The sequence below is a fragment of the Aotus nancymaae genome, unplaced genomic scaffold, assembly GCF_030222135.1.
Source record: "Aotus nancymaae isolate 86718 unplaced genomic scaffold, 86718_ANA_hifiasm-v0.15.2.pri h1tg000028l, whole genome shotgun sequence".
Classification (NCBI taxonomy): domain Eukaryota; kingdom Metazoa; phylum Chordata; class Mammalia; order Primates; family Aotidae; genus Aotus; species Aotus nancymaae.
The window spans coordinates 12,156,123-12,292,958 of NW_026988441.1; the positions used below are offsets into that span (position 1 = coordinate 12,156,123).

A 136,836-nucleotide genomic window follows, 5' to 3' on the forward strand; every position below is an offset into this window, starting at 1 on the left:
ATTTTGATACGGAGTTTCACTCTTGTCACCCAGGCTGGAGTGCAATGGCGCGATCTCGGCTCACTGCAACCTCCGCCTCCCAGGTTCAAGCGATTCTCCTCCCTCAGCCTCCCAAATAGCTGGGATTACAGGCACATGCCACCATGCCCAGCTAATTTTTGTATTTTTAGTAGAAACGGGATTTCACCACATTGGCCAGGCTGGTCTCGAACTCCTGACCTCAGGTGATCCACCCACCTCAGCCTCCCAAAGTGTTGGGAGTACAGGCGTGAGCCATGACACCTAGCCTTTTTTTAATTTTTATTGTTTTTTGAGGCAGACTCTCACTCTGTCGCCCAAGATGGAGTGCAGTGGTGCCATCTCGGCTCACTGCAACCTCCACCTCCCGGATTCAAGCGATTCCCCTGCCTCAGCCTCACCAGTAGCTGGGATTACAGGTGCCTGCCACCACGCCCAGCTAACTTTTTTATTTTTAGTAGACATGGAGTTTCACCATGTTGGCCAGGCTGGTCATGAACTCCTGACCTCGGGTGATCTGCCCACCTCAGCCTCTCAAACTGCTGGGATTACAGGCGTGAGCCACCACACCCAGCACACTTTTTATTTAATCCTCTAAACAACCTTATTTGCAACAACCCATCTTATAGGTGGGAAAATTGAGGTCCAAACAAGTTTAGTGACTTGCCCAAGGACAGGCAGCCAGAATTTGGTGTGTTTTTCTTGAGATGGAGTCTCGCTCTGTCACTCAGGCTGGAGTGCAATGGCGCAATCTTGGCTCACTGCAACCTCCACCTCCTGGGTTCAAGCAATTATCCTGTCTCAGCCTCCTGAATAGCTAGGACTACAGGCACACACCACCACACCTGGCTAATTTTTTGTGTTTTTTTTTTAGTAGAGATGGGGTTTTGCCATATTCATCAGGCTGGTCTTGAACTCCTAACCTTAAGTGATCTGCCTGCCTCGGCCTCCCAAAGTGCTTGGATTACAGGTGTGAGCCAGTGCGCCCAGCCAGCAGTCAGAATTTGAACCCAGCAGTCAGAATTTGAACCCAGGAGGAGCACAGTGGCTCATACTTTTAATCCCAACACTTTCAGAGGCCGAAGCAGGAGGATTGCTTGGGTCAAGAAGTTTGAGACCAGCCTGGGCAGCATTGCAAGACTCTGTCTCTACAAAAAAAAGTTTAAAAATTAGCTGGCATGGGCCAGGTGCCATGGCTCACACCTGTAATCCCGGCACTTTGGGAGGCCGAGGCAGGCGGATCACAAGGTCAGGAGTTCAAGACCAGCTTGACCAATATGGTGAAATCCCATCTCTACTAAAAAAATATACATATACAAATATTAGTCGGGTGTGGTGGCATGCGCCTGTAGCCCCGGCTACTCGGGAGGCTTGAGGCAGAAGAATCACTTGAACCTGGGAGGTGGAGGTTGCAGTAAGCCAAGATCGTACCACTTCACCACTGCACTCCAGCCTGGGAGATACAGCAAGATTTTGTCTAAAAAAAAAAAAAAAAAAATTGGCATGGTGGCACATACCTGTGGTCCCAGCTACTCAGGAGGCTGAGGTAGGAGGATCACTTGAGCCGGGGAGGTCAAGGCTGCAGTGAGTTCTCCCACTCACTGCACTCCTGCCTGGGCAACAGAGTGAGACTTTGTCTCAACAAAAAAAAGAATTTGGAACCAAACGCTGTGGCTCACACTTGTAATCCCAGCATTTTGGGAGGCTGAGTCGGGTGGATTACCTGAGGTCTGGAGCTCGAGACCAGCCTGGCCAACATAGTGAAACCCCGTCTCCACTAAAAATACAAAATTAGCCAGGCATGGTGGTGGAGGCCTGTAATCCCAGCCATTAGAAAGGTTGAAACAGGAGATCACTTGAATCCAGGAGGCGGAGGTTGCAGTGAGCTGAGATTGTGCCGTTGCACTCCAACCTGGGCAACAAGAGCAAAACTCCATCTCAAAAAAAAAAAAAAATTTTGAACCCAGGCTTTCTGGCTCCAGAGTCCATCACATAAGGCTACCATTTAATAAATAATTGCTGCCTTAATCCAATCAGAATTATAGAATCACAATAACTGAGAACACACCCAAACACCAGTGTAGACTCACAGGAGGGCGATACAGACACACAAATAGAACAGACCCTCTCACATCACACCGCAGACCACAGAAAAAGCACAAAGAGACACATCATGACAGTTGGGGATTGTCATGACAATTGGTCACAACCACACACACAGACACAACACACCTAGGCCGGAACACAGGGGCACACCCAGAGCTCCCGGAGTCCCTCCTGTTCCGCTCCCAGCCCCGCTGGGCTGGCCCTCAAGGAAACAGCAGGTTGAGGATGGGAAGGGGGCCACCCTACTTGTCCGCTCAGCCCAACCGGTTTCCCCAGGGCCACAGATGGCACAACCCACCTTGTGAAACACACGTTGGGCAACTGGACTCAGACCTGGTCTGGACGCCTGGGTTCTGGGGAGAAAGGGGCTGGGAGCCTGAACTCCTGTATTTCCGAGGGAGGAGGGGGCTGGATGCCCCATTCCTTCTAAGCGGGAGGAGGAGGATTGGGACCTGGACTCTCAGATCCTAAGGAGGGAAGACTGGGGACTGGACTCCTAGGTTCTGGGAAAGAGGGGGCTGGAGTTCTGGATTCCTCTCTTTGATTACAGGGCTCCAGATTTAGCAAATAAAAATATAGGAAGCCCAATTTAATTTGAATTTCAGATAAATAACAAATACTTTTTTAGTATAAATATGTCCCAAATACTACATAAAACATACTTACACTAAAAAAAAAAGTGTTTCTTCCTTATCTGAATTTCAGATTTTACAAGATCCTGTTTTTTTTTGTTTTTTGAGATAGTGTCTCGCTCTGTTACCCAGGCTGGAGTGCAGTGGCGTGATCTCGGCTCACTGCAACCTCTGCCTCCCGGGTTCAAGCGATTCTCCTGCCTCAGCCTCCAGAGTACCAGGAATACAGGTGTGCACCACCACGCCCAGCTAATTTTTGTACTTTTCATAGAGACGGGGTTTCATCATGTTGGCCAGGATGGTCTCGATCTCCTGACCTCGTGATCTGCCCACCTTGGCCTCCCAAAGTGCTGGGATTAGAATCCTGTATTTTATGTGGCAACCCTGTTTGAGGGGGATGTAGGCTGACACCTGATGACTGGGCCACCACCACTCCTCAGCCCCCCAGGAGCTCCTCCTCCTGCTCACGGTCCTCCTCGTCCCCAAGCAGGCCACCTCACAGCTTACCCAGTCCCAATTTCCTCACCTGCATGAATTGCTAGATCTAATTGGAGCCCCCAGGCTGTGTCAGGAGTGAGAGAGGAAACTTGAGGACAACTCAGAGTATCATCCTGGAAGCCCTAGGGTCCTTGGAGATGACTGACTTTGAGTCACCTGCACCCTTATTCTGGACAGCAGGGGGAATGGGGCCTTGTGGCTGCCTCCATGGGGCAGATCTGGAGAGGAAGAGAGATGGGAAGCCAGATTCAAAAGAGATTTTGACATAAGAGATAGAGACCCCGCGATAAGGGCACAGAGACACAGAGCCTGGGAGGAGAGAGACCCAGAGATGGAGAGACAGAGATTTGTAAACAGATTTGCAGAGATGAAGAAAGAAAGGGAGATTCCCAGCTGGAGAGGGGAAGATGCAGGGTGAGAAATGAAGATTCAGAGATGGGAGACAGGGATGGTAGGAGTGGGGAGAAGGGCTGGGCGTGGTGGCTCACACCTGTAATCCCTGCACTTTGGGAAGCCGAGGCAGGTTGATCAAGAAGTCAGGAGTTCGAGACTAGCCCGACCAACATGGTGAAACCCTGTCTCTACTAAAGAAACCAAAAATTAGCCAGGCGAGGTGGGGGGCACTTGTAATCCCAGCTACTTAGAAGGCTGAGGTAAGAGAATCGCTTGAACCCGGGAGGCGGAAGTTGCAGTGAGCCAAGGGAGTGCCCAGGTGACATTGCAAGACTCCACCTCAAAAAAAAAAAACGAAGTGAGGAGATGTCCCCCAGACATTTAGGCTCCAGGACCAATGACTGACATACACAGGCAAGACAGTGAGCGCTGCCAGCAGTTCTGGGGACAAGGACACCCAACCATCTGGGTGGTGCTGGGAGCCCAAGGCTTGGGTCCTAATATGTTAGAAGCAGGGAGGGGACACCTGGGATCCCAGGCTAGCAGGGCGATCCACCTGCCATCACCCCATACCCAGTGGGGTGATGACACCACCTTCTCTGCAGGTGACACCCCAAATTTCTATTGCCTCCTACATTTTTGGGGTGACACCCGTGCTAGGTACCCCACCCAACTCTAACACTGCTTCCCTGACTGAGTCACTTCCCAACCCTGTCAGGCCTGTTGGGGGGAGACTTTGGTGGCTCAGGCATCCAGGCCCCCAGCTCCTCCCCTGCTCAAGAGCCCAGCTGTCTGGAATCCTAGGACCCCTATCCTACCGAGGGGTGTGCAGCCTGGCCTCATGAGATGCAGAAGTCCAGGGCCCCAGCCCCTCCACCCTCAGACCCAGGGCTCTAAGCCCCCAGTCCTTTGCTCCATCAGGACCCAGGAGTCCTGGGTCACGTTCACGTCCTTCAGGAACTGTGGCTTTTCAGTTCCCAGCCTCCTCCCTGCCCAATTTGGAGCTGGGGTGAGGTATGTTTATTTACTTTGGTTCTAACATGAGTCATCCCCCAAAACACACTGCCCCCCATGTGTCTTCTGGCTTGAATGGGGAGGACATTATCTCCCTCTCCCAGGAAAGTAGGGACATCACTGAAAGAGATGAGAGAGACCGAGAGTCCCACACAGCACTCTCTCCCACGCCACCCCGCCTCTCTCTCTCCTCACCCAGCACCTCTCCCCATTTCCCTGCCCTCTAAGCCTGTTCAGTGACCCCCCACCTCCCACCTGCCTCTCCACCGTTCCATCTCCATCTCTCTTCTGTCTCCCAGCTCCCCTTTCTTCTGTCACTGAGGCCGGAGAGCAGTGGCAAGAACACAGCTCACTGCAGCCTCAACCTTCTGAACTCAAGCGATCCTCCTGACTCAGCCTCTCAAGTAGCTGGGACTACAGGTGCATGCCACCATGCCCAGTTAATTTTATTTGTAGTTTTTGTAGAGATGGGGTCTCCCTTGAGCCCAGGCTGGTCTCCAACTCCTGGGCTCAAGCGATCCTCCCCGCTCAGCCTTCCAGAGTGTTGAGATTACAGGTGACAGCCACCACGCCTCACCCATCTCCCCTCTTCTTACTTCTTCTCACACGTTTGCATCCCTCTGTTTCTTTCCACCCCTCTGAATCTCCTTCTCTCTCTCTCCCTTCTGTCTAGAGGGACTTCCCTGCCTGCCCTTCTCACACTGTTTCTGTCTTTCTCTCTCTTTTGGTCTCTGTGCATTGACCCCGCTGTGCCCCCCCCACCCCACCTTCTCTCCCCTCAATCCTGGGAGCTGAGGCAGGAGGGGAAGTGGAGAGAAGGAAGTGAAGAGGGAGGCGGGAAATCCCAGTGCAGGGAAAGGGTCGACCTGGCAGGCTGGGCTCCCTGAGCATCTCAGTTAGAGCCCCGCCCAGGGCTGCCTGGCCGCCCATATAAGTGGCTCTGGGCTGAGACGGAGAAGTCAGTGCCCGTGTGTCCACACTTCTGTCTCCATCACTGCCGCCGCAATCCACAGGTAGGAGCACCCCTCCCAGAGCCCTATTCTTTGAAGTTGGGCGCCTTGGCTCTGTTCTCCCTCCTCTTCATCCCACTCATATCTCTCTGTCTCCCTATCTCTGACTGTCTGTCTCTCGGGACATCTCTGTCCTTCCCAATGCCCCAGAACCCCTCCTTCTTAACTGGGGTGGGCTGGGCCGAATTTGGAAGTCCTGGGGCCTGGCATCTCCCCTATGAACCCCCTTGGCCTGGGTTGTCAGATGTGGGGCACTCCTCCTCATCTCTGAGCCTCAGTGTTCACCTGTGAGATGGGCTTTTGGAGGAGTTGAAATGCTGGGCATATGTGGGCATATGTGGGCATGACTGGTGGCAGCTCTACGGGCACCTGGCTCTGGTCTTTCTCCCCTTGTCTCTGACTCTGTCCATCTCCATTTCTTGGTCTCTCTCAAGCTCTAGCTCGGGTATGGGGAGGGTCCTCTGGGATCTGTCGGGCAGCTGGAAAGAAACGGGCGAGTTTCTCGCCCCCACCCTATCCATCCCCTATTCCACGTCTCTCCTGGCCAGCAGGCTGACTTGGCCTCTTTCTCCTCAGCTCCCCTCCCCCTGAGAATCCAGCCCCCAGAACCCCAGTCCCTTGCCCCCCTGCCTCCCCAGTATCCAGAGTCCCTTGGACAGACTCCGCCACTGTTGCCGCAGCCACTTCGGCCATCCCCAACGCCACCTCCTCAGGGCCAGCAAGATGCAGTTTGAGATGCACGACAACGTGAAAGGCAAAGGTGGGATCACTGGGTGGACCGGCAACCCTCTCGGTACTGGAACCCGGCCGCCTCCCTCCCCTGGGCACCCTTGCTTCGAAGACAGACGGCGCCGGCTTCCACCCCAGAGGCCCCAGAAATGCTGCAACCCAGGACTCAGGCCCAGATGTGGAGGAGAAGGCGGCACTGCCAGGCCCCGCCCAGATGTGGTTCCCACGTTTCCTCAGATGTGCAGGAGTCCCCCACCCCCAGCCTAACCAGACGTGCAGAAGCCAGCATCAACAGGGACAGACTGGGGTTGCTGGTGCCCAGATGTGGCAAAAGGGAAGGGGGAGGCACATTTGTGTCCCTTCAGTGGGCGGCCTGGTGGCCCCGCCCAGACTGCCCGGCAGAGGGAAGGGTGGCAGGAGAGTGCGGGGACCTAGGAGGCACTGCAAGGCTTCCAGGCTGCCAGCTGACCCCCCCTCCCACCTCTGCAGCCATGTCCTACCCTGTGACCAGCCAACCCCAGTGCGCCACCACCAGCTGCTACCAGACCCAGCTCAGTGACTGGCACACAGGTCTCACGGACTGCTGCAACGACATGCCTGTCTGTGAGTGCCCGCCTGCTCCATCTCCAGGGCCGGGGCCTGGGGAAGCGGGAGAGGGAAACTTACCTCCCACCTCCTCCCACCTCCTGCTAACCTCACTCCCACCTCCATTCCTTGGACTCAGAATTCCCACTCTCTAACGCTCACCCTTTCTCAGACCCCCAGCACTCCTTAGATTACTGACCTCAGGCCTTCCAACACTCAACTTCTGGGGCCCTCAACCTCCCCCTTGCATGCTCAGCTTTCCTCCCTGTTACCCGCAACTCCCTCTTCAAACCTTAACTCCCAGCCCAGCGCAGTGGCTCATGCCTTTAATCCCAGCACTTTGGGAGGCCGAGACAGGAGGATCTCTTGAGGCCAGGAGTTTGAGACCAGCCTGGGCAACATGAGACCCCCCCCACCCCATCTCTGCAAAAATAAAAAATAAAATTAGCCTGGGATGGTGGCACACACCAGTAGTCACAGCTACTTGGGAGGCTGTGGCAGGAGGCTGTGGCAGGAAGATTGCTTAAGCCCAGGAGGTCGAGGCTGCAGTGAGCCGTGATCACACCACTGCACTCCAGCCTGGGTGACAGCAAGGCTTCAATTTCTTAGAAAAAGAAAAGAAAAACCCTATCTTCCAATCTCTAAGACACCCTCTCCTCGGACCTCTAATACCCTCTGGGCTCTCTCCTTTGCTTCCCCCAACCCTGAGCTCCCTCTGGGACCTCTCCTTGGCTGGGACCCTCAACGCCCCTCCGCGGCAAGTCAGCCGCGCCCCTCCCCGGGGAGGACCCGTTGGGAGGCCCCGGCTGGCCCCACCCCTGACCGCCAGCGCCCCGCACAGGTCTGTGCGGCACTTTCGCTCCTCTGTGCCTCGCCTGCCGCATCTCCGACGACTTCGGCGAGTGCTGCTGCGCGCCCTACCTGCCCGGAGGCCTGCACTCCATCCGCACCGGCATGCGCGAGCGCTACCACATCCAGGTGCGCGCAGGGCCGGAGACCCGCGGGAGCAGGGGGCTGGGGACTGGCCTCCCGGGACCCACGGCAGGGCTCCTGACCGCTCTCTCCCACCCTCTAGGGCTCTGTCGGGCACGACTGGGCGGCCCTCACCTTTTGTCTGCCCTGCGCGCTCTGCCAGATGGCACGGGAGCTGAAGATCCGAGAGTAAAGAAGTTCCCCGTGTTCCCCGTCCTTTTCCACCAGTCTCCCCTGGCCTTCTGTGGTCGCTCCTGGAAGGCCTGCCCCACCGCCCCCGTCTTGCTGCCAGAAATACACCCACAATAAAAACCTGAAAACCAACTCCGGCCACATCCATTTTTGTCCCAGGGTAGGAATCTGGGTGGAGAGAGAGGTTTGGTGAGAGAGGTGGGGACACAACAGATGCCTACGTGTGACCCCGACAGGCAGTGTGTGACCTTGGCAATTTATCCCTCCCAAACCCCAGGCGCCCTCACCCATACAAAGTAAAACGTCTAATCCTTTAGCTGCAGGCTCCCTACCCGAAGCTGCCTGCATTCTGAAAATAAGCAAAACCAGAAAGTCAATCTTGGGAGGGTGGGGGCACTGAAGTTCAAAGGAAAAACACAGGAGAGCGCCCTTGCCTGCTCCATACCTATGGGCTTTTGGCCTGCACACAATTCGAACAGGCTTGGGGGACTTTTGTCTCCAAAGCAGGGAACTTCCAAGCCTAAGGCTCTCTGGAACTAAAAAGTTTTTTGTTCTTTTTTTGAGACAGAGTTTCACTCTTGTTGCCCAGGCTAGAGTGCAATGGTGGGATCTCAGCTCACCACAACCTTCGCCTCCCGGGTTCAAGTGAGTCTCGTGTCTCAGCCTCCCAAGTAACTGGGATTACAGGCATGCACCACCACACCCGGCTAATTTTTTATTTTTAGTAGAGACAGGGTTTCACTATGTTGGTCAGTCTGGTCTCGAACTCCCGACCTCAGATGATCTGCCTGCCTCAGCCACCCAAAGTGCTGGGATTACAGGCGTGAGCCACCACACCCGGACTTAATATTTCTATTTTTAGTAGAGAAGGGGTTTCACCATCTTGGTCAGGCTGGTCTCAAACTCCCGGCCTCAAGCAATCCACCTATCTTGGCCTACCAAAGTGCTGAGATTACAGGGGTGAGCCACCACGTCTGGCCAAAATCATTGTTAATACCACTGTAATATGTATAATGTAACTATTCTAATATTAATATATTACTGTTATTTTATTATTTGCTGTTCTGTCTCACTGAGTGACATCTTCCCTCAGGGTATCTTTTTTTTTTAATTATTATTATTATTTTTTTAAGACAGGGTTTCACTGTATTGGCCAGGATGGTCTCGATCTCCTAACCTCGTGATCCGCCCGCCTCAGACTCCCAAAGTGCTGGGATTACAGGCGTAAGCCACCATGCCCGGCTTTTTTTTTTTTTTTTTTAAGTCCTCAGGATATCTTAAGAGCCATCTCAAATTTGACATGTACAAAACCTAACTGCTGATCTACCCCAACCCCTAAACCGACTCTGCCTACTCTTTGCCATTCCAGGAAACAGCAAACTCTACCTGTTACGTTGCTCAGCCACTTTCTCTCTCACCCAGTGTCCAATCTGTCAACAAATTCTGCCGGTTCTACTTTCAGAATATATCCAGAATCTCACCACTTCTCCCCGCCCTGCTATCCCAACCTTGTTCCGGCCACTCTCCTCTTCAACGTGGACACAGGGGCTTCCTGACTGGCCTTCCTACCCTCTCCTACCCCTTTAGCCTCCTCCCCCCAGAGGAATCCTGTGCACACCTAAGTCAGAGCCCATTCCTTCCAGGCTCAGAATCCTCCCATGGCACCAGCCCTGAAAGAGTGGAAGCTTGAGTCCTCACCATGGTGCGGGGACAGCAGGATGTGGCTTTTGTTCCCTCTGTGACCTTGTCTCTCTAGCTCCCCTTATGCCCTCTCTGCTCCAACCACATGAGTCTTGTTTCTCTGAAATGTCAGGCACACTCCAACCTCAGGACCTTTGTGCTAGCTGTTCCCTCGGCCTGGAATGCTCTTCCCTCAGATGTCCCTCTGGCTCACTCCCTCATTTCTGTTCATGTGTCATCTTAAGAGAGAGCCCTTCCCATCCACCTTATGTTAAATAGCAAGTGCCAGGCCGGGCTCGGTGGCTCACACCTGTAATTCCAGCACTTTGGGAGGCCAAGGTGGGTGGATCACCTGAGGTCAGAAGTTCGCGACCAGCCTGGCCAACATAGTGAAACCTCGTCTCTACTAAAAATACAAAAATTAGCCAGGTGTGGTGGCAGGTGCCTGTAATCCCAGCTACTTGGGATGCTGAGGCAGGAGAATTGTTTGAACTCGGGAGGCGGAGGTTGCAGTGAGCCGAGACCACATCATTGCACTCAAGCCTGGGAAGCGAGAGTGAAACTCCTAAAAAAAAAAAAAAAAAGCAAGTGCCAACCCCCTGCTCTTTCACTGCCTTTTCTGGTCACTTTCCAGCATGTTGCATCATTTACTTATTATTAGGCAGTACGCTGGCTTATCAGCTCCATGAGGGCAGAGACCTTGTTCACTGCTCTGCCCCCAGCTCCCTGCACAATGCAGGGCCCACTGTAGGTAATCAGAAGACATTGGCTTAGAAAAGGGAAGCCACTTTGGAGGTAATGTGTGGGGCAACAGAGACTGGCTTGTGTCACAGTCTGGCTCGTCTCAATTAGCCCTGAGTTCTTAGGCAACAGAGCTTTCAAATGGGCAAAATAGAAAAACAAGCTGGCACCTCCCAGCGATGACGTTAGGAAGATCAAGACTCACGCCAAGCACCCAGCACAGTGCCTGGAAGGCTGTAGGCCCTCAGCAAAATATCTCCTCTATCCCTGAAGTCCCCAGGGGGTTGGGAGCCACACATGGGCTAGAACCCAGGCGTCCAGCCTTCCATGCCCTAACTCTCCCCGACCTCAGCATGCGCTATTGCACTCAGGTGTGTGCAGGGAGAAGCGACAGCTGAGGGCTGATGTGGAGGGAGGAACACGTACCATGGGCCATTTGTCAGAGTCAGAGGGAGCGTGGCTATGCATCCCAGGGAAGAGGCCCAGTCATGATGCAGATTGTCTGCTTAGGAGGGCAAAGTCACAGGATGACTGTTAGGAAGAGACCTCACCTGAGCAGTCTGTGCATAACAGAGGAGTCCTGAAGAACCTTAGCTCCTTTCTGCTCATGCAATAGAAACTCCAGGGCCTTGGGACTCCCTCTAAGGGCAGCACATCTAGCGTTCCTTAGCTCTCTTAGTTGGTAAATTCTGCTTTATCCCCAGCAGAAATTGTTTTTTTTTTTTTTTTTTTTGAGACAGAGTCTCACTCTTGTTGCCCAGGCTGGAGTGCAGTAGCATGATCTCAGCTCACTGCAATCTCTGCCTCCCAGGTTCAAGTGATTATCCTGCCTCAGTCTCCCAAGTAGCTGGGACTATAGGCACATGCCATCATGCCCAGATAATTGTCTTTTAGTGGAGACAGGGTTTCAACATGTTGGCCAGGCTGGTCTTGAACTCCTGACCTCAGGTGATCCACCTGCCTCAGCCTCCCAAAGTGCTAGGATAACAGGCATGAGCCACCTCACCCAGCCGAGAAATCAACTCTTTTGGACCCTGCCCCAGTGCCCGCTCTGTGCTGGGACAGCTTTCAGCTCCATCAACCTAAGTTAAGGGGTCCTTCCTCAGGAGGCAGAAGAGCATGCTGGTCAGGCACATTGTGTCTGAGAGTCAACTGACAGCTGTCATGCAACAACAAACTCATGTCTATGACCTGTTTTCTCATCTGCAAATGGGGATTACAGGGCACCTACCTCATATGGTTGTTGGAAAGGCCAAATGAAACCACAGCAGTAACATGTTAAGCAAACAGTCCAGGACGTGCTGCTCAGTTCATATAAGTGCAAGTTCACGGTCACCTCCTGGAGGGTAGACACTATTGTCAGCTCATAAAGGCAACACTCACGTGAGGTCCAAGTAAGCCCTGAAAATCCCTTAAATTGCCCACAAAGTATGAAAATAGCATGGGCCGGGGACAACGGCTCGTGCCTGTAATCCCAGCACTTTGGGAGGCTGAGGTGGGTGGATAATGAGGTCAAGAGTTCAACATCAGCCAGACCAACATGGTGAAACCCCGTCTCTACTACAAATACAAAAATTAGCCGGGCACAGTGGCTCACGCCTATAATTCCAGCACTTTGGGAGCCAAGGCAGGCGGCTTACTTCAGGTCAGGAGTTTGAGACCAGCCCGGCCAAGATGTTAAAACCCTGTCTCCTCTAAAGATATAAACAAATTAGCTGGGCGTGGGGGCGAGTGCCTGTAATCCCAGCTACTTGGGAGGCTGATGCATGAGAATCACTTGAACCCAGGATATGAAGGTGCCACTGCCCTCTAGCCTGGGTGACAGAGTGAGACTCTGTCCCCCAAAAAGCAAAAACAAAACAAAAAAACAAAGCCATAGCTGGGACCAAGGCAGCCTGTTTTCCCTTCTAAGCCAAACTGGGGTCACCCTGCAGATCTATAGGGGAGGGTCAAAGGCCTACTGCCCACGTCTCCACTCAGCACATCCCTCTGGGAAACAAGAGCTGTTTATTGGTATTTACTGCACTCGGTCATGGCAGACCCTTTACCCAGGAACAAAGCCACCCCAGCTTGGAGGTGGCCCCATCATAAGGGCAATTATCCCAGTTATCCAGCATTCAGGGTTAGGTCAGAGCCGAGACCCATCCCTCCTGCGACATGTGCAGATGCACTCAGACACCTGGGTCTTCCCCACACTTGTCATTTGTTAATTCCGCCGCTCCCCTCTTCATCGGATGTGGCCCCTGCTGCCTCTGACATGCACGCATTAGCAGGGCCTCTCACACTGAGGCTCCACACGGGGGTAAGATGCAGGGTCCAGTTCCTCCAGGAGCTGGTGATGGACATCTTGGGAAAGGCGAGTCCCAAGTTCAAGACAGCTCATGTCGAAGGGAGGGAGGTCCTCAAGGGGTAAAGGACAGGAGTCCAAGGAGGTGGCTTAGGTGTCGGGCAGCCCCTCAGGAGAGCCCAGAAATCTTCCAGGCAGCACTGTCTGGAACAGGGCTGTGTGTTGACACACAGCCTGTGTCAACTGTGTTGACAGTTCCGGCATTTCCATCCCCAACCTCAGTGTCCCCCATGCCCAACTGGAGTGGCATCTCAGGCAGACGTTTTGTCCCCTCTGAGGCTCTCTCTTAACAGGCCTCTGTTGTTCCAGCTTCACTGGGTAACCCTGGTCCCCGGTCAGATAACACCACCACCACTGAGCTTTGACTCTGCAGCCTGGGGGTCCTGCTCACCTCCGAGCGGTCTCATGGTGCCATCTGTCTCTTCCCAGCTGCTTCCCTCGCCAGCGCTACCAATATCCCCACTCAATTTCTGCTGTTGAAATACTCCCAGTGTTTCTGTATCCTAGTTGGACCTGACTGAAGAGATGTCTGAAGGGCATCTCATGTCAAGAACCAGACTCTGATCTTTCTCACAAGGCCCAGTCAGCCCCATTCAATCAACAACCCCCTCATCCACCCACAGTTCAGGCCACAAAGCTAGGGTCATCGTGGATTTGTCTCCTCCCTCGCCCTGACATCCACACCATCATCCCATTCTTCCACACACATCCTACATCTGAGCCCCACTCCCTCATTGCCACCACCCTGCTCTGGCCCACCATGCCCCTGCTGTCCCTCTTGTCCCTCCAATCCGTTCTCCACAGCACACCTGAGTAACCTCTTAAATTCTCAAATAGGTACGTAAGATCCTGTCACTCCCCATCATCAAACTGTCCAACAGCTTCCAGTTGCTGAGAATAAAATCCCAAATCCTACATGGGACCCACAAGGCCCCGGGTGGTCCGGCCCCTGCCCGTCCCCAGCCTCGTCTCCTCACACTTGGTCTGGGTCACACTTGCCAGTTTTCTGTTCCTTCCAATAAAACAAGCCTGCTCCCACCTCAGGGCCTCTGCCTTTGCTTCCCGAAGCTCTTCCCATGGCTGGTTCTCAGGCGTTCTCAGTCTAGCCTCTCTGAATGCTCAGCTGACTTCACCCCGTCACCCCTCACCGCCACGTCTTCTGGAGGCCTCACAGCACTTCTCCCTCTCTGAAACCGTCTTACTCCTGTGTGCGCATGTGCATGTGTATGTGTGTGCATGTCTGGGGTGTGTGCGTGTGCTGACTGTCTCCCTTCTCTAGAACCTAAGTCCCATGAGATCCCGGAACCTCATCCTAGGTTCCTGCCTTGCCCCATGCCTATGACAGTGCCTGACGCAGAGTAGGTACTCAATAAATAGCTGCTAAAGGCAGAACAAAGGAGCGACTGGGCACCCCTGGGGGAAGGGAGCCAGTGGTCTCTAAGGAGATGGTGTCCAGGGTCCCCCAGGTGGAGGGGCCCAAGTTCAGGGTGGCCCTGTCAGGCGACCCAGCTGCTATGGATGAGGGCACTGGGCCAGTCAGAGGGACATGCTGGTGAGGTTGTCCTGGCTCAACAATCCCTTCCGGCCCACGCCTGCCCCGTGCCCACTGCCCCCCGCACCCCCGCCGCCCCCACAGTACTCGTGCAGCCTGTGCCGCAGTGTGACGAGGGCTGATCCCAGGCAGGCGCCGTTGGGTGCATGCGGCCCACCAGGCAGCTGGAGCAGCAGCGTGGCCACGCCAGCCATGCCATCTTCTGTGGGCTCGAGGGTGATGGGCCCAGCTCGCAGCCCAGCAGTAGTGGCAGGGATGGCTGGCGGGCAGCAGCCCCCTCCCATGGGTCCCCAGGGCCCACCAGCCCCTGTCAGCAGCAAGGGTGCCAGGAAGGGCTCAGAGCGGCGGAAGGCAGGCGGTGGGAGCCCAGCCGGCTTCCACGCAGGGGCCGGGGCAGCAGGGTCGGGTGGGAAGCAGACGGTGACCTTAGCGAAGGGGCGGCTGGCCATCTTGGTCATCTCCTGCAAGTGCCGGCGCTGCTCCTGCCGCTGGTCCAGGGCCTGCTTGGCCTTCCAGAGGAGCACACAGAGTGAGAGGAAGAGGAAGAAGCAGGAGAAGAAGACGGAGAAGAAGACAAACAGGTCGATGTGGGCCTGGTCCTGCCGGAAGAAGAGCAGGCCCTGCGAGTCAGCCGAGCCGTTGGCGCCAGGCCCGCTCGGGTCTCCCACGCCCAGCAGCAGCAGGTAGAAGCGGCTCGACTTGAGAGCATGGTGCTCGTGCGGGTAGGTGATGACCAGCCGGTCCCGCACGCTGCGGACCACCAGCACTGCCGACGGCTCTGTCACTGTCACGTAGGTAATCAGGCCCCGTGGCCACACCTCCCGCACCCGTGGCTCTGCTGCAGCACCCGGCCCACCGCTGGCCCCTGCTCCTGCTCCTCCTGGATCCCCAGCCCCCCGGGGCCCACCATCTGCTGGGGGCGGCGGGGGTGGTGGGGGTGGGGGTGGCTGGATGTGTACGGTATGGACGCCGGTGTCAGGGGCCACACGGACCACGAAGGTGTCATAGGAGGTGGAGACATAGAGGTCCACAGCGCCGAAGGTCACGTCCAGCGTCAGGCGGATGTCCACGTTGGTGAACTTGGGCTGTACACCAAAGAGGACAGTGCGGCCGGGGCCTAGTGCCCGGCGCTTGGGCTCGTGGAAGCAGTTGGTCTGGGACGTGGGGTCCAGGCAGCACTCCTGCTCCACTGAGATGAGGCGATAGCACTGCTGACCGCCCAGCGGACTCCCATGGAACGATTCCCGGCACTTGGCGCACTGCGGGGAGGGTGAGAGGCGGTGGCCATCAGGGCTGAGTGCGGTGCCAGCCTGTCCCTCAAGCAGCAGTGGTGAATATTCTATACCCATTACTAAGTAGCCACTGCCCTGGGCCTCACCCCCACTGCCCCAGTCACTTTCCTGTGACCCCCTGGAACTTCTCTGCCACAGTGTAGACACTGCCAGGACCTGACACTCCAGCACTGCTGCCCCTGGTGTCACCCTAGTGACCTGAGCACCCTGATACTGAGGCTTCTGGCACTCTGAGGTACAGCAATAAACAGCACGGCTGCATTCTGACTCTACCTCCTGGCTAGCTGTGTGGCCTTGGACCAGCGACTTAACCTCACAAAGCCTGAACACACAGACTTAACCCATGAGCTCTGCACACAGGGAGCAACCACAGCATGCTCACAGGACCGCTGAGATCATGTGCATGGCACTCGGCGCAGGGTCAGCCAGCCTCACCCGCCTGCCTGGCTACTTCTAGACCGTGCCAGGCACGTTCCCACCCCAGGGCCTTTGCAGTGGCAGACCATCTGCCTGCATGGTTCTCCTCTCACCTGTCAGCTTGTCAGGCACCCTCACGTCCTTCAGGTCTTTGCTCAAGAGCCTCCTTCTCACTTAGGCCTTCCTTGGCCACTGTGTCTACCATTCCACTCCCCAACAGCCCCAGCCCTTCTTTCTGCTTAACTTTCCTTTGAGCTTATCACTGTCTAACACATGAGCATCTGACTGGTTTGTTCTTTCTGGACGCCTCTGTGAGAACGCAAACTCCTAAGGACAGAACACTTTGTTCCCTGCTGTGTCCCCAGCAATCCACACAGTGCTCGGTGACTGTGCTGAAGGAAGGTGTGGCTGAATAACCGCCATGATTCCTGTGGCTTAGTAGAAACCACTCAAGTTCTGAGATCAGACCAGAGTCACTCCAGGCTCCAAGCCTAACTGACTGCTTGACCTGTGGCAAGACTTCTTTTTTTTTCTGGGACGGAGTCTCACTCTGTTGCCCAAGCTGGGTGCAGTGGTACGATCTCAGCTCACTGCAACATCCATCTCCTGGGTTCAAGTGATTCTCCTGCCTTAGCCTCCCAAGTAGCTAGGATTACAGGTGCACACCATCACGCCCAACTAATTTTTGTATTTTTAGTAGAGACGGGGTTTCCCCATGTTGGCCAGGCTGGTCTCGAACTCCTGACCTCAGGTGATCCACTCGCCTCAGCCTCTCAAAGTGTTGGGATTGCAGGTGTGAGCTACTGCACCCAGCTAGGACATTTAATGTCTCTGAATCTGTCTTCCTTTTAAGTCTGTACCCCACTGAGGACCCAGCACAGTCTTGCGAAGCCTTTTGTATCTATGCTGTCACCACTGTCTCCACAGCACCGCATCCAGCTCTGTGGCAGGCGCTCCTGGCATTCTAGCTATTACTGCAATCACTATTAGAACCAAGAGAAAACAGGTGCAGTGGCTCACGCCTGTAATCCCGGTGCTTTGGAAGGCTGAGGCAGGAGTGCCGCCTGAGCCCAGGAGTTCAAGACCAGTCTGGACAATGCAGTAAGATCCCCATCTTAAAATTTTTTTTTTAAATTAGCCAGCCATGGTGGTGTGTGCCTGTAGTTACAGTTACTCAGGAGGCTGAGGTGGGAGGATCACTTGAGCTCAGGAGTTCAAGGCTGCAGTGAACTATGATTGTGCCTGGGTGACAGAGTAAGCCCTGTATCAAAAAACAAAAACAAAAACTGGACCAGGCATGGTGGCTCAGGCCTGTACTCCCAACACTTTGAGAAGCCCAGATGAGAGGACTGCTTGAGCTCAGGAGTTCAAGACTAGACTGGGCAACATGGTTAAGCCCCATCTCTACCAAAATATTTATAAAAATTAGCCAGGCATGATGGTGAACACCTGTAGCCCCAGCTACTCAGGAGGATGAGGTGGGAGGGTGACTGAAACCCAGGTGGAGGTTGCAGTGAGCTGATATCGCACCACTGCACTCCAGCCTGGGTGAAAGAGCCAGACCCTGTCTCAAAAATAAATACATAAAAAAGAATCAAGAAAAACTGCTACTTCTGAACAGCCAACAGACCTGGTAGAGGAGGAGGTCTGATTTAATCTCTGAGACTCCCTGGTAAAACCCAACGGACCCTTTCCTTATCAAGAAAGCAGAAATTCTGGGCCAGGTGTGATCACTCACACCTGTAATCCTAGCACTTTGGGAGGCCAAGGCAAGCTGATTGCCTGAGCTCAGAAGTTTGAGACTAGCCTGGGCAACATGGTGAAACCCCATCTCTACTACAATACAAAAAATTAACTGGGCATGGTGGCATGCGCCTGTAGTCCCAGCTACTCAGGAAGCTGAGGTAGGAGGATCACTTGAACTCAGGAGGTGGAGGCTGCCATGAGCGAAGATCACACCACTGCACTCCAGCCTGGGTGACAGAGCAAGACTCTGTTTCCAAAAAAAATTAAATTAAAAATTAAAAAAAGAAAGCAGAAATTCTGGCCCAGGACAGAATCATCAAGGGCTTGTAAAACTGTTGCCATTTGGGGTGGAGTTGCATGTTTGCAGCTATTATGTTTCTGTAGGTGGGTAAGGGAGACTAAGAGCAAAGGACTTTCTCTTCCCTGTGAGACTGGACAGAGAAGATGGGTGGGTGGGGTAGTGGGAGCTGTACTCCAAGGAGGGAGCCTGGGATATCATGCAGGCAAGCCTGGAACACGGCAGCCAGCCAGGTGGCCAATGCAGGGGCTCCAGGAGCCTCCTTGCAGAAGAAAAAAAAGGCAAGGGGAATTTGCATCTGGGTATTAAATGATATGAGAACTCTGCTACTCTCAGCTCATCAGAGGGGTCTGCCAATTGGGGAAAATCTGCCTGAGAATGAAGCCAGTGCAGAGGAAAGCAGAGTCAAGATGCAGAGAGACTCCTGATAGCACTGTGTGAGCACCTGGATCCAGCCAGTCCTGAAGGGAGGAGACCCCAGATCCTCAGTTCCTTTTTTTTTTTCCCCCTTTGGAATTGCTAGATTCAGAAGACCCTCAGTTCTAAGAGTCAATATATTTTCTTTTCTTTTTTTTTTTTTTTTTTTGAGACAGAGTCCTGCAGCCTCAACCTCCCGGGCACAAGCAATCCTCCCACTTCCACCTCCCAAGTAGCTGGAACCACAGATGTGTGCCACCATGCCAAGGCTAATTTTTAAATTTTTTTCAGAGATGGGGTCTCACTATGTGGCCTAGGCTGGTCTTGAACTCCTGGGCTCAGGTGATCCTCCCACCTCAACCTCCCAAAGTTCTGGGATTAAAGGCATGAGTAACCATGCCCAGCCTATTTTATTTTTCGGTTGAGCTACCATGAGGTAGATTTCCTGGCATGTGCCGCCTCTAGCTGTGACTCTGAAATGGAGACTGTCTCCCCACTAGTCTGAGAGCCCCCAGAGGCTCAAATCTGGGTCCCCAGTATCACTGCCCAGGGCCTGTAACTGTGTGGGGCTCAGGAGCAGTCTGTCAAGCTGGCCTTGATCCCAAAACCACTAACTGGGAGTCATGTGGTCAGTCCTGCCCGAGCCTGGCTACCTCACCCAGCCCTGACCCCACAGGGCCAGGCCCATCACTCGCTTCTGCAGCCGCACCTGGTACTTGTAGCAGTCTCTACGGTCACTGGGGGAGCTGCCCTGGCACGTGCCCGTCTCTGTGTTGTTCTGACATGGACAGCCCGTCCCATCCTGCTCGTTACATGTGTCTGCGTGGCCGTTACACTGGCATCTGGGGAAGAAGTTGAGGTTATGGAGCCCCCATGGCCTGCAGGGACCCAGGATGGACACCGCATATGTGAGCTCAACTGTGTGCAACAGGCCAGAGGAGGAAACTGAGGTTCACAGAGGTCAAGCTGTTTGCCCAAGGCCACAAAGCAGTTAAATTGCCATTGGGATTGGAACCTGAGCTGCACAGACTCTAGCACTCACTGAACACTCGGAAGGAAGGAGACGGAAAGGGGAGGCTGCTCCAAGGCCTCTGGCCTCAGCCGCCCCATCTCGTTCTCCATCGGGCCGCTCTGTGGCCTGCACTTCAGCACTAACCTTGGAGGTAGGGGTCGGCATCACATTCCAGCTCCTTCCTCATCATGACCCCAGCCTGGGCGCTCCCTGGGGATGTGATCCCCTCCTGACTGAGGACACAGGACTAAGGAGGGAGTCTGGTTCCAGAGCTACTCCCAGTGCGAAGGGCAGGCTCCCCGGCCCCTTTCCTCTTACTTGGTGCACTTCCCGTCCAGGAGGAAGTAGCCGTGCAGGCAGCTCTCGCATTTATCCCCATAGCTGTTATTCTGGCAGCTCACACACACGGCCTCATCTTCACTAGGACCCTCTGTCACCCAGTTTTCAATCTGGTCAAGCAAGGACAGTGTGATCACAGAAAGGCATGGACCAGCCCCCTCCTCCCTTAGACTCAGGAGTCCAGGCTCCCACCCACTCCTCCCTCAGACTCAGGAGTCCAGGCTCCCACCCCCTCCTCCCTCGGACCCAGGAGTCCAGGCTCCCACCCCCTCCTCCCTCGGACCCAGGAGTCCAGGCTCCCACCCCCTCCTCCCTCGGACCCAGGAGTCCAGGCTCCCACCCCCTCCTCCCTCGGACCCAGGAGTCCAGGCTCCCACCCCCTCCTCCCTCGGACCCAGGAGTCCAGGCTCCCACCCCCTCCTCCCTTGGACCCAGGAGTCCAGGCTCCCACCTCCTCCTCCCTCGGACCCAGGAGTCCAGGCTCCCACCCCCTCCTCCCTCGGTCCCAGGAGTCCAGGCTCCCACCCCCCTCCTCCCTTGGACCCAGGATTCCAGGCTCCCACCTGCCTCATCCCTCAGACCCAGGAGGTCCAGGCCCCAGCCCTTCTTCCTTCAGACCCAGGAGTCCAGGCCCTCACCCCCTCCTCCCTCAGACCCAGGATTCCGGGCTCCAAGCCCCCTCCTCCCTCAGACCCAGGAGTCCAAGTTCCCACCTGCCTCCTCACTCAGACCCAGGAGTCCAGGCTCGCACCCACTCCTCCCTCAGACCCAGGAGTCTAAGCCCCCAGCCCCTCCTCCCTCAGATCTAGGAGTCTAAGCCCCCAGCTCTTCCTCCCTCAGACCCAGGAGTCTAAGCCCCTAGCCCCTTCTTCCTCAGACACAGGAATCTAGGCCCCCAGCCCCTCCTCCCTCAGACCCAGGGGTCTAGGCCCCAGTCCCTGCTGCCTCAGGCCCAGGAGCCCCCCAGCCCCTCCTCCCTCAGACCCAGGCATCTAGCCCCACTTTCACCTCCTCTGGGTCCAATGAGTACTTCTCTGGCTCCCTCTTGGCCATTTCGAGCTCCTTCCTGGAGACGCAGACATGGCTATTTCCACGACAGAAGGCGTGACAGGGCCGGCAGGTCCCACCTCCCACAGCTGAACCCACGAACAGTGGAAGGCACTGCTCACAGTGGCTGCCCTGAGAACCGAGGACAGGGTGGTCAGAGAGACTAGAGAGTCACCAGGGGTGGGAGGGCGTGAGGGGCACAGGGGCAGGTTCTGAGAGCCCATGGGAGGGCAGCAGGAGCTTGGGTACTTGGTTTGGACAATACCAGGCTGCCTGGGATTTAGCCTCCGCCTTCCCTGCCACACCTGCAGCCCGAAGTCCTGAGTTCAAAACCCTTCCCTCCATCATCTCAAAGCCTCCTCCACGTGCCTGTCCTGGCCCAGCACCCCTCCATCCATTATTCCAGGCCAGACCTTCTGGGATACAAATCCAGGCAGTGTCCCCCAAGTCTCCACACATCTCCCTGGGACAGGGCTCTGGCTTATCTGTCCCTGGCTTATCAGGGCTCAGAATGAGATGCAAGCTGCCTAAGCAGCAAGGGCCTGGGTCCCAGGGTTGGGGGTCTGAGGCCCTGGGCGGCCCACCTTGGTGTGGTTGCGGCAGAGCAGGCAGTGGTCGCGTGCCCCGACACCAGCACATTCACTGTGGCGGTTGCAGCGGCATTCCGTGGAGCAGTTGCGGCCGACAAAGCCGAAGTGGCAGAGGCAGTGGTCGGGCTCCACACAGGAGCCATTCACGCAGCCCTGGGCACACACTGGGCGGCAGAGCCCTGTCACGCTGCAGGGGCAAAGTAGGGGTCAGGGCAGGTGGCCACCCTCCTCATGGCACCATAGCCAGCACCCCACCCACTACCCCACCCTCTTCTCAACTGGCTGCTCAGCCCTGGTCTGTCCTGTCGCCAACTCCTCTTCAGGATCTAGCCCATCACCCCCTCCAGGTGTAGCCTACAACCCTCTCTCCTCTTTTGAGGGTACCCTATTTTCTGTTTTATTATTTTGTAGAGATGAGGGCCTCCCTATGGGCTGGTCTCGAACTCCCTGGCCTTAAGTGATCCACCTACCTCAGCCTCCCAAAGTGTTGAGATTACAGGCATGAGCCACCGTGCCCAGCCATTGGGGTACCCTATTAAACTCATTTTTCCCTGCTCAGTCTCACCACCCTTACCCTCCCAGGATCAATCCCACTGCCTTCATGCCTTGGGCTTCCTTTTCTTCCATCTTGCTTTGCTCTAGGCCTCACCGTTACTGCTCCCCACACTCCCCCACCCTAGCCCATCTGGCCCCCCACCGCCTGCAGCCTCACTTGTCCATGGTGTAGCCCGTTTTGCAGCTGCACTCATAGCCGTGGGGCTGGTCATGGCAATTCTGCGTCTCGTTGCAGTCATGGTGCCCGTTTGCACACTCGTCCTCGGGGGGACAGGACAGGAAGGCCCAGGAGGCCTCTGGACGCCCACATGTCAGCCCTAGCACCAGGAATACAGCATTTTGCCTGGGGAGGGCCCCTGTACCACCTGCCCCAGCTGCCTATGCCCTCCCTCCTGCTTCCTCTGAGCGCCACCTCTGGGTCTGGCCCAGCACCCCCAAGTTCACTGCATCAGACCCCAGCCAAGGGCCAGCCCCTCTCCCTCCACCCCCAAAGCCCTCTCACCATCACGGGGGCCGCTGAGTCCACCCTCCATGCAGCGGCCACCCCCATCCTGGCCCAACCAGGCACACCAGCCGCAATGAGGGCGCCGCAGGCACAAGGCACACTGGGTTGCCTGAGCACAGCCCAGGGAGCAGCTCTCAGGTCCCCGGAGCAGCCGCCCACAGCCTCCGGCCATACATCGCAGGGGCAGGTAGGAGGGGCTCAGACACTGTATTGGGAGGAATGGGGATGCAGGGAAGAGATGTGGGGAAACGAGGTTAAACAAACACATTCTGGATATCTTCCCAGACCACACCCTCTTTGAGGTCTCGCCCCTCCCTGGCCGCAGACAGGTGAAGCAAAGTGGACACTAGCTGGGGTCATGACATTTTCCCTCTTAAGCATTTTTAACTACACACCAAGGCTGGAAGTCAGGCTGGGAAGGGATCATGAAACTGGAAGGTTGCCTTGGCACAGTGGCTCACACCTGTAATGCAATACTTTGGGAGGCTACAGCAGGAGGATCACTTGAGGCCAAGCGTTCCAGACCAGCCTGGGCAGCATAGTGAGGCACTATCTCTACAAAAAATAAAAAATTAGCTGGGCGTGGTGGTGAATACCTGTAGACCCAACTACCTGGGGGCTGAGGTGGAAGGATTTTTTTGAGCCCGGGAGGTTGAAGCTGCAATGAGTCGTGACTGCATCACTGCACTCCAGCCTGGACAACACAGTAAGATCCTGTCTCAAAAAAAGAAAATAGCCAGGTGCGGTGGCTCATGCCTATAATCCCAGAACTTTGGGAGGCCGAGGCGGACGGATCACCTGAGGTCGGGAGTTCGAGACCAGCCTGACCAATAAGGAGAAACACCATCTCTACTAAAAATACAAAATTAGCTGGGCGTGGTGGCGCATGCCTGTAATCCCAGCTACTCAGGAAGCTGAGGCAGGAGAATGGCTTGAACCTGGGAGATGAAGGTTGCGGTGAGCTGAGATTGCACCACTGCACTCCAGCCTGGGCAACAAGAGTGAGAATCCGTCTCAATAAAAAATAAAAATAAAACAAAAAAAGAACATAAACTGGAAGGGGTGAAGGGATTGTTTAGATAAGCAAATGATGATCAAATAAAGAGAACGTAGACAGACAGGAAAAGAGCAGGCTGCAGAAAGAGACAGAGATGAGAACCATGTGTCCCCCAAAGACAGATGGAAAGGCAGCTTTCCAGGCTCTGTCTCCAGTTTCTCGTGAGGCCCTGCTGTACTTTCTACCTTGGGTTCCAACAGGTACCACTGTATTGGTGGAGGGAGCTCCCCTTCACTGCCTCGAGAAGGGCGCTTCTGTTTCTTCCAGGTAAAAGAACAATGGCAATGATCCGAGAAGACAGAAAATAGTATCAAACCACAGTTGCTTAAAAAAACATGGCTGCTGAGGCAAAAATGCTTCTCCCACCCCAAACTGAGAAGCTGAAGAGTCCTTGGTTAGGGGCTGGGTAGCAACTCACAAGCCAGGTTTATAATGTCAGGACCCAAAAAAATGTACATAATGAGGTTCAGGCTCTTGGGAAGCCCCAAGCCCCTCAGTGTATGAGGCATTTTATTTATTGCTTGGGCCATAAGTGAAGTCTAAGAGGAAAGAGATTAATCTGGGCCAGCTGCCTGAAAGCACTTAGGAAAAAGCAAAACCACCATGGAATCCTGAAATAGAAAACCCTGACTGCTGTGGCTGGAGCTCTGAGCTCACTGAGGGGCCTGCAAAGAGCTGAGCCTTGCTGAACTGCCAGAGGCATATTCTCTGCTGGGCTGGGCTTCCAGATCTAAATTTAGGGCACCCATTGGCAGATGGTGGGACAATCTGGGAGAGGTAGAGAACCCTGAATCCTCAGTCCTGGACAGCACTTTTTGCTGTGATCTCTCTAGTGACTAAATGCAATGATGCCCAACACACACACTGCATTTCCTGAGTTTGTGGAAAAGGTGTATGAACACAAGTTCTGAGAGCAAGACTCTAGCTCATCTGCTGACATTCCCCCCAGCCTAGCAAAACGCCCAGCACAAAGAAGGTGATCAATGATAAATTCGCTGAAGAGAGGGAGGGAGAATGGGAGGAAGGAGGCAGGCCAGGGAAAGGGCACCTCTGCTGTCTACCCCAGACTCACAGGCTAAAGCCATTAAAAAGAACAATGCCAGATGGTTAGAATCAGGCAGCCCTTGAGCCAAATTATAACAGGTCTCACCTGTACACCTATTATGTTTGATTTGTGTGGTCGAATCTAAGTCAACACCTCATTTTTTTTTTTTTTGAGACGGAGTCTCACTCTGTCACTCTAGGCTGGAGTGCAGTGGCACGATCTTGGCTCACTGCAACCTCCACCTCCCAGTTCAAGCAATTCTCCTGTCTCAGCCTCCTGAGTAGCTGGGACTACAGGCACCCGCCACCACGCCCAGCTAATTTTTTTGTTGTTGTTGTAGTTTTAGTAGAGACAGGTTTCACCATATTGGCCAGGCTGGTCTCAAACTCCTGACCTTGTGATCTGCCTGCCTCGGCCTCTCAAAGTGCTAGGATTATAGGCATGAGCCACTGCGCCCGACCAATGTTTCCATTTTTGTTTTTGTTTTTTGTAGAGATGAGGGTCTTGCTATGTTGCCCAGGCAGGTCTTGAACTCCTGGCCCCAAGCAATCAATCTGTCTCAGTCTCTTAGTTGCTTGAAGTGTTGAGATTACAGGCCTGAGCCACCACACCCAGCTAAACCATCACTTTGAAGCTAGGAGGTTTCACAGAAGTTCTGACAAAAGTCCCTTCTTACATTCACATACACCGTCAACACTGTGCTCATCTGGCCCCGGGAGCAGGCTGTGCTCTCCAATTCACTGGCCCCACCTAGTCCCCTTGCCCCCTCCTAGCCACTCCCCCATCTCCTTAGCTGCCCCAGCTCTTCAGGCATCTGAGAACCTGGCAGGCACTGAGAGGCTAGGGGAACAGCACATGCCAACAGGGCTCTGGATGTGCCTTCTGGTCCCTAGAATTCCCACAAAGATAAATGATGGAAATTTCAATAATATCTGGAGAGGACTCAAACTACCAGTAAAACCCGTCTTGGGGACGAGAGGCTTGTGCTTACTACAGACCAAAATCACAAGGGCTTCTGCTCTTTCAGCCACACTGACAGCCCCCATGGGGAATCCTTCAGCCACCCTCTTGGTGTGTCCCATATAGTGGAGACTGGGAATGCTCCCAGTGGCAGGACTTGGGTCAGCCAGTTTGGCCTTCCCACTACTGCTCATTACAATAACAATGCCATAATAAGCATTAGCCATTTTTTAGTTCTTACTGAATTGTAGGCATTGCTCTATGCTCTAAGTAAATTCTCCTCCATTTAACCAGTAAAACCTCCTAGGGCACAGGATCTAGTGAAATGATGCCCATTTTAGCAAACTCTTACTGAGGTCTCGGGGAGGGCAAGTCACTCATCTAAAGTCAAACAGCCAGGAAGTGGCGAAGCTGGAGTCAAACCCAGACCCCACTGACTTCACAGCCTGAGCCTTTGATCACAAGGCAAACTACCACCAAGTGAGAGCTAACATGCCACTCCCAGGCAGGGATCCTGGCACTGGATGCCAAGATCTGTGGGATTCTTGGTATTCCACACCCTGCCCTCCTGGTCTCGAATTTCCAGGAAGTGCTGTGCTGTTGATTTCTTTAGTCCACCTCTCAAGATGACAAGTGTCCCACATCCCTCCACTGTTGCCTACTAGTGTCTGGGTGGTGGCTGGACTGATCACTAAGTTCATGGGTTGTGGGATGGTGAGTAGTTTTGCCTCGAATGGGTATTGCACAATCAAGGTATGAATGAGGAAGGGACTATGGCTGAGTGACATTGCTTCCACATGTGACAGTGGGAGGTGAATGTGTCTCATCTCTCACCGAGAGGCAGTGGGGTGGGGTGCAAATAGCTTTGTCTGCCACCACAACATCTTCATCATGTCAGGTGGAAGCATCTTTGGAATGCACTTTCTGGAAACAAGAGAGCATGTGCCAGGCAGTCCAAGGGGCGGACTGTCACGGATAGGCCCAGGCCACAGCCACCTTCAGGAATCATCTCTCTGCCCCACAGCCCAGAGGAGGCCTGGATCTCACTTGCCATGTTTGAACCACATGCTCCTAGCCCTCCCTGGCCACATCCCCTACACCAAGGCTGGATACGCAGCTGGTGCACTAAGTCAGAGTCTCTCCTGGAGAGCATGAGCTAACCCACAGACACACAGATGACCGTGGTCTCTGGAATTAGAAGGCATCTAGACTGGGAGTCAAGGCCACCATCTGAGGCCATGTGTGTTGACGATCAGGTAGAGAGAAACCAGACAATGGAGAAATGTGAAGAACAGCTGAGGTGACAGGTCATGTGGCCAGAGAGCAACAGAGCAGCAACACTTCCTGCTCTGAGTCCATCAAATACCCCCACTTCCTTACAACAAAATCAGCTCGAGGGAGTGTCTGTTTCTTAGAACCAAAAGTTCATAAGTAGAGAGAGAAAGAGAGAGAGGAGGGAAGCAGAAAAGGTTTGGGAGGCTGAAGGGATAAGTATTAAGAGTCATGGACGTGAACCTATGGATTATATCGATAAAACTAAAAATATAAAATTAAGTTAAAATGTTTAAAAGTCATGGAAAGGATGGGGAGACCATGATACCATGGACAAGAGTTGGAGAGGCAGAGGCTGGGGGCTGGGAAAGTGGCACACACAGAAGCTTGGCTGGAGAGCGCAGCGTTGCTCCCTCAAGAAGCAACAAGGGAGGAAAGAGATGGTGGCAGGAAAAGGAAGCAGGGCTGTGCGGCCAGAGCCAGGAGATGGAAGGGGGAGGTGGAAAAGGAGACGGTGGGAGAAAGGGCCCTGCCAGGGCAGAGAGGAGGAGACCTGCATGGGCCCTCGCCTGGCGCGGGTCCTGGCCAGGTACGGTACCTGCTGTAGGCTGCTGCTCCAGACACAGTGCTGCCAGCCCCCATCGGCTCCCTTAGAGTCCAGGCAGGAGGTGCAGTTGGGCAGGAGGTGACAAGGTGTGGGGCAGGGCAGTGGGGGTGATGATTCCACCGGCATGGGGGACACATTCAGCAGAGAGTGGCTGAAGCACGTCCAGTCATAGGTGGGCTGCACTGAGAGGATGCGGCGGGTCTCCCCTGTGTGGGGGCACCCGGATTAGGACCTCAGACCCAGGAGATCAGATGTCCAGCCCTTCCTCCCTCAGACCCAGGAGCCAAGGCCCAGCCCCTCCTCCCTCAGACCCAGCAGCCCAGGCCCCCCATCCCTCATCCCTCAGACCCAGCAGCCTAGGCCCCCAGACCCTCCTCCCTCAGACCCAGGTGTCCAGGCCCCCTGCCCCTTCTCCCTCAGGTCCAGGAATCCAGGCCCCAGCCCCTCATCCCTCAGACCCAGAAGTCCAGGCCCCCAGGCCCTCCTCCCTCAGACCCAGAAGTCCAGGCTCCCCGCCCCTCCTCCCTCAGACCTAGGAGATCAGGTGCCCAGCCCCTCCTCCCTCAGACCCAGGAGTCCAGGTCCCGAGACCCCTCTCAGGAAGTGGGCTGCTGCTCACCCGTCCTCTTGAACTGCCGGGTCCACATGCACTTGCCCTCGCGCGTGCACTGCTCACAGTCGGCAGCCCCGCATGCGGCCTCGGAGCAGTTCCCTGCCCAGAAGACCTCTCGCTGGTTGATCCGACAGTCGTTCTCAGAGGTGCAGGACCCATTGCGTCCAATGCAAGCACCCTCGGGGCAGTTGGTACACCACTTACAGCGGGGGGCAGACGCCTGGTGGGGGAAGATGGGCTGGATGGGACCCTCAGCACCCCTCCTGAGTCAGCTGAGGGCTCAGTGGTTCCTGAGACCCTGGGGTGGGTGGGACAGCTGACCAGAGTGCAGACCACCCTGCCCTCTACCTGCTGTTCCCAATCCCCGCCTCCCCCATCACTCACTTCTCCATCTCCAGGTTGCAGGGTCCGAGGATGGCGGGCCAGGCACTCACTGCAGGTCCGGAGACGTCGACATTCCTCCGGGGAACGAGGCATTGGGGAGCAGGGGGAGCCCCCACAGCCCAGCCTAAAGGACATGAGGCCTGGCTCACTCACCACCATCCTGACCCCATCCTTCTGCCTCCCAGACGCTGTCTTGTTGGGGAGCTAAGGCCCCCAACCCTGTGTCCCAACATGGACACAGCACAGGCCTCCTGAGCCTGGCTCTCCCCACCCACACTTGGTAACAGATAGTCCCACATCCACCTGTCACCCAGGCCAGAGACACTGAACCACACCCAGGTCCTGCAGCCCATGCAGCCACCAAAGCCTTCTGCCTCCTGGATTTCTCTGACCAACCCCTCCTCCCCAGCCCTGCAGCCCCTTACCCAACTCAACCTGGTCCCCGCCTGCAGATTCTCACCACTCTGCCCCTCACAACAGCTCCAGGGATCTCACTACCCAGGACCGTCCCTGCCCTCTCCAGCTTGGGCTTTCCATGGCTACCTATCCCACACAGTGGGGGTCCATATCCCTTATCCCAAATCCCAAGAGGTACATATGTTTCAGACTATCCTGGATTTTAGAAAAGCAGTGGGTGTGCCCACTGTTACACACACCTCCAGTGGGGTCTGGAGGGAGGAGCACCCCGTAATCAAACCATTAACATTCCTGTGGTAACTGACAACACACCCATTGGACGAATAAGGCCCACTAGTAGCCTCAAGTCAGTGAGGGTGATGGGGCAGCCAGGTGAGTCTGCTAAGCCTAGGAAAGCACCTTCAGCATCCAGGGATGTTTGCATTCCCAGAACCGCAGCTGAGGAGTCTGTGGAGCTGGACGGAGCCAGTGCCTCTGCCAGGCATGGGAAGCCCTTTCTGAGCTGACCCCTTCCAGCTTCCAGTCTCAGCCTCACTTCTGAATCGCTGATGGTCTAAACTCTACCATTCTTTTAGGGCCCAGTTCAGACCCAGCTCCACCAGCAGGCATTCTCACATGAGACCTCAGTCCCAGGCAGGGCTCCCCACTCAGATCTCCCCTGGACACCCTGCCTGCAGTGATTCACTCCTTTCCTGAACCACACGGTACACTCCTGTGGCTTCCCTCCTGGCGTGGCCTAGCACAGGACCCCCTTTGGAGGGCTCCACTCCCCACCGCCTGCCATGGTCGCCATGGTTACCTGTGTGCCTGATCCCCAGACAAGCAGGCCCCGTGGCACCAGGTGCAAGCCCCAGACTGGTTACAAGCTTCGGGTGAGGACAGCAGGCGGCAGGGGTCAGAAGGCAGGGTCAGCGCCAGCAGGCGGCCCAGGGCCACTCCTCCAAAACCCCCAGAGATGTACAGGCGGCTCCCAACTGCCGCCACAGCATGGGCCACAGACTCCTCCATTGGGGGCCCCACAGAGGCTGGGCCTGAGGAAAGATGGGGTATTCAGACAGATAAGAGAGCAGGAGACTCCGGGAAGAGACCCACACCATGATGTCAATCAGAAAGGGATGCAGGGAGAGAGGAGAAAGACAGGGTCACAGGAGAGCAGAAGCAAGGCCGGGTGCGGTGGCTCATGCCTGTGATCCCAACACTTTGGGAGGCTGAGGCAGGAGGACTCCTTGAGCACAGGAATTCAAGACCAGCCTGGGCAACACAGAAAGACCCTGTCTTGGCCGGGTGCGGTGGCTCACACCTGTAATCCCAGCACGTTGGGAGCCCGAGGCAGACGGATCACAAGGTCAGGAGTTCAAGACCAACCTGGCCAATATGGTGAAATCCCATTTCTATTAAAAAATACAAAAAATTATCTGGGCGTGGTAGCGCATGCCTGTAGTCTCGGCTATTCAGGAGGCTGAGGCAGGAGAATCGCTTGAACCTGGGAGGCGGACGTTGCAGTGAGCCAAGATCGCACCACTGCACTCCAGCCTGTGCAACAGAGATACAACTCAAAAAAAAAAAAGACCCTGTCTCTATAAACAATAAAAAATTAGCCGAATATGGTGGTGTTATCTGTGGCCCCAGCTACTTGGGAGGCTAAGGTAGGAGGATCACTAGAGTCCAGGAGGTTGAGGCTCCAGTGAGCTGAGATCACACCACTGCACTCCACCCTGGGCAACAGAACAAGACTATGTCTCAAAAAGAAGAAAAAGAAAAAAAAAGAGCAGAAAAAGACAGAGAGGAGACATATGAGAATAGATAGCAAACAAAAAAAAAAAGAGAGACAGAGGGAGAGAGACAAAGGCAAACAGAAAAACAGAACACAGGGAAATAAGAAGAGAGACGAATGTTCTGGAACCAGAGAGATGTGGCAGCTGCACAACTTTCTGAAGGCACTCAATGCCACTGCATTTCTAAGACAGTACATTTTATGTTATATGACTTTCACCTCAATTGTTTAAATCCTCAAAAAAAATAGAGAGACACGAAGTAGTGGAAAAGACAGATTAAGAGAAAAAGGGAACTAAATCCCAGCACTTTGGGAGGCTGAGGCAGTGGACTGCTTGAGTCCAAGAGTTCAAGACCAGGCTGGGCAACATAGCAAAATCTTGTCTCTCAAAAAATTATCCAAGCATGGTGGCATGCCTGTAGTCCCCGCTACTCGGGAGGCTGAGGAGGAAGGATTGCTTACTTGAGCCTGGGAGGCAGAGGCTACAGTGAGCCAAGATAGCCCCACTGCACTCTACCCTGGGCAATAAAGTAAGACCCTGTCTCTAAGCAAATAAAAAGAGAAAAAGAGACAAAGGATTAGAGAGAGAAGCAAAAAGAAAAGAAGTCAGATCCAGAAATACACTCACAACCGTCACTCACATTGAAATAAAAAGGCAAGTGACAGGCACACTTCTAACCTATGATCAGCAAAGACAGGCAGGAAGCACCCCCATGTCTAATAGGGTTGTCTCTAGAGAGGGGGATTATGGCTGGTTTTTTTCTTCCTATTTTACAAGTTATATACAGTGAACATTGTTACTTTTATAGTCAGAATAAAAAATAAACTTCTCCAAGAAAAAAAAGGAAGGAGGGAATCTCCTGGTGTTTAGACAATACAGAGGGGCAGGAGTTCTGCCAGTGGGTCTGCAGGGGCCCAGTGACACCTGAGGAGTGGGAGTCCCAGGACGGGGATGGGGCTCCTCTTGGATGTCCTTCGGCCTTCTGGAAGCCACAATGGGGACTTACGGGTGAGGTCGGGCAGAATCCAGGCATTGCAGTTGACCTGGTAGAGCAGAACGTCACTGCTGAACTCATCGGGGTCCGAGCGTCCCCCAAGAACCACCATGGTGTCCCCTAACAGGGCAGAGGCGTGGAAAAGCCGGGGGCGGGGCTGTTGGGGAGACAGGGGACAGGATAGCCTGTCAGAACTGACCTCTGCTCCCTCCCAGCCCTCCTGCCACCCCTGCCCTTCCCTACCTGTCCCCACCAGCCCAGCCAATTCTAAGCCTCCTCAAATCTCACCTCCTTCCTCCAGGAAACCTCCTATACCCCCAAGAGCAGCCCACAAAGCCAGCTCCCTCCTGAGTTCCCGGAAGCCCCATGACCCAGGCTGCTCCCCAGGAACTTGACCCAGACCCCTTGAAATGAGCCACCTACATTCCTCACACGATCTTGCTAGTGACAGTGGGGGTGTCCTGGGGGTGAGGCTCCTCGAGTCTCTTGGTTCTAGCCCCACACTGCCCCCAAGACGGGCTTGAAACACGTGGACTGAAACCACCAGTGTCTCTAACCAGTGCAGACAGGGGTCCCTGCCCTCCCACACACATTCTCCTTGGCCTTAAAGGCAGAGAGAGTAGCGAGCCTCGGTCCTGCTTTGTATGAGTGGAAAAACCCAGGAAGGGGAAGGGGCCTGCCACGGGCACACCAAGAGTTAGGGCAGGGCTGGGCAGAGCTCATGCCTCTGACCTTCTGGCCTCGGGTTCTCTCCCAAATCAGGAATGGAAGCAGGGGAGGTGTGGGGGTGTCAGCTTAATTAGGAGACATAGAAAGGAGGGGAAGCAGGAATCTGGGATGGAGCCAGTCCCTGGGGCATTGGGAAAGAGGGGCCCTCCCTCCTATCCCCTACATCCATGGGTGTGGACCTCTTTTCCTGACCTTTGCCCCCTGAGAAGGGGCCAGCAGGCTCCAGGTGCGGTCAGGACAGTGCAGGGAGTAGAGCTCGGGGGATGGGGCCGCCAGCTCCACATGGAAACGGAAGCCCCCAAACACATAGAGGGAGTCGGTGGCCTCGTGGTAGACGGCAGAGTGACCATAGAGACCTGGGGAGGGGCAGGGTGATAGGCTGGCAGAGGGGCTGACGACAGCACGGACTCCGCCAACCTCCCCGCCCGCCTGTTCAGTGACCACTTCCTTCCCGGCTGAGGCTGGAGCCCTGGGGGCCCCTCTCCACCCATCCCTCTCATTTGGGTTTGAACGGACAATCATTGGAGACTCTGGGAAAGGGAAGGGAGTCCTCAACTAGCAGGAAGTTCTGCCAGGTTCTCGGGAGGGAGACAGGGTGTCCAGAATGTCTGACAGGGGGACAGTGATCAAAGAAAGGAGGAGAAATCGAGGAAGGAGAACCTCTGAGGAACAGGGAGCTCAGAGCCTGGGGGCGGGGGACAGTGGCCACATGTGGCCAGGAGTGGGCAGTTTATTATGCAGTATGGGAGGGACAGATAGAGAACCTAAACAGTCAAGAGAGTGCCCTGAGAATCTGGGTGGGGGCGGGAAAGAGAGGAAGACAGGGTGACCACAGAGCATAGGAGTGGACGGAGAGCCCACAGGAAGCCTGGATGGCTGGGAGGTCCACAGGGGCTATGCCGTCCTGGTCCCCAGCCCCACCTGTGGGGGGTGTCCCGCTCTGGGCTCCTGACACCCAGGTGCCACTCGCCAGCTGGTACTCGAGAAGCTGCTGGTTGAAGCCATTTTCTGGGGAGTAACCACCCACCAGGAGCAGAGACAGGCCTCGGCGAGCAGTAAGGGTATGACCAGCAACGGCTGGCAGCTCCACAGTCTGGGGCGCCTGAGGGATGGAAGGCCAAGGTCACTAATGGGGCTAGAGATCAGGGATCACCTTGTGGGTAGAAGTGAGCCTCAGCGCCCCCCAGTCCTCCCTGAAGTGCTAAGGAGGGAGTGAACCCCTTTAAAAAAAAAAGCTGTGTCACAGCCTGGGACTGGCTCGGGACAACAATGTGACCCAGGATGGCCAACGAAATTCAAGTCCAGGGCTTCTGTTTCTTCTGGGGGTAAAGCTGGCAGAAGCTGCCATGGCTGTCTCTGTCAGGGCCCAGCATCGGGGCTGGGGAGAGATGCTCACCTTCTCCTGCCGCCATTGCAGGGTAGTGAGGTTGAGGACCCAGAAATCACGGGTGACGCCCCCAGCAGTGAGTCCCCCCAGCAGGTACATGGCACCACGGCCTGCAGGCACATAGGCGGCTGCATGGAAGGAGCGGGGCGATGGGCCTGGGCCCCCATCCTCGGCTCCTGCCAGCATCTGTGTCCACCGCCGCTCACTTACTGAGTACCTGGGGCCAGGGTGCAAAAAAGCAACCTTAGTACAGTCATCCCAGCATCCTTCAAGGTGACCCTGCCTGATAGATGTCCCCGCATCCCTTGGGGTGGCCTTCCTATGACAGTCCTCTCACCATCCCCTGGGATAACACCACCCAAATAAGTATGCTGGTCCCCAGGTGTCCCCGGGTAAGCCTCCTGTGACAAGTGTCTCAGCATCCTTCGGGCTGTCCTTCACCTTAGAGGCATTCCTGCACTCCTCTGAGGTGACTCTTAGCATCCCAAGGTGACCTTCTCTCATTCACATATCCCACCTGCCCAGGGCAGTCCTCACCTGTATAGGTTTCCCAGCAGCCCCTGGGGCAGGCCCAAGCCCCCAAACATCCACAAGGTAGCATCGGGTCCCTCCACCATGCTGTGGCCCAGGCGATGCAGGAAGCGGCTGGCAGTGTCCTGGGGGTGGGTGGGGACATCAGGGATCAGGCTAGGGTCAGGACAAAGAGTCAGGCCTAGGTGTAGGGCGTAAGGGTGGTCCCAGGAGTGGAGGTGGGAGAACAACCTGGGGGTGACCATCCCTAGACAGCGGGTGCATGCAACTCACAGCTGAGAGGCGGCTGTCCATGAGGGTCTCCCAGACCAGCTGCCCGCCATCCAGCTTGGTGGCGCAGTCGGGGCCCCCGAAGCCCTCAGCACAGATGCACACACCCAGGCTCTGGGGACAACAAGGGACTCAGGGGAACCATGATCACCAGCCCTGTCCCACCAGGCTTGCCCTGTCCCACCTGTACCTGGTTACAAGTTCCTGCCCCAGTGTAGGCATTGCAGTTTTCAGGACACAGAGCCATGCGGCAGTGTGGGCCAGCCCAGCCCTGGGGACATCGGCAGAGCCCCGCACCTGCAGCCCCATCTTGGGGCACACACTCCTGGGGGACGGGGCAGCTTCCGGGGCCTCCTGACCCACAGCGGGCAGAGCCCACCGAAGCGTTGAAGCCCCAGGATGAGGAGCCATTGGCTTCCCAGTGCAGCACGAGCAACCCTGCAGGGAGAGAGGCCAGAGGCTGGCAGCAAAGCCACATCCCACCCCATCCACCCCCAGGTGCTGAGAAAACCCAGTGTGACTGGGCAGGGAAGGAAGGCACCATATCATTCATAATCACTGCCAGGATGAACCATTCTGCACCCCGTTCCTCTGTCAACCCATCAAGATTGATCTTAAAGCCTAAATCTCTCACCGATTGCTAGCTACCTCCTGAGCTGCTGTCCAAGCCCGAGTCCTGTCCCGCCTGTACACTGGTACCTATCCCCTACTGGTCCTCCTGACTGCCTATACTCCCCATTCATGGTGCCCCAGTGACCCTCGAAATCTGAATTGGGCCCTGTCACCATCAAGCTCCAAACCTTCCACAACTCCTACTGCCCTTACATAAGACCAGATCTCTTTAGAAAAGTTAGTGATTTAAAGGTAGGCAGGACAGGAATTATTTGATATGTTATTATATATAAAATATGCTTCAATAAAATTATATATATAGGCCAGGCACAGTGGCTTATGCCTGTAATCCCAGCACTTTGGGAGGCCAAGGTGGGTGAATCACTTGAGGTCAGAAGTTCGAGACCAACCTGTCCAGCATGGTGAAACCCCATTTCTACTAAAAATACAAAAATTAGCCAGGCACAGTGGCATGCGCCTGTAATCCTAGCTACTCGGGAGGCTAAGGCAGGAGAATTGCTGGAACCCAGGAAGCGGAGGTTGCAGTGAGCCAAGATCACGCCACTGCATTCCAGCCTGGGTGACAGAGTGAGTGATGTGGGGTCCTCACACCAGCCACATTCTATGTGTCTCAGAGACATGCTCATTCAGCCCTTCTCTCTGTAGATGTAGCCTAGCCAGCATAATCCTATTTTCCACTCAACTGAGGAGGCCGAGGTCCAGTAGGTGAAGGACTATGTCACCCCACAAGCAGTGGCAGAGCTGGGTCCTGAGCCCACTTCAGGTGGTGAGTTCAGGGGCAACGGATACATAGCCCAGGACTAAGAGGTCCCACTTCCCCTAGCCCCCGTACCAGATAAGGCCTGAACAGTGAGGGGCCTGTCCCGCCGCTGGCCACAGAAGGCAGCTATGAGGCTGCGGTCTGACTGGACAACACCAGTGTCGAGGAAGCGTGGAAATCCATCAAAGGCTAGGACGTAGCTCAGCTAGAGGGGTGCAGAATCAAGGATTAGGAGACAATGAGAATGAGAACAAGGGCATGTGGGGTCTGGGAGAAGGAGGGGTTCAAGAAGGGAGGGCAATCTGAGACTGGGAAACGGGATTGTTTGAACCTCCAGGGCAGACTGTCAAACTGTGGCATGGAGGCCACCACTCCCCTTCCTGTGTCCAAAGCAGACATGGTTAATCTATCAGGCACTCTTGCATTGAGCCCCTTTCTCAACACACAGCTCCTGGCAGGCACTACCAATCAATCACAGTTGCTCCACAAGATGTAATAATTTACAATTCCTGGTCTGGGGACAGGGAGATTGAGGATCTAGAGAATGAGAGATGGGCGCTGAGGAAATAGGAAGCTATCTGGGAAATGGGAGGGTTTGTCTGTGGGCCTAGGAACAAAGTGCTGGGGATCTGAGGAGGAGTTTGGGTTTTGAAGGATTAAAGAAAAAAAGCAACACTGGGGTGAGGGTCTGGGGATGCAGGTCTGGGTCAGGGGGCACGGTTTTAGCTTGTAGGCCTAAACCCTTGTCTCCTCAGTGCTTACCGTGCAGGGGGTGCTGCTGTCAGGGGAGAAGGTGAGGGTGAGTGGGGGACAGAGGGTCCCGGGAGCACAGGGCTGTAGCTCCTCGGTGGCTGAGACAACCCACACACAGTAGGACAGGCCAGGCCCAGCTCTCGCAGCCCTGCCACCTGGAGGCAGCAGCCCCCCGACCCGGCGAGAGCCCAGTGCCACTGAGGACACGTTGGTGAGGAGAGCACGACCCCCACACTCCCGGAAGCAGGAACCACCGGCCCTGGGGAGATGGAGGTGAGCCAGCGTCAGACCAGTCCTGCCCCTCCCCAATATGTCCCCAGGCCCACCCTACCAGCCCCGCTGGCTCACCGGGGATCCCCATAATAGCCTGGGGAGCAGAGCTGGCAGTGGGCACCCTCGGTGTGGTCCTGGCAGAAGCAGAGCCCGCTGAGATTGTCGCAGTGGCCACGGCGTGGGTCCCCATGCCCGTTGCACTGGCAGGGCCGGCAGCCCCTTGTGCCCGTGGCGTTGCCGAAGCTGCCAGGCCGGCACCGTTCACAGTGCTCCCCCCACGTCCAGTCTGTGGAGGCCCCAGCAGGTGGGACAGAGTCAAGTCAAGGGTGAGAACAGGCCCAGGCCTACTGGCTCAGCTGAACCCTGACCCCACCCAGCTGCTTCAAACGGGAGAAACCAAGGCCCACCCAGATCAGAGGAAACAGCAAGTCCCAAGATGGGGAACTGAGGCCCGGCCAGAGCAATGCGTGGCACTGAAACCTGAGTCAGGGACAGGAGTGGGGCGGGGGACCCAGAGCTGCACGAGGGGACACCAAGTCTCCCTCCGAGAAGAGCAAGCTGGAGCCCCATGAAGAGAGGAGGCTCCTTGGGGCCAGGCTGGGGCCAGGGACGAGGGCCACTCACCCTGGCACTCGTCGCAGAAGCCAGGGCCCCGCTTGCGGCAGTGGCTGTGGAAGCTGCAGCCACAGTCCCGGGAGCAGCGGGGGGCTGGGGGACCCGGGGCAGGTGTGGGCGGGGGCAAGTCTGATGTCCAGCCCAGGTCACACACACAGGTGAAGTCCGGGGGGCCGCTGCACACACCGTGGCCACAGTCCTCCAAGCACCTGAGGGGGCCGTGTCGGAAGTAGGAAAAGTGCCAGGCAGGCCCAGAACCCCTAAAGCACCCCATCACCTCCACCCACCATGACACCATGAAGCCCCTGCCTGTTTCCATGGTTTTGGGCTATGTGGGTAACCCTGTCTCCAAGGTAACTCCATGCATCACCAGGCCTGTCTCTATAGCAACCACATAGCACCACTGTGAAAACCTCTTCAACTAAGTCCTCCTCCACCTCCATGGCAACACTGAAGACTATGGCCCACAACCTATAGGTGCCCTGTTTCCATGGTAACCAGGGTTACACTGGGGACCCTGTCACTTTAACAAGGGCCTAGTATCTGCAAGGTAAAATCCTGACTAACGGGATGCTGCTTCCACAGGAAGGGACCTAGTGCCATGATGGCTTTCTCCCTCCAGCTCCATGTGCCCCAGCCTGGGGCGACATCTCCATGGCAACCCCCGCCTAACTCACGTGCGGTTGCAGTGTGTGATGCCATCACCCTGGTAGCCCCGCTGGCAGTGACACTCATAGCTGAGGGGTGTGTTGAGGCAGGTCGCCCTTGGGTGGCACCGGGCCAGTCCCAGGCGACACTCATCCACGTCAGGACAGCGGGCATACGCCCAGCGGGCAGGGAGGGCCACAGGCAGCCCCAGGCCCTCCCCCACCCACAGGGAGCAGTTACCCCCACTGAGGGGTCCCGAGAAGTCCCCCTGTAGGCACCTGTGGGGTGGGAGAGTGAAGAAGTGGGGGACAACACAGAAACAGGAGCCACACATGGAAACAATGACAGGGAGAGAAGAGGCCAATTGGAGAGGGAGGGATGCAAATATAAATTTGGAAAGAGACAGAAACCAGAAGTCGCAGACAAAAACAATTTTGGAAGACAGAAGACAGACATAGATGGAGATTCAGTGAAAGGGAAAGCAGAGAGACAGAAACAAAGAGAAAGAAAACCAATTGCAAAGACCCGGAAAAGAAGGAAAAATGGAGAAAAGAGTGGGAGGGTAAAATCAACAGAAAAACAGTACGTAAAAGGAAAGGTGGCCATGGATAGGGTTAGGGCAAGAGGGTAGAGAAGAAAAGAGGCCATTAGAATGACCAGTCATGGAGGACACAGCTGGGCACCCTCCCTGCCTCCCTGTTCGCCCCGGCTCACCGTCCCAGTGTGGGGTTGTCCTCATTGCCACACCAGCCACACTCATGGCTCTGCAGACACTCATGGCAGGTCAGGAAGCCATCGCAGCTCCGGCACCGTGGCTCCGAGTGCACGCTGCAGGAGGGCAGAGGTGGGGGGTCAGAGCCCCAGCTCCTTGCTGGCAGGAACCTTTCTCTGTTATCCCTGCCCCAGGGACCATACCTGTCATCCCAGCCTCGACAGCCCCCGTGCGGGTACCGGGCCAGGTAGGCGGCAAACAGGAAGCAGGTGTGTGTGGACTGGCACCAGGCACACTGGCTCGAGTTGGCCAGGCAGTCCTCACAGGTCAGGCGCCTGGGTCAGGGAGCCGGGGAGGGGGAGCCGGGTCACTCTACAGCCAGCCATGTCCCCGGGCACATCCACCCACCCACTCCCTGGACCTAGCTAGGCTCACTGGCTGCAGAGCGGGGGACACTCCTCTGGACTCTTCAGGGCACCTCGACCGCGGCCCCGCCGGCTACAGGCTGCGTCCCCTTTGCGGCTGGTGCTCTGATGCCACTCACAGAAGGGGTCCTGGGGGACAGTTGGAGAGAGGAGTCAGAACCCCACTTAGCCCTCTCCTTTGGGTTCCCAGTGCCAATCCCATCCCCGCCCCACCCCGCAGACTGTCCCTGCAAGGCCATCTCCCTCCCCAGCTGCCTGCATCTCTGGACCCCTCCCTTCAGCCACAGATACCCATGGGTCTGCTTGCCCAGCACCCACTCTCTCCTTTGGGCAATAGTGCCCCTTCTGTGTGGTCCGGGTGCGACTGATTCAATCCTCAGGATCCAGAGGTGGGCAAGGGGCCACATTCCCTCCCCCCAACTCTAGTCATTGGCCCAGGAGCCTGCACAAGGCCCAACCAGAGCCACTGACATGTAATTCTGGGATTTCTGTTGAGCTCCTGGATGGTGGTAGGGTGGGTGGGGAGAAACGGGAAGCCTCACTGTGTTTGAGACTGAGCAGGAACTGAGAGTCTGGAGCTTTAATGGCTAGCTTGCCACTCACAAGGAAGCAAACCCTGCCAGAGAACAAGAGGACACAGGGTATCGAGGGCTGCCTGACATCACATGGAGCTGGTAGGCCTGAAGGCCTACTACTGGGCTCTGATGCCTGCGCTGAGAAACTCTCCACTATTGGAAATGGATGGAGTTGCATTCTCTGGCTCCTGCAACAGCGAGACTCCTGACTCCCAGTTGCCTCTCTCTCTAGCTCCATCTCACCCTCCCCAACAGGCCCTGCAGATCAAGGACAAAAGCCCTTGCTGTTTCCCCCACACCCCCGACCAGGGGTTCCCTTGGCTGCCCGTTGCCTGCTCTGGCTACCTCGACCTTGTAACCTCCCCTGGTGGCCCCACAGTCACCTGGGTGCAGGCGTGGCAGTCCCGATGCTCCTCGCAGAGTGGGCAGAGGGTAGGCACCAGCACCAGCAGGGACCTGCCAGCCCCGTCATCCTCGCAGTGGGCCCCACCCTGGCGCAGGTGGCAGGTGGCACTGTTCAGGCACCAGCCACAGCCCTGGTCCGCCAAGCAGCCCAGGCAGGAGGAATAGGAGGTGCAGACTGATGAGCGGTATGGCTCCAGGAAGAAGAAGGAGATCTCCTGGGGAAGGGGCCACAGGAAGGGCAGCAGTCAAGGTCTGGGGTAGGGGTAAGAGTCTGGTGCTAACTGAAAGTAGGGTTTGGAGCCCAGGTTGAGCACTGAGGCAACAGGAAGTCAGGATTTAGGAAATAGGTAAAGAGGTCCAAGGTCTGGAGGAATCTGGAGATTATTAGAGGTCAAAGTATGGAGGGCAGAGGTCAGGGTCAAGGGTGAGGAATCAGAAGATGCAGATGGGGGTCAAAATACGGGATCAGGTCAGGGTCTATGGGCAGAGGTCAGGGGTCACAGGGTTCAAGGGGAGGTCAAGAGTTCAAAGGCCAAGAATTAAGGTGTCCAAGGTCAGAATCTAGGGATTTTGTTGCCTGGGGTCAGAAAGCTCAGCGGATCTGAGGTTGGGGCCTACGGCTAGGATCGGAGGTGGGTCCTGGGTACTCACGCTGCCTCCTGGCACACCAGTCCGATCCCACAACAGAGTGAGCTCGCTGTGCCCAGGGCCTGCTGAGCCATTGAGCTGGCCCCGGATCTCTACTGCGTACTTGTGGTCTCGCCCAGGCAGGGGGAAGAGGCGAGCAGACCCAGGGCGCTGTAGCCGCCGAGTCTCCTTCTCTTGATGGGCCACCCAGCGCCCCACTTCCTCCTGGGGTAGGGGTGAGTGACAGGCAGGGGCCTCAGAACCCTTCTCATTCCTTCCTCAGACTCCTGATACCTCCAAACTCACCTGACACCCCACCCCCTCCTAAGAAGAGGAGGGCCTGAGAGCTCCTTAGATCCTGAGAACCTCCAAGGTGAGATCCTGAGAACCTCCAAGGTGAGCCCCCCAGGGACTCCCCTCCTCCTCAGGTGATTTTTTTTTTTTTTGAGACAGGGTCTCACTCCCACCCAGACAGGAGTGCAGTGATGCGATCATGGCTCACTGCAGCCTCAACCTCCCAGGTTCAAGTGATCCTCCTACCTCAGCCTCCCAAATAGCTGGGACTATAGGTACATGCCACTATGCCCAGCTAATTTTTGTGTTTTTTGGAGAGATGATGTCTTGCCATGTTTCCCAGGCTGATCTCAAACTCCTGGGCTCAGATAATCCTGCCCCTACCTCCCAAAGTGCTGAGATTACAGTATGCGCCTCCATGTCCCACCTTCAGAGGCCTTTCAAGTCTGACTCAGACCTTCCTCACTTGCTTCAAAGTTTCCCTCAAATTCTGCTCGCAATTGAAAATGCCAGCACCCTCCCTCTTCTACTAAAGATCCATCTCGGGCTGGGCTTGGTGGCTCACGCCTGCAATCTCAGCACTTTGGGAGGCCAAGGCAGGCAGATTATCTGAGGTCAGGAGTTCCAGACCAGCCTGGCCAACATGGTGAAACCCCACCTCTACTTAAAATGCATAAAAATTATCCAGGGGTGCTAGTGCACGTCTGTAATCCCAGCTACTCGGGAGGCTGAGGCAACAGAATTGCTTGAAGCTGGGAGGTGGAGGTTGCAGTGAGCTGAGATCACACCATTGCATTCCAGCCTGGACAACAGAGTGAGACTCTATCTCAAAAAAAAAAAAAAAAAAATTCCATCCCCTGTCTGATTTCTCCCCAATCCTCCGCCAGAACTTTCAAATCACCACAGATGCCCTATACCACATCCCTAGCCCCCATTTTTCCCATTAACACCCGCCTCGATGTCCCAGGCAGCCTCACCATGTTCTCTGTGTCAGGGCCAAGGGCCATCCGGGCCAGGACGTGTAGGCGTTGGGCCCGGGCCCACACAGCCACATCCTCAGCCCCCGGCCCACCTGGCCCTCCCGGCAGCATTGGGTAGATGAAGCCACGGTAAACCAGGGACACATCCGTCTCCGTGCTAGGTGTCAGGGTGATGGTCGTGCTACGGACGATCGAGACCTGTTCCACCAGGGATGGGTGTATGCATGAGTCCCTTTCTGCATTGCCCCCAAGTCCCCACACTCCCCAGGCCATGTCAGAGCCAGAAAAGACTGGTCAGCCCAAACTTCTTCCCCATTTCACCACGAGAGACTGAGGCCAAGGGACAGGGGTTAGGTGACTTGCTAAAGGTCACTCTGGGAGAAGAGGCAAGAAGACCAAATTCAGACAATAGACAAAAGGGTCCCTGAGCCCACCTTTACCCCTGGTCTCTCCCCATTTCCATCTCACATCAAAACTCCAGGACCGGACATTTCAATGTCTTTTTCCCCCAATTCCTCACCTTTCCAGCTAAGCACTTTAAGCCCAGATCCAATATTTAAAGTGGCAAAGTACAAGATACATTTTCCTGGTGTGTGATTTTGTAATAGCAGAAGAGTAAAACAGTCCAAGTGTTCACCAGTGGAGGCTATTTAAATAAACTACAAATGTAAATGGAATATTACACAACTGTTTAAAAAAAAAAAAAGAATGAAGGCCGGGCGCAGCTAGCACTTTGGGAGGCCAAGGTGGGCAGATCACTTGAGGTCAGGAGTTCAAGACCAGCCTGGCCAACATGGCGAAACCCCACCTCTACCAAAAATACAAAAATTAGGCTGGGTGCAGTAACTTATGCCTCACTGCACTCCAGCCTGGGCAACAAGAGCAAGACTCCATCTAAAAAATATATATATATATGTATATATGTGTGTGTGTATACATACGTATGTGTGTGTATGTATATATATGTGTGTGTGTGTGTATATATATGTATATATATATATATATATATATACAAAAAAAAAAAACAACTAGCCAGGCATGTGCCTGTAATCCCAGCTACTCAGGATGCTGAGGTGGGAGGTTTGCTTGAGCCTAAGAGGCAAGGTTGCAGTGAGCTGAAATCACTTGCCACTGTACTCCAGCTTGGGCGACAGAGAGAGACTGCATCTCAAAAAAAAAAAAAAAGAATCAGAGTGTTTCTTAAGTTCTGTTATGAGAAGCTTGCCAAGAAGAAAAAAAGGAAGCAGTTGTATAGTGTACATAGTATACTACTTTTGTGCAAAAGAAAAATGATAAAATGTCATGCTTACTTGCATTTGAATAGGTAGATTCTGGAATGATCAAAGAAACCCAAATGGATCTTCCAGGGAGGTACAGTGGCCTTAAGTTGGGGCCATGCTGGAGCTAGACAGTTCTGGACCACTTAAGGTATGGGGAGTAGGGTAAATGAGAGAGACTGTCCACTTAGTGACATTTTTTATCTTTTTTTTTTTTTTTTTTATTAAAACGGAGCCTCACTCTGTCACCCAGGCTGGAGTGCAGTGGCATGATCTCGGTTCACTGCACCCTCTGCCTTCCAGGCTCAAGAGATTCTCCTGCCTCAGCCTCTGGCGTAGTTGGGACTATAGGCTCATACCTATAGCCTGGGCAACAAGATCGAAACTACATCTCAAAAAAAAAAAGAAGCCAGACACAAAAGACTCCATAGTACAGGCCTCCATGTACATGAAATGTCCAGAACTGGCAAATCTAAAAATGGAAAACAGAGAAGTGGCTGCCAGGGACTAGGGGGAGAGTGGAATAGGGAGTGACTATTCCACTCAGTGAGTCCAGGGTTGTCCCCTGGGGTGATGAAAATGTTCTTTAACAAGACAGTGGTGATGGTTGCACAATATTGTAAATGTGCTAAATGTCACTGATGATAAATTTTATGTGTGTTTTACCACAATGCAAGAATTATTTTTAAATGCAGCGGCTCATGCCTGTAATTCTAGCATTTTGGGAGGCCAAGGCAGGCGGATAATTTAAGGTCAGGAGTTCAAGACCAGCTTGACCAACATGGTGAAACCCCATCTCTACTAAAATACAAAAATTAGGCAGGCGTGGTGGCAGGTGTCTGTAATCTTAGCTACTTGGGAGGCTGAGGCAAGAGAATGGCTTGAACCCAGGAGGCAGAGGTTGTAGTAAGCCAAGACTGCACCACTGCACTCCAGCCTGGGTGACAGAGCAAGGCTCCCTCTCACAAACAAAAAATAAATAAATAAATAATAAAGTCTGTAAGAAAAATCAGACCTTGAGGCCAGGCGCGGTGGCTCACGCCTGTAATCCCAGCACTTTGGGAGGCCGAGGCGGGTGGATCACGAGGTCAAGAGATCGAGACCATCCTGGTCAACACGGTGAAACCCCATCTCTACTAAAAAATACAAAAAATGAGCTGGGCATGGTGGCATGTGCCTGTAATCCCAGCTACTCAGGAGGCTGAGGCAGGAGAATTGCCTGAACCCAGGAGGCGGAGGCTGCGGTGAGCCAGGATCGCGCCATTGCACTCCAGCCTGGGTAACAAGAGCGAAACTCCGTCTCAAAAAAAAAAAAATCAGACCTTGAATGTAAAGACTTTTGGAGTAAACACAAAAGGGATAAAGATGCATCTGAGACAAAACAAACCCTAGGACCAGGATCACCAACACCCCATCCAGGGCTACACCTCCTACCCACCTTGTCGGGCTGGGAGGTGTTGGGCGGCTGCTGGAAGGTGAGCAGGTGCAGGCCAGGCAGGAAGCTCTGGGTGATGCAGGCCTCCAGGGACGTGACGAAGACAGGCGCAGGCCCCCACCAGCCCACAGTGCCTGAGATCTGCTCCCCTCGGCAGCGGGCCTGCTCTGAGAGGACAGGGGGCGGGGGCTGGTGGGTCAGTGTGGAGTGCTCTGCCCCCCAACCCAGCACACTGCTGCAGACACTCACCAGGCCGAGGGAGGCAGCTCTCATTGTGCACGCACCAGCCCAGGGTGCCGGGTCCCCTCGGAGGAGCTATAGGGCTGCTGAAGGCCAGGCAGGCCTGGCAGTCACCCAGGAGGCGACCCAGGCCCAGGCAGCTGGCGGCTGGACACTGCGAGGAGGAGAGGGGACAGGGCTCACTGTCCACTGGAGCTCAAGAGATCTGGGAAGGAAGGGCTATGGATACAGGGTTCTGCAATGGAAAGGGCCAAAAAACTGGAGAACGGGAAGTTAAAAGTTGGAGTGTGGGAGATTGAAAGGATGGGGGATGCAGGGATGGGGTCACAGGCTCAAAAGGGTCAGGCTGGGTGGGACAGGCAAAGGTTCAGGGCTCCACAGTCAGGAGTCAGGAAGAAGGATCTTCGGCATGAAAACAAGTCTCCCAATTGAGGGAAAGTCCTTGTCCACCTGGTTAGACAGAGGGAGACACTGAGGGCAGGTCTCTGTGCTAGGGAACAGAGGGTCTAGGGCAATCACTCACAGCCCCTAAGGGGGTCCCAGGAGGGGGTGCAGCTTGGCAGGCTCCCTGGCACCAACTGCATTCCGGGTCCCGGGAGCAGACGCTGTGGTCTGTGTACATGGAGCAATAGTCCAAGTGGTACTGCAGGGAGGCGAGGGGACGTTGGAGGAGGCCTCTCAGACCTGGGCTGGCCTCCTAAGTCCCCGCGTGCTTTAGCTATCCCAGAGGGCCCTGACTGCTCGGCACACCCACCCATTCCTCCCCTAGGCCCAGAGACCTCTAGCTCCTCTTTTCTTGGCCCCAGGGACCTCGTTCCCTCCTCTCATAGCCCTAGAGACCCTCTATTCCTCCCGGGGATTCCCTCCCACCTTTCCCATCACCTGTGGACCCCCACTTCTCCTGGGGATCCCCTCCCACCTTTCCCATCACCCCAGCCACCCTTTCCCTGTCATCCCAGTGCTCACATCAGGGGCAGGTGCCTGGAACACAAAGGGGGGCACCTTGTAGGCCATCAAGTCCCCACGGGGCCGGCCGCTGTACCCCCCAGCCACCAACAGGACACTGCCACCAAGCACCGCAGCTACATGTGAGTATCGACCACTGGGAGGCGCTGCTCGGCCTAGGGGAATAGAGATCCCAGTAACATTAGACCCCCAGCCCCTCCACCACCTTCATGGCTGCCGATTCTCCTGGGCTGCAGCCCAGCCTTCTATTCTGGAGCCCAGACTTCTATTATTCTGGTGGCTGCTTCAACCTCACCTGCCCAAGGACACCATCCCAGCCCGCCTGACCCTGAACAAGCTGAGCTCCCTCACCCCTGCCCAAATAATCTTTCTGATTTTTTTTTTTTTTTTTTTGAGACACAGTCTCACTCTGTTGCCAGGCTGGAGTGCAGTGGTGCAATCTCAGCTCACTGCAACCTCTGCCTCCTGGGTTCCAGCGATTCTCCTGCCTCAGCCTCCCAAGGTAGCTGGGACTACAGGTGCATGCCACCATGCCCTGCTAATTTTCGTATTTTTAGTAGAGACGGGTTTCACCATGTTGGCCAGAATGGTCTCGATCTCCTGACCTCGTGATCTGCCCACCTCGGCCTCCCAGAGTGCTGAGATTAAAGGCGTCAGCCACCGCTCCCGGCCCTTTCTGATCAAATCCCGGGTCTACCACTTACTTGGGTTCAAATTGTGGATTATCTACTGACTAGCTGTGTGACCCTGGTCAGGAGACTGAACTGCTCTGAGTCTTGGTTTCCTCCTCTATAAGAACAACCATCATCTTGTCCGCAGGGAGCTGGGAAGACTGAAGAATCTGCTGAGCCCCCAGCAGGCTGCCTCACTCTCCTCTTTTTGTCTGTCTAGCACCAGCCTCTCTTCTGGTGACAGCGCCTGATTTTCCTCTGGTAAACCAACCTTTCCCTCTCCCAGTCCATGAGACAGGTGGAGCTATCCGTGGTTCTGGCAGAGGTGTGGCCTTAGCCCAGGCCCATCAGTAGCAGTAACTGGCTCAGGGAGAGGTATAGGACCTGATTCTCCATTCTCAGAGCAAAGACACTCTCTTCTCTCTGGGCATTTTATGGCAGTAGAAGATAATCCACAAGCTGCCTGTGACCATCTACACTAGGCAAGAGACTGAAGTGAACCCAACTGAAAAGTGGAGTGAGAAATGGCTGATGCCATTTTGTGAACACCTAAAACCAGCCCAGCCTGAAGACAGCACCTATAGTTTTTCACTCAAGAGAGCCAGGAATTCTCCTTTTCTCTTAAGCCAGGGTTGGGTTTTTGTCAGTTACAGCCAAGAATCCTGACTGACAGGTAAGTGGTCAGTGAATGGTGACTTCTCTACCCTCTTACTGACCTGTATGCACTCTAAGTATATGGGACTTGGCCCAGGGAATCACAAACTGCAAAGCAAAGGCCTCCAGAAACATCACACTCCTGACTCCTGCCCAGTGAAGGGAACCAAGGGCTAGGCAGATGAGACCTAGAACAAGGGCCTCAGACACCAGGCCTGGGCTTTATTTCTGATGGTCACACAGGGTTCCTCTGGGGCCTTTCCTCCTTCCCATCCCTTAAATGCTAAGGTTCCTTCCTTATACTTGTCCTCTCCTCTCTCTCCTTTTCAGGGAGGAGGAGTAAACAGATAGGCCTCTGGGAAGCCCACAGGTCGCAGAAGTGATAAACCCAGCTTGTGGCTATAAGCATCTTCTGAAAAGAGGGCCTGTGGCTTTCTTCTATTTCAAAGCAATGTCTGATCTAGTGAGAGTAAAAGGTTTCTTCATATCTCCTCCCTGGTGAGCCCTCTGGCCCTGAGACAGGACCCTAGCTGCTATTAGAAAGACAATATGGCTGGGCGTGGTAACTCACATCTGTATTCCCAGCACTTTAGGAGGCAAAGTCTCAGGAGGCTCGCTTGAGGCCAGGAGTTCAACACTAGCCTGGACAACACAGCAAGACCCTATCTCTTAAAAAAAATTTTTTTTTAATTAGGCAGGCATGGTGGTGTGTGCCTATGGTCTCAGCTACTTGGGAGGCTGAGATGGAAGGATGACTTGAACCTAGGAGCTCAGCCTTGGCAACAAAGTGAGACCTTATCTCTACAAAAAACAATTTATTTTTTTATTTTTTGTTTTGAGACAGTCTCGCTCTGTTACCCAGGCTGGAGTGGAGTGCAGTGGCATGATCTCGGCTCACTGCAACCTCCACCTCCCGGGTTCAAGTGATTCTCCTGCCTCAGCCTCCTGAGTAGCTGGGACTGCAGGTGTCTGCCACCATGCTGGCTAATTTTTGTATTTTCAGTAGAAATGAGTTTTGCCATATTGGCCAGCTGGTCTCAAACTCCTGACCTCAGGTGATCCCCCTGCCTAAGCCTCCCAAAGTACAGGCATGAGCCACCAAACCCAGCCAAAAAAAAATTTTTTTTAATTAGCCAGGAAGGTTAGCATGGGCCTGTGGTCCCAACTACTTGGGACGCAGAGGTGGGAGGATTGCTTGAACCGGGAAGTCAAGGTGACGGTGAGCTATGATTGCACCACTGCATTCCAGCTTGAGCAACAGAACAAGACTCTGTCTCTAAAATAGTAACAATAGGCTGGGAGTGGTGGCTCACACTTGTAATCCCAGCACTTTGGGAGGCCCAGGCAGGTGGATCACCTGAGGTCAGGAGTTCAAGAACAGCCTGGGCAACATGGCAAAACTTCATCTCTACCAAAAATACAAAAATTAGCCAGGAGTGGTGGTGCACATCTATAATCCCAGTTACTCAGGAAGCTGAGGCAGGAGAATCATTTGAACACAGGAGGCAGAGGTTGCAGTCAGTGGAGATTATGCTACTACACTCCAGCCTGGGCGACAGAGCAAGACTCTATCTCAAGTAAAATAAAATAAAATAAAATAGGGCTGGGTGCAGTGGCTCACGCCTGTAATCACAGCACTTTGGGAGGTTGAGGCAGGCAAATCATGAGGTCAGGATATCGAGACCATCCTGGTCATGGTGAAACCCCATCTCTACTAAAATACAAAAAATTAGTCAGGCATGGTGGCGTGTGCCTATAGTCCCAGCTACTCAGGAGGCTGAGGCAGGGGAATCGCTTGAACCCAGGAGACGGAGTTTGCAGTGAGCCAAGATCGTGCCACTGCATTCCAGCCTGGCGAGAGAGTAAGATTCCATCTCAAAAAATAAATAAATAAAATAAAATAGTAACAACAATAATAATAATGCCTGGCTGCATGCCGGCTCACGCTTGTAATCCTAGCACTTTGGGAGGCCAAGGCAAGCGGATCACAGGTCAGGTGTTCAAGACCAGCCTGGCCAACACAGTGAAACCCTGTCTCTACTAAAAAAAAATTACAAAAATTAGGCTGGGTGGAGTGGCTCATACCTGTAATCCCAGCATTTTGGGAGGCTGAGGCAGGCGGATCATGAGGTCAAGAGATCAAGATCATCCTGGCCAACATAGTGAAACCCTGTCTCTAATAAAATAAAAAAATTAGCTGAGCATGGTGGCATGCACCTGTAGTCCCAGCTACTTGGGAGGCTAAGGCAGAAGAATTGCTTGAACCCAGGAGGCGGAGGTTGCAGTGAACTAAGATTGCGCCACTGCATTCCAGCCTGGTAACAGAGTTAGACTCTGTCTCAAAAAAAAAAAAAATTAGCTGGATGTGGTAGCAGGCACCTGTAATCCCAGCTACTCGGGAGGTTGAGGCAAGAGAATCACTTGAACCCAGGGGGCAGAGGTTGCAGTGAGCCGAAATTGTGCCACGGCACTCCAGTCTGGTGACAGAGTGAGACTCCATCTCAAAATAATAATAATAATAATAATAATAATAATAATGCCAGTAATCCCAGCAATTTGGGAGGCTGAGGCAGGTGAATCACTTGAGGCCAGGAGTTTGGGATCACCTGACCAACATGGCAGAAAACCCATTTCTACTAAAAATACAAAAATTAACCTGGCATGGTGGCACACACCTGTAGTCCCAGCTACCCAGGAGGATGAAGCATGAGAATTGCTTGAAGCTGGGAGGCAGCGGTTGGAGTGAGCCAAGATCGAGCCACTGCACTCCAGTGTGGGCAACAGAGTGAGACTCTGTCTCAAAAATAAATAAAAATTTTAAAAAAGAAAGACAATGTGTGGTGCCCTTCACTGGGCATCGTTCTTCAAGGATCATCTCAATTTATTCTTACAGCTGCCCAATGGCATAAGTGTTATCATAATTTTCATTTCACAGATGAGGAAACAGGCACAGAGCTTAAGTGACAGTTTTATACAGATGGTTGTTTGGGGCCGGCTTTAGCTCAGCGGTTACTTCGACAATGCTTTCTATGGTGGAAAACAGATGGTTGTCTGGATAGCCATGCTGGCTCTGTCACTTATCCACTGTGATCTTGAAAACATTGCTGCTAAAGATACTATCAACAGAGTAAACAAACAACCCGGGCAGTGGCTCACACCTGTAATCCCAGAACTTTGGGAGGCTGAGCAGGTGGATTGCCTGAGGTCAAGAGTTCCAGACCAGTCTAGCCAACATGGTGAAACCCTGTCTCTACTGAAAATACAAAAATATTAGCCAGGCATGGTGGCGGGCACCTATAATCCCAGCTACTTGGGAGGCTAAGGCAGGGGAATTGCTTGAACCAGGGAGGTGGAGGTTGCAGTGAGCCGAGATAGGGCCACTCTACTCCAGCCTGGGTGACAGAGAGAGACTTATCTCAAAAACAAAACAAAAACAACCTATAGAATGTGAGAAAATATTTGCAAACTATGCATCCAACAAAACTCTAATATCCAGAATCAATACGGAACTTAAATAAGTTAACAAGCAAAAAACAACCCCATTAAAAAATAGACAAAGGATATAAACAGACATTTTTCAAAAGAAGACATACATGTGGCCAATAAGCATATGAAGAAATGCTCAATATCTATCACTAATCATGAGAGAAATGCAAATCAAAACAACAATGAAATGCCATCTCAAACCAGTCAGAATGGCTATTATCAAAAAGTCAAAAAATAACACATACAAGTGAGGTTGCAGAGAAAAGGGAATGCTTACATACTGCTGGTGGGAATGTAAATTAGTTCAGGCATTATGGAAAGCAGTTTGAAGATTTCTCAAAGAACTTAAAACAGATTTACCATTTGACCCAGCAATCCCATTATAGGACATATACCCAAAGGAATATAAATTGTTCTAACATAAAGACACATGTACATGTTATGTTCATTGCAGCACTATTCATAATAGCAAAGACATGGAATCAACCTAAATATCCATCAATGATAGACTGAATGAAGAAAATGGAGGCCAGGCATGGTGGCTTATGCCTGTAATCCCAGCACTTTGGGAGGCTGAGGCGGGTGGATCATCTGAGGTCAGGAGTTCAAGACCAGCCTAGCCAACAGAGTGAAACCCCATCACTACTAAAAAACAAAAATTAGCCAGGCATGGTGGTGGGCGCCTATAATCCCAGCTACTCAGGAGGCTGAGGCAGAAGAATCACTTGAACCTGGGAGGCAGAGGTTGCAGTGAGCCAAGATCGTGCCATTGCACTCCAGCCTGGGTGACAAGAGCAAAACTCCATCTCAAAAAAACAAAAAAAAAAAAAGAAAGAAAAGAAAATATGGTACTTATATATTATGTATGGAATATTACATGGCCATAAAAAAGAATGAGACCATGCCCTTTGCATCAACATGGATGCAGCTGGAGGCCATTAACCTAAGCAAACTAATACAGGAACAGAAAACAAAGCACTGCATGTTCTCAGAAGTGGGAGCCAAACATTGCGTGCACATGGACACAAAGAAGGGAACAACAGACACTTGAAGGGCCTACTTGAGGGCTGGAGGAGGGAGAGGATCAAAAAACTACCTATTGGGGATAGGCACAGTGGCTCAGCCTGTAATCCCAGCACTTTGGGAGGCTGAGGCAGGTGGATCACCTGAGGTCAGGAGTTAGAGACCAGTCTGGCCAATGTGGCGAAACCCCGTCTCTACTAAAAATACAAAAAAATTAGCCAGGCATGGTGGCATGTTCCTGTACTCCCAGCTACTTGGGAGGCTGAGGTGGGAGGATCACTTGAACCCAGGAAGTGGAGGTTGCAGTGAGTCAAGACTGCGCCACTGCACTCCAGTCTGGGTAACAGAGTAAAACCCCATCTCGAAAAAAAAAAAAAAAAAAAAAGTACCTGTTGGGTACTAGGCTTAATATCTGGGTGATGAAATAATCAGTACACCAAATCCCCACAACACACAATTTACCTATATAATAAAACTACACATGTACCTCTGAACCTAAAATGAAAGTTAAAAAGGCCAGGCTCAGTGGCTTAAGCCTGTCATCCCAGCACTTTGGGAGGCTAAGGTGGGCAGATCACTTGAGGTTAGGAGTTTGAGACCAGCCTGGCCAATGTGATGAAACCATGTCTCTAGTAAAAAAAAAAAAAAAATTAGCTAGGCATGGTGAGGTGTGCCTATAATCCCAGCTACTCAGGACGCTGAGGCAAGAGAATCGCTTGAACTCGGGAGGCGGAGGTTGCAGTGAGCTGAGATGGTGCTACTGTACTCTAGCCTGGGTGATGGAGCAGGACTCCATTGAAAGAAAAGAAAGAAAGAAAGGGGAGGGGAGGGGAGGGGAGAAGGAAAGAGGGTGGGAAGGAAGGGAAGGAAAGAAGGAAGAAAAGAAAGAAGGAAAGAAGGAAAAGTTGCTGCTGCTTAGCCTCTTAGGCATTTGACTGGGGCAGCTGGAACTGGCAAAACCTGGACTGAAACCCCCACTGGATGCTGCCGTAAGGGCCTCCCATCTCCATGGTGATGATGTCCTAGTCCCATCTCCATCCCAGGCTTGCCTCCTGAAGCTGGCACCAACTGGCCTGGATGTCAGGCTCACCCTCACAAGGACTGAGGTGGCTTGAGTCCAGAATCACTGTGAAGGGAGGCAGGACCCTAAGAACAGGGGCCACTCACCCTCAGGGGTTCCTGGAGGGGCAAGCTCAGCCCCTGACACCCATTGATGGCAGCCAAGGTGGTAGAAGAAGATACCGTCTTCATAGCACTTTTCCTCCTGGTAATGGGTGTGCACATTGCCCCCTGGGAGAGGAGGAAAGGGGCATAGCTGGCAAGCCTGAGGGAGGTGGGGACTCCCATGCAGGGAGCCTCAGCTCAGGGTTGGCTCAGGCCCTCAGCAGGCAGGCAGGCAGGACTGGGGAGCTTCCTCACCATAGACCACCATGTAGTTGCCCAGAACGCTAGCTGTGTGGAAGGCTCGCTCCCTTGGGCCCTGAAGCCCATCCCGCCCCTTCAGGGTCGTCCACAAGCGCCGATCCACATGGAAAAGCTCAGTGGAGTTCACTCGCACAGAGAACCTACCAAAGGAGGAGAAGGACAAGGGCTCAGGGTGGGAAGGGTCTCTCCCTTCTCCAAGCTCTTAGGAGCTGTGTGATCACCCAGGCATGAGACTGGCCATGACTGGCTCTATGTCTCCTCCAAACTAGAAGTTCCCTGTGGGCAGGACCCTGACTCATCTCTGGGTACCCACATAAGCTAGCAAGGTCTAGACACCAAGCAGGGCTCTGTTGAATAGATACATGGCTGGGAGTGTATGGGAGGCAATTCACCAAGAGCTTGAATAAAACATCAGACAATATGTGAGTGGGTGAGTGAATGAGTGAGTGAATAAAGAAGAATATATGAAGGAAGAAGTGATGCAGAGACCACAAGAGTCCAGTAGTGGGCAAAGACCTCTAAGACTAAAGTCCTATGGTGTTGAACCGGGACTGGCCTGTGGGACACAAGTTATGGGACGGGTCACTTACCGGGCAGTGGAGGGCCGGTGTCCACCATGAACCAATAGGGCACGGGAGGGGGCGTGGAATACCATGGAGTGGCCAGTGGCAGCAGGGGGCCGTCCACCTGCCGGAATCACCTGCTCCCAATAGCCCCCGCTGGTGCTGTCGAGGCGGAAACGGAAGAGGCCAGAGGAGAAAAGGTCGTGCTGGGTGCGGCCTCCAGACACATACAGCCAGACGTCGTCCACTAGGGCAGCCGCATGACCTGCCAGGCCTGGGGGCCCCAAGGAGCTGGAGGCAGGTGGTGCCAGGAGCTCCCAGCGGCCCCCACCCAGTGGACTGAAGGCCCACACGTCGTTGGTGAGTGAGCCGTCAGCCAGCTCACCACCCATCAGCACCAGGGAGCCGGCCCAGGCCACGGCCACGTGGGAGTGACGGGCAGCCTGTGAGGAAGAGACAAGAGACAGAGATAGAGACACAGCAAGAGAGCCAGAGCCAGGCTTAGAGAGAGAGATGCAGAGCCAGAGAAACATGGAGAGAAGGCGAGATAAAGACAGAGACAAAGAGAAAGGCAGAGGTCGGTAGAGAGAGAAAAGACAGACCCGTAGAAACAGAGAAACATAGTAAGAGAGGGAAGACACAGGGAGACAGAGTTAGAAGGACAAATAGCGGAGAGAAACAGACCCAGAGAGATGGAGACCCAGAAACCGAGAACACAGAAGCCCAGAAGTCAGACAGACTAAAATAGACTAGATTGAGAAACAGAAGACGTGGAAAAATAAGATGCACAAAAGCAGATAAAGGAAGAGGAGGAAGAAAAAAAAAATAGCGAGAAAAGGCAGAAATAGGGAAAAGTAGGTTCCTATAGCAAGCTGTGGGAACTGGGCGAGCACTGGGTGATAGGGGATCAGTCTGGGGGTCCCTGGCTTGGCCTACTTGAGTGGACAGGCTCCTCCAGGACAGGGGAGGGGTCCATACCGGGGCAGGACTCAGGTCCCAGGACTCCCAGGTGTTGGCAGAGAAGTTGTATAGGACGAGGTCACCCAGGGCGTTGTTGAGGTCCTGACCTGTAGAGCAGTGGACAATCTCAAGCCCTGGCCACGGGCTGCCAGGCCGCCAGACCCCTGATACTCATCCCATCTGCTCACCTCCGAAAACTGCCAGCAGCCCCGGCGGGGACAGGAAGGCACCAGCTGCCCCGATACGGGCAGAGAAGGCAGGATCCCCAGCACTCACGTTGTGCCACCAGCCAGCCCCCTGGTTCTCCCGCAAGTGCAGGTCACAGGCACGTCCCAAGAAGCCAGGCTCACAGCGGCATGGTCCCAGGGGCTGGGGGGAAGTAGACATAAAGGCAGAGATAAGAGGAGAGAGAAGGACAGGGAGACAAAAGAGACACAAAGAGAAAAAGCCAGAATGAACAGGGCACAAAGGGAGAGAGAAAGAGACAGAAAGGAGGGAGGGTATGGAAAAGGAAAGAGACAGAGAGAGAGACAGAGAGACAGGAAGAGGAGAAAGGCAAAGCGTCAGACAGAGAGAAACAAGAGACAAAGAGGCACAACAGAAGGAAGCAGACAGATGGAAAAAAAGAAGACCACAGAAAAAGGAAAAGGCACACAGAGAAATAGGGGAACAGACAGAAGATGGCAGGCTGGAGAAGACAGTCAGTCAGTTAGGCTGATGTTCAGTCTATAGAGCTCAGATCTGGGGAGGCCAAGGCGGGGAGGGCTCAAAGCGTGATCCAGATTGAAAGCTGGATGCGCACAGCTTAGGCAGAAGGTCAGTGGTGTGAGGTTGGAAGTCATGGCAGGGGGTCCAAGGCCACACAGAGTGGCTGGGTGGGAGGACAGAGTTGGGCCTGGATGGAGGAAGGAGGGTGGTGTTCACAGGTGAGAGTGGGGTATAGATGAGCAACCGATATGCTAAGCAGGGGAGGGCCTGCAGGTGAAGGTGGGGTGGGGTTGGAGTAATGGGTAGGGGGCAAGCTCTGGAAGGAGAGGGACGTGAGTATCATGGGAAAGGCTCGGGTGGTGGGGGGAGTTTCATGCAGGAGCAAGGTCAGACCTAGTAGATGGGCATGGAGGGTGTGCTCACAGATCAGGGCCCCAGGGGAAACAGGGCTGGGGACCGGCTCACCGAGGCGCAGGTGCCATGGCTGCCACAGTAGGCTGAACACTCCTGCAGGCCACAGTCAGGACCCCCCCAGCCCGGCTCGCAAGCACACACACCCGGCGGCTGGCACTGGCCATGGCTCCGGCAGCCACCCGGGCACAGAGAGAAGCGGAATGAGGCATTAAAGCCCAGCAGGTTGTAGTTGGCATCGCTGAAGAGGTGCAGCAGCATCTGTAGGCACAAGGTGGACTGGGTAAGGTGGGCAGGGCCAGGGGACTGGCCTGGGAGGGTGGTCCACTCCTGTTCCTGTCCACCCTGGGGGACCCAGAGCCCCATCTCCTTCCTTTGCCTCTCTCCACCTTCCCCTGTCCCTGTGTCCTGCTCTCAGATGCCCTCTTACTATCTGTGCCTCCCCTCCTCTTCCCTTTCCCTTGGTGTATCTACCCCACAGCCCTGTCCCCACTAACCTTGCCTGAGGAAGCCTCAATGGGCGGAGGCCGGGTGCTCCCGCTCAGACTGGCAAGCAGTGGCCCTCGGGGGGAGTCACCATCATACACGAACAGGTAGTCATACGTGCACTCCGTGTCCAGGAAAAGGAAGTCCAGCAGGATCCGGTGCTGGGGGCTTGGGGCTGGGAGGTGAGCACAGAGGGACCAGTTTCTAAAGTGGAACTCCTTGGCCAGGCGAGGTGGCTGACGCCTGTAACCCCAGCACTTTGGGAGGCCAAGGTGGGCGGATCACGAGATCAGGTGATTGAGACCATCCTGGCCAACATGGTGAAACCCCGTCTCTACTAAAAATACAAAAAAAATTAGCTGAGCATGCTGGCGCATGCCTGTAGTCCCAGCTACTCGGGAGGCTGAGGCAGGAGAATTGCTTGAACACTGGAGGCAGAGATTGCAGTAAGCCGAGATCACACCACTGTACTGCAGCCTGGGCGACAGTGCAAGACTCCGTCTCCAAAAAAAAAAAAAAAAAAAGTGGAACTTCTCCCCACACCTCCTTGCAGCCTCCCACAAACACCAAACCCTGCTCCAGGTGATGCTGGGGGCTCGAGGATGAGTCAGACCCGGGCCCCGCCTTGGAGGGTCTCCCAGTCTCATAGCCTAGAACGGTCAAGGGCTGTGACAAACAGACGGACAGGAGCCCAGAGAAAGAATCACAATATTCCTGACATCTAGAAGGGTCTCCTGAGATCAGAATGAACACCCCCACCATTCAGAGGGGAAAACAAAGTGCAGAGAGAAAACTCCATCCCAGTGGCCACACAGAGCAGAAGCCACACTGTTCCTGATGCCTCGCTCTTCCTGTCTCTGCCTGAGCTTCAGACGTGTCCAGGCTGGAGGGTCAAGGTCATAATCTCAGTGAGAAGAGCACCTCCGTGACAGTCCCCTGGCCCAGGCTGAACAGAGCTCCAAGAGAAGAGTCCAGTTTCTTCCCCTTAAACAGAGGCCTAACCTTGGAGCAGCATAGTTCCCCTCTGTCCCCATCGAGAGTCTCACATCTGTTTACTGTGATGGCTAGAAGCACAAACTCTGGAACCAGACTGCCTGAGCTTATGTCTTGGCTCTGCCACCAAATAGCTACTAGCTGTGTGACCTTAGGCAAGTAACTCACCCCCTCTGGATCAGTGTCCTCATCTGTAAAGTGGGATATAGTGGTACTGTAGTAGATTCAAATTTCTAGGCTACTCCTGCCATTGAAAGGTAATTCCCTGCCCCTTGTATCTGGGAAGAGCCTTAGTGACTTGCTTGACCAATAAAAAACAGCAGAGACCAGGTGCAGTGGCTCACACCTATAATCCCAGCACTTTGGGAGGCCAAGGTGAGTGGATCACCTGAGGTCAGAAGTTTGAGACCAGCATGGCCAACATGGTGAAACCCCGCCTCTACTAAAAATACAAAAATTAGCCAGGCATGGTGGCATATGCCTGTAGTCCCAGCTACTTGGGAGGTTGAGGCAGGAGAATCGCTTGAACCTGAAAGCTGGAGGTTGTGGTAAGCTGAGATCACGCCACTGCACTCCAGCCTGGGCAACAGAGCAAACTCCATCTCAAAAAAAAAAAAACCCCGCAGAAATGACATTCTGAAACTTCCAAGGCTATATCATAAGAGGCCTTGTACTTTTTACCTGGGCCTCACAGAATGTTCTTTCTCAGAACACAGCTGTCATGCTATGAAAAGCCAAAGCCACAAGAGGAGGCCACACACAGGCGTTCCGGCTGACAGTCCCAACTCAGCTTCCAGCTGATAGCTGGCTTCAATTGCCAGCCCTGAGAGGACCTTCCCGGACGTCTAGTACAGGTGAACATTCAGCGAGTGACTGCAGCCCCAGCTAACATCTGACTGCAACTTCATGAGGAGCAGTAATGCACATGAAATGCTGACAGTGGAGCCAGGCGCGGTGGCTCACGCCTGCAATCCCAGCACTTTTGAGAGCCTGAGACAAGCAGATTACCTGAGGTCAGGAGTTCCAGACCAACCTGGCCAACATGGCGAAACCCTATCTCTACTAAAAAAAAGTTGGCCAGGCATGGTGGCATGTGCCTGTAGTCCCAGCTAATCAGGAGGCTGAGGCAGAAGAATTGCTTGAACCCAGAAGCAGGAGACTGCAGTGAGCCAAGATCACACCACTGCACTCCAGTCTGGGCAACAGATCGAAACTGTCTCAAAAAAAAAAAAAAAAAAGAGGCTGGGCCACACAAGGTGCCTCATATCTGTAATCCCAGCACTTTGGGAGGCCCAAAGTGGTAGGTGGATCACCTGAGGTCAGGAGTTCAAGATCAGCCTGACCAACATGGAGAAACCCCGTCTCTACTAAAAATACAAAATTAGCTGGGTGTGGTGGCGCATGCCTGTAATCCCAGCTGCTCAGGAAGCTGAGGCAGGAGAATCGCTTGAACCCAGGAGGTGGAGGTTGTGGTGAGCTGAGATTGTGCCATTGCACTCTAGTCTGAGCAACAAGAGCGAAACTCTGTCTCAAAAAACAACAAAAAAAAGAAGCTGGACACTGTGGCTCACGTCTGTAATCCCAGCACTTTGGGAGGCCGAGGGGGACAGATCATTTGAGGTCAGGAGTTTGAGACCAGCCTGGCCAACATGGTGGAAACCCCGTATCTGCTGAAAATACAAAAAAATTAGCTGGATGTGGTGGTGCATGCTTGTAATCCCAGCTACTTGGGAGGCTGAAAGAATCCTTAAACCTGGGAGGTAGAGGTTGCAATGAGCTGTGATCACGCCAATGCCTCCAGTCAGGGCAACATAGCAAAACTCCCCCACCCCACCCCCCCGCCGCTAAAAAAAGAAACGCTGACAACAGGGCCTGCACATCGTGGTGAGTGCTACTTCCCCTAACACTGTCACTGTCTTGTTCTCTGCCAGTCCTTGTTCTGGGAGCCTCTCTCATTCCACATCCCACATGAGGAGGCTACCGAGCAGGCAGCTGAGGGGAGTCCTCTGGGTGATGGAAATTAGGAGGCCTGAACTCTGGCTCTGGCTCTGCCCATGACTGGCTAGAGGACCCTGGGCCAGCCCCCTATCTGAATCTTGGAAACACTCAGTCACCACTCTCAATGGTTGAGTGATCCTGGGCCAGTTCCATGGGCTCTCTGAGCCTTAGTTTCCTTGACTGTAAAATGGGGATAATTCCCCCGACTCATGAAGGCTGGGGTGAACATTCAACGAGGTGATGACTCCAGCCTGCCAGCTCAGAGCCCTTGCCTGCCCAGCCTCAACCTCTCTCACAGAACCATTGATCCAGCCTCCTTCTTCCCCTGACATGAGTCCCTGAGAGATCTTCCCAACTCATCTGGCCTTGTTGCTCCCTTTCTTCAAAGCCCTACATGGCTCCCTACGACCCTAGGAGAAAGTACAGCTCCCTAAACTGCTGTTTGGAGCCTTGCTTTGTCTCAAATCATCTCACTGCTTTCTTGTAGCTCTAATGGGAGCTGGGCCTTTGTACAAGCTTCTCCCACTGTCTGCAACGTATTCTCCCTTCCCGCCACCAGCCCTCTTCCTCCAGGATGCCTCCTAGCTGGGTTAGGGGCCCCTCTACAGGGTCCTCACATCCTATTATAACCTTCACTCCTTTGGGCCAGGAACATCTATGTCCTGTTCTGTCTCCCTGCAGGGCAGGGCCTGGACGTGGGCCTAATTCCCTCTGCAGCACTGCCCAGACCTGGGCTTGGCACTCAGCAAAGGCTCAGGAAATGCTGGATGACAGAATGAAGAAATACACAAAAGAAAGACTACCAAAGCTGGAAGCTGTCCCTCAGGCTCTGACCAGAGCCCCCACGAACATCACACACAGATCCCACCCATGCTCTGGGGAACGCAGAAGAAACATTCAGCAGGGCCACACAACCAGACCTCCCAGAATCTTACCAGCCTCAACCAAACTATAAAGCCCTGTTCCTGGAATCACAAGCACATCTTTGTTAAGTGCCTGCCAGAGGCTGGCTCACCATCTACCTCCCCAGGTTCTTCCGTAAGTTGAAGGTCTCCTGTTTCCACCCAACCCCCATATCATTCCAGACAGAAATCTGATCCCAAACCCCTCCTGCTCAAAAACAGGATGCCCCTTATTCATGAGGATGTTATAATGACTAGGACTGGGCTGGGCGTCGTGGCTCACATCTATGATCCCAGGACAGATCACTTGAGGCCAGGAGTTCGAGACCATCCTGGCCAACATGGAGAAAGCCCATCTCTACTAAAAATAAAAAAATTAGCCAGGCATGGTGGCACATGCCTGTAATCCCAGCTACTTGGGAAACCAAGCAAGGCACGAGAATCACTTGAACCTGGGAAGCAGAAGTTGCAGTGAACCGAGATTGCGCCAATGCATTCCAACCTGGGCAACAGAACAAGACTCTGTCTCAAAAAAAAAAAAAAAAAAAAAACTAGGACTAAAGTGTGAACATAATACAAAAGTTAGTGGGTTGGTTGTTTATCTTTTTTTTTTCCTGAAACAGGGTCTCGCTCTGCTGCCCAGGCTGAAGTGCAGTAGTGCAATCGGCTCACTGCAACCTCAGCCTCCCAGGCTCAAGGGATCTGCCCATTTCAGCCTCCCCAGTAGCTAGGAATATAGGCACATGCCCAGCTTTATAATTTTTTTGTAGAGACAGCATCCCACTATGTTATCTAGGCTAGTCTTTAACTCCTGGGCTCAAGCGATCCTTCTGCCTCAGATTCCCAAAGTGCTGGGATTACAGGCATGTGCCACTGCACTCGGCTGGTTTTTTTTTTTTTTTTTTTTTTTGAGACAGAGTCTCACTCTGTCGCCTAGGATAGAGTGCAGTGGCACAATCTCAGCTCACAGCAACCTCCACCTCCCGGATTCAAGCAATTCTCCTGCCTCAGCCTCCTGAGTAGCTGAGATTACAGGTGCACACCATCACGCCTGGCTAATTTTTGTATTTTTAGTAGAGACAGGGTTTCACCTGTTGATCAGGCCGGTCTCAAACTCCTGACCTTATGATCTGCCTGCCTTGGCCTCCCAAAGTGTTGAGATTACAGGAGTGAGCCACTGTACCTGGCCTTGGTTGTTTATTTTATAATATAAGGAGGAAGATGTTGGTTCTTATAAGTAAGAGGTGACAAGCATTGGTAAGAACGGAAGATCATCAAGGGGGGTCTGGAGGTCTCCTAGACTCCTTCCTCACCCCAAAATCCACCCAGTTGGTCCCCAAGTCTCATTGGTGAAACTCCACAAACATCTATTGCACTCTCTACACCTCTCCACCCCTCTAAGCCCCTGCCCCAGTTAAGAACTCACCCTCTCTTGCCAGATCAGCTCACCAAGTCTCCAGCCTGAGGGCAATGCCCCACCCCTGCTCAAAACCTTCTGTGGCTCCCCATTAACCCCAAGGGGAAGGCCAGACTGCTCCGAGTGACATTCAAGGCCCCTCTTCCCCTGCTTCTGGCTCTCATTACCTCCCACTCCCAGTCAAAAGTGCCATCAGACCAGACAAACAGACAGGGATCCTGAGACACCCCAGCCACCCTCATGTCTTCATAGAGGCTGTTTGTTCCCTTTTTCCACTCAATAAACTCCTATGCATGCTTCAGAACCCTGTTTCAGTGGCTCCTCCTCTGTGACCTCCAGCACAGTCCTCTTTCTTCCCTAGGTACATCCACCCAAACCCTGCACGTCCCTTTTCAGCCCTGAACACTGTCTCAGTGAATACACTGGGGGATGAATATCTGTGACCAGCTCCACCATTCTCAACCAGTGGGAATGAGACTCTTTTTTTTATTTGAGATGGAGTCTCACTCTGTCACCCAGGCTGAAGTGCAGTGGCGCAACTCAGCTAACTGCAACTTCCGCCTCCAGGTTCAAGCGATTCTCCTGCCTCAGCCTCCTGAGTAGCTGGGATCACAGGCATGCGCCACTATGCCAAGTTAATTTTTGCATTTTTAGCAGAGGCGGCGTTTCTCCATGTTGACCAGGCTGGTCTCCAACTCCTAATGTCAGTTGATCCCCCTGCCTTAGCCTCCAAAAGTGCTGGGATTACAGGCATGAGCCACCGTGCCCGCCTAACCAGTCTGAGACTCTTTAAGGCCAGAGAGTAATTTTTTTTTTTTTTTTGAGACAGAGTCTCACTCCATCACCAGGCGCCAGGCTGGAGTGCAATGGCGCGATCTCGGCTCACTGCAACCTCCGCCTCCCGGGTTCAAGCAATTCTCCTGCCTCAGCCTCCCGAGTAGCTGGGACTACAGGCGCATGCCACCACGCCCAGCTAATTTTTGTATTTTTAGTAGAGACAGGATTTCACCATATTGGCCAGGATGATCTCGATCTCTTGACCTCGTCATCCACCCACCTCGGCCTCCCAAAGTGCTGGGATTACAGGCGTAAGCCACAGCGTCCAGCCATAATTTTTTTTTTTTTTTTTTTTTTGAGACAGAGTCTTGCTCTGTCACCCAGGCTGGAGTACAGTGGCGTGATCTCAGCTGTACTCCAGGTTCAAGTGATTCTCCTGCCTCAGCCTCCTGAGTAGTAGGACTACAGGTGCGTGCCACCACACCTGGCTAATTTTTTGTATTTTCAGTAGAGACAGGATTTCACCATGTTAGCCAGGATGGTCTTGATCTCCTGACCTCAGGTGATGCGCCTGCCTTGGCCTCCCAAAGTGCTGGGATTACAGGCATAAGCCACCACACTCAGCCCAGAGAGCAATTTATATCCAGCACGCCTTTGTCTCTCTCTCTCTCTCTCTCTCTCTCTCTCTCTCTCACACACACACACACACACACACACACACTCACTCTCTCTCTGTCTTCCTACTCTGTTCTCATCCCACTAACTTGACAGGTAGACATGCTAACACAGAGAAACATGCCTTCATCCATACCCCACACAGCAGCCAGACAGATCTTCTAACACATAAATCAGATCATGTCCTCTCCCTGATCAAAACCCTTCCATGGTTCCCCAGAGCCCCCAGACAAAAACCAAGCTCCACAGGCTGCCAAGGGAGGCCCTGCATGACCCAGGCCCTTTCATGCCTCTGGCCTTTGCTCAGGACCTCCCTGTCTGGAGGCCAGCTTCTACAGCCACTACTATATGAGGCCTTCCAAGACTTCTCCAGGAACTGCCTTTCAATTTCTCTTCCACCCCTCTATTGCCCTCAGCATACAGCTCAAAATTGCAAAACCCTACAAATGCTGGCTCCTCCCACCCTGCACCTCTGGCTCATTGGTTGTCTTGTATTCTATCTTTGCTTTTGTTTTTGTTTTTAACATGGAGTCTTGCTCTGCTGCCCAGACTGGAGTGTAGTGACACAGTATCAGTTCACTGAAACCTCCAGGTTCAAGCGATTCTTGTGCCTCAGCCTCCTGAGAAGCTGGGACTACAGAGATGTGCCATCACACCCAGATAATTTTTGTGTTTTTAGTAGAGACGGGGTTTCACCACATTGTCCAGGCTGGTCTTGAACTCCTGACTTCAGGTGATCCACTGGCCTCGGCCTCCCAAAGTGCTAGGACTACAGGCATGAGCCACCATGCCTGCCAGTATTCTATATTCTAACACAATGGATTTCTAGTTCCTCAAAAGCAAGCATCACTATCCCGCTTCCCATCTTTGCACTGCCATTCTTGTCTGGAATGCTCCCTCCTACAGACACCTCTAATCTCAGCTATACCTCGGGTTAGGTCACATGTCTTCACAGAGAAGGCACCACTGAGGTAGGGTTCTGAAGCATGGATAGGAGTTTATTGGGTAGAAAAAGAAAACAAACAGCCTGGGAGTGGGTTTGTCTCTCCCACTGACTGGGAGCCCATAAGGGTAGGGCTGGGGCTTTTCCTCCCACTCCTGACAGATTCCTATTGGTCCTTTAGATCTTAGCTCAGACCTTTCCTCCTCCAGGAAGCCTCTCTCTGTTCTCCCCTGCCCCAGATCAGGCACTTTCTCTGGCTCTCCCAGGCCTGTGGGATTCCTCCTTCATAGACTTCTCTTGGCTCTCATTATTAATGTGTTTGTCTTCCCAGCTGGACTCCAAGACCTAAGTCACCAGGGATTGTTGGAGCTGTCTCAGTCTGGACTCTGTCCAATGGGAAACATAATGTCTGGCATATGAATGACTGAAGAAAAATGCTTTTATTGAAGTATTTTACAAATAACAATAATAATAATCCTAATGCCATTTATTGAACAGTTACTATATGCCACACATCAGGCACGTTAAATACCTGTTTTCATTTCATTCCAACAACCCTATGAGATGAGAGTACTGTTGTTATCCCATTTTGTGGGGGAAGGAAGCTGAACCTCAGAGAAACGAAGCCACCTGCTCAAAGTCTCAAAGGTAATAACAATAAGAAGCCAGGTACAGTGGCTCACGCCTACAATCCCAACACTTTGGGAGGCTGAGGTGGGAGGATCGTTTGAGCCCAGCAGTTCGAGACTAGCCTGGGCAACATGGTGAGATCCTGTCTCTACAAACTCAGTTACTCGGGAGGCTGAAGTGGGAGGATCACTTGAGCCCAAGAGGTAGAGGCTGCAGTATGTAAATTGTGTTAGTACCATTGTACTCCAGCCTGGATGACAGTGAGACCCTAATCTCAAAAAAAAAAAAAAAAAGAAAAAAGAAAAGAAAAAGAAGAAGTAGTGAACCAAATTCAATGCCAGGTTGGACTCAGACGCTGAGTTCTTAACAATTATTCAGAAGACCCAGCATTGATGCTCCTGGCTTGTAATTGTCCATCTGGGTGTACGTGCATCTCCAGATGCCCCTTGCAGTCCCCCACCAGGGCCCCAGGAGACAGCGACGCCACCCCAGCCAAGGCCTCCAAGTCAGCAGACTTGGAGGCTCTCCAGGGCAGGCCCCAGGTTGGCTGCAACCCTGGATGTCAGGCATTTTAGAGCAAAAGGCCTGGACCAGAACAGAGCTCCGGGAATGTGGTGAGTGGATGAAGGCATACATGAATAAACCAGCAGCGAATTAGTGAGTGACCCACGCGGCCCCACTCACCCTCGATGAGCCACTCGCAGTTGCCATTGACGCTGTAGTTGCCTGCACCATCCGTCACGAAGCCTGGCGCCTCCCGCAGCACCTGCCGCTGCCCCTTGCAGTCCCCCGCCCAGGCCCCAGGGGACAGCGACCCCAGCACAGCCAAGGCCAAAGCCAGTGCCGTGGCCAGAGCCTTGCCCAGAGCCATCGCCGCCTCCTGCACTGATCCTTAGAGCCGGATGGGCCGTAAAAACCTGGAGAGGACCCTCTACCCGGCGTGAGGCCCTGCAAATGCGACCTCTATAGGCATAGCATGGCCTTGTAGACCGAAGAGGTCCAGGAGACGCAGTCCAGGCAAAGGGAACGGCCGCTGTTGATAGGCTCTGGAAGCCGAGGGCTGGGCCCTACGGAGCGATGGAAGGCCCTGTATATGGAGTCATCATGGAAGGAGCCGACCGCTAGGAACAGTAGGGGTCCTTATAGACACGGGCCCCCATAGGAGGCCGACCCCATAAACAGTGTCCAGCAGTTACAGACTCAGGCCGCTGCAGGCCAAACGGACCTTATAGACGGGTGGGTCCCCAGGGGGCGAAGGGCTCTACGACCCGGCAGGAGCCTACATAGAGGCTGCAGGCCGGGACCAGGCAAGGCTCGGATGGTCCAGGAGAGACTCCTCCAGCCGGGGGCGGGGCGCGAGCGGATGCCGGGGGCGGAGCCAGTCTTCAGCGGCTCGAGCCTGGACCCCGTAGACGCAGTCCCTTTGCTCACCCACCCGCGCCTCCCTCCCGGGCCGGATGGGCCAGATCAGAGAGACGACGGGACGCTTGGGCCAGAGCGGCCGCGTGAGGGCGGGAGCCGAGCAGCCCCAGTGGGAGGGCAGGCAGAGAGGCGGCGAGAAGTTGCAGAGCGGCCGGTCAGAGCGGCCCTAGGAGGACTGCGGAGCGTCCAACCCCCAACCCTCCATAAAGGGAGACTTCCGGGGAAATTCCCCGCCCAATTTGTTCCGAGCCGCATGCGCCGCAGCGACCTCCTGGGCCTGCCAGGGGAGAATCACACATGCGCAGTGCTAAGATCGTAACCCAAACTCTGGGTGCCTGTGGTTGAGCAAAGCATGGGCCACTGGAGGGCGCATCTACCTCTGAGTGAGGAAGGGAAGGCAAAAATAAAGGAGCGGTGCTAGAAGACCCTGCTCTGTCATCTTCAATGTTCCCAGATTCTGGGATAACATAAAGATCAGGTTACACAGGCCCCTGCCTCCGGTCCCAAATTCCCATTTCACAGATGGACACACTGAGGTCCCGAGCCTGACATGGTTCTGGCTCAGCCCTGCCGCTGAACACCATCAAGATGTAAAAAACCCATGTTATAAATAAAAACTCAACGAATCCTTTTTATTTTGGCAAGAAGGGGGAAAATGTCTTTCTGCCACGGACCCGAATGAAGGCCCCCGGAATGGAGATAGGGGCGGACGGAGCACGGGTCCGAGGTAACAGATCCAAGGGAGAGTTTCAGGGTCGAGACCAGCATCGCAATATCCATCCCGGGGTCGCAGAGTCCTGGAGAGTCACAGGCAGGGTCCCGGCGGTCACCATGGGTGTTCCGGAGTCCAGCGGGGTCAGAAGTCTCGAAGGGGGCCAGGGGGCCGGAGGTCGCGGAACAGCGGGAGCCCAGAATCCGGCGCCGCTCGGGGCAGGGGCTGAGGGAGTGGACGGGAGAGCGGCTCCCGCGGGACTGTTTGGCACCAGAGGGGTGGGGGGCGGGACGCAGCGCACCCAACCTGGGCGCGCGAGGTGGGAAGGGTCGGGAAGGCCCGGGATGGCCGAGCTCTGGGGCCGGGATAAAGCAGGGGTCCGGAGCCCGGCCGGGGCCCGGTGCGCGGCCCATGGGGCAGGGGCGGGCAGGGGTGCTCAGACCGGGGGTGCAGTGCCCCCGGCCGTGTGCATGCTGAAGTATTCGGTGAAGCCGGTGTGCGGCGCCGCCGTCTGAGGCACGAGCGGCTGGTAGGGCGGCGTCGGGCCGTCCCAGCCCGGGTCGGCAGCCTTGGGGAACCGAGCGGGAGGGGGCGGGGAGACTGCGCCCGGCTCGGCCATGGTCACCACGCGGCCCCTCGGGGCCACTGCCGCCGCTACCGCCGTCTCCTCCACCTGCTTCCCGGCCTGGGAGGGGGGTCAGGGTCAGAGGCCGTCCAGGACCCTCGGGGGGCAGATGCGGCCCCGAAGGCCCGTCCCCCTCCCCTCGAGAACCCTTCCACCCAGGTGTGGACGCACGTGTCAGTCAGGGAAGGACTGGGTGGCGGGGCGCCTGGGCAACGGGGCCAGGTACTCAAAGGGCGGCGTCGGGGCGCGCGGGGCGAACTCCGGCGGCTGCCGGGGAGCTGGGGGAGAGCCGCGGAAGGCGGGCGGTGGGGGCACGACACAGGGCGTCTGCGGGGGCGTGCGCAACAGCGCCAGGACCCAGTCGGGCAGGGTGGGCGCAGGCGCCGGGGGACGGTCGCGACGCGGTGTTGGGGCGCAGGGCGTGCGAAAGGCAGGGGGCGGGCTCATGCGCCGGGGCGCTGGGAGCGGCGGCGGGGCCGGGAGCGGGGTCAGATACTCCAGGGGCGGCGCCAGCAGCTCCTCGGGCGCTGGGGCCGCGGGGCTTACGGAGGAGGCGGGCGGGGGAATGGAGAAGAGCTCCGTGAAGTTGGGCACCGAGTCGCTGATGAACGTCACATTCCCATAGACGTGCTGCGGGAAGGCCTTGTCCGCCGATTGGCTCCCTCCCGGTCCAGGGACTCCGGCTGATGCGATCTGCGACGTGCGCACGTGGTACGGGAAGTTCTTGTTGGCCGCTGATGGGCGGGTCATGATCTGAGTCCAGGGCCAGGAGCAGGTGTGAGAGGCACTGTCAGGCCCGAGGCTGTCCCCATAAACTTGGGGTCCAAAGGATTCCCTTTCAGTTGACATCCCCCACACTTCCCGGAAGCCATTCAGACTGGATTAGGCGCCTCCCCTGGGCTCTGGACCTGACCTTTTCCCTTCAACACAACTCTGCCAGTGCTTCCTCCATCAGAGCCCTGATCACTGAGCTATCACCATCACTGATTGGTTAGGGTCAGTGTCCTGCACTGCATGACAGCCACTGGCCGCATGTGGCTTAAATTTAATCAAAATTAAATTTAAATTTTGGTTTGTCAGTCACACTCCCCACTACACACTCACTACACACTACCCACCTTCAAGTGCTCAACAGCCGCATGTGATTAGTAGTTCCCATATTGGAAAGTGCAGATAATATAATATTTTCATAAATACAGAAAGTTCAATTGAACAGCAACTAATAGATTCTAGAATGCCTCAATGAGGTAGGAACCAGACTTTTCTGTTCCCTACTGAGTCCCCAGTACCTTCTACAACTATGCCTGGCACATATAAGCCTTCAATAAATATTGGTGGGCTGGGCGAGGTAGCTCATGCCTGTAATCTCAGCACTTTGGGAGGCTGAGGAGGGTGGATCACGAGGTCAGGAGTTCCAGACCAGACTGGCTCACACAGTGAAACCCCATCTCTACTAAAAATACAAAAATTGGCTTGGCACAGTGACCTGTAATCCCAGCACTTTGGGAGGCCGAGACGGGTGGATCATGATGTCAGGAGATCAAGACCATCCTGGCTCACACAGTGAAACCCCAACTCTGCTAAAAATACAAAAAATTACCCGAGGGTGGTAGCAGGCACCTGAAGTCCCAGCTACTCCAGAGGCTGAGACACGAGAATCACTTGAACCCGGGAGGTGGAGGCTGCCGTGAGCTGAGATCACACCACTACACTCCAGCCTGAGCAACAGAGCAAGTCTCAAAAAAAAAAAAAAAAAAATTACAAAAATTAACTAGGTGCGGTGGCTCATGCCTATAATCCCAACACTGTGGGAGGCTGAGGTGGATGGATCACCTGAGGTCAGGAGTCTGAGACCAGCATGGCCAACATGGTGAAACCCTGTCTCTACTAAAAATACAAAAATTAGGCAGGTGTAGTGGTGCACCTGTAATCCTAGCTACTCGAGAGGCTGAGGCAGAAGAATTGCTTGAACCCAGGAGGTAGAGGTTGCAGTGAGCCGAGATCACGCCATGCACTCCAGCCTGAGCAACAGAGCAAGATTCCGTCTCGAAAAAAAAAAAAATTAAAATAAATAAATAAATACTGGTGAAATGTAGGGATGTCTGGTACCAGTTAGTCTGACAGGCCATTCGGGCAGGGACTGGGTGTGACTCCATCGCCACACCCTGGAAGTCTAACACAGCTCCTCTAAGGTTGTGCTAAAAAAAAAGAACAAGGAGCTGAAAGCCATGCGCAGTGGGATACCCAGGTGGAGCTGTGCTGAGCTAATGCAAGCATCCTTAGGAAGGAAGCTGGTGGAGATAAAGCAGGAAGGGCGCTGCGCTTGCCATTTTGAGCCTGCATGCCACCTCTGGGATCCGTAGCTGAGTGTGGGATCTGGGGCACGTTGATTAAACTCCCTGAGCCTTGCTGAGGGGAAAAGGGATTGTAGCGCCTACTTGGAAAAATGAGAGGGTGGAAATGAAAACCACTGATGCAGAGCCCAGCACATGGCAGGTTCTCAGTGTTTCTCCTCTTCCTGTCCCTTTCTGACTTCCTGCAGAGCTTCAGGATGGACCGGTCTGGGAAGATGAGGAAGTCTGTACCTAAGTCCGGCTCTGAGGTAAAGGATGGGACCAGTCCCCTCCCTTGGTGGCTGGGCCCACTCCCTACACAGGGTACATTGTAGATCCCTGGAGTCAGAAGCTGGGACACTCAGTCATGCCTATTTCCCTTTCTGGTTCCCCCTCATTTCAGACCTTGTGGTCTGCTGGATAAGGATGGGGTTCAAAGTATTTGCCTGCCATCAAAGGCCACGGAGCCATGGCATGTCACTTCTCCTCTCTGGGCCTTAGCTTCCCCACTCTATGTAGTGGGAACAATGTCAATTATCTACCCTCTCCTGGAGCTGCTCTAACAATTAAACAAGAGGGCAGGAATAAATGCATATGGATGTTCCTAGAATGAAACAGACTGGTTCAAGACAGGTGCCCAGGGAACAGTTGATGAATAAATTAATGAATATTAGAACTGTCACCAATAAAGTCAGATAGGATGTGAACCAGAGCAAAGAACAGATGTGGTGCTGGGCCTCCTGATGCCTAGCTCTTAACACTGTCCAAACCCATAAGCCCAAAAGCTTCACCCTGTGCCACCCCAGCTGCTTCTTCCTGAACAATGGCCTGTGATGGCAGAATGTGGGGTAGGCAGGGGAGAGTGAAGTAGAGATCAAGGCGGGTGAGGAAGGCAGTGGGGATACAGAAGGGAAATGGAAGAATCTGGGGACACAGGGTCAGGAATGGAAATGGGGAGGGAAGGCAAATAGAGAGGATGGGTTGAGGAAAGAGGCCAGGACACAAGGTGAGAGAGAGGAACAGAAGAAAATGGACATGGGCCAGGCACAGTGGCTCACGCCTGTCATCCCAGCACTTTGGGAGGCCGAGGCGGGTGGATCACCTGAGGTCAGGAGTTCAAGACCCGCCTGACCAACATGGTGAAACCCTGTCTCTACTAAAAATACAAAAAATTAGCTGCATGTTGTGGTGGGCACCAGTAATCTGAGCTACTTAGGAGGCTGAGGCAGGGAGAACTGCTTGAACCCTGGAGGAATAAGTTGCAAGAAGTCGTGATCGGGCCATTGCACTCCAGCCTGGGTGACAGAGCAAGACTCCATCTCAAAAAAAAGAAGAAGAAAATGGACTCTGAGGGACACAGTAGAGGAGGCTGCAGGAACCCAGCAGGCTCTCCATACAGGGAGAATGACTAAAGGGAAAATGGATCCAGACCTCAAAATAGGAGGTCCAGCACTTCAGGTATAGGAGCCTCATGCATCTTCTGCCCTCAGATCCTCCCCTCTACCCCCCGGATGCCCATCCTCACCAGGAACACGCCATGGGCGTATAAGTGAATCCCCAGCTGGATGCCATTGACAATCTTCTCCCGGGCCCACTTGGGGATGCCGAAATTGGCAATCAGGGCCATGACAGGAACTGCAAAGAACCTGAAGGGGAATATTGGGTCAGCAGAGAGACTGCTTCTGTCCTCCACCCCACCCTATGGCCCCACCTCCCCGGCCATGTACACACACGGACCCCAGGCAGGTCCCAAACTGGAAGGAAGCCAGTGTGACCTTCAGAAACCAGAGATCAAAAGGGGGGAATTCTGAGGGGCAAGGACGAGGTTGAATTTAACTCAGTTCCACACCACCTCAGATCCTAGCATCTAATAAGAAATCAATAGATATTTGATGAATGAATGAACAAATGATAATAACAAATAAGGACTTATTGCATGCCAGGCCTGTTTCTAAGTATTTGATGTAGATAAACTCATTTAACTCTCACAGTGACTCTATGAGGCAGATGAAATTTCCATCCCAATAGGTAAGGAAACTGAGGCAGAGAGACGTTAATGGGCTTGTCTGAGGTCACATCATCTATAAGCTTTAGAGCTGGGATCTGAATCCAGGCATTCTGGCTCAGAATCTGCCAGCCTTATTACTATGTTATGGTGAACAATAATAATTACAATAGTTTTGGGTTTTTTTAAAAAAAACAGAGTCTCACTCTCTTGCCCAGGCTGGAGTGAAGTGACACGATCTCAGCTCTATGAAACCTTGGCCTCCCAGGTTCAAGCGATTCTTCTGCCTCTCCTGAGATTACAGGCATGCACCACCTTGCCTGGCTAATTTTCTTGTATTTTTAGTAGAGACAGGGTTTCACCATGTTGGCCAAACTGGTCTTGAACTCCTGATCTCAAGTGATCCACCTGCCTCCCAAAGTGCTGGGATTACAGGCTAAACCACCGCACCCAGCCTACAATAGTTTTTACTGAACATTTACTATGTGCCAGATACTTGGCCCTCATATAGTGGCCTATGCTTGCTCAAGATATCCCTTTGAGGAGATCCTGTTTTGTTTTTGTTTTTGTTTTTGTTTTGAGACGGAGTCTTGCTCTGTCACCAGGCTGGAGTGCAGTGGCACAATCTCAGCTCACTGCAACCTCTGCCTCCTGTGTTCAAGCGATTCTTCTGCCTCAGCCTCCCGAGTAGCTGGGACCACAGATGCATGCCACCACACCCGGCTAATTTTTGTACTTTAGTAGAGATGGGTTTTCACCATGTTGGCCAGGATGGTCTCGATCTCTTGACCTCGTGATCCGCTCGCCTCGGCCTCCCAAAGTGCTGGGATTACAGGAGTGAGCCACCGCGCCCGGCCGATCCTGTTGTTTTATGGGTAAACCTGATGCACTTCTTATGAAAGTAATTTTTCACAATGTGAGTGACAGATTCTAAGTGACAGCTGCCTGAGTTACAAGCCCACCTTCCTCACTATGGAGGGCCTGAGATAGGGAGCAGTCACTTCTGGGGAGCCCTGGGAGGGAGGCAGGGACAGGCTGGGGCCCACCAATTCTCACCAGAGCGTATAGGCAGCAAAGAAGGGCACATAAAAGGGCTGCTTCTCGGGAAAGTGGCGCAGCGAGATGAGCACAGCGTAGCAGAACCACACGTAGGCCGCCACCTGCAGTCCGATGAGTCCGTAGCCGGCCGGCGACTCATACGTGTACAGTACCTGACCCGGGTCAAAGAACTGGACCCGCGGGAGAGGGTCCATCACAGCCTGGCCTCCTGCCCTCTATTAGGGTCCCCGGACGCCACCCCTGGGCACTTGGGAACAGAAGTACTCGGTCAGAACAGAAGCAACAGGAGAGCCAGGCATGGAGACAGAAGCATATTGAGGTAGAGAGAGGGTGAAAAAGACAAGAAGAGAATAAATCAGCCACTGTGCCCAACATGGGGCTAAACACCTCCCATGTGTGAGTCTTTCCATCAGCATGTACTCAATGAGGTAGGTCTTATTATTGCTCCATTTCACAGAAGAGGAAACTGAGGCTAAGAGGGAAGTCCTTTGACCAAAGCCATACAGATGATAGAAAGCCTTAGAGGGGCCCCACAGGGTAGTTAAGATCATCCCAATTTTCCAAGAAGAAAATGGGCCCAGAGACGGGGTTGGCACCCAAGGTTAGCTAGGAAGTGGGGGAGCTGGTGTGAAATCCAGGCCTGTGTGACTCCTGAACTCTTAGCCACGATATTGAGCACAAATGTGATAGATGGTGAGAGACAGAGGGAGGAGGAATAAAGCTACTGCGGGATGGTGAAGAGAGGAGGAATCACTTAGACAGATGGGAAAGCAGAAAATCGAAGAGTGGGAGAGAGCGAGCCAGCGGGAGCTACGTGGGCAAGGGCGAGCAGACAGGTCAAGGGGGAGGTGGTGCCAAAAGCAGGGGTAGGCGGGGCCTGGCCAGGGGCCGGTGGGACTCACTTCCGCCTCGTAGATGAGCAGCACCACATGAGTGAGCGTGTACAGGGTCATGTAGACAGACAACTTCACGGAACCCGCATGGCTGATGCGGCCCCTGGCGGCAGGCCGTGAGGGGAGACAGCAGGGGTGGGGGCCGTCAGGGAGGAGGATGTGCCCACCCCCTCCAACCCTGTCCCTGCCCTGCTCCCCCACCAGCCGCCCCATGAGCACGCCCTGCCCGTGCACCGTGTCACTGTGAATCCCTTCCCCAGGAGGATGAGCATCAGCAGGAAGATGAGGAAGCTGGAGGAGAAGAGCAGTTTGGCTGGGAGAAGGGAGGAGGGAACGGCTCAGAGCCAAGCTCAGACCTAACGCCTGACCTGAGGCCCTGGCTCCACCCTCTCCCCACCCAGCTTCATTCTCACCCAAGATCTTCACACTCTCGTTGCCAATGCCATCGGTGGCATACTGACCCCAGTAGATGCAGAAAAACAGGAGGCTCAGGACTGGGGGGAGGATGGGCAGAGAGGAAAGGATAGAAAGTAGCTCTGGGGCATCACTGTCCTCTAGCACTACCATCCAGGTGGTCTGAGCCCCACCTCCTCCTTCAGGACTCCAGACCTTCTACCCTGCTCACCTGCTAGGAGACTCTGGAGTCCAGCCCCCAACCCTCCTCCCTCAGACCCAGGAGTCCAGGCCCCCAGCCCCTCCTCCCTCACACCCAGGAGTTCAGGCCCCCAGCCCCTCCTCCCTCAGACCCAGGAGTCCAGGCCCCCAGCCCCTCCTCCCTCACACCCAGGAGTTCAGGCTTCTATACCCACTCAAGGACCCAGGGGTTCAGGTCTCACCCCCTCCTCCCCCAGGAACCAGGGGTCCAGGCCTCAGCCCCTCCTCCCCTAGGACCCAGGATTCGAGGCCCCCAGGCATTCCTCTTAGGTCCAGGTGTCTGGCCGCAAGTCCCTCCTCTTCCAGAATGCAAAAGTTGGGACACTGAACCTCACCCTCTACTCCTGCTGCAGCCATGAACATTTTATAAGTTGTGTGGAGCAACTGACGGCCTTTCAGCAAATCTAGGAAGCAGGGTAAGGAAAGGTTATCCACAGGCAGAAAGGAAGAGCAGCTCACCTCCCCCACCCTGCTCCCTTCTATCTCCTCCCCCACACCCCATGTGCCAGACTCACATCCAAAGTAACAAGAGAGGAAGAAGATGAGGATGAAGATGAGGAGGAAGGTCACATCTGTCTCCAGAATCCCTGCCGATTTGGTAGGAGAAGTAAGGTTCATTCAGGTGGCTATCCCCTCAGTGGGCACCCAGCTCTGGTGGGCCAAGGAGAGCCTGGCTTCTGGGTCCCCACGTGCTCACCAAACTCATCAGCCGAGAAGTGTCGTGTCCAGAAGGACTTGCCATTGGTGAGGACCATCTCATACTCCAGCTGCAGTCCATCTCCCTGTGGGAAGTAGGGAGGCCTAAGGGGGGCCCTGGGCAGGTTGGGGTTGGCAGGAAGGCAAAGAGAAGGCGGCCCAGGTGGCCAGCCCAGCCCCTTACCCCACACTTGCTGAGCGCAATATACCACCACCTTTCACGCACTGAGCGGAAGCTGCGGCCACTGGAACAGCTCAGGTAGCGGGTTCCCTCCTCTGACACCACCTGGGGATAAGCAAGAAAGCTGAAGTGTGTCCTCGATGCCCCCAAGTCCTCAACCTTCAGCACCTGCCCACTCCCTCAGGCTGGGCCCTCACCTGACAGCCGGACCAGGCATACTGTGTGGTGAGGTTGATGACCTGGTTGTTCTCCGGCCGGATCACTGACTCCTTAGCCAGGCAGTCCTGGGGAAGGCAGGGACAGGGTCACTCCTTGGCCAGCCACGACCTTCTCCCCCTCCCTCTACGTCCTCTTCACAGCCCTCACCTTGTCCCCTGACTTGTACACAGCTGGCCACTGGGACGGGTCATCAAAATAGAGGAGGATGTTCTGACAGCACTTGGCCTGCAGACCAGAGATGTTGGGGGCCGGGAGCTGGGGCAGTCTGTGCCTTTGGAGGCCAAGGGAGTACCCAACCTCGGCACAGCGAGTACCCAACCTCAGCACAGCGAGTGTTGGGGGAGACTCACCTCAGGGTAGCGGAAACGGAAGTCCAGTCGGCCGTAATCCGAGAGGAAACAAAATCTTGTCAGGAACACCCAGTCCTGAAAAGGGGGCCCAGTCCGACCCTCTGCTGACTCCTTCAAGAACTGTCTACTCCATAGACTTCCAACTTTTCTTCCCTACCCCTCAGGGACCTGGCTTCCCAAGTACTAGAAGGAGACCAGGTCACCTCCAAAATCCTTCCCTGATCCCGTCACTGTGGGTCCAGGATTCCTGCTGCCCTGATTTTCTCCCTCCATTGCCCCCCCCAAGTTTCCTCCCCTCCTCTCAAATACTCCTCCCCACATTTCCCTGGAGCTCCCAGAAAGACCCTGGGGGCCAGATGCCCATCCTGGCCACTTCGTGTCCTGGCCACCATCTGACCCCATTCCCCCAATATCCACACTCCCCCGCACCCCACCCCTTGCTCCCAAAGACCATCCCGCAGCAGGGGAATCTTCCAAACGGCCCTCTCCCGGTCCAGAGCGGGAGTGAGGCGGTGAGCTCTTTAAGCTCGGGGCTCTCTGTTGAGTGAAAAGTGCTGTCCCTTCAGCACCACCTCTGCGCCACCCCCTTCCCAAACTCTGACTCTCCCAACCCGCTCTCCCTCCCTGCTCAGCTCTGACCTCAACGTCCCTCCTACAACCCCCAGGTCTGGTGGTGACCCCACGGGTCCCTGCCTCGACTCTGGCCCAGTCCCCCATCGCCCTCGGCTCCATTTCCCCAAAGCTCCGGGGTCCACCAGGAGGGGCGGCAGGGGGCGGGGTGGTACCCGCTCCCCTAGCCTCCCTCGCGTCCCCCGAGGGCGGGCGGGCGGCAGGGGAGGGCTCGGCATGCTCACCTCCTTGGAGCTAAGGTTGCCCCGCACGTACTTGGCCCGGGCGCGGGAGGGCAGTGACAACAGCAGGAGCAGCAGCGGCGGCAGCAGGCGGCGCAGCGCGGGCGCGCGCGGGGGCTCCATTCTGCCAGCTCCAGCCCCGGCTCCGCTCCGGCTCCCGCTCCGGCCCGGCGACGGAGGCGAGAGCGCGCGGGCCGGCCAGCGCGCGCCCCCGATTAAAGGGGCCGCCGGGTGCCGCGCTCCCCGCCCCCTTCTCCAGGAGGACCCAACTTGGCTCCCACCTTCTCCGCGTGGGAGGGGGACGCTCATCCTCTTTCACGCCTCCCCAGCCCTCTCCTCCTGGAGTCTCGTAGATACCTATGGTTCCCCATGTCCTAAATTGAACTCACGTCTTCCAAAGCCAAGCCTCCTCCAGACTGCCTTCTCCAGAACCCTAGACCCATGCTCTGTCCTAGCCTCCCCCCATTGTAGTCCCCAAACTATAGTTTTTTTGTTTGTTTGTTTGTTTGTTTTGAGGCAGAGTCTCGCTCTGTCGCCCAGGTTGGAGTGCAGGCGAGATCTCGGCTTAGTGCAAACTCTGCCTCCCGGGTTCAAGCGATTCTCCCGCCTCAGCCTCCGAAGGAGATGGAACTTAAGGCATACACCACCACGCCCAGCTAATTTTTGTATGTTTAGTAAAGACAGGTTTTCACCATGTTGGCCAAGATGGTCTCTAACTCTTCACCTCGTGATCCGCACGCCTGGGCCTCCCAAAGTGCTAGGATTACAGGTGTTAGCCACCATGCCCGGCCAGTTTTTTTTTTTTTTTTTTGAGATGGAGTCTTACTCTGTCACCCTGGCTAGAGTGCAGTGGCGCGATCTCGGCCCACTGCAACCTCTGCCTCTCAGGTTCAAGCTATTATCCTGCCTCAGCCTCCTGAGTAGCTGGGATTACAGGCGCCCACCACCACAGCTGGCTAATTTTTTTTGTATTTTTAGGACAGATGGGGTTTCACCATGTTGGCCAGGCTGGTCTCGAACTCCTGACCTCAGGTAATCCACCTGCCTCAGCCTCCCAAAGTGCTAGGATTACAGGTGTGAGCCACCGTGCCCAGCCAGCTATTCGACTGCTCATCCCCACCTCTATTGCAGCCACCCCCAGCTGTGTCCATCCTGGAGTTGCCAGCGTTCTAGATCTGGTGCACCCTGCAAAGTGCTCACAGAGGCACAGGGAGGGCAAGCCACTTGTTCTGAGTTACACCACATGGTGGTGGTGGAGCCCTCACTATAACCACTGTACCCGTCTTCTTTCTGACCATGACCTGTCACTGCTTACCATGCTGTGAAATTGGGTTGCTGTGAGACACAGAGGTGGTAGTGTGAGATATCCAAAAGTATTTTTCAAATCCAAGTTGAAATTACTTGGGTTCATTCAAATCCCAGCCTAGTCCCTACTTTGTCACTTGTCCACCATAAGACCTGGGCCCAGTCATTCAGCCCTGTGATCTGCCAGTCCAGTTCCCGCTATGCGGGTATCAACCGTATGGTTTCTCAGTGGACAACAGCAAGCCCTAGAAAGACTTTTCAGAGTAGAGGCCACGCCCTTCACCTTGATTTCCCTGATCAGACTCCAACAAACATGTCTAGCTTCATCCCTCTCCACTGCAGAAAACTGGGGGCTGCTCAAAATACCATTTTAAGAAAAAAATCTGAGCCAAGGGGCCAAGCTGGAAATATAAGTGAAACATTTTTGATGCAGAGCGTGGATCCCACAGAGGGGCCTGTGCAACTTGGCCAGTGGTTGCCAGGAAGGATTGTAGTTCTGCTGCCAGATTGTTTTTTTCTTTCTTTCTAAGAGAAGCCAGAAATGCAATTAAAAAAAAAAAAAAAAAAAGCAAACTGCCTGGTTTATAACAGTAGGCAATTGATTCAAACATTTAAAACATATCGTGGGTGAAATGAAAAAAAGCCTGTGGGCCAGATTCAGCCCTGATCTGCCACTCCTGCCCTGAGCCTGCACATACACTGTTCGCTGTGCTCAGAGGCCAGGAGGTGCTCAAGGGCAGGCCCAGACGTGGCTTACTCTAGGTCCCAGCATGGCCTAGAGATTTGCTGAGTGAAAATGGCTCTACATCTGCTATGTGCCCTCCTCTAGGACTTGCACATGCTGTTCCCCTTGGCTGAAATGTTCTTTTCCTCAAGTGGCAAGTTTCCACCAACCTTGAAAAATACAGGGTTGGCAGAACACAGTAGCTCGTGCCTGGAATTGAAGCAGTTTGGGAGGCCAAGGTGGGAGGATCACGAGATCAGGAGTTTGAGGCCAGCCTGGCCAACATGGCGAAACCCCATCTCTACTAAAAATACAAAAATCAGCAGGGTATGGTGGCGCACACCTGTAATCTTAGCTCCTTTGGAGGCTAAGGCAGGAGAATCCTTTGAACCTGGGAGGCGGAGGCTGCAGTGAGCCACGATTGTGCCATTGTACTCCAAAAAAGGGCGGTCAGATCACAAGGTCAGGAGTTCAAGACTAGCCTGATGAAAATGGTGAAACCCTGTCTCTACTAAATATACAAAAATTAGCCAAGTGTGGTGGCGTGCACCTATAATCCCAGCCACTGAGGAGGCTGAGGTAGAAGAAACGCTAGAATCTTGAATCCAGGAGGTGGAGGTTGCAGTGAGCTGAGATCACACCCACTGCACTCCAGCCTGGGTGACAGAGCGAGACTCTGTCTCAAAAAAAAAATAGAAAGACGGCCGGGAGTGGTGGCTCACGCCTGTAATCCCAGCACTTTGGGAGGCCGAGGCGGGTGGATCACGAGGTCAACAGATCGAGACCATCCTGGTCAATATGGTGAAACCCCGTCTCTACTAAAAATACAAAAAACTAGCTAGGCATGGTGGCACATGCCTGTAATCCCAGCTACTCAGGAGGCTGAGGCAGGAGAATTGCCTGAACCCAGGAGGCGGAGGTTGCGGTGAGCCGAGATCGCGCCATTGCACTCCAGCCTGGGTAACAAGAGCGAAACTCCATCTCAAAAAAAAAAAAATAGAAAGAAAAGAAAAGAATAGTCAGGCACAGTGGGTCATGCTTGTAATCCCAGCACTTTGGGAGGCTGAGGCAGGTGGATTACGAGGTCAGAAGTTCAAAACCAGCCTGGCCAATACAGTGAAACCCCATCTTTACTAAAAATCCAAAAATTATCTGGGCGTGCTGGTGAGTGCCTGTAATCCCAGCTACTCAGGAGGCTGAGGCAGGAGAATCACTTGAACCTGGGAGGCAGAGATCGCACTGAGCCAAGATTGCGTGCGCCACTGCACTCCAGCCTGGGCGACAGAGCTAGACTCTGCCAGAAAAGAAAAAGGAAAAGGAAAAGAAAAAAGGAAGGGAAGGGGAGGGGGGTGAAGGGAAGGGAAAAGGGAAGGAAATCTGTGTCAGCTTTTCCATGCATAATTTCCTCCTCACTAGGTCAGTCATTGCTCCCTCCTTGGACTGCCCCAGCTACTGCACCTCTCTCACTGTCCTAGACACAACCATTGGAGCTGAGGTTGTGTATGCCCACCACCAAACTGGGAGCCTGATGAGGACAAGGCCTTGGTCTCACTCACCCTGGGGCCCCAGGATCACCAGAGCTCAAGGTCAGGTACAGGGTTAGCCACAGTGTACCTATGTGTTGGACTAAGTGAAGTCCCAAGTTTTCCCCATCACACTGGCTCCTCAGGCCCTATGAAGGTAACAAGTGACAGTACCTTCCCTTCCACCTTGGACCTAGAACTCAGAGCTAAGGAAAGCTGCTCTCCTGGGTCAGCAACTCACTGAAAATCAAGAGGACCATAGAAGTACTTTATTGAGGTCACTGGGAGTACAAGATATCTGTCCCTAGCCCTCACCTCAACCCCTCCTCAATATAGTCTCATGGGTGGAAAAGACCAGGCTTCTGGACTGCTCTGGGCCACTACCCAGGAGAGGCTGGGCAGCGGGGCAGGGGGCCTGGGGATCCAGTCCAGGACAGAGGTCTGGGGCAACAGGGGTGATGAAGGCTGAGGCACGGGCTGAGGGGTTCCAATCCCCCAGGGCAGAGGAGGGGGTGGCGTGGCCACCAGCCAGATGCTTTTTAGCAAGTCAAATGCTGTTGGGGGACCCCAGGCTGCCCCAGATGGTGAAGACAGTGAAGGCAAGGGGGGTGGCCAGTGACCTCTTGACGGTGCCAGGCTCCCCCTATGCACAGTGGGCATGCTGGAGGTGTGGGGCATGGGGAAGGTAAACTCTTTTGCCCCTTGTTGCTTCCTTTGCCTCTCCTCCTCTGGGACTTGATCGGGGTTATTGATCCAGAAGGGTGTCATCCTTCTCTCAGAGCCCCCAGGCTTGGCCCCTGGCACAAACGAAAGAAGCATAGAGGCCAGGTGAACTAGAGCAGACAAAGGAAAGGGGAGTGCAGGGGAAAGAGGGAGGCTCACCTGTCAAGGGTGGCTGGCAGCCCCGGAACACCAGGGCAAGGTCAGGCACACAACCATGGCAGGCCTGCAAGGTGTGCACGATGGTATCCCTGGCATCCTGAACCAGGTTCCTCCGGGGGAAGGCCTGTGGCAAACTCAGCTGGCGCTGCAGCTCTGCCAGCAGTTGCCCCATGCCAGGCAACTCTGGGGAACTGGGTGGGCCTGGGCCTGAACCTCCAGGAACCTGGTTCTCTTTGTCCCTGGACTGTGAGGTTGGCTGCTGGGCCCTCCCTGGGCTTGGGGAGGGCTTGGCAGAGAGTGTGGGACTGCCTGGTGCCAGGGTTCCACTGCTGAGCAGCCTTCCAACATCTAGGGATTTCACCTCATGGTTGAAGAGACCCCGGTGCTCCCGGCTCAGCCGGCCCTGGGTTATGACCACGAGCTTGGAGGCAGTAGGGTCCACAGGTGGATCCTGAATGGCCACAGGAGGATCATGATGGGCTAATGGCCGGCGGCTGCCCAGCAGGGCTTTGTTACGTTCCCGCCTAGTCTTCCGACGGCGGACACGACCAGGTTTCTCAGGCCGCTGGAAAGGCTGGAAGACTGGTCCCTGGGTATCCATGGTATCCTGAAAGATACAGATAGGGTGGCCATCAGCATGCAGATAAGTCAAGGTGAGTAGCAATGTGAATAGGGAGGGCTGGGCGCAGTTGCTCATGCCTGTAATAACAACACTTGAGTAGGCCAAGGTGGGTGGATCACTTCAGGTCAGGAGTTCAAGACCAGCCTAGCCAACATGGCAAAACCTGTCTTTACTAAAAATACAAAAATTGGCTGGGTATGGTGGGGCACACCTGTAATCCCAGCTACTCAGGAGGCTGAGAGAGGAGAATCACTTGAATCACTTGAACCTAGGAGGCAGAGGTTGCAGTGAATCAAGACTGCACCACTGCACTCCAGTCTGGGCAACTGAGCGAGACTCGATCTCAAAAAACAAAAACAAGTGAATAGGGAGAAGAGATGGTTTGGGGTGAGGTGGAAATACTATTTAGAGTGATAAGATGAGGGCAGGAATGGTGGCTAACATCTGTAATCCTAGCACTTTGGGAGGCCAATGTGGGAGTATCACTTGAAGCCAGGAGTTCAAGACCAACCTCAGCAGCAAAGCAAGACCCTTGTAAAATAAAATTAGCTGGGTGTAGTGACTCACATCTGTAATCCCAGCACTTTGAGAGGCCAAGGTTAGTGGATCACTTGAGGCCAGGAGTTCGAGACCAACCTGGCCAAGACGGTGAAACCCCATGTCTACTAAAAATACAAAAATTAGCTGGGTGTCATGGTGTGCACCTATAATCCCAGCTACTCAGGAGGCTGAGGCAGGAGAATCACTTGAACCCAGTAGACAGAGGTTGCAGTGAGCCGAGATCGCGCTACTGCACTCCAACCCAGGCGAGAGAGTGAGACTCTGTCTCAAAAAAAAAAAAAAAAAGAAAGAAAAGAAAATTAGCTGGATACAGTGGCCCACACCTGTAGTCCCAGCTATTAGGGAAGCTGAGGTGAAAGGATTGTTTGAGCCCAGGAGTTGGAGGTTACACTGAGCTATGATTGCACCACTGTGCTCCAGCCTGGGCAACAGTTAGACCTTGTCTCTTAAAAGAGAGAAAAGATGATAAGAGAAAAGAAATGAGCAGAGAGAGACTGGGAAAGGTTTAGTCAGATAGGGAATCACAGGGGTGGGATGGAGACAAAGGAGTCACGGTTAATGGGAAGATAAGCCAGGGAATACAGAAAAGCTATTGGGAACAGGGACACGGGAAAATAGTTAAAAGATGGAGGGCGGGGGCCGGGCGCAGTGGCTCACGCCTGTAATCCCAGAACTCTGGGAGGCCAAGGTGGGTGGATCATTTGGGGTCAAGAGTTTGAGACCAGCCTGCCCAACACGGTGAAACCCCGCGTCTACTAAAAATACAAAAATTAGCCAGGCGTGGTGGTGAATGCCTGTAATCCCACCTACTCAGGAGGCTGAGGCAGGAGAATCACTTGAACCCGGAGGCAGAGGTTGCGTGAGCCGAGATCGCGCCACTGTACTCCATCCCAGTCTAGGGGACAGAACGAGGCTCTGTCTTAAAAAAAAGAAAAGATGGAGGGTGGGGAAGGAGTCATGAAACTGGAGGGATTTGGCGGACGAGAAAATGATTCTGGACGGAGAAATCCAGGGGTAGAAGAGGTACACGGGAATGCAGAAAGTGGAAAGAGATGGAAGAGAAAGAAAAGCAGGAGAGGGAGAGCAGCAAGAGAAGTTCAGAAAGCCTGAGAAAACCTCGAGAGAACAGAAAGGGAGACAGGCCCGATCAGGGACAGGGCCTTGTCACAAAGGAAGTGCCTAGAGTAGTAGAGGAAGCATGGTGGGGCGCGGCGGTAGGGTGGGGGGCGGGGGAGGCAGAGCGAAGGGAGTGGGGTCCGGTTGGTGGAAGCAGGGTAGGCGAAGAGTAGGGGAAGAGCATTTCTCCTGCTCCAACGAACCCCGGCTCTTCCCACTCCACGTAGCCGTGGGGCGCAATGGCTTTGTTTCTGCCGTGACCCCAGCTCTCGAAGCCGCTTGGCGCTGTTCCGGGCCTCGGGCACCCCACACGCATGCGCGTGCTGTGTCCATACCTTTGGCTTCGTGGCTCTGAGAGGACGGAAGCCCAGAGGCGCGTGCCAGCGAAGTGCCAGTTATAGCCCCGCCCCTCTCAGCCTCGCTTTCAGAAATCTCCCTTTCTTGCTCTTAGCACCTCCCATCCACCAATTGGATGTGAGGTTCACTAGGTCTGCCCCCTTCCTGAATACTGATTGGTTCAGATAGCTACTGGCGGTCTTTCGAGGGCTAGTTGAGGAGAAGGGTCATGGTAGCCCCCACGCACAGCTATCCCCCAGGCAGCCACAGACAAAATCCCTAGAAAATTTATATAGTTGGCCGGACGTGGTGGCTCACTCCTATAATCCCAGCACTTTGGGAGGCAGAGGCGGGAGGTTCGCTTGAGCCCAAGAGTTCAAGACCACCCTGGACAACATAGAAGACCCTGACTACAAAAAATTAATTAGAAGGCCAGGCGCAGTGGCTCACGCCTGTAATCCCAGCACTTTGGGAGGCTGAGACAGGCAGATCACGAGGTCAGGAGTTAAGACCAGACTGACCAATATGGTGAAGCCCCGTCTCTACTAAAATTAGCTGGGCATGGTGGTGCACACCTGTAGTCCCAGCTACTCGGGAGGCTGAGCCAGGAGAATCGCTTGAACCCGGGAAGCGAAGATTGCAGTGAGCCAAGATTGCACCATTGCACTCCAGCCTGGGTGACAAAGCATGACTCTGTCTCAGAAAATAAATAAATAAATAAGCTGGGCACAGTGGTTCGTGCCTGTGGTGCCAGCTACTTGGGAGGCTGTGGCAGGAGGATCGCTTAAGCCTAGGAAGTTGAGGCAGCAGTGAGCCATGATAACACCCCTGCACTCCAGCCTGAGGGAGAGGGCAAGATCCTGTCTGAGGGAAAAAAAAATGGAAAAAAAAATTAGGCCAGGCAAAATGGCTCATGACTATAATCCCAGTGACTCAGGAGGGTGAGGCAGGAGAATTGCTTGAACCTGGGAGGTGGAGGTCGCAGTAAGCCTAGATTTCACCACTGCACTCCAGCCTGGGTGACAAAGTAACACTCCATCTAAAAAAAAAAAAAAAAAAATTTAGTATACTGTTGTGATTCATAGCTAGGCTTGATTTAAATGCCCAAAATGTCACAGTTGGGCTGTGTGACCTTGAAAATATTTGTAACTGGTCAGACTTAGTTTTCTGACCTGTAAAAGTGAGATTGGTAATAATACTACCTTTTTCATTTGGTTGCTAGAAGGATAAAATAGAACAATATGCCTAACTTGAAATGAGCCTGGTGAATGAAGAATGCCTGGAAGCTTTGTTTCTCACTAAGCTTTGCTTCAGGAACTACTCCAACTTACCTATCTACACTTGTCCCCTCAGACTTTATTTTTAAAATTTATTTTCTCTCTTATTATACCACTAATGTGAAGGCATAATTATGACTTTTTTCTTTCCTTTTTTTTTTATTTTTTTTGAGATGAAGACTCAACCTGTCACCCAGGCTGGAGTGCAGTGGCACAATCTCGGCTAACTGCAACCTCCACCTCCTGGGTTTAAGTGATTCTCCTGCCTCAGCCTCCCAGGTAGCTGGGACTATAAGCGCAGACCACCATGCCTGGCTAATTTTTGTATTTTTTAATAGAGACAGGGTTTCACTGTGTTGGTCAGGCTGGTCTTGAACTCCTAACCTCAAGTGATCTGCCCGTCTCAGCCTCCCTAAGTGCTGGGATTGCTGGAGTTAGCCACTGCTCCTAGCCAATTATGACTTCTTTTTTGGAGACAGAGACTACTCTGTCACCCAACCTGGAGTGCAGTGACACAATCATGGCCCAATGCTGCCTTATCTCCCAGGCTCAAGCAATCCTCCCGCCTCAGCTTCCAGAGTAACTGGGACTACAAGCGCTTGCCTGACTTTGTTTTGTTTTGTTTTGTTTTTTGAGACAGGGTCTCACTATGTTACCCAGGTTGGTCTCAAACTCCTAGGCTCAAGCGATCCTCCCACCTCAGGCTCCCCAGTAGCTGGGACTGCAGGCATGCATCCCTGCACCTGGCTCCCTCAGACTTTATTTATTTTTGTAATTAAGACAGAGTCTCGCTGTGTCACCCAGGTTGGGCTGCAGTGACTCGATCTCGACTCACTGCAACCTCTGCCTACCGGACTCAAGCGATTCTCCTGCCTCAGCCTCCCAAGTAGCTGGGACAACACGCTTGTGCCACCACACCCAGCTATTTTTTTTTTTTTTTTAATTTTTAGTAGAGACAGGGTTTTGCCCTGTTGGCCAGGCTGGTTGACCTCAAGTGATCTGCCCGTGTTGGCCTCCCAAAGTGTTGGGATTACAGGCATGAGCCACCTCGCCGGCCTTCCTCAGACTTTAAAATCAAGCTATTCCATGATATTACCCAGGCCCTAATAAGAAAGTGGTTACCTGTATCTTTTATTTTTGCTTGTTCAATCTTCATTATCTTTCAGAGCCATCAGAGATACTACTCCTAGGAAACCCATAGTCCTTAGAGTCCTTCTCCTCTTCCTCCCCAGAAGTCCCTGTCTCTCCCTCAAACACAACTTTGACACCCCTACACCTCTGTGTGTGGATCTGTCTCCCTGAACACACTGGGACAAAGCCAGGAGCTGACCCACTCATTTACTTTCATTCAGCAAGTGCTTGTGGAACCGCTGTGTGCCCGGCCCCGTCCCAGAAAAGTGGATTTAAACAAAACATAAACACAATGAGTAAGACTCATCTCTGTCTCAGCATCAATCCACCTCGAAGAACTGAATAATGAGAAGGTCCCACCTGGAGTGGGGCTACAAGAACATGACCAGGACGTTTAGCTGGGAGACCCCCGACTTGGTCCCAGAGAAGAGGGAGATCTGAGAAGATACTGAGGTCTGAGATTAATTTGGGGCGGCGTAGGGGAAGAGGCGCGACCCCAGATAGCCTTGGCTGTGGATGTAGGTTTCAGAGCACAGACACACCCAGTCGGCCTGTGGGTTTAGAGAGGGGAGTAGAGGCTGCAGATCTGCAAGATGATCTGCAGGAAGGGCGCCAGACTGGACCTGAGCCCTGCAGGCGTCTCTAATTTCCTTTCTCCTTCTGCATCTTCTACCCTCCACGCAGGTCCTATGGCGTCTTGAATGCAAAGATTCGTAGTTTATATTTTATGCCGCGCGCGCGCGCGCGCGCACACACACACACACACACACACACACACACACGGTGTTTTGAGTGGGGTCCTGTGATGTCTTGAATGCGAATATATATACTTTAGATTTCAACACACACACACACACACACACACACACACACACACGGTGTTGTGAGTAGGGGAAGCCCATGAGGAGATAGGCTCAATAAAGACCTAGCGCTGCCTTAGGGTGTCTCCTTAGAACGGAGCCTCGAATTTTCACATTTTGCCATCTTCCTCTTCTGTCCCCCGCACCAGTAGAAAATGGGAGCGTCTCCTCCTAGCCAGCTGCATTCGAGCCACCCCTTCAAGGGATCCAAGAATGGACTCGTCCACTCGCTCCCCTCACCCCACCACGTGAATGGGCCACCCGCCCCCCTCGCAACAGTAGGTGGTCCCTTCCGCACATTTCACTCTCTACAGCAAATGGTATCTTCCCATTTGCTAGAAAGACGGCTAGGTTTTCCCCGCCCACTCCCGACTCTTCAGGTAGCTCGCCCTCTCCGTGACCGGTGGGTGGTTTCTCCCTCCTCCCCGCTTTGGGAGCTGGATGGTCTCGCCTCTCTCTCCCACCAGCCCGTGCCGGGTGCGCGGCCCGGGAGTCAGCGGCCCGAGCGGGAAACGCCGGACGAGCCCACTGCGCGGCCGTCGTGGGGGAAGCGAGGGTTCCCGATTGCGCCTCCCTCCTAAGTGAAGGTTTCCGTCCCTGGAGAGGAGGCGGCGCCCTGTACCGGCCTTCGTCCTCCGCGGGTGTGCGAGCGTTGGGACGGTCCTTTGTTGCCTCGAAGGGTAGGAGTGGGCGTGGCGGAGCCAACTCGGTCCGGAACACTCCCGGGTCGACCCCACTCGCTCATCCTTCAGGAGCTGCGGCGCCAAGATGAGCGGAGAGGAGAACCCAGCCAGCAAGCCCACGCCGGTGCAGGACGTGCAGGGCGACGGGCGCTGGATGTCCCTGGTGAGCGTTCCCACTTGGGATATTGGGGAGTCCGGGGGGCGGGGGACACTCAAGAGAACGGCTGGTTCCTGCCACTCTCACTACCTGATTGGGAAACTGAGGGCAGTTGGGGCGGTGCTGCCTAAGGGCAGGGCCGGGCGGGCCCTGGAGCGTGCGAGCCACTGACTCCCTCTCGCACGCTCCCGCAGCACCATCGCTTCGTCGCTGACAGCAAAGATAAGGAACCCGAAGTCGTCTTCATCGGGGACTCCTTGGTCCAGCTAATGCACCAGTGCGAGGTGAGGCCCATCCCTCTCCCCCTGCCCTATCCGGCCCTGTGCCCATGCTGATACATCTGGACCAGAACCCAGGTGGGGTAGGTATTACGGGGGTACCCAGATTGACCTGAGGTAGCCTGAGGCTCCGAGAGTCTTGGTGAGAAGGAAATGTATGCCTTGGTTTCATCAGATTGGATTTGTGTATGATGTACTAAAACCTAAAATGAGGCTTTCCTGCCACAGTCTTGCCTAAAGTGAGGCTCTTTCTTGTTTGCTTTAAGTAGTGCACAGCCCTCTTGGGATTACACAAAGCTATAGTCACTTTACAGGAAGTGAAGGTCAATTCTAATGGCACTCCACAAAGAGGGCTCAATCATAGTAATATTTTTCCACTAAGCATGTTCAACTGTAATAGCTTTCCTCAAAATAAGTTTCAACTGCAGTGCCATTGGTTTAATGTGTGACTCAAGCCGACTGGATTTTCATAAAGTGAGTCTTGCTTCTGTGGGACTTGGTTTGTTTTTTTGTTTGTTGGTTGGTTGGTTTTTGAGACAGTATCTTGCTTTGTTACCTATTTATTTATTTTTTGAGACAGAGTTTCGCTCTTGTTGCCCAGGCTGGCATGCAGTGGTATGATCTCTGTTCACTGCAAACTCTACCTCCTGGGTTCAAGCGATCCTCCCACCTCAGCTTCCCAAGTAGCTGGGACTACAGGTGCACAACTCTACATACCCAGCTAATTTTTGTAGAGATGGGGTTTTGCCATGTTGCCCAATTTGATCTTGAACTCCTGGGCTCAAGCACAACTCTAGGCCAGGTGTGGTCACTCACGCCTGTAATCCCAGCACTTTGGAAGGCCAAGACAGGTGGGTCACCTGAGGTCAGGAATTCGAGACCAGCCTGGCCAACATGGTGAAACCACGTGTTTACTAAAAATACTAAATTAGCTGGGCATAATGGAACATGACTGTAGTCCCAGCTACTCGGGAGGCTGAGGCAGGAGAATCTCTTGAGCCTGGGAGGCGGAGGTTGAAGTATGCCAAGATCACGTCACTGCACTTCAGCCTGGGCAACAGAGACTCTTGTCTCAAAAAATAAAATGAAATAAAAAATAAATAAATAAAAATAAAGTGATAGAGACTCTTAATTGATTTTTGTTTTTTGAGATGGAGTCTTGCCCTGTCGCCCAGGCTGGAGTGCAGTGGCACAATCTCTGCTCACTGCAACCTCCGCCTCCTGGGTTCAAGTGATTTCTCCTGCCTCAGCCTCCCGAGTAGCTGGGACTACAAGCACATGCCACCACACCCGGCTAATTTTTTTTGTATTTTTAGTAGAGATGAGGTTTTACTGTGTTAGCCAGGATGGTTTCTATCTCCTTACCTCATGATCTACCCGCCTCGGCCTCCCAAAGTGCTGGGATTATAGGCGTGAGCCACCTTGACCGGCCTTAATCAATTTCTATAAAGTGAGGTTCAGCCATGCTGGAGTATGCTCCAGGTGAAATTTTAAAAGACTGCTTCCATGAAGTAAGGTTCTTCCATATGGCATTTGGTTAACACTTGGACAGAGGGTGATTGTCCATGCAGACGGTGCCGCTGTGCCCATACCACTTCTTACCCACAGATCTGGCGGGAGCTCTTCTCTCCTCTGCATGCACTTAACTTCGGCATTGGTGGCGACAGCACACAGCATGTACTGTGGCGGCTGGAGAATGGGGAGCTGGAACACATCCGGCCCAAGGTGAGCAGGGCTTGGGTGGGGCTCTAAAACGTCTTTTGCCTGCCCCCTCACCACCGCTTCATGTCTTTCTTTCCACAGATTGTGGTGGTCTGGGTGGGCACCAACAACCACGGACACACAGCAGAGCAGGTGACTGGTGGCATCAAGGCCATTGTGCAGCTGGTGAATGAGCGGCAGCCGCAGGCCCGGGTCGTGGTGCTGGTGAGCAGCTGGGAGGGTGGGAAAGGAAGAATGGAAGTGGTCTGGGACCCCCTCAGATATAGCCACAGTTGGCACGGTTCTAGGCAAGTTGGCATAGAACAGTGGCTTTCAGGCAGAATCTCACATTGGAGCTTGCTACACCCTTCAGAGTGGCTGTGGTTGAGAATGTGCTAAAAGGGTAATTAGCCTCACTGCAACTTCTGCCTTCCGGGTTTAAGCGATTCTTCTGCCTCAGCCTCCCAAGTAGCTGGTACTACAGGTGCATGCCACGCCCAGTTCCAGTTACCGTTTTTTTGCCCAGGGATGGCTTGAGACCTTGGGGGTCTCAAAAATGGTTGGGCACCGTGGCTCATGCCTGTAATCCTAGCACTTTGGGAGGCCAAGGCGGGTGGGTCACAAGGTCAGGAGATCAAGACCATCCTGGCCAACATGATGAAACCCGTCTCTACTAAAATACAAAAAATTAGCTGGGCATGATGCTGTGTGCCTGTACTCCCAGCTACTTGGGAGGCTGAGGCAGAAGAATTGCTTGAATCTGGGAGGCAGAGAGTGCAATGAGCCAAGATCACACCAATGTATTCCAGCTTGGCGACAGAGCCAGACCCCATCTCAAAAAAAAAGATTAGTTGGGCATGCTGGCACTCGTCTGAAATCCCAGCTACTTGGGAGGCTAAGGCAGGAGAATTGCTTGAACACAGGAGGCAGAGGTTGCAGTGAACCAAGGTCACGCCACTGCACTCCAGCCTGGGCAACAGAGAGAGACTACATCTCAAAAAAAAGACAAACCCAAAAATGGTTGGGCACGGTGGCTCATGCCTATACTCCCAGCACTTTGAGAAGCTAAGGTGGGAGGATTGCTTGAGCCCAGGAGTTCAGGACCAGCCTGGGATACAACAAGACATTGTCTCTACTAAAAATTGTTCAAAATTAGTTGGGCAGGCCGGGCATGGTGGCTCAAGCCTGTAATCCCAGCATTTTGGGAGGCCAAAGTGGGTGGATTATGAGGTCAGGAGTTCAAGACCAGTCTGGCCAAGATGTTGAAACCCTGTCTCTACTAAAAATACAAAAATTAGCCAGGCGTGGTGGCAGGTACCTGTAATCACAGCACTTTGGGATGCCAAGGTGGGCAGATCACCTGAGGTCGAGAGTTCAAGATCAACCTGGCTAACGTGGAAAAACCCTGTCTCTACTAAAGATACAAAATAAGCCAGGTGTGGTGGCGCATGCCTGTAATCCCAGCTCCTTGGGAGGCTAAGGCAGGAGAATCACTTGAACCCAGGAGGTGGAGGTTGCAGTGAGCCGAGATAGAGCCATTGCACTCCAGCCTGGGCAACAAGAGTGAAAGTATCTCAAAAAAAAAAAAATTAGCTGGGCATGATGGTTCGAAAAACCTGTAATCACAGGCACTTGGGAGGATGAAGAGGGAGGATCATAGTTGAGCCCAGGAATTCAGTGTTACAGTGAACTGTGATTATGCCACCGCACTCCAGCCTGGGTGACAGAGTGAGACCCTGTCTCACCAGAGACAGTCTTGCTCTGTTGCCCAGACGAGAGTGTAGTGGTGTGATCTTGGCTCACTACAACCTCCTCCTCCTGAATTCAAGTGATTCGCCTGCCTCAGCCTCCCGAGTAGCGGGGACTACAGGCACACTCCACCATGCCTGGCTAATCTTTGTAGTTTTAGTAGAGATGGGAGTTTACCATGTTGGCCAGCCTGGTCTCAAACTCCTGACCTCATGTGATCCACCTGCCTCAGCCTCTCAAAGTGCTGGGATTACAGGCATGAGACACCACACCTGGCCTATTTATTTATTTGAGACAGGATCTGGCTCTGTTACCCAGGCTGGAGTGCAGTGGCTTGATCTCAACTCATTACAACCTCTGCTTCCAAGGCTCAAGTGATCTCCCACGTCAGCCTCCCAAGTAGCTATGACTACAGGTACACGCTATCATGTCCAGCTAATTTTTGTATATTTTTGTTATGGATGGGATTTCACCAGGTTGCCCCGGTTGGTCTAGAACTCCTGGGCTTGGCCGGGCGCGGTGGCTCACGCCTGTAATCCCAGCACTTTGGGAGGCCGAGGCGGGTGGATCACGAGGTCAAGAGATCGAGACCATCCTGGTCAACATGGTGAAACCCCGTCTCTACTAAAAATACAAAAATTAGCTGGGCATGGTGGCGTGTGCCTGTAGTCCCAGCTACTCGGGAGGCTGAGGCAGGAGAATTGCTTGAACCCAGGAGGCGGAGGTTGCGGTGAGCCGAGATTGCGCCATTGCACTCCAGCCTGGGTAACAAGAGCGAAACTCTGTCTCAAAAAAAAAAGAACTCCTGGGCTCAAGTGATCCATCCAGCTCTGCCTCCCATCATGCTGGGATTACAGGTGAAAGCCACTGTACTTGGCCAGTGTCGACACTTTTCTAAGTGATACTTGGGAAGAGGCTAAACCCAGAAGTCTCTTGCTGAATTGGGGCTAGGATATGATATTTAGGAACTACCCTTCCACCCTACCCACTTGCGTATCCCTAGTGTTTGCTGCAGCTGGAAACTTCATAGTTGGGGGTAGAGGACAGGTTGGCACAGAAAACAGGATACCCAAATGCGCATTTCCTTACTACTCCTGGTGTTCCTGCTCAGGGCCTGCTTCCACGAGGCCAGCATCCCAACCCACTTCGGGAGAAGAACCGACAGGTGAATGAGCTGGTACGGGCAGCACTGGCTGGCCACGCTCGGGCCCACTTCTTAGATGCCGACCCTGGCTTTGTGCACTCGGATGGTACCATCAGCCACCATGACATGTATGATTACCTGCATCTCAGCCGCCTGGGCTACACGCCTGTCTGCCGGACCCTGCACTCCCTGCTTCTGCGTCTGCTGGCCCAAGACCAGGGCCAAGGTGCTCCCCTGCCAGAGCCCGCACCCTAAGCATCCTGCTGCCTTCCCACATTAAACTCTCCTTCCTCGGTCTGCCGTTTCCTGCTTTATGGTTGAGCCTGTCTGGGTACCACCACTAGTCCTTACCCTGATCTGTGACCCTGCGATACCACAAGGTGTTTTTTTTAAGACAGGGTCTCTGTCACCCAGGCTGGAGTACAGTGGTGAGACCACGGCCCACTGCAGCCTCAACCTCCTAGGCTCAAGCCATCCACCCACCTCAGCCTCCTGAATACCTGGGACTACAGGTGTGTGCCACTGCATCCAGCTAGTTGTATTTTTTTGGAGAGATGGCATTTTGCCCTGTTGCCCAAGCTGGTCTGACTCCTGAGTTGAAGCAATCTACCTGCCTCAGCCTCCCAGAGTGCTAGGATTACAGACATGAGCCACTGTGCCTGGCTGTGGCTCTATTTCTGCCCAGGGCAGGCGTCACTGATATATCAAGACGCTGTTCTTGTGGTTAGGTTAATTTTCACTATTACAATAGAATGTTTCAGGCAGGTGCTATCAATCAATCAGTCAACACTAGGCAAGACCAGCTTGCCAGCACTACCCTACAGGACCAAGGTCAAGCAAGAATTCTGAGAACATAGTAACCCAGTACAGTGAAGCCCACCCTACCCTGCCCCTCCTCCATCTCTGCATATACTGTTGCCCCAACTGGAAATTCCTGGTGCTCCAGCTGTAGCTTAGATGCCACTTCTGCAGAGGTATCCTGACCCTCCCACCCTTAGTTGTCATCCCTCCACACAATGTATCTGTCACCTCAGGTGGGCACTGTGTCCACATGCTGAGTGGAAGGGGTGTCACCCAGGGGAGGCTGCTTCAAGACATTGCAGTGCTGACCCAGGCCACATGGGGGCAGCAGGGGTCACGTGAAGGACCCTTGTCTCCTCCCACTCACTGCCACCTCTGGACTAGGACCTTTTGGGGCCTGTTTCCTGAATACAAATGACACCAGAGACAATGAGGGTAAACCATCTGGTGGCATCTTGCCTCAGGCCTTCCCCAAGTTCATGCAGTCCAATGGCTGAGAACAGGGCCCAAAAGCATTGAGGCTCCCTGAGCACACGGGCTTCTAAACTTGGAAGAGGGGCTGCCTGGTCCACAAGTCAAGGACCTGGCCTGTGGGGTCCCTCTGATGTTGGAGGCAGTGGTCCTGGAATTGCTCCCCTGACCTCATGGAAAGTCTACAGCTCCATGACAACTGAAGACAGGACCAGTACAACCAACAGTCCTCCCCGTTAAGAGCCCAAAGCCACACAGGTGTGTTAAACAGCTTTAATCTCGCTCATCGCGGCTTCTCGGCACAGTAAGAAATATTGCACATGATCAACATGTTTTGTTCTGGGAAAGGGGGCAAAGGCAGGGGGAATCACCTTCTTAGAAAGTACAACCCAAGTTGGGAGGGCAGAGGGGGTGAGGAGAAAACCCTCCTCGTGCCTGTGGCAAAGTGCAGGAGCCCCCACCCCCAAACTAACCTGAGTCCAGCCCCTCTGGGGAAAAAAGGGGTACATGAACTCCCCCCTATTCCACAGGCACCTCCCTGTGGCCCAAGGCCTGCACCACCCTCCAGCTTGCAGCCCTCACAGGAGCCATTTTGCATAAAGTGAAAAGCTCTGAAGGTCACACACTCCAGGTTATGTACAGGGGCTCAGAGGAGGGAGACTACCCCTGTGGCCCCCTCAGCTGTCCCCCAGCACCGGGAGGGAGCTGCGGGGGAAGGGGGTATATACAAGAGGAGCAGGCCTCATTCCGCCCCAAACCGGAGAGGACGAAATGGCTTTACCCGGGAGGAGATAACCATCCTGCCCCCCATTCCTGCCCCCACATACTGTCCATGTCCTGAGGGGGTACTGTGAGTCCTGGGATCCTCTCAGGGGTCTCTCACCTGCCTGTGGCAGCTGTGGAGGGACCTGGGGGTGGTGGGGAGGGCTGCGGAGCCCCCTCCCAGCCAGGCTGGCCAGGCCCTGACTCTGGTGGCGGAGGCAGTGGCGGGGCAGCCTGGGCCGTACCAGAGTCCGAGCTGGGCGAGGTGGGGTCAGGGCCCCCAGCGGGGCTGGGAGTGGGGGCAGGGGCAGCAGCAGTGCCAGTGGGGGGCGGTCCAGGGAGGGGGGCCTCAGCTCCGGGGGGCTGCTCCGTGGGAGTGGCTGCCTGCATGATCTTCTGGCGCACCTCACGGATCTTCAACTGCAGACAAACCTTGGAAGGGAAGATGTCTGCATAGCGGGCCTGGAAGGCAGCTGTGGCCTGGGCTGGAGGCAGAAAAACGATGGGGAGCGCGGGGTGAGATGTGCAGACAGGTCCCACCTGAGTGACTGCAAGTCTCTAAGACACGCTCACCTGATGGGAAGAAGCCATGGTCCTGGAAGAGCTGCATGACCAGGGCCCGGCGCTGGTCCAGGGTGCGCCGCAAGGAGGAGTACGGCACCTTCTCGTACTCCAGCTCCCCCAGCACGTCCTCAGCTTCTGTCCCTGCACAGGCACAGGCAGCATGGCAAGGCTACAGTCTTGCCACCGTCTGAGTGCCGACCCGAGCCCTCACTGCATTCTATTTCACAGAGGAGTTAGAGAGGGGTCCTGCCCACAGTCACAGGGCAACTCAGGGGTCTGCCGGACTCCAGAACCCTGACCTGCTGTCCTGCCTCTGACACCCACCCCACCTCTCCCTCTAACTGCCCCCCAGAGACCCACTTCTCTTGCAGGCTCCAGGCCCCCCACAGCTCTGCCCACCACGGCACCTGTACGGTCAAAGGTGAAGATGTCCCCCTCGCACTTGGCACTCTTGGGGGTGTTGGGCTCCGAGCTGCAGCTGGAGCGTCTCCTCATCTTGCGCTTGGGTGAGGTGGGGTCCTCGGGTGCTGAATCCAGGTCTGGCCAAACAGAAGCAGGTTCAGTGCAGGTGGCCCCAGTCTGCCCTCCACCTACGGACCCTGGATGCCCAACGCTCGCCTACCCGTGGAATTCTTCCTTTTCTTGCGGTAAGAGCCCAGGATGGCCCGGGGTGAGGTGGCCAGAGACTGCAGGGTAGGGGAGGGCAGCACCTCCTCAGGCCGAAACTCAGGCAGCTCTGCAAAGCGCTCTTCAAAGTCCACTTCTGACAGGACCCTGCTGGAGGGCCAGCAGGGTCACCTCCCCAGCCTCAGCCTGCAGCTGCTCCCACTCCCACCACCCCACACACCCCGCCAAGGCCCCCGCCCATGCTCACTTGTCCACAGAGTCAAAGGTCTTCTTCAGGGGCGGGGGCCGCACCTTCACCTTCTTGCCAGTACTAGTCGCCTCCTTGCGTTCGAGGGTGTCCCCGGCCGCCCGCCCAGCACTGCCCTCGCTGCTGCCACCAGGAGCTACGGCTGGAGCTGGAGCTGGGCTGGGAGGGGTGGGAGGCTCCCCACGACTCTCCAGGCACTGCCCAGGGACCCGCCAATCTGAAGATGAGCTGGGGAATTTGCTGGCCTGGGGTGGAGATGGGTAGGGAGATGGAGAACACAGGGCTCAGGCTCTGGGGCAAAGGCCAGAAACAAAGAGTTGAATCTGAAACTGACCGGCAGACCCCTCGAGAAGGTCCAGTCACAGCCTTGGGAAGGCCAAGACGGGGCCTCAGATCAGAGGGGAGCCAATACAGGCAGGCAGAAGGGACAGAGGGGACCCTTTAACTTGAGAAACACATAGGCATGGAGGGAAGAGGAGCAGGACAGAAAACCAAAGACACCCATGGAGGGGCACAGCTGAGTGCCAGTGGGGACCCCACAGCCTGCAGGTGCTCACCATGGTTTCAGGACCCTTGGCACTGGTCCGCTCCTCAGCAGGCAGGGGCGGTGGGGGGCTGCTCCGGGCCGTGGGAGTCCAGGTCTCTGGCGGGGGTGGAGGGGCTGGTGGTGTGGGCTGCCCCTCAAGCTCAGACTCTGGGGCAGTTGGCTCTCGGACTGGGCCAGGCTCCAGAGGCTGCCGGGGTGCAGGGCCAGGCCGCCCAGAGGCACCTGCCTCAAAGGACCCCACAGGAATGCTGGCAATGGCCGCCTTCACTTTCTGGGGGGCCTTCGGGCTGGGCCGCTGGGCCTTGGGGGCCACTAAGCTGTAGGTCATGGAACCTGCTAGTGGGGAGAAAAGCGTTTGCTGAGCCAGGCCTGACTGGAGCCCATCTGCTGTGCTCCCCCAACTCACCGTGCTGTGAGTTGATCTGACACCTACCTGTGGCACTCGGAAAAGGGCTAGTTGGGGCCGGGGTGGCAGTGGCAGGGGCTGGCGGGCCCTTGGGCAGAATGGTGGCTGCAGGTGGAGTTGTGCTGGTGGCCACAGTGTAGACCAGGCTTGGGGGGGCCTGGGATGGCTGGGCCAGGGGTGCTGAGGAGGTGGGTGCAGGGCTGCCAGAGTAAAACGCCGTGATGACAGGACCTCCAGGGGCTGCACAGGCAGGTGGCAGCTGGGGACTGGGCACAGGGGACACGCCCACCTGACCGGGAGCCAGCAGTGGGGCTTGGCCTGCTGAGAGACAGAGAAGGAGAAGCAGGGGACCAAGTTAGGGCCCGGACTGCCTCACCCCACCCTGGGTCCCCAGCACTGCCTGCCACGCCACCCCTCACCTGAGAGCAGGGGCTGCACGAAGGCGGGGCCGCTGGGCCCCAACGAGGTGAAGCCTAGAGCTACAGAGCTCGTGGGCCCGTACGAGGTGACAGTTCCAGCCTGGCTGGACGCAGGGCTGGTACCCAGGGGCAGCGCGTGCCCGCCCGCTGACTGCACATAGGTGATTCTGCCGCAGGGAGAGGAAACGGGGAGTGAGGTAAGCCAGCCCCGCCCTACCCCTTCCCTGGCCTCTGAGTGTGGGCTCAGCTGCAATTACCTGGTGGAAGAGGGCAGCAGGACCTTCTGGGGCTGTGAGGTGGGTCCAGGGAGTGTGGCTGGGCTCAGGGGCGGCACCAGGCCGCTGGGTGTGCTCACAGGCACCGGGGTCAGCTGGATGATCTGTGGGGAAGGGCACCCATATGCCAGAGTGAGCTGTGACCCCAGAATGGGGAGAGGAGGACCAAGACCTAAAGCGGGGGCCTCTAAGCAAAAGCAGGGAACACAGAACTTGGGATAACAACAGGATGGGCAAGATGACAGTGAAAGATGAGGACAGAGAGGAGTAGGGTACAGACACTGAGGACTCCAGAGAGTCAGGATGCACAGAAACATCATGGAAGATGGCAAGACAGAGAACCAGAGACAGACACAAAAGGAAAAAAGACTGAAAGACAAGAAAAAGAAATGGTGGGGTACAGGGACTAACACCCAACAGAAGGCAGAGAGAGAGGCAGGCCCTCACCTTGCTGGGTGGCTGGGCGCCATTCTGCACAGGTACTGAGAAGGGCGGGCTCACCAGGGGCAGCGGCTGGCCGGCCCCTCCACCCCGCACTGACATGCTAGGGGCAGCCAGGGGCACTAGGACCTTCCCGGGAAGCAGCTGGGCTGAGCCACCTGGGGGCGGGGCCTGCACAGGAGAAACTGACTGGGCTGGAAGTTAAGAGGCAAGAAAGGAAAAGATTACAAGGGAGCCAAATGAGACTATGGCCCCTCTCCTAGTGCTGCCCAGCCCAGGTCTCACCTTTGGGGGGTGGGGCGGAGGGTACAGACTGCAGGATGGGGATGCCAGGAGTGGGTGCAGTGGCAGCCAGGACTTTGCCGTTGGTGGAAGTGCCCGGTGGGAGGGTGAAACGGATGCTGGTGGTGGGTGCAGGGCCGCTGGGAGCCGCTGCCTTGGTCCCAGGGGCTGGTGCTGGGGCAGGTGCCACCTGAAGCTGCTGGGGCATCGTGGGCAGGATGTACTGCACCTGGGTGATTCCCCCAGCCTTGCTCAGGGCACCTGGTTGCAGAATGCCCAGGGGTACTGGCCCATTGGGGCCACTCCCAGCACCTGCTCCTGAGCCTGCAGTGGTCCCACCACCAGGGGCCCCCTGGGCAATGAACTGGACAGCAGAGGGCACAGGGGCCCCATACCCTGGGGTGCCCACCAGTAGGTTTGTGACAGTGGCAGGCGCCTTCCCCACAGTGCCCAGCAGGGGTCCAGCCACCAAGTGTGGGGCTGGTGAGGTGGCTGCTGCTGACTTCTTGTCCGAATACACTAAGCTGACACCCAGCGGGGAGCCCCCAGGCACCCGAGACCCAGTGCCCATTTCAGTCCTGGCACCTGCTGTGTCATTTGGAGATGCCTCAGCCCGGCCAGAGGTGGGGAAGGGCTTAGAGGCGATGGGCACAGGTGTGCTGCTGACAGGCCGCACCACGTTGGTGACCATGGTGGCGGCAGGACGGGACAGGGGAGCTGCTGGGGCCCCATAGGCCAGTGATGGGGTGGGGGCGGAGGGCACTCTGGCTCCGCCACCCTCTTGCTCTTCCTTGTTTGGGGGCAGCACCAGTGTCTGCAGGATGCTTCCTCCTCCGCTGGGTGGGGCTGCGATGACAGAGGGACCTGGTGGCTCCAGGCCACCCACACTTTCAGGTCTCTTGCGCCGGAAAGTGGCAGGATCCGTTGGGAGGAACCGGGTTGCCTTGGAAGGTGTCGCTGGGCCCGAAGCCCCAGGGGGTGGGGGCCGCAGGGGGCCTGCTGTGCTGCCCTGACCAGACTCCTGGGCCTTGAAGGTTCCTGAGCCCAGTGAGAAGGAGGTGGCTGCCGAGGCTGAGGAAGAAGCGGGCGAGGACGCAGAGGAGGAAGACGGGGTAGAACCATAGCCTTTGCCAAAAGCTGCAGGAGGATCCGGGGGCCCTGGGGGCTCAGGGTCCAGCGAGGGGCGACAATGGGTAAAGGAGGAACGGATCACAGGTGAAAACACCTTCCGACCAAAGCCCTGAGCGAAGGAAAAGACACCCCAGATCAGGACATGCCAGCACCTAGACAGCAGCCCCCTAGCTATGTTCATGCAGCTTGTCAGCAGGTCAGCCTAGGGCTGCACTCCTGCCAGCTGAAGGCCTCAATTCATCCTGGCTATGACCCAACTCCCCATGGGGCAAGCAGCTTGCCCTCTCTGGACCTTAATCTCCCCCTCTCTCAAATACCCAGGGGGAACAGACTTTCCCATGGCCTAGGAGGGAGTGTGATGGGACAGCACCGTGACCCAAGTCCTCACCTTGTTGCCTTCTGGGTCCTCCCCAGAGCTGTCCCCACTCTCACTGTCGGTCACCTGCTCCTTGCACTTGAGATCAATGTCAGTGGTGCCGAAGCCATCGTCAGCTGAGAGAGTGGAGAGAACAGTATGGGGAGGGGACTAGATGTAAGGGAACCCAGGAGGCCAGTCTGGAGCCTCGATCTCAGCTCTGCCCCAAGCAGGCAGGGACTGCTGTCCAGGAAGGCTACTCCTCAGCCCAGGGCTGTGCCCATGTGCTCAGCACAGGAGCCTACGAGCCCACGGGAAAGAGCCCCTAACACTGCACCTGAAGATCTGGTCATGCCCATGTCCTCCAGGTTTCCTGCAGGGCCGGGGGCTTCCTGAGGGCAGAGCTGGGTTTACTCAGAAGGGCCTGAACTGGCCACACGCAACCATAAACCAAGTGGAAAAGAAACCAAAGGAGCCTAGGGGCCTGGATCCAAGTTCTGCCCACCCTCTGAGTCTTGGCCTGCTGGGTCCTGGGCAAGATTCTGGGCCCTGCAATGCTCACCAATGACATCATCATCCCCTTCCTCCTCACAGATGACCATGCGCTCCTCATCGCTCGTCATGTCCTCACTGGCCGCACGCTGGGAACGAGAAGCTCGAGTGGGCAGCAGTGGGGGCCGTCCAGTGGCTGCCAAGGCACCTCCCTCACCAGGGGCTGCAAAGGGGCCTGGAGCTCCATACTGGGTAGAAGGCTTTGGACCAGAGTATGATGCAGGGCCAGACACCATCTGCAGGCAGGCAGAAGGAAAGGTTCAGCTGGGCTGTTGCTTTGGAGAGCCTCCCTGCCCACCCCCCAGGGCACCTACACCCCAGACCTGCGTCAGTTCCTGTAGTGCCTGACTGTCTACTTCTCCACCGTCCAGGCTGTGTACCCCACTGTGGGAGAAGGCTCGGGGCCGGGCTGAGCCAGGTCCCCCAACTGTGTGCAGCCGTTCCGCCCCACAGGAGCTACTCCCTGGAGCCTTGGGGTCCGAGCTCAGGAGTGTCTGGGCCGCGACAGATAGAAGCTCAGAGGACACTGTAAAGTGGAGGGGGGCGCTATGATAGTCAGGAAGCCTCTCACCAGCACCAAGGCCCAACAACCCACAGATATTTCTAGGTACTGGGCAGAAGCAGGTTGGAATTTCTCGGCCACCTGGTGAAAAAAACACCACCCACCACCACCAGTCCACCATCTCCTTCCTGCTGGTTCCTGCCCTCTGGGGTCACAGCAGACCCATTCCCTGCAGGGCAGCCCTCCTCAAAGTAAGGAGGCCTGGAGAGAGGTTCATGTGGTGCTGGCTAGCCAACCGCTGGCCTGTCTGAGCCTCGGCTCCCTCATCTCAGAGAGGAAGTAACTAGCGTCCCCACCCTCACAGAACTGCAGTTCCATAGGAACTATCTACCTATCCTCGTAGAACTGCCGTATCTATGGGCTCACTCCAAAAATGCGTCCCAGAACACTGCCAGGCACACCAGACACCCTCAATAAGTAAGTGGAAGCAGCCCATCAGGGGCGTTTGGGAGCTGCAGTGGTTCCAACTACGAAGTTGGGAGCCAGCCAAGCTGGGGTTTACATTCTGGCCCTGTTGCTTGCTTAAGCTTTAAGCAAGTGACTTTGCCCCTCTGAACCTGTTTCCTCATCTGGAAATAGAACATGGTTTTGCAGACTACAGCTTATATTCCCTGTGGTGCCTGGCACATAGTAAACGCTCAATAAACAACAGCTAATAATGAGATGGCTGTTTGGGAATCTTATCTGCCTGGATCTCCCTGGCTCCTTCACATAAATCAACTGCTGGTTCCTTTATGGGTAAGGGTCGCCAAATAAAAGCGACTGAGCAGAGAGGAGCTGCTGGGGCAAGGGATGAGCAAGCAAGGGGGTAGCTGGCGGCTCTCGGGGAGGGAGGTGGGCAGGGTGAGAGACCCAAGGGGCTGACTAACCCCCAGGGGCAGCGGCAGTGCCCGTCTCCGACATGCTCCGCTCCCGCGTCTCCTTGTGCCCTCCTGCCAGCCCCAGGCTCGTGGGCTTGGCCTCCGAACTGGACTTCTTTCGGTCCTTGTTGCACCACTTCCAATCTGGGTGGGCCTTGAAGTGGGCCTCCTTCACCTGGCAGGAGAGGGCAGGGCGACCCTTCACTCACCCACTCCACCAGAAGAAGCTAGGAGGAGCCAAGAGGCAGCGGCATTACCTGGAAGGCCAGGTCGTGGTACTTCTGCTTCTCCTTGGGCCCCAGGGCATACCACCACTCGCCCAGGATCTTGCTGACGGTCCGGTTGTCCTGGTTGGGGTGACGCTGGTGGACCAGGGCCCGGTGCCGCTTGCTGAAGATCATGAAGGCATTCATGGGCCGCCGGATGTGGTCCTTCTCTCGCTACATTAAACACAGCCCAGAGCAGGACAGTTAGGACCAGGGAGACAGGTGTGGGTGGCCACGGGGTGAGCAGGGGACAGGTAGGGATGAAGCACCTTGTTGGGGCTGCGTCCATCCTTCTCAGAAGATGAGTCTCGTTCCTTGGGTAGGGCACTGAGGGACTGGGTCCGACGTTTTCCGGGCGGAAGAGGCAACTGGATCTCGGGAGACATGATGGAGAGGAAGCTGCGGCAGGGCAGCAGGGACAGTGAGGGCCATGTCTCTGGCCATCCCACCCCCAAGTCCCAGGCCTCAGGGAACTCACGCATCATCATGGTCACTCTCTGTCTCACTGTCCAGCCGGGGCTCTCCTGGGGGGCCGGGGGCCTCCTCCTCTGTGGTAGGAGGCAGACCCTTACCAGGTTCCACCACCCCCAAAGGATGTGGGGGTCCGGGCCCTGGGCTCTCAGGGCATGTGGCTCCAGGGGGCCGCCCAGGGTCAGCACTCCCTGTCCCACCTGGTGGCCGCTCATGAGCAACAGCTGCCGATTCAGCAGGTTCTGGGGACAGAGAGGTAGATTAGAGGGCTCCTGGGCCACCTGGACCCCATGCCCACGCCTGTCTCCAGGCTCCCCAGCCCTCACCTTTGCTCTGGTTGGAGGCCACTGGGTGGCTGGCAGGTTGCTGGGCCTCACTCGGCTGCACGGAGGGGTCAGGCTGGCTGGGTGCCAGGAAGGGGACTAAGGAGTGCCAGGGGAACACGGCCACAGAGCGAGGTTCCACATTCGTCCACACTGTGGAAAGAAGCCAGGTGAGCTGTGCAGCAGGAGAGCCTGGCCCCAGCCCCAACTCAAGCTCTTCCCCACCCTAGATGAGGTGGCCCCACCCCTTTGTCTACCCCCACCCCACACCAGAGCCTCTTGGACTCGTCCATGCAACGTCACTCAGGAAAAACTCCTCCCTGAAAGGTTTCTAGATTTATAAAAAAGAAAACAGAAGCGGGGAAGGGAAATAGTACTCACGCCCCACTCCTCCCCCCACCAATCTCTACCAGCCCTGCCACCAGGGACCAGGCCAGAGGAACGATTTGCTCCTACCACAAACCAGGTCATGCTCGGCTGCCATCCCACACTCCCAAGGCCCCAGACCTCTAAGGGTTGGGACCCCCCACCTCCGTCATGCCACATTCCCAGCAGCCCAGTCACCACCGACACAGCCTCTCACCTTGGTCTCACACTCCCTTTCCCTTTCCTGAGGCATATGGCCCCATGCCCCTCCCCTCCAACTCTCAGTCCACTACCCACAGGCTGTGGGCGCTCTTAGAACTGTGGTATGGGAGAGGTCCCTCTCCTTGCCTTCCTCACCCACCACAAACACAGAGTGCCAGACCTGGCCTTCCTGGCTGGGCACAGGTGGATCCAGCAGCTCTCTCCTTTCCCCCCACAGAGAGAATGCACCATCCACAAATCGGTCTCCCAGCCTCCCTCCCCATCAGCCCCTCGGCTTATCTGTAGTCCAGTGTCCAGCCCTCTTTTCCCAAAACAAGGGAGGGTGTGGTAAACTCCTTGGAAGAAAAAACATGGGACAATGGGCCACAGGAGAGAATTGTTACAAGTCTCTAACCAGAGAGGGCACAAGTGCCAGGTGTTTCCTTGAGGATATGCATAGGAGGATGCTTCCTCACCAGGAGGCTGGTCCCAGGGGTCCAACCTTCAGTCCCAAGAGGTGGGTGATGGAAGAGCAAGCCCTGGGTTGGGACCCACCCCTGGTTGGACTTTTGGGGCGGGCCTAGGATATGAGTGGGCTTCCCCTCTAACTGCCTGGCTCCCTGGGGGAAGTGGAACCAGCAGAGGAGAGAGGCCCCTGCTCAGGGAAGACGAAGAAGGGAGGAGGGAACCGCCCTAGCCCTGCTCTCCATCATTCCAGGCCTCCCCTTGATCCAGATCAACCTGACCTGAGGTGACCTCCACATGCCTACAGAAGCCTGGAAGGGGGGAGCTCTGTGCGAGGCACTGGCCTCAAGACCTGATTCTGTAAGGGGCTGACAAAGGAAAAAGTAGACCTCAGGAAACAAGGGACTAGAATCAGGAAGACAGCACTGGAAAGCACTCAAGACTCTACAATGACCCTATCCCTTAACCCTGGGGTTCTGGGGGCCCAAAAACCCACTGGGCCCCCCAACCCCATATAAAAGCCTCCAGGGACTTAAGACCTGTTCCTCTCTTTGCAAAGATCTTTCTTATCAGGGCCTCCTTTTTTCTAGGGGGTGGGGAAAAGGAACCCAGCAGACAATGGAGGGCAGTCCTTTGGTCCTGCTCCCTCCTGAACCCCTCCCCAGTGCACAACCCTCCAGGTTCTTAGGTGTCTTCGCTCTCTGCAAAGTACAGCACACACACTGCAGCCCGTCACTCTGATCTCAGCAAACAGTGCCTCCCTCGCTTCCTGAGCCCTGTCCATAGCCCCACTACCCAATCCAAGCCTCCTCCCCTAGGACCAGCAGGTCTCGTGCTGTTCCTATTCTACCCGATGTTCCAGAGCCGGTTACTCTGCACCCTTCACCTTTCTATTACAGCAGACCCGTGCCATCTCATCACTTCAGCATCACAGCTGTCCCCAGGTACGCCCCACTCCGCTACACTCCCACCTGCTGTCACTAACCACTCAGCCCAGCCGAGCTCTGTAACTTTCCCCATCATCCCTTTACTCTGCCTCACTGTTCTCTCCCGTACTATGCCCCCATCACCGTTACTCCGCACTTAGCACCCCGACACCTTGACCCCTGCAGGCCCAGGGCCCAGGCGCTACTGACCGAACATGCCGAGGCCACGGGAGGCCGCGCTGGACGCGGGCATCAGGGGCCTGTGGGCCGAATACATGGTCCGGCGCAGGGGGGGCCAGGCAGGGACTCGCACCTCCTCAGCGGCCGACGCCGCTCCACCCGTAGCCCGTTCCTCGGCCGTCGCCGCTTGGGCCCGGGGGGAGCGGGAGGCCGTCGCCGCATGCCCCCCCCGCCGCCCCCCTCCGGCCGCCCCACACGGGGGTCTCCGCCGGTCGCGCCTGCGCACAGCGCCCGCTTGCCTCCCGCCGCCGAGGGGGCGGGGGAGGTCAGCGCGCACCGGCCCCGCCCCGCCCCCCGGCGCGCGCGGGGGCCGTCACGGGGCGCGCAGCACGGGGGCCATCGGCGCCGCCCCCTCCCTCTCCCTCCTCCCTCGCGGAGTCCAGCGGGCGGGGCAGGCGGGGCGGGGCGCGGCGCGCGTGCGCGGGGGCGGCCCCCTCCCTTCCCCGCTCGCTGGCTCGCTCGCTCGCTCCCTCCCTCGCTCGCTGCTCCGGCGGGTAACGGCTCTGGCCCCGCACGCCCCGGCTGCCGGCGCCGCCGCCCCGCCTTTCCGGGCCCCGGGCCTGAGGCTCAGCGCCGGGTCGACCTCCGGCCCCGGGCGAGCAGACGGACCAGCGTGCGTGCGTCCGTGCGCTCCGAGCGAACCCCGCGCCGAACCACCGCCGCCTCCCCGCCCCGCCACTACTACGCGCTCCCCTCCCCCCGCCGCGCCTCCCCCCGCCCCTTCCCCGCTTCCCCCGCGGCCTTCCGCGCAAGCCCGGCCCCCCGCGCGTGAGCCCATTGGCTACCGCCGCCGCGCGCGGGTCAGGCCCCGCCGCGCCCGCCCCCATTGGCCGCCCCGGGGGAACGTCAGTCATATGCAAATAAGGGCGGGGCGGGGCGGGCTCCGGTTGGCCCGGAGCCGGCCGGGGGCGGGGCCGCGGTAGGAGGGTGGCTGGGAGGGCGCACTGCAGTAAAGGCACCGAGCCAGGGGGGCGGTTCGGGGCGCTGCGCTGCGGAGGTCCCGGGGTTTTGCGTGGTACCGTGTAAGTCCAGTCTGCGCAAGGAACACGCTCACGCGCGGTTCGGCCCGCCTCCCGCCCGCCCGCATGGGCGCGCCCGGCGCCGCTAGGCAGACAAACTGCGCGTAGGGCTGGGCGAGGCATCCGTGAGCCCTCACCTACTCACACTCACACTCCTCACAGACATACACAGACACACTTTCGTGCCACACCCATTATCTCCTACACACCCCACGGGCAGATATGCCCTCTGTCTTACACCCACACTGTCACACACGAAGTAACACCTCACACACTGCTCACACAGATGTACAACCTCACACGCTCACGGTCCATCGCTCCCCACACACCATCGTGCACACTCAGCCATCCTGTTCACATCACCCATCTCATCCATGCCCTGTCACACATGCCTCGACAACCCGCATCCTCCTCACACCCCCACCAGCCCACAGGAATCATGCAGACATGTCAAGCAGGAGGAACTCAGCATAGCCCTGCTTGTCCACTACACACACTCCACACCCCTCCCACACAACCACACACTCCTCTGTCACATACGCACAGCCTTCCTAACACTCACAAAGCGCCTTCTATCCCCAGTGCACACTCAGTTTTCACGGACACCATCATACCGACCGCACCCTCTATATAAACCTATCCTAATAGGCACTACCTGCTTCGGTACCCAGGCCCATCAGGTATACAGAACCCAGTGGCTGTCGCCATCATTCAGCCACCCACCCTGACACTCATCTGCCACTCTGGACCATCTTCCTAGTAGCATAAGGCAGGGGACCACAGAGCACACCGTCTGGCCTCACCACACTACTCTGCCAGCCACCCCCTAACTCCCCCTCCTCCCAGAAAAAAAGGGCCAGGAAGAAAGGAAACTAACACTTACTGGGGCTGCTGTGTGCTGGGAGCTTGTATGTATTATCTGGTTCATTGAATCCTCACAGCCACCTAGAGAGGTATGCTTTATTACACCCATTGTCCAGGTGAGAAAATGAGCCTCAGAGACTGAATAAATTGTGGCAAGATCATGCAGTCAGGATGTACCAGCCCAGAGCTCCAACTCAAGTGTGCTGTTTCCATTACTCAAGGCCTAACCTCAGGGTGGACCCAGGGAGGGAACTGCAAACAGAGGCCAATGATACAGAGCCACGTGGACCACAGAAAGGTGAAGGGGCTCACACAAAGACACAAGCAAGGATGTGGGGCCCATCAGGCAGAGTGTGCCTCTGTGTGAGGCCTCAGATCACCCAAGAGGGGCCCTGGGGCCATACCCAGTAAAGGCAGAGGACTGGGGTCACACTTGGGCAGGTAAAGGTTGCACAGACTCAGATGGACCAAGACTGGGCTCTTCCATAGGTTGGATGGTCGACAGAAGCAGAGAAGTCCTTTCCCTAACCTGCCCCATCCACTGACAGAGCTGAAGAAATGGACAGGGAGCAAAAACTGGGTAACCTGAGCGGGCATCAGGGGAAGGGAAGGTCTGTAGCCCTCTGACCTCCAGAGACTACAGGGCCAGACACTTGGCTGTGAGCCCAGAGGGGCTACCAGAGGGACTATTAGGTGACTGCCCCCTCCTTCCTATGCAGCCCCAGACTCAGACCCTCCATTACCTCACTGCCCCAGGGACTGCAATGTGAGGCAGGAATTGAGGCTGAAATCAATGTGGCCCACTATCTCCCCACCACTGCCCCCTCCTCTCCCCACCGGTGAGTGAGTCACCTACTGGCAAGTTAACCCCTTCTCTTCTGCACTACAGCCCAAGTACAGAACTCAGAGGAGCTCTGCCCCCCAGATCCCTCACTTCTGTTGGGTTAGAAAAAGAGCCAGGCATGGCACAGCAGGGAAAGAGGGCCCCACACATCTGGGAGGGTTGCACATCTGGTAAAAGACACAGTGCCCACGGAGGAGAGATGGGAAGAGGCCCCTTTTGGGGCAGTGTACAACCATTTGGGGGCCTAGCCTGGCAGGGAGGGGCGGGAATCCGGGCGGGAAGGGCCCCCCTGCCCTGGGCACTGGGCCAGCCCTATACTTAGCTTCTATTGTTCAGGATGGAGGAACCCTGGGTGGGGGTGGATTAGGAGCAAAGAGGAGGGAGCAGGTCCTATCCCTAGACAGCTCCCTCTCTCTTGCCATCCCCAACCCTAACTGGGGCCTCCCTAGTTGGCAAAAGCTGGGGTAGTCTCCCCAAACCAGGGACCTAGCCCCATGTGAGAGGGGGTGCAATATCTCACCCTTCGCTCAAGGTACTGAGAGGACTGTGATGGCACCCACCCCCTGCACCAACCTCTAACCAACTCCACAAAAAGCCTCCCCTTAAACAGCCCCCATTGTGCCACCACACCCAGGCCAACCTAGACGAAGACATCAACAGTCACCGGGGTGGGTGGTACAGGCTGAGGCCTGCCCAGAGGCCTGGGGCGAGCAGCCAGGGATGCTGACAGACTGAGGGACAGGCAGACGCACTCTAAATTCGCAGGCCCCATTTATTGAGCCCATGAGGCACCGCACCCCTGCCGGCAGCCTGCGGCTCCCCACCCTGCTCTCCAGGGCCGGGTCCCTGCCTCAGCTCACCACCCTGGTGTCCCCAGCTCCCCTCACCCGCTTTCCACATACACACCCACCCACCCACCCCGGGCGGCGTCGGCGACGGCCAGGGTTGCCTGGGGAACGAGCCCAGGATTGGGCTGGCACGGCTCCGCAGGGATGGGGGACTAAAAATAGCGCTGGGGTGAGTCAGTGTGAGTGGGGCTGGGGTAGGCAGGGGGACCAGGAGGAAAAGAGAGACATGGGAGAGACTGTGGGGGATGGTCCCCGGAGATTGGGAGATGGGTGGGATGCAGGGTTGGGGGGGTGAGAGACGTGGGTTTGGGGATGGGAAAGTGCGGGGGCGGGTAAGGGGTGTACAAGCACTGGGGCTGGGAGGGTTGGTCGCCGCGGGCTGAGGGAGGCGCCAAGGCTCGGGCAGAGGAGGGGGCGCCGCCCCGCGTTCCCCTCCCCTCCTCGCGCTCACGAGATTTTCCACTTGCCGCCTGGCCCCCAGCCAACCCCCGGCAGGCCCCACAAAGCCGCTTTGTGCAGGGAGGGTGGGCGGGTGCCCGGCCGCCCTGACACCCACGCGAGCCGCGGCGGGGCGCCGGCCAGCTGGCACCCGAGCTGTCTACAGTGGGAGGGTGAGTCCCCACCCAGCCCGAGGACGCGGCCGCGCAGGAGTTAATCGCTCGGGGGCGGGGAAAGCAGGCCTCGGCCAATCAGCGGTGGGCAGGCGAGACGGCAGCCAATGCGAAGGACGGAGGCCCGGAGCAGGAGGCGCACCCCTAGGTGCCAGCGGGGGCTGGGCGCGGCCCTCGCTGGGTGCCCGTGCGCGTCTACACAGCCCCGGAGCACCCGGTCTCCCCGACTACTTTGCAAGAAACAGGCTCAGAGTGAGATTAGCATCTTGCAGCCGGGAGGTGGCACAGCCGGGATTTGAACCCAAATCTATCTGGCTTCACAATCAGCTTTTCCGCCAAAATAGGGTGACGGGAGTTCACTGCCCAGGCCCTCGTGGGGAGCAGGAACAGGGGATAGGGTGGGGGTGGAGGAGGCGACGCGGCGGGCTAGAGTCCAGCCGCCTGCGGTGCAGCCGCTGCCGCCGGTGGTAATGGGAGCCAGACGCCGTCGCCGCCGCTAATGCACCTCCCTCCCGGCCACTAATGGAGCCATTAATACCCGGGCGCCGGGGGCTCCAGAACGCACCCCCACCACCCACTCTGCTGCGCATGCGCGCGCCTACTGCCCCGCCACCGCCCGCCGCCAGGAGGCAGCCTGACACCTCGCAGCGTTTCTGGAGCTGGGGGCTGCCAAGCTGGGGGAGCTGGGGTCTCTTCTACAAAGTCACCAAGACTCACTCTTGCAACTTCACAAGCTCTTCCTCCCCTCTCCTCCTCTTCCCCAAGCCATCTTCTTCCCAGCCGAGGCTTCCTGTCTCTCCAGGGCCGTCTCCAGGGTTCCCTGACACCTAGATGCAACCTTTTCCCTGCTCTAAATGCCTTCTTGGCTCTTTACTGGCCCGAGCAGAGCGCCAGCTTCTCAGCCTGGCATTCAGGCTGGGCCTGTCGTCCATGGCACATTTATGCTAAGCCTGGATTCTGGTGTCAGCTCCAGCCTCAACTAGCCACTTGGAGTTTATGCACTTTCACTCCTCCTGGTCTTTGCTCATGCAGCTACTTCAGCCAGAATTGCCTTTTCCTTTCTTTGACTACTCTGAAACCTACTCATTCCTCACACTTCAGCTCAAATGTCACCTCCAATGAGAAACCTACCTGAATCTCCCTTATCAGCCCCCCGTGAACCACTGAGTTGTCCCTGCCGCCTGGCTTCCCCAAACTCAGTACTTCCCTGTGCTCATCCTTGCCTGTGCCTGCATCCACATCTGCCTTCCCCACCCACTTGCCCCAGACAGCTCAGCCCTGGGCCTGGCAGAGGGATGAGGAGGGAGCTGGCTTCTGTTGGGGGAGATGGGGTTCACTGTTTGAGACAAAATGGAAATTATGGTGGGCAGTACCTAGATCTGGGGAGTCAGGAGACCCAGGCTCAACCCCCTTGGCCCTTCTTTTTCCCCACCTGCCCAAGCATAGTTGGTGGGTACTTCCTGGTCTCTGAGGCTCTACCTATTAGGGTGCACTATATCTGGGATTCCTTTCAATGAAGCTGGCACCAAATATGTCTCCTGAAAGGCAAAGGGTAGCAGGGGGAGGTAGAGTGATCTGGGTCATGCCCTCTAGCAGGTGAGTGGGCACAGAAGCTTCTTTCCTGCCGCCCCCCACTGCCGGATCTCCTAGCTTGGTCCATACAGCCCCCGCCTTCCTGCCTGTCTTGGGAACAGGTGCTTGGATGGTGGATGGGTCTGCAGGATGGATCTCAACAATTCTCAGCAGATTTCAGGGACAGTAGTAGGCAATTAATTTGTCAAGGAGCATGAGGGGGCTCCCTGGCCTGGACAACCTCCCAACTCTCCCCAAGAAAGAAGCAGGAGACCTGGTGCTTGGCAGCTGCCCACTATCTTAACAGAACTGAACACCGGGCCAGATGTGGTAGCTCACGCCTGTAATCGCAGCACTTTGAGAGGCCGAGGCAGGTGGATCACAAGGTCAGGAGTTCAAGACCAGCCTGGCCAAGATGGTGAAACCGTCTCTACTAAAAACACAAAAATGAGCCGGGCGCGGTGGCAGGCACCTGTAATCCCAGCTACTCAGGAGGCTGAGGCAGGAGAATCACTTGAACCTGGGGGGCAGAGGTTGCAGTGAGCCGAGATCACGCCACTGCTCTCCAGCCTGGGCAACAGAGACTCCATGTCAAAAAAAAAAAAAAAAAAAAAAGAACAGAACACCTGATATGCACAGGGTAGGGCTGGGAGGCTGGCATGGGGGCAGCTAGTCTGTCTAAAGAGTTAGAGTGGGAGGGCCAGAGAGAGGCCAAGGCTGGCCCAGAGACACAGGATGCCAAGACTGGCAGCCAAAACAAAAAGGGTGGGCTGAAAGCTCAGGCAAGGACTGAAGTCCAGAGAGGAACAAACCCAGGAAGGCATAGAGAGCCGTCAGACTCAAAGAGAGGCTGACAGACAGAGGTCCAGAGAGAAACACACATATAGACCTAGAAATAGAGACCAGAGAGAGACATAGGAAGCTAAGGATAAGACAGACAGTAGAGCCAGACCGCCAGACGGAGGCCCAGGAGAAGGAGCAACCCCTGTCAACAAGGGGAAGCCAGGCAGGAAGCTGGGAGCTGGGAGGGAGGCCATACCAGGAATGGGGCTGAGACATCTGGCCTCCTGGACTGGGGCTGCAGGCCCTGGGGCGGAATCCTCTCCTGGGGAGCAGGCGGGAAGAGTCACAGGGAGGTGGCAACGGCAGCTGGCTGGCCATGCCATGCGCAGAATGCTGAGAATGCCGGCCGCCTGCCCCAGCAAGTCCCCCAGCGGAAGCAAATGCCTGGCGGGGGGCAGGAGCAGGCAGGCTGCCCTGGGCCACCCCCTCACACCTGCTGCCCTCTGATGGAGGGTCAGGCCCTGGCAAGGGCCAGCAGAAGGGACCAGGCCTGCAACCTCACTACACCACCGGACACAGTCTGCCCTATCTGGGCCTCTTGGGGAGAAGGCCCCAAGCTGCCTACCTCCCAAGGGTTTAGGGAGGCCTCTGGGAGAAGAATGAAAGGGCCGGCTGTTCAGGGACCTGAAGGCATCCTGGATACCTCAGCATGGGTGTTGTTAGGGAGGCACTCCTCAGAACTGCCAGGACAGGCATTGGACAAGTCCCGACGACCAGGTGGCCCCCAGCAAGGGGCCTCCCTTCTCTGATCCTGAGTCTACCCCTTAACAGGCCTGGCAATCTGCTTCACAGCATCAGGTGGGCTTGATGAAATGGTCCCAAGCCCGGGATAAGGCACACAGTCTCCACTCAGTATAGTGGGTATTACTGTTATCATCATCATTGAAAGTACTTGCCGGGCACGGTGGCTCACATCTGTAATCCCAGCACTTTGGGAGGCCAAGGCGGGTGGATCATGAGGTCAGGAGTTCGAGACCAGCCTGGCCAACATGGTAAAATCCTGTCTCTACTAAAAATACAAAAATTAGCTGGGCGTGGTGATGTGCGCCTGTAATCCCAACTACTCAGGATGCTGAGGCAGGAGATTCATTTGAACATGGGAAGTGGAGGTTGCAGTGAGCCAAGACAGTGCCAGTGCACTCCAGCCTGGGCAGCAGAGTGAGCCTCTGTCTCAAAAAAAAAAAAGTGCTTAAGGGCCTGGGAGCTGGAGCCAGAGAGCCTGAGTTCAAATCCTGGCTTTTGGCGACTGGGTTCAGTGACTCACACCTGTAATCCCAGCACTTTGGAAGGCCAAGGCAGGTGGATCACCTGAGGTCAGGCATTCAAGACCAGCCTGGCCAACATGGTGAAACCTCATCTCTACTAAAAATACAAAAATTAGCATGGTGGCAGACGCCTGTAATCCCAGCTACACAGTAGGCTGAGGTGGGAGAGTCGCTTGAACCCAGGAGGTGGAGGTTGCAGTGAGCTGAGATCGCACCACTGCACTCCAGCCTGAGTGACAGAGCCAGACTCTGTCTCAAAATCCTGGCTCTCTCTCTTCCTAGCTGGGGTACCCTGGGCAAGTCACTTAACCTCTCAGGCTACAGTTTCCTCCTCTGTCCAATGGAACTAATTGTGGTACCAGCCTGGGGCATCGTGAGGATTCAGGGAGGAAAGGCTAAGCAGGACTCACTTAAGTGTGCCAGGCACATGCATCACCAATGCTGCTCGTGCCACTTTTGGTAGTGAGAGCTCCACAGTCTGGAAGTTGGGAGATGGCTCAAGGCCCTCATCCTGCCCCTCACTGGCTGACTGACCTCAATCGAGACTCTCCCTTTGTCAGGGCCTCACTTTTCCTCATCTGGAAAATGGTAGCCAGAGCCCTTCTGGGCCTGCCCTGGTAAGCCTCCGCAGCCCCTGCACCAGTGGCATCCTTCCCCACACAGCAAGAGTGGTCACATGAGACGATGCTGTGGGGGCCATGTCAGGGGCTGTGGGCACATGGAGGGGTGAAGAGTAGGGGAGTGGTTAGAGACCCTCTGCTTCAGTTTCTTCATTGGCCTAAGGACAGAAATCCCTGCTATGAAATTTTGCTCATATCACCTATAACAACAAATGTAAAACATGTTGGTGGCAGGGTGAAACATGAAATTCACAACCTCAGTTCTGTGTATGAGCATGAGGGGCAGGCATAGCCCATGTCTCTGTGCCCTGTCCTTAGAGACTGGCCTGGGCTGGAGCCCCATAAGGGCAGGGCCAGGCCAGTGCTCCTTCCTGAAAGGGCTCCTGCCCCAGCCCAAGCCACAGCGGCTCCTACACATTCACACCCAGCCTCCTTCCTCCCCGGTTTCCCTGCCTCTGGTCTCAGAGACTCAACCTACCTTCCAAGGTGCAGCAGTGGTTGAATCTGCTCAGAACCTCCCATGGCTCCCTAGTACCCTCAGGATACAGTTCATAATGATCTTATATAAAGGTCCTCTCTGTTGGGAGGCCGAGACGGGTGGATCACCTGAAGTCAGGAGTTTGAGACCAGCCTGACCAGCCTGACCAAATGGTGAAACCCCATCTCTTAAAAAAAAAAAAAAAAAAAGAAGGTCCCCTCTCTGATCTGACCCTTGCTCACTGATCTGGTCACATATCCCCAACACTCACCCACTATCTAGAGCCTTTGACTTTGCAGATTCAGCATCCTACAAATATCTGCTTTTGCCTTAGGGCCTTTGCACAAACTCTTTCCTCTGCCTGAAGGTCCTTCCTGCCTACCTTGCTGGGCTCACATCTGCACACCCTTCAGGTTTCAGTTCATAGGCACCTGGCCTTTCTTCCAAGAAGCCTTCCCTGACTTCTCAGGCTGGAGAGCCATCTTCTCTGGGCTCCCACAGCCTGCTGGGCTTCATCCACACCATCCCTGACCACCCCAGACTGTTACTGTCTAGGGAGAGGTCTGTCTATTCCAGAGGCTGTGAGCCCTGTGAAAGTAGCGTTGTGTCCTCAGCACCATCCAGCACAAGGCCAGGCACAGCACAGTGCCAGGCCTGAATCAACATTAGATTAATAAACAAATAAGGCCGGGTGCAGTGGCTCACACCTATAATCCCAGCACTTTGAGAGGCCAAGACAGGAAGACTGCTTGAGCCCAGGAGCTGGAGACCAGCCTGGGCAATGTAGTGGGACCCCATCTCTATAAAAATAAATAAATACCTACATAAATAAGTAAATAAGAAAGAAATATTAGGAAGGAGCTTCTGACAGGTCTATCACCCTCTGTGTGGTGCTACTACAAAACCCAGCCTGGACTGGGTCTCTAGCTGTCCAGCACCATCTCAGAAATGCCATTCTTCCACCCCCACTGTCAGCTCTCCAGCCACCCTGACCTTCCCTCTTCCCCTCCTAGGCTGTGCTCCTTCCGACCTCAAAGCTGTCCCTTCACCCTCCTCCCAGGAGGCTCTTCTGCCCCACGGTTGCTGGTCCCTACTGATCCTTCAACTCCTAGCATACACACCCTGTCCTCAGGGCAGCCAGGCTAGATTCACACCTGGAGGAATGCCCGGCATACCCCGGCTCCCCTCCATGGCACTGACCATGCCTGCGATATTTACTGGACACAGTGATCAAGATGAGGTCCTGACACCTCCTGGGAAGGACCTGAGAGAGCCTCCATCTCCCTATCTGTAATCCAGCACTATGGCCATGTGGGCACGGGCCAGCCTGCCTGAGTTTGAGGGCTGCTCCAGGATTTACTAGCCATGCAACCCTGGGCAAGTTATGACTCTGGCCTTAGTTCCCTTTAAACAAGCATCATCATAGCACCTTCCTGTTAGGGTAGTTGCAAAGACAAAATGAGCTAAGATTTGAAAAGGGTTTAGATCGGGGGTATGTGGTGAGTGCGATAGATGTGAACATTTGGCAAGCTCACCTACATGCAGTGCTTCCCATGGCAATGCCCTTGCCCAGTCCCCCAAGATGTAGAAGAGGTTGCCACAATGATCATTCTGTTATCCCACCAGTTCCATGGAGACCTGTCTCAGTCTGCGCTCTATAAAGGTCTGCTGACTGGCAGACCTCTCAAGACCACCTTCTCTGACAGGAGGCCTCTGCAAACGGTGCCTTGAGCTTCAAGGTCCAATCTCTTTCCTGCCATGTGAATTCCCACTGCAACATCTGTGCAGAGAGGAGGCTGGCCTCCCCTTGAAGCCCTTCCAAGGTGAGGAGCTCACCTCTCGAGAGCTCAGCTTGCAAGAGGCTCTATTTGAGGTGAGCCTTGCACAGCCCATCCACTGCTACCTCTTACCTGTTCCAGGCCGGCCCATGATGACTTCCTTCTTGGGGGCAGGGTGGCTGGTATAACTGCTGGGCACCAAGACGGGCAACAGGGCAGCAGGTGAGGGGTGGAAGGCCACGGGTTGGAAGGGTGAAGAAGCCAGGCCAAAGGTGGGCATTGGCTGGGCCACAGCAGTCGGTGCAGCTGGAGGCACGGTGATGGGCACAGGGGCTGGCAGAGGTGGGGGCAGGCCAGGTTTCCCACTGGCCACCCCAGGGGGCACCGGGGTCTCCCGGCAGCCCCGCCCAGGTCCCCCAGCCCGCACATCACCAGCAGTGCCCACCTCCCCAGGGAATTTGGAGGGCAGTGGCACATCTGGGTTGCGGACAATGACAGGTGAGTCCCGCTGCACAGCAGGCACCCTGCGCACAGAGGGCCCTGGATCCGAGGTCAGGCCAGCAGGCGGGGGCAACAGCAGCAATGGTGAGGGCTGGCGGGAGCGAGAGAAGGGCACGGCAGGGGACACGGCCCGGAAGCCAGCCGGCGTGGAGGGTGTAGGTGTGTGAGACACCGAGTCCACACCGGAGTCTAAGCTGTCACTCTTGGGGAAGTCTGGGGCGGCTCCTCCACTCCCTGTGCCAGGGGCCCCCAAGGCCCCTGGGTGCGGCAACAGCTCTGTCTTCCGTCGCCCAGGGCTGATGGGCACGGTGAAGGTCAGGTTGGTCTGGAAGGTGGGTAGGATGCCAGAGGAGTGGCGCTCCCGGGGGGCAGGTGGCGGTGGGTGGGGGCCCAGGTCTGGTGGCGTCAGCACGCCTGCCTTAGGGGTGCTGGCGCTCAGGTGGCGACTGCGGACTGCAGTGCGCTGGATGACTGGTGAAGCGTTGATGGGGCTGAAGTTGGCGGGGCGGAAGCCAAAGAGTGGCGAGGGTGAGGGTGACGGGGCTGGCGAGAAGGGCGACTGAGTGGAGACGGGCGAGAAGGAGGGGGTGCCTGAGCGCGAGCTGCCCAGTGACACCAGCATCACGGCTGCCTCACACTCGTCGAACTCAAAGCGTGACAAGTCAGCAGGGGCCACCAGGCGTGGCCGCGAGTCTCCACGAGCCGCCACACTGCTGGCCTCGCTGTCCCTCGATGTCTCATCGCCCCAGTCAAACTCCGTGCTGCCCTCACGGGCTGCCACAGCCGCTGGCCGGCCCGCCCCCCCAGGCCCGCTGTCTGCCAGGCCCTCCATCTCTTTGGTTCGCATGGACAGGTGGCGCGAGCAGTAGCCTCGCCGCTGTGACTCCTTCATGCAGCCATCTCTCGAGCACAGCCGGCGCCACTGCTTGCCGTTGAACTTCTTTCGGATTCCGCTGGGTGTGCAGACCACATCGCCTTTCTTATACTTCTGCTGGGCGGCTGTCAGTGGCGTGCGGGCCCGGGCTGCTGGCGCGGTCCCCTTCTCCAGGGAGGCCACGCTGCTGCTGCGGCTGCCGCCCTGGCTCCCCTCCTGGCAGGGCGAGGGCTGCTCGCCAGGTCGGCCGGGGCCCACAAAGGCTGGAGACTTGGGTGGCGGCGACAGGAGCTGGGGTGGGGGCAGTGGGAGCAAGGCTGGGGTGCCCAGGGCTGGAGGGTGCTTCTCCTCGCCCTCCTCACAGTGAGTACCCAGGTTGCCACCAAAGCTGATCTTAGAGACTTCAGCATCCTCCGGCTGTTTGGGGTCCAGGGCAGCAGGGCAGGGTGGCAGGGTGGCCCCAGGCTCCGCCTGTTCTTCCTCAGGGCCTGTGGGGGGTTTCCTCAGCAGGGCCTCAGGTTCCCAAGGGGGCCGAAGCAGGCGCAGGCTGGAGCGGGCCACCCACACGGCCTCCTCGGGCTCACGGTGCAGTGGCTGTGGGGGCTGTGGGAGGCTGCCTGGTGGGCCTGGCTGGGAGCTGGGGCCGGGGCTGAGACGGACCTTGTAGGCAGCTGGCTTGGTGGCCACCTCCACCACCACACCCTCCCGGTAGGCAGCCACACCGGGCTCCACACAGGTACAGACAGCTGTGCCTACCACCAGGGCACCTGGTGGTGGTGTGGCATCCAAAACCACATCCACACCACTGCCTGGCACCCCCTCGTAGAACGTCAGGGCTCGGTCACCAGGGAACTGCACGCCCAGGTCCTGGCTTCGGCGCACCTGGCGCACCACAGCCGGCAGGAAGAGGCCATCACCACGCCGGGCCAGCACCCGCTGGGACCGCAGCTGCCGCAGGTCATAGCCACCACTGGTGCTAGTGGGGGGCCAGGGGCCTGGACCACAAGCCTCAGCTGGCTCATCCTCCAGGTCTGCGGAGTGCTCACTGGCTGTGTCTGTGGAGGAGGAGCGGGTGGAGGTGGGTGGCCGTGGAGGCACCCCCAGGCCACTGGCCTCCTCAGGGGTCCGCACCCGCTCTTCGGGGGCCCCGGCCACCCCACTACTGCCAGCTCCGTGCTCCTCTACATACTTCTTCTTGGGCGCTCGAGACTTGAATGTGGCTGTCTTGCGGCTGAGTGAGGGCTCCCAGCGGCCTGCCTCCCCATCCCCCTTGGAGTCCTCAGCTGGGCCTGGAGCTGGGTCGCCCGGGTGCAGTTCCAGTGGGGGACCTTCAGCCCCAGGGCCCTGCTCAGCCTCCTCCTCCTCCCCCTCCTCAGCCTCTTCGGTCCCGGGCTGTGGCTGTGGCTGCTGTGCCTCGTCGTCCTCCTCCTCTGGCTTGTCACCTTCCCCAGCCCCTCGCCTCCTCAGAGCCTTGGCCCTGGTGGCTGGAGGGGACTTGCTGCCGCTGCCAGCGCCTGAAAGGCCAGTGCATGTCTTCTTCATTGGCTTCATTTCTGTCCACCTGCAGGGTGGGAGAGCAGACAGGGATTATGGGAAGCAACTCAGGACCCCCCCAGAGCCAGTGTACCCTAACACTTCCCACTTGCTGAGTCTGCTGTCTCCATCCCACCATCCCCAAGGCCTCCTCTCTGGCCACCCTTAACTCATGTGATTCACAAGTCAGCACCAGGCACAGGCGAGCACCCGAGTCCCCTGAGTATACACACTCTAGCTCCTTGGGGAACACTCACAGACACCTGCTGTCTCTGCAGGGGACACAGAGCACATGCTCCAAACATAGGACACCAGAAGCACTAACAGTTCACACCTATGGAGCACTCCCTGCGTCCTGAACTCTGTGTTAAGCTTGCCTTTATTAACCCGTTTCATCCTCATAGCAGCCCTAAAAGCAGGTGCTACTATCGGCCTCACTTCACACCTGAGGAAACCCAGGCACAGAGAGATGAGGCAACTTGTCCAAGACCATCCAGGTGGGAACAGCAGGGCTAGGGTCTGAACCCAGGCTCACTGGCTCCAGAGTCCGTGCTCCTGGCCATTTCAGTGTGCTACCTGTCACATGATCCAGAGGGCACATTTACTCACACTGTCACCATGCAGAGGGTACATGCACTCAGACACACACACATGCACAAGCACGAAGTCACAGAAAGAGAGGTGACTGGGCTGTGATATGAGCCTCTCTCCACCACCCCAACCCTCCCTCCTCCCCTCTGGGTGGCCTGGCATGGCCAGGCATTGTGGGAAGAAGTGGGCAGCTGAGAGTCCCGAGGGACAGCTACCCACTCTGCTCTGCACCCCAGGGCTGCCAGGTACGGCCATCTCCCCAGATCCTGGCAGGGAGCAGGCAGGGGCATGTCTGGGGCAAGAGCTCATACCCAGCACTGCCACGGGGCCGTGCAGGAGCACACGCACGCGCACAAACACACACAAACACACACACGCACAGAGGCATGCACACGTCATCACACAGTGGGACACAGAGCTACACCCCAGGGTTCCTCTGTCCCACTGGAGCCTGCTCCTCCCCCCACAGCACCCAGCGTGATACCCGCAAACCCAGCCCCCGCCTCTTCTGGCCTGCATGCATCCCTGCCCTGGCTGGGCTGGCTCTGGCAGGGTGGCTGAGTCAGCTAGCCCCCCACTGACCCCCAAATATGCCCTCCAACTCCAAGTGGGGATAAGTGGGATAAGGTCAAAGAAAGCAGGACAAGCCCAACAGGCCAACCTCACCCACTTCCTGAACAGTCATTACTGCCCGCCCCCTTTCGAGCTGCCCTGAGAAAAGAGAAGGGGAAAAAACTTTACTCTCAAGTGGCTAAGAGAACCTGAGAGGCCAAAACGAAGGCCTCTAGGAGGGTTAAGGGGCCCAGGACCATAAGCCAAACACAATGAGAGGCACCCTGACTCAGTCTTCCGGCTACCAGGGGACCCCTGACCTCATGCTCTCCCGCCAGGGGCTGCTCCTCCTGTGGACCCTGAAATCCCAAGCCTGCCCCTTTTGGGGCCAATCCTGGGGTCCTCACAGGCAAAGCCTGGAGGGCCTGGGGCTGGCACCCAAGTGCCCAGAAGTTGGGCAGCCACCACCACCTGCTCCCCACTGACCCACTGGGCCACCATCTTGGGGACTGAGATCTGGCCCCAGTTTTTCCCAAACACAAACCTTTGCATACCCCACCCAGGGCCTACAACTATACTGCCTGGGCCCCCTAGACCTTGCTGCCTGGCCCAGCCTCTCTTCACTCCAGAGCTGCTTTCTTTCCCCTAGGGCCTACTCTCTTCCTGTCCACCCTGTCTGAATTACTCCCACCCAAGCCCCCGGGGCCCTCACCTTCCTCAGATCTAAGTAGTAACTCCAGGAGCCGAGGCCAGCCCAGGCCCTGGCTCTTTGGGATCTCATACCCTCTGCTCCCATTAGCCCTCCTGGCACCAGCTTCTCTGCCACTCTCTCTCCCATCCTGTCACCACCTCTACCTCTGCCTCACTGCTCGCATGCCCTAGGCCCCCTCCTGTCACCCCCTCCTTGTCACCCCCATTTATCTCTGTCATCTATTCCTCCCAGTCACTCTCCTGTCAGCCATCTCCGGACCTGTCACCTTCTCTCCCCCATCACCTCTCCTTGTCACACTCTCCAACTCTGTCCCCTCCCTCTCCCTGTCACCCTGATCTAGTCCTGTCACCCCTCCATTCCTGTTACCCTTCTTTGCCCACCACCCCCTCCCCCAGTTACCCCTTTTCTGTCAAACCCCTAGCACTTCCTCCACTCCCTCCTCCCTTCCCACCATTCCGCCCACCTCTTTCCCCCTGTACCCCCTCTCCGTCTCTGCCACCTGTCCCCTCTCGGCCCCCAGCCCCCCCGGACCCCCGCTTCCTGTGTCAGCCCTGGCCCCGCCCCTCACCTTGGGCTCGGCGGGGTTTCGGGGCGGGGGGCCGTGGCCCCGGCTCGGTCCGGTCCGGTCCCTCCCCGCCCCCCCTCCGGCTCTCCCTCTCGATTCTCCCTTTTTTTTTTACTCCAACACACAAAATGGTGAATGGACCTGCAACAGCTGGAGCAGCCAGCCAATCAACGGTCACAACCCCGCTGACCGGCGCTAGTCTAGACCAATAGATATACGCAGCCTGGTCGGCTCCGCCTCTCGACGACGAGCGACGCTCGAAGCGACCAATCGTGCCCATCCGGCAGCGCTAGGGGGCGGGGCAAAAGTCCAAGACCGGCCTCCCTCCGGGACCGACACCAACCTGAGCCTACGACTGCCTGATCTGCCTAGGGCCCTACCCTACAACAACTGAAGGACACAAGCCATCCCCAATTGAAAGCCGTCTTAGTTCCGAATGACAAATACAGTACCCAGTCTCCATGCAGCCTAGGCCGGAACCCAGCCTCTGTGAGGGACAGTAGCCAATGAAATAAAGGGAGGAGGGGCTAATGGATAGTTTGCCCAATGAGCGGAGGTGGAAGGCGTGGCCCGAACGTTTGTTGACCGGCTAGTCGCAATTCCTGCTGGGAATCGTAGTCTTCTCACGTCTCCGGCCCATAGCCGACAGTGCAAGGCAGACTACAACTCCCATGTGACAGAGTGCCTGAAGCACCAAAGAACCCCGGCGAAAAGAAAAAGTCGAAAAGGGCAGTTCATCGTGAGTCTCACTGGACGCCAGGAGTGTCTTAAACCCAGGGCCCCGACTCACCCGTATTACTGGCTCTGGCGTCGCCGGTAGCTCCTCTCAGTGGCAGCGGTAGCGGCACGAGGGGGAGGTGCAAGGAGCAGCCAACCGCCACCCGCGAGCCCCGCAACCAATCAGCTGCGGCTGGGGCGGTGCAATGACCTCACCGGTTCTACTCTCTTACCCCTCCCCCACGTGGTTGTTGGTGCCGGTAGCCGGAGTAGGGAAGTTTGGGTTGGGGGAGGGGAAGAGAACCAGTGATGTCACCTTTCCTCTTCTTGATTGGCTGTCGAGCGGCCGGGACTACGACCAATTGACGGTCTCAAAAAGTCTGGCGCGGCCCCGCGGAAAGCCCTGTTGCCACCGGGAGGGGAGAGAACGCGCGCTTGTGGGGTGTCGCGGGCTGCGGTATAGGCAACGCGCTGGGTCTGAGGCCCTGGGGTCCGGGGGACAGGTCACCTCCTCCAAGAGTTTGACATTTAGGACAGCAAAATTTGACAGCCCACTAGGCATTGGGGCAGGGGGCCGAGATGAGAAAATGCAACGCTTCTTGAGGTTTCGCACTGAATTCCGTGGAGAGCTACACTTTGTGGGTGTACGCCCCTAACGGAGGGAGATTTTTAAAGATCCTGGGGGTAGGGGGGCGTCACACTGGACTGGAGGAGGACAGATGCCCCTGTTTGTAGTAGATGCCAGGTGTGAACCTGTCTGCAGTGCATCTATGCACTCCACCTTGTTTTTGCCCTAGTCCGAGGCTACTGGGAAACCATATGGGTACGCTGGCTGCAGGGACGGTTTCTTTTGCCTGTGACAGGTTCAAATTCCACACTGGATTCACACCATTTGTGAGGGAAGTGCATCCAATCTATTGCAGGTCATACTGTCCACGAAACACTCACACTACGTGTAAAAGAATGTGCCAGGAGGCCGGGCGCGGTGGTTCACGCCTGTAATCCCAGCACTTTGGGAGGCCGAGGCGGGTGGATCACGAGGTCAAGAGATCGAGACCATCCTGGTCAACATGGTGAAACCCCGTCTCTACTAAAAATACAAAAAATTAGCTGGGCATGGTGGTGCGTGCCTGTAATCCCAGCTACTCAGGAGGCTGAGGCAGGAGAATTGCCTGAACCCAGGAGGCGGAGGTTGCGGTGAGCGGAGATCGCGCCATTGCACTCCAGCCTGGGTAACAAGAGCGAAACTCCGTCTCAAAAAAAAAAAAGAATGTGCTACGACATAGAGCTAGTTAACAGCATAGAAGAAATACCAGTTGTCCAATGGGGTTCATGGAATATGAAGGATATTCAAATTATCTATAAGAAGGTCTCACTGTTCACAAATTGTTTTGAGATTGGGGGAGATTCACTGTCCACAAGGAGTTCACATTCGGAAGGAAACTTATAACCTCACTGTTATATTATTATTATTATTATATCTTCCAGACAGAGTCTTGCTGTGTGGCCCAAGCTGGAGGTTGCAGTGAGCTCAGCGCGATCTCACTTGGCTTACTGCAATCTCCGCCTCCTGGGTTCAAGCGATTCTCCTGCCTCACCCTCCCGAGTAGCTGGGATTACAGGCATTCACCACCACCACACCCAGCATTTTTTGTATTTTTAGTAGAGACGGAGTTTCACCATGTTGGCTAGGCTGGTCTTGAACTCATGATTTCATGATCCACCTGCCTCAGCCTCCCAAAGTGCTGGGATTACAGGCATGAGCCACCGTGCCCGGTCCTGTTACATTATTTATACCATCTTAAACTATCATGCTACTAGTATTACTATAATATAATTTTATTTATTTTTATTTTATTATTATTTTTCAGACAGGGTCTCACTCTGTTGCCCAGGCTGGACTGCAGTGGCTGGATCACAGCTCATTGCAACCTTGAACGCCTGGGCTCAAACCATCCTCTGCCTCAGCCTCCTGAGGCGCTGGGACCACAGGCATGCACCCCTATGCCCTGCTAATTTTTTTTTTTTTTTTTGTAGAGATGGGGTCTTACTATGTTGTCCAGACTGGTCTCCAACTTCTAGCCTCAAGCTGTCCTTCCATCTTGGCCTTCCAAAGTGCTGAGATTACGGGCATGAGCCACTGTGTCTAACCTTTAATGTAATCCTAAAAGACAATTCATACTTTCATATTGGGTGGACCTGGAGTCGAGGGGAGTTTGACAAAGCGGTTTATATTGTGCACATTGGGTAGATGCTGAATCTGGGGGAAATTTATACTCAAGAGAGTGCACACTGCCTCTGTAGGTGGGGGTTGGTTCATGCTATCACAAAAGGGGTTCACAGCAGCCACAGAAAGTTCTCCATGCATGGAGGTGTGCCCTGCCTGTATTGACTTTGTCATGGATACGAAGGAGATTACCCTGTCTGTGAGGAGGCTCCCAAGGGGCAGGAGTTCACATTGCCCATGGGAGTTTACATTGTGTTTGGGGGAGATTTTCATTGATTAGGGTTGGGTGTCCTGTTCCACAGTCAGTTTGCATCAGGTGTGAGGGAGAATTAGACTTTTAGCGGAGGGGTGTGTACTCTGCATGAGGGAATTCACTTGGCCTAGGGAGCCTGCTGCAGTGAAATGAGGTCTTAACTGTCAGTTCAGGATGTTCTCTGGCTGTGGTGAATTTATAATGTCCACGCAGGGATCCCCGCTGCTTACATGAGTTATACCATGCTGGGAGGCCAAGAAGGCAGATCCCTTCAGGTCAGGAGTTCAAGACCAGTCTGGCCAACATGGTGAAACCCCATCTCTACTAAAAATACAAAAATTCGGCTAGGTAAAATGGCTCACGCCAGTAATCCCGACACTTTGGGAGGCCAAGGCGAGTGGATCATCTGAGATCAGGAGTTGGAGACCAGCCTGGCCAACATGGTAAAATGCTGTCTCTACTAAAAATACCAAGGGAGGCTGAGGCAGGAGAATCGCTTAAGCCAGAAGGCAGAGGTGGCGGTGAGCTGAGAGCGCGCCATTGTACTCCAGCCTAGGAGACAGAGTGAGACTCTGTCTCCAAAATATAAAAACACAAATACAAAAATTAGCCAGGCATGGTGGCACCCATCCGTAATCCCAGCTCCTCAGAAGGCTGAGGCAGGAGAGTATCTTGAACCCTGGAGGTGGAGGTTGCAGTGAAGCGAGATTGCACCACTGCTCCAGCCTGGTCAACGAAGTGAGACCGACACTCAAAAAAAAAAAAAAAAAGAGTTATGTCATGCATGATGAATGCATGAAGGAAAACTGTCAATGGGAATTCACATTGTCCAAGGCCTATTTCCCCGTCATTGAGGAAAAGTGCGCACAGGGAGTTGCACCCTACCCCTGGGGGAATTACATAAATCGCAGTTAACTTAGTTACACATTTCATTGAAATTACACTGTCATGTGGGGTAAGGGGTGATGCTGCAGGAAGCAGGATAGCACAGGTTTAGCCAGACTGCCTAGGGTGAAATTCCAGCTGGGCTTCTTCCCAGCTGTGTGACCTTGGGAAAGTTACTTAATCCCTCTGTGCCTTGATTTCCAACCTTGTATAAGGGGATAATAAAATAACCTTGGCTGGGTACGGTGGCTTACAGCTGCACTTTGGGAGGCCAAGGGGAGTGGATCACGAGGTCAGGAGATCGAGACCATCCTGGCCAACATGGTGAAACCATGTCTTTACTAAAAATACAAAAATTGCCGGGCGCGGTGGCTCACGCCTGTAATCCCAGCACTTTGGGAGGCCGAGGCGGGTGGATCACGAGGTCAAGAGATCGAGACCATCCTGGTCAACAAGGTGAAACCCCGTCTCTACTAAAAATACAAAAAATGAGCTGGGCATGGTGGCGCGTGCCTGTAATCCCAGCTACTCAGGAGGCTGAGGCAGGAGAATTGCCTGAACCCAGGAGGCGGAGGTTGCGGTGAGCCGAGATCGTGCCATTGCACTCCAGCCTGGGTAACAAGAGCGAAACTCCGTCTCAAAAAAAAAAAAAAAAAAAAAAAAAATTATCTGGGTGTGGTAGCGTGCGCCTGTAGTCCCAGCTACTAGGGTGGCTGAGGCGGGAGAATTGCTTGAACCCTGGAGGCGGAGGTTGCAGTAACCTAAGATAGTGCCACTGCACTCCAGCCTGGTGCCTGGTGACAGAGTGAGACTCTGTCTCAAAAAAATAAAAAAAAAAATTTTTTAAACAATCTGGGTGTGGTGGCACTTGCTTATACTCCCAGCTACTTCGGAGGCTGAGGCAGGAGGATCATTTGAGCCTTGGGAGGTCAAGGCTGCAGTGAGCCATGATGGCGCCACTGCACTCCAGCCTGGGCGACACAGCACAGGACCTTGTCTCAAAAAAAAAAAAAGAGTTTATGCTGTCACAATCTTATTGGTAACATTTTCCATACTTTGTGCGTGTTCTAGTGGTAGTGATACTTTTTGGAAGGATTCCAGGAGTCAGCATATCTGTGAGTCATTTATTCATTCATCTGGAGGCATTATGTCTAGTGGGGATAATTTGAGAATGTACCTCATGAAACTGAGGTGAGGATGAAATGAGAGGTTTAACTCAGGGCCTTGCATATAGTAAGTGCTCAATAAACGGGCATTTTAAAAATAATTTCTATGTGCCCTGTCCTGGATTGGACCCTGGGAAGTTCCTGTTTTTCAGAAATTCACCATTTCTTCACCTTTACTATCTCAGTTCACTGCAACTTCAGCTTCCCAGGTTCAAGTGATTCTCCTGCCTCAGCCTCCTGAGTAGCTGGGAATACAGGCACACACCACCATGCACAGCTAGTTTTTGTATTTTTATTAGAGACAGGGTTTCACCACGTTGGACAGGATAGTTTTGATCTCTTGACCCGTGGTCCAACTGCCTTGGCCTCCCAAAGTACTGGGATTACAGGCATAAGCCACAGCACCTGGCTGTGTGTGTGTTTTTGTTTGTTTGTTTGTTTGTTTCTTTTAATAAGACAGAGTCTCGCCCTGTTGGCCAGGCTGGAGTGCAGTGGTTCGATCTTGACTCACTGCAGCCTCTATCTCCTGAGTTCAAGCAATTCTCCTGTTTCAGCCTCCTGAGTAGCTGGGACTACAGGTGCCCACCGCCATGCCTGCCTAATTTTTGTATTTCTAGTAGAGATGGGACGGGGTTTCACCATGTTGGCCAGGCTGGTCTTGAACTCCTGACCCCAGGTGATCTGCCCACAACGGCCTCCCAAAGTTCTGGGATTACAGGCGTCAGCCTCCCTGCCCAGCCGAGTCATAGTGTTTTAATCTCTGTGTGTGCAGAAGAGCTACTGGGTAAATTTTTTTTTGTTTTTTCTTTTTTTCTATTTCTTTTTCTTTTTTTTTTTTTGAGATGGAGAAAAATGAGCAAAAGCAAACTAAATTATTTAGGAATATATATACATAGGTGGTAAATAATAAAGAAAATAAGGTAATGATTACTATAAAAGTAAGTTAGGATGACCTCTGTTGTGAAGGAGAGAGGAAGGGTAGTGATCAGAAAAGGAGGGGTGCTGCTGGCAATATTCTATTTCTTTCTTTCCTTTTCTTTTTGGAGATGGAGTTTTGCTCTTGTCATCCAGGCAGAGTGTCATAGTGCAATCTCAGCTCACCACAACGTCTGCCTCTGGGGTTCAGGCGATTCTCCTGCCTCAGCCTCCCAAGTAGCTGGGATAGAAGCATGTGCCACCACACTGGCTAATTTTGTATTTTTAGTAGAGATGGAGTTTCTCCATGTTGGTCAGGCTGGTCTCAAACTCCCAACCTCAGTTAGTCCACCAGACTTGGTCTCCCAAAGTGCTAGGATTACAGGTGTGAGCCACCACATCCAGGTTTTTCATTTTTTTTTTTTTTTTTTAAGACACAGTTTCACCATGTTGGCCAGGCTGGTCTTGAACTCCTGACCTCAGATGATCCACCGACCTCAGGTGATCTGCCCACCTTGGCCTCCTAAAGTGCTGAGATTACAGGCATGAGCTACCACACCCGGCTTTCGTTTCTTCTTTTAAGGCAGGGTCTCACTCTGTGGCCCAGGTTGGAGTGCAGTGTCATGATCTCAACTGACTGCAGCCTTCGTCTCCTGGGCCCAATCAATCCTCCCACCTTAGCCTCCCAAGTAGCTGGGACTACAGGCACACACCACCATGCCTGGCTGAGTCCCATTTTTAGCACAGATGGTCTCCCTATGTCACCCTGGCTGGTCTTGAGCTCCTGCACTCAAGTGATACACCTGCCTCAGCCTCCTGAGTAGCTTGGCCTCCCATAGTGCTGGGATTACAGGCATGAACCACCGCGCCCAGCCAGAACACGGAGTTTCTACCTGTCTATGGAAGAATTATGTCATCCACGACCTAATGAAACTGACATACCAGGCCAGGTGTGGTAGCTCATGCCTGTAATCCCAGCACTTTGGGAGGCGGGCACAGGCAAATTACTTGAGGTCAGGAGTTTGAGACCAGCCTGGCAACATGATGAAACCCGTCTCCACTAAAAATACACACAAAAAAAGGCCAAGAGTGGTGGCTTACTCCTGTAATCCCAGCACTTTCGGAGGCCAAGGTGGGTGGATAACCTGCGGTCAGGAGTTCGAGACTAATCTGACCAAGATGGTGAAGTCTCATCTCTACTAAAAATACAAAAATTAGCTGGGTGTGGTGGCAGGCACCACTGTAATCCCAGCTACTCGGGAGGATGAGGCAGGAGAATCGCTTGAACCTGGGAGGTGGAGGTTGCAGTGAGCCAAGATCCTGCCATTGCACTCCAGCCTGGGCAACAAGAGCGAAACTCTGTCTCTTTTTTTTTTCTTTTTTGAGATGGAGTCTCACTCTGTGGCCCAGGCTGGAGTGCAGTGGTGCCATCTCAGCTCACTGCAACCTCTGCTGCCCAGGTTCAAGCGATTCTCCTGCCTCAGCCTCCCGAGTAGCTGAAACTACAGGTGCCTGCCACCACGCCTGGCTAATTTTTGTATTTTTAGTAGAGATGGGGTTTCACCATTTTGGCAAGGCTGGTCTTGAACTCCTGACCTTGTGATCCATCCATCTTAGCCTCCCAAAGTGCTGAGATTACAGGCGTGAGCCGCCGCGCCCAGCTGAAATGCTGTCTCAAAAAAAAAAAAAAAAAACCCAGCCAGGCACGGTGGCTCATGCTTGTAATCCCAGCACTTTGGGAGGCTGAGGCAGGTGGATCACCTGAGGTCTGGAGTTCGAGACTAGCCTAACATGGAGAAACCCCGTCTCTGCTAAATATACAAAATTAGCCGGGCATAGTGGCACATGCCTGTAATTCCAGCTACCTGGGAGGCTGAGGCAGGAGAATCACTTGAACCCAGGAGGTGGAGGGTGCAGTGAGCCGAGGTCACGCCATTGCACTCCAGCCTGGGCAACAAGAGTGAGGCTCCGTCTCAAACGAAACAATTCAAAACAAAAAATGAAAAGATAAAAACTGACATACCAATCCAACATTGGGGGCTATTGTACCCACTGGTGAGTGGACATTGTTTATAGTCTACACTGTACCCATGAGTGGCCCACCCAGGTAGGTGGCATTGCCCATGTGGGAGCACAGTGTCCATGAGTTATGCTGCATGAGCTCATGTTGAATATAAGGCTACATTGTTCGCTTGAAGAGTCACACTGCTTATGGAAGTGAACCTGTTTACATGGTTGTCTACACTGTGCATAGGGGGTTTACCCAGGTTATGGGAGTTGACCTCCTTGATAAAGGAATTCACACAATGTTAAAGAAATTATACTGTGGCCGGGTGTGGTGGCTCACACCTGTAATCCCAGCACTTTGGGAGGCCAAGGCGAGTGGATCACAAGGTCAGGAGTTCGAGACCAGCCTGGCCAAGATGGTGAAACCCTGTCTCTGCTAAAAAAATACAAAAATTAGCCAGGCGCGGTGGCGAGCACCTGTAATCCCAGCTACTCAGGAGGCTGAGGCAGAAGAATTGCTTGAACCCAGGAGAAGGAGACTGCAGTGAGCCAAGACTGCACCACTGCACTCTAGCCTGGGCAACAGAGCAAGACTCCGTCTCAAAAAAACAAAAAAAAGAAATCATACTGCTGGCTGGGCTTGGTGGCTCATGCCTGTAATCCCAGCACTTTGGGAGACCAAGGCAGGTGGATCACCTGAGGTCAGGAGTTTGAGACTAGCCTAGCCAACATGACAAAACCCCGTCTCTAATAAAAATACAAAAATAGCCGGACACAGTGGTGCGTGCCTGTAGTCCCAGCTACTGGGGAGGCTCAGGCAGAAGAATCACTTGAACTCAGTAGGTGGGGGTTGCAATGAGCTGAGATGGCGCCACTGCACTTCAGCCTGGGTGACAGAGAGAGACTCTGTCTCAAAAAAAAAAAATTTTTTTTAATTTAAAAAAAAAGAAATTACATTGCCTCTATAATACAAGCACATTGTGTGGGGACACAAATGGGTTTTTTGTTTGTTTATTTTGAGACAGAGTCTTGCTCTAATTTTTACAAAAATTGGAGATGGGGTTTTACCATCTTGGCCAGGCTGGTCTTGAATTCCTGACTTCAAGTGATCCATTCTCCTTGGCCTCTCAAAGTTCTTAGATTATAGGCATGAGCCACAGTGCCCGGCCTTTTTTATATTTTTTGTAGAGATGGGGTTTCACCATATTGGCCAGGATGGTCTCAAACTCTTGACCTCAGGTGATCCACCCGGCTAGGCCTCCCGAAGTGCTGGGATTACAGGCATAAGCCACCGCGCCCAGCCAATATTACAAACCTATTCTATGACACTCACTGGTCTAGGAACTGGTGATAAGGCATAGACTGAATGCAGCTATGCTTGGTGGCTCATGCCTGTAGTCCCAGCACTTTGGGAGGCCGAGACAGATGGATCACTAGAGGTCAGGAGTGTGAGACCAACGTCACCTGTAATTCCGGCTACTCAGGAGACTGAGGCAGGAGAATCTCTTGAATCTGAGAGGCAGAGGTTGCAGTCAGCACAGATCACGCCATTGCACTCCAGCCTGGGCAACAAGACCAAAACTGTGTCTCAAAAAAGTAAATAAAAATAAATAGATAAATATAACATAAAATAGGCTGGATGCAGTGCCTCACACATGTAATCCCAGCACTTTGTGAGGCTGAGGCAGGAGGATCGCTTGAGTCCAGGAGTTTGAGACCAGCCTGAACAACATGGCAAAACCCTGTCTCAAAAAAAATACACAAAAAATTAGCCAGCAGTGATGGCATATGCCTTGGTCCCAGTTACTTGGTTGGCTAAGGTAGGAGGATGGCTTGAGCCTGGCAGGTGGAGGTTGCTGTGACCCGAGACGGTGTCACTGCACTCCAGCCTGGGCAACAGAGCCAAACCCTGTGTCGAACACACAAACAAAAAAAACAAGGAGTAGCCCATTCTAGAGTAGTCAAAGGTAGAGCTGGTGGAAATTTCCTTCAGATTGGATTTTGGATGAAAGGGGGCAAGCATGACTCCAAGGTATTCAGCCTGAGCAGCCAGCAAAATGGAACTGCAATTTCCTGAGAGGGGGAAGCCTGTGGGGGCAGCAGTTGGGGGCAGTTCAGGAAAACCATTTTTGATTTGGCAAGCTTGAGAAATCCCAGTGGAGACACTGGTGAGGTAGTTGGATGTGCGAGATTGGAGTTCAGGGGAAAGTCTCGAGCTAGAGATAGAAATGTGGGCGGAGGCTGGGTGCACTGGCTCAGCCTGTAATCCTAACTCTATTGGGAGGCTGAAGTGGGATCATCACTTGAGCCCAGGAGTTCACAACCAGCCTGGGCAACATAGTAAGATCTTCATCTCTTTAAAAAGATTAAAAAATTAGCCAGGCATGGTGATGCACACCTGTAGTCTCAGCTACTCAGGAGGCTGAGGTGGGAGGATCACCTGAGCCCAAGGACGTCAAGGCTGCTGTGAGCTGTGATCATGCCACTGCGCTCCAGCTGGACACAGAGTGAGACCGTGTCAAGAGAGAAAGAAAGAAAACGAAGAAAGAAAGGGAGGGAGGGAGGGAAGGGAGGAAGGAAGAGAAGAAAGGAGAAAGAAAGGGAGAGAAAAAGGGAGAGAGAAGGAGATAAGAGAGAGAAATAAAAAAATGTGGGTGTAATCAGCATAGAGATGGTATATACACCATGGGACTGGCGGAGGTTATCAAGTGAACGAGTATAGACAGAGGAGAAAAGAGGATTCTGAGCCCTGGTGCCTTCAGCATCTCAGGTCAGGGAAATGAGAAAGAGCAGTACTCTAAGTGGGTGACATTCTGCTTAGGGGTGGTCACACTGTTTACAGTGGCTGTGCCATATGAGATGAGTCATACTATTCATTTAAAAAATTTTTGTTTTGTTTTGATACAGAACTACCACTGCAACAGGGTTTTGCAATGGGGGAGAGATTGGACTCAACCTCCTGCATCAAACTATTTTTTTTTTTCTTAAGAAACAGTGTTTTTAGCCAGGCGTGGTAGTGGGTACCTGTAATCTCAGCTACTTAGGAGGTTAATGCAGAAGAATTGCTTGAACCTGGGAGGCGGAGGTTGCAGTGAGCCGAGATCTCCACCACTGCACTCCAGCCTGGGCAACAAGAGGAAAACTCTGTTTCAAAAAAAAAAAAAAAAAAAAAGAGGCTAGGCACTGTGGCTCACGCCTATAATCCCAGCACTTTGGGAGGCCAAGGAGGGTGGATCACCTGAGGTCAGGAGTTCGAGATCAGCCTGGCCAACATGGTGAAACCCTGTCTCTACTAAAAATACAAAAAAAATTAGCTGGGCATGGTGGCATGTACCTGTAATCTCATTTACTTGGGAGGCTGAGGCGGGAGAGTCACTTGAACCAGATCTCTGCTCACTGCAACCTCTGCCTCCAGAGTTCAAGTGATTCTTCTGCCTCAGCCTCCCAAGTAGCTGGGATTACAGGCAGCCGACACCACATCCAGCTAATTGTTGAACTTTTAGTAGGGTTTCACCAATGAGGTTTCACCATGTTTAGCCAGGCTGGTCTTGAACTCCTGACCTCAGGTGATCTGCCCACCTCAGCCTTCCGAAGTGTTGGGATTACAGGCGTGAGCCACCTCGCCTGGCCAATGTGTCACCATCTGTACCATCTCCAGAGGTGGGTATCAGTGTTGATGAAGCAATTGAATTATCCAGGAGGGTCCACATTCCTGTGGTAGAGTCACATAGAACCCTGAAAGGTTACAATATCCATGGACTTGTTTGCACAAACCACCAAAGTTATGAGGCCCAGGGGACATTTTCACCAGGGACTTCCATTCTCTGCGGTTCGTTCAGATTCTCCCATGAGGTATGCCGAGCATCCATGATTGTGTTTTATAGAAACTGAGTTTGAGCCATCCATCTGGGTCAGAGCAGGAGTATGACATTAACAGACAATTTCACAGTGTCAGTACTGAATGCTTATTTTTATTTTTAATTTTATTTTTTAGAGAAAAAGTCCCAGACCAGGTGCAATGGCTCATGCTTGTCATCCCAGCACTTTGGGAGGCCGAGGCGGGCAGATCACGAGGTCAGGAGATTGAGACTATCCTGGTTAACATGGTGAAACCGTGTCTCTACTAAAAATACAAAAAAGCCGGGCATGGTGGCAGGCACCTGTAGTCCCAGCTACTTGGGAGGCTGAGGCAGAAGAATCGCCTCAACCCAGGAGGTGGAGGTTGCAGTGAGCTGAAATCACACCACTGCACTCCAGCCTGGGTGACAGAGCGAGACTCCATCTCAAAAACAAGTCCCTTAATGCCGAGGTGATGGTTTGATAGGTGTAGCAAACCACCATGGCAAATATTTACCTATGTAACAAAGCTGCACATCCTGCACACGTATTCCAGAACTTTAAAAAAAAAAAAAAAAAAGGCCAGGCGTGGTGGCTCACGCCTATAATCCCAGCACTTTGGGAGGCCAAGGCGGGTGGATCACGAGGTCAAGAGATCGAGACCATCCTGGTCAACATGGTGAAACCCCGTCTCTACTAAAAATACAAAAAATTAGCTGGGCATGGTGGCGTGTGCCTGTAGTCCCAGCTACTCAGGAGGCTGAGGCAGGAGAATTGCCTGAACCCAGGAGGCGGAGGTTGCGGTGAGCCGAGATCGTGCCACTGTACTCCAGCCTGGGTAACGAGCGAAACTCCGTCTCAAAAAAAAAAAAAAAAAAAAGAGGCGGGGTCTCTGTGGCTTAGCCTGTAATCCCAGCACCTTGGGAGGCCAAGGTGGGTGGATCACCCCAGGTCAGGAGTTCGAGAAACCCCATGGTGAAACCCCATCTTTACAAAAAATACAAAAATTAGCCGGGTGTGGTGGCACATGCTTGTAATACCAGCTACTGGGGAGGCTGAGGTAGGAGAATCACTTGAACCTGGCAGGCAGAGGTAGTGGTGAACCAAGATTGCACCACTGCACTGCAGCCTGGGTGACAGAATGAGACCTTATCTCAAAAAAAAAAAAAAAAAGAAAACATTATCCTGGGCTGCCCTTTGGATACCACAGACACAGATCTGCCAATAAGAACCATCTCCTCGGCTGGGCTCCGTGGCTCATGCCTGTAATCCCAGCACTTTGGGAGGCTGAGGTGGGCGGATCACTTGAGATTGGGAGTTTGAGACCAGCCTGACCAACACAGAGCACACATGCCTGTAAACCCAACTACTTGGGAGGCTGAGGCAGGAGAATTGCTTGAACCCGGGAGGTAGAGGTTGTGATGATGAGCTGAGATCGCGCCACTGTGCTCCAGCCTGGGCAACAAGAGCAAAACCCCGTTTCAGAAAAAAAAGAAAAGGAAAAAGAACCACCCCCTTGGGCCATTTGCAGTGGCTCACCCATGTAATCCCAGCACTTTGTGAAGCTGAGGCGAGTGGATCACAGGGTCAGGAGATAGAGACCAGCCTGACCAACACAGTGAAACCCCGTGTCTACTAAAAATACAAAAAATTAGCCAGGCATGGTGGTGGGCACCTGCAGTCCCAGCTACTTGGGAGGCTGAGGCAGGGGAATTGCTTGAACCCAGAGGCAGAGATTGCAGTGAGCCAAGAGCCTGCAACTGCACTCCAGCCTGGGTGACAGAGCAAGACTCCATTTTAAATAAATAAATAAATAAATAAATAAATATTTTGTAGAGACAGAGTCTCACTGTGTTGCCCAGGCTGGTCTCGATCTCCTGGCCTCATGCAATTCTCCCGCCTTGGCCTCCTAAAGTGCTGAGATTACAGATGTCAAACATACTGCAGCCAGCCTGTTTATTGTCGTTTATTCTGACTGTTGTTACAGTTGGAGTCTGGAGGGTGGAGTGCTCTTGTTATCCATGGGGCATAATGGGGCATAGAGTTCACTCTGCTAATAATTATTAACAGTATTTATTTATTTATTTAATTTTATTTTATTTATTTATTTTTTTAAAGACGGGGTTTCACCATGTTGGTCAGGCTGGTCTTGAACTCTCAACCTCAGGTGATCCGCCCGCCTTGGCCTCCAAAGTGCTTGGATTACAGGCGTGAGCCACCATGCCTGGCCTATTAACAGTATTTATTTCACGCCTGTAATCCCAGCACTTTGGGAGGCCGAGGCAGGTGGATCATGAGGTCAAGAGATCGAGACCATCCTGGTCAACATGGTGAAACCCCGTCTCTACTAAAAATACAAAAAATTAGCTGGGCATGGTGGTGCGTGCCTGTAATCCCACCTACTCAGGAGGCTTAGGCAGGAGAATTGCCTGAACCCAGGAGGCGGAGGTTGCGGTGAGCCGAGATCGCGCCACTGCACTCCAGCCTGGGTAACGAGCAAAACTCCGTCTCAAACAAAACAAAACAAAACAAAACAAAACAAAACAAAACAAAACAAAACAAAACAGTATTTATTGCATACTTACTTCACATCTCCTTCTCTCTCTCGACAGGGTCTCACCCTGTCACCCAGGCTGGAGTGTAATGGTGCAGTCTCAGCTCACTGCAAACTCTGCCTCCTGGGTTCATACGATTTTTCTGCCTCAGCCTCCCAAGTAGCTGGGATTACACGTGCCCACCACCATGCCCAGCTAATTTTTGTATTTTTAGTTGAGAGGGGGTTTCACCATGTTTGCCAGCCTAGTCCCGAACTCCTGACCCCATGATCTGCCCACTTTGGCCTCCCAAAGTGCTGGGATTACAGGTGTGAGTCACTGTGCCTGGCCACATCTCTGATTTTTCACAATAACTTGATCATGTAGGATCTACTGACACCTCCATTTCACAGAGGAGGAAATTGGGCTGGGCACAGTGGCTCACGCCTGTAATCCCAGAACTTTGGGAGGCCGAGGCGGGTGGATCATGAGGTCAAGAGATCGAGACCATCCTGGTCAACATGGTGAAACCCTGTCTCTACTAAAAA

General features: G+C 54.8%; 6 protein-coding genes across 17 annotated transcripts; 2 read left to right on the forward strand and 4 right to left on the reverse strand.

Moving 5' to 3' along the window:
* The first annotated feature begins 6,394 nt into the window (after nucleotides 1-6,394).
* Nucleotides 6,395-8,150, forward strand: CNFN (cornifelin). The gene is made up of 4 exons (XM_012461537.2): nucleotides 6,395-6,431; nucleotides 6,890-7,003; nucleotides 7,827-7,963; nucleotides 8,061-8,150. The coding sequence occupies exons 1-4, from the start codon at nucleotides 6,395-6,397 to the stop codon at nucleotides 8,148-8,150; spliced, it is 378 nt and encodes a 125-aa protein (XP_012316960.1).
* A 4,410-nt stretch (nucleotides 8,151-12,560) lies between these two features.
* On the reverse strand, nucleotides 12,561-66,485 carry MEGF8 (multiple EGF like domains 8). Of its 2 annotated transcripts, XM_012461480.2 has the most exons (41): nucleotides 65,753-66,485; nucleotides 56,745-56,908; nucleotides 56,302-56,508; nucleotides 55,317-55,497; nucleotides 55,147-55,235; nucleotides 54,196-54,611; nucleotides 53,600-53,745; nucleotides 53,348-53,470; nucleotides 46,347-46,501; nucleotides 45,904-46,023; nucleotides 45,390-45,534; nucleotides 45,144-45,307; nucleotides 42,426-42,626; nucleotides 41,179-41,379; nucleotides 40,506-40,742; nucleotides 39,558-39,676; nucleotides 39,326-39,457; nucleotides 39,125-39,238; nucleotides 38,440-38,688; nucleotides 37,772-37,971; nucleotides 37,223-37,433; nucleotides 36,884-37,133; nucleotides 36,194-36,326; nucleotides 34,919-35,166; nucleotides 34,732-34,842; nucleotides 34,465-34,583; nucleotides 33,937-34,144; nucleotides 33,462-33,642; nucleotides 32,733-32,896; nucleotides 31,824-31,968; nucleotides 29,842-30,073; nucleotides 28,626-28,749; nucleotides 28,248-28,461; nucleotides 27,620-27,834; nucleotides 22,685-22,892; nucleotides 22,340-22,499; nucleotides 21,622-21,814; nucleotides 20,999-21,169; nucleotides 19,970-20,100; nucleotides 19,349-19,481; nucleotides 12,561-15,728 (listed from the first exon to the last, which is right to left on the reverse strand). In XM_012461480.2, exons 1-41 carry the CDS (start codon nucleotides 65,937-65,939, stop codon nucleotides 14,454-14,456), a joined length of 8,376 nt encoding a protein of 2,791 aa, XP_012316903.2. In that variant the 5' UTR covers nucleotides 65,940-66,485; the 3' UTR covers nucleotides 12,561-14,453. The 2 variants fall into 2 exon arrangements, with proteins under 2 accessions (XP_012316903.2, XP_012316904.2); XM_012461481.2 differs by lacking the exon at nucleotides 19,349-19,481 and having other exon boundaries at nucleotides 15,494-15,728.
* Nucleotides 66,486-67,094: 609 nt separating this feature from the next.
* TMEM145 (transmembrane protein 145) lies at nucleotides 67,095-77,259 on the reverse strand. 5 transcript variants are annotated; one of them, XM_064381264.1, is made up of 16 exons: nucleotides 77,072-77,191; nucleotides 76,218-76,292; nucleotides 76,015-76,092; nucleotides 75,846-75,932; nucleotides 75,652-75,753; nucleotides 75,469-75,553; nucleotides 75,287-75,358; nucleotides 75,107-75,175; nucleotides 74,531-74,611; nucleotides 74,352-74,430; nucleotides 74,127-74,220; nucleotides 73,222-73,394; nucleotides 72,924-73,026; nucleotides 71,686-71,806; nucleotides 68,374-68,580; nucleotides 67,101-67,427 (listed from the first exon to the last, which is right to left on the reverse strand). In XM_064381264.1, the coding sequence occupies exons 1-16, from the start codon at nucleotides 77,189-77,191 to the stop codon at nucleotides 67,240-67,242; spliced, it is 1,734 nt and encodes a 577-aa protein (XP_064237334.1). In that variant the 3' UTR covers nucleotides 67,101-67,239. The 5 variants fall into 5 exon arrangements, 4 of the variants coding, with proteins under 4 accessions (XP_012316930.1, XP_064237334.1, XP_064237335.1 ...); XM_064381265.1 differs by having other exon boundaries at nucleotides 67,263-67,427; nucleotides 68,374-68,642; XR_010344257.1 differs by lacking the exon at nucleotides 67,101-67,427 and adding an exon at nucleotides 69,448-69,563 and having other exon boundaries at nucleotides 68,502-68,580.
* A 3,688-nt stretch (nucleotides 77,260-80,947) lies between these two features.
* PRR19 (proline rich 19) lies at nucleotides 80,948-82,103 on the reverse strand. The gene is made up of 2 exons (XM_012461521.2): nucleotides 81,503-82,103; nucleotides 80,948-81,417 (listed from the first exon to the last, which is right to left on the reverse strand). The coding sequence occupies exons 1-2, from the start codon at nucleotides 82,101-82,103 to the stop codon at nucleotides 80,948-80,950; spliced, it is 1,071 nt and encodes a 356-aa protein (XP_012316944.2).
* Nucleotides 82,104-87,795: 5,692 nt separating this feature from the next.
* PAFAH1B3 (platelet activating factor acetylhydrolase 1b catalytic subunit 3) lies at nucleotides 87,796-93,417 on the forward strand. 2 transcript variants are annotated; one of them, XM_012461530.3, is made up of 6 exons: nucleotides 87,796-87,808; nucleotides 88,158-88,251; nucleotides 88,440-88,529; nucleotides 90,132-90,248; nucleotides 90,327-90,449; nucleotides 93,085-93,417. In XM_012461530.3, exons 2-6 carry the CDS (start codon nucleotides 88,174-88,176, stop codon nucleotides 93,370-93,372), a joined length of 696 nt encoding a protein of 231 aa, XP_012316953.2. In that variant the 5' UTR covers nucleotides 87,796-87,808; nucleotides 88,158-88,173; the 3' UTR covers nucleotides 93,373-93,417. The 2 variants fall into 2 exon arrangements, with proteins under 2 accessions (XP_012316953.2, XP_012316952.2); XM_012461529.3 differs by lacking the exon at nucleotides 87,796-87,808 and adding an exon at nucleotides 87,834-88,046.
* A 1,231-nt stretch (nucleotides 93,418-94,648) lies between these two features.
* Nucleotides 94,649-122,602, reverse strand: CIC (capicua transcriptional repressor). Of its 6 annotated transcripts, none has more exons than XM_012461483.2 (21): nucleotides 122,538-122,602; nucleotides 116,552-119,355; nucleotides 103,483-103,632; nucleotides 103,164-103,398; nucleotides 102,955-103,084; nucleotides 102,677-102,859; nucleotides 102,429-102,594; nucleotides 101,321-101,523; nucleotides 101,008-101,233; nucleotides 100,479-100,582; nucleotides 98,963-100,199; nucleotides 98,684-98,871; nucleotides 98,219-98,340; nucleotides 97,962-98,128; nucleotides 97,570-97,863; nucleotides 97,147-97,472; nucleotides 96,590-96,834; nucleotides 96,338-96,492; nucleotides 96,123-96,254; nucleotides 95,725-95,856; nucleotides 94,649-95,636 (listed from the first exon to the last, which is right to left on the reverse strand). In XM_012461483.2, the coding sequence occupies exons 2-21, from the start codon at nucleotides 119,343-119,345 to the stop codon at nucleotides 95,269-95,271; spliced, it is 7,557 nt and encodes a 2,518-aa protein (XP_012316906.2). In that variant the 5' UTR covers nucleotides 119,346-119,355; nucleotides 122,538-122,602; the 3' UTR covers nucleotides 94,649-95,268. The 6 variants fall into 6 exon arrangements, with proteins under 6 accessions (XP_012316906.2, XP_012316907.2, XP_012316909.2 ...); XM_012461484.2 differs by lacking the exon at nucleotides 122,538-122,602 and adding an exon at nucleotides 121,751-121,880 and having other exon boundaries at nucleotides 97,147-97,469; XM_012461486.2 differs by lacking the exon at nucleotides 122,538-122,602 and adding an exon at nucleotides 121,751-121,880 and having other exon boundaries at nucleotides 96,338-96,489.
* Between the last annotated feature and the right edge of the window lie 14,234 nt (nucleotides 122,603-136,836).

Coding starts and splice junctions, on each gene's coding strand:
- CNFN (XM_012461537.2), top strand. CDS start 6,395: ATGCAGTTTGAGATGCACGACAACGTGAAAGGCAAAG. Junction 7,004..7,826: donor CTGCAACGACATGCCTGTCT/GTGAGTGCCCGC, acceptor CGCCCCGCACAG/GTCTGTGCGGCACTTTCGCT. Junction 7,964..8,060: donor GCGAGCGCTACCACATCCAG/GTGCGCGCAGGG, acceptor CCCACCCTCTAG/GGCTCTGTCGGGCACGACTG.
- MEGF8 (XM_012461480.2), bottom strand. CDS start 65,939: ATGGCTCTGGGCAAGGCTCTGGCCACGGCACTGGCTTTGGCCTTGGCT. Junction 53,746..54,195: donor CACCGGCCCTCCACTGCCCG/GTAAGTGACCCG, acceptor CTCCTTTGGTAG/GTTCTCTGTGCGAGTGAACT. Junction 39,458..39,557: donor TGTCCCCCGCTCTGCAGCCA/GTGAGCCTAGCT, acceptor TCCCTGACCCAG/GCGCCTGACCTGTGAGGACT.
- TMEM145 (XM_064381264.1), bottom strand. CDS start 77,191: ATGGAGCCCCCGCGCGCGCCCGCGCTGCGCCGCCTGCTGCCGCCGCTG. Junction 75,754..75,845: donor ATGCCTGGTCCGGCTGTCAG/GTGAGGGCCCAG, acceptor GCTTATCCCCAG/GTGGTGTCAGAGGAGGGAAC. Junction 67,428..68,373: donor TTCCCCCGCCCGCCTCCTCC/GTAAGCCCCGCG, acceptor CCACTCCCTCAG/CCCCTGCCCCGAGCGGCGCC.
- PRR19 (XM_012461521.2), bottom strand. CDS start 82,103: ATGGATACCCAGGGACCAGTCTTCCAGCCTTTCCAGCGGCCTGAGAAA. Junction 81,418..81,502: donor CTGCCAGCCACCCTTGACAG/GTGAGCCTCCCT, acceptor CGTTTGTGCCAG/GGGCCAAGCCTGGGGGCTCT.
- PAFAH1B3 (XM_012461530.3), top strand. CDS start 88,174: ATGAGCGGAGAGGAGAACCCAGCCAGCAAGCCCACGCCGGTGCAGGAC. Junction 88,530..90,131: donor AGCTAATGCACCAGTGCGAG/GTGAGGCCCATC, acceptor TCTTACCCACAG/ATCTGGCGGGAGCTCTTCTC. Junction 90,249..90,326: donor TGGAACACATCCGGCCCAAG/GTGAGCAGGGCT, acceptor TTCTTTCCACAG/ATTGTGGTGGTCTGGGTGGG.
- CIC (XM_012461483.2), bottom strand. CDS start 119,345: ATGAAGCCAATGAAGAAGACATGCACTGGCCTTTCAGGCGCTGGCAGC. Junction 98,129..98,218: donor CTGCTGCCCTCTTCCACCAG/GTAATTGCAGCT, acceptor TCCCTGCGGCAG/AATCACCTATGTGCAGTCAG. Junction 96,493..96,589: donor ACCTTTGACTCTGTGGACAA/GTGAGCATGGGC, acceptor CTGGCCCTCCAG/CAGGGTCCTGTCAGAAGTGG.